General features: G+C 34.4%; 20 protein-coding genes, 1 long non-coding RNA gene and 11 other non-coding genes across 52 annotated transcripts in view; 10 read left to right on the top strand and 22 right to left on the bottom strand.

The window, feature by feature from the left end:
• The first annotated feature begins 1,680 nt into the window (after positions 1 to 1,680).
• On the top strand, positions 1,681 to 3,930 carry LOC111478328 (uncharacterized protein At5g01610-like). The gene is made up of 3 exons (XM_023122531.1): positions 1,681 to 1,975; positions 2,924 to 2,978; positions 3,355 to 3,930. Exons 1-3 carry the CDS (start codon positions 1,889 to 1,891, stop codon positions 3,723 to 3,725), a joined length of 513 nt encoding a protein of 170 aa, XP_022978299.1. The 5' UTR covers positions 1,681 to 1,888; the 3' UTR covers positions 3,726 to 3,930.
• Positions 3,931 to 4,043: 113 nt separating this feature from the next.
• Positions 4,044 to 5,418, bottom strand: LOC111478284 (mitoferrin-like). The gene is made up of 2 exons (XM_023122474.1): positions 4,601 to 5,418; positions 4,044 to 4,380 (listed from the first exon to the last, which is right to left on the bottom strand). Exons 1-2 carry the CDS (start codon positions 5,309 to 5,311, stop codon positions 4,180 to 4,182), a joined length of 912 nt encoding a protein of 303 aa, XP_022978242.1. The 5' UTR covers positions 5,312 to 5,418; the 3' UTR covers positions 4,044 to 4,179.
• A 1,855-nt stretch (positions 5,419 to 7,273) lies between these two features.
• On the bottom strand, positions 7,274 to 7,941 carry LOC111478350. The gene is made up of 2 exons (XR_002717450.1): positions 7,852 to 7,941; positions 7,274 to 7,780 (listed from the first exon to the last, which is right to left on the bottom strand). It is a non-coding gene; the product is annotated as an uncharacterized LOC111478350 (long non-coding RNA).
• A 2,158-nt stretch (positions 7,942 to 10,099) lies between these two features.
• LOC111478323 (cilia- and flagella-associated protein 251) lies at positions 10,100 to 11,697 on the bottom strand. 2 transcript variants are annotated; one of them, XM_023122527.1, is made up of 3 exons: positions 11,185 to 11,697; positions 10,403 to 10,867; positions 10,100 to 10,318 (listed from the first exon to the last, which is right to left on the bottom strand). In XM_023122527.1, the coding sequence occupies exons 2-3, from the start codon at positions 10,851 to 10,853 to the stop codon at positions 10,257 to 10,259; spliced, it is 513 nt and encodes a 170-aa protein (XP_022978295.1). In that variant the 5' UTR covers positions 10,854 to 10,867; positions 11,185 to 11,697; the 3' UTR covers positions 10,100 to 10,256. The 2 variants fall into 2 exon arrangements, with proteins under 2 accessions (XP_022978295.1, XP_022978294.1); XM_023122526.1 differs by lacking the exon at positions 11,185 to 11,697 and having other exon boundaries at positions 10,403 to 11,097.
• Positions 11,698 to 12,441: 744 nt separating this feature from the next.
• LOC111478320 lies at positions 12,442 to 14,808 on the bottom strand. Its single transcript, XM_023122522.1, has 5 exons — positions 14,499 to 14,808; positions 14,280 to 14,421; positions 14,072 to 14,173; positions 12,948 to 13,021; positions 12,442 to 12,871 (listed from the first exon to the last, which is right to left on the bottom strand). Exons 1-5 carry the CDS (start codon positions 14,674 to 14,676, stop codon positions 12,762 to 12,764), a joined length of 606 nt encoding a protein of 201 aa, XP_022978290.1. The 5' UTR covers positions 14,677 to 14,808; the 3' UTR covers positions 12,442 to 12,761.
• Positions 14,809 to 15,229: 421 nt separating this feature from the next.
• TRNAS-CGA lies at positions 15,230 to 15,311 on the top strand. The gene has a single exon. It is a non-coding gene; the product is annotated as a tRNA-Ser (tRNA).
• A 2,424-nt stretch (positions 15,312 to 17,735) lies between these two features.
• On the bottom strand, positions 17,736 to 18,672 carry LOC111478304. Its single transcript, XM_023122501.1, has 2 exons — positions 18,368 to 18,672; positions 17,736 to 18,285 (listed from the first exon to the last, which is right to left on the bottom strand). Exons 1-2 carry the CDS (start codon positions 18,666 to 18,668, stop codon positions 17,822 to 17,824), a joined length of 765 nt encoding a protein of 254 aa, XP_022978269.1. The 5' UTR covers positions 18,669 to 18,672; the 3' UTR covers positions 17,736 to 17,821.
• Positions 18,673 to 25,016: 6,344 nt separating this feature from the next.
• LOC111478289 (myb family transcription factor PHL11) lies at positions 25,017 to 27,137 on the top strand. 2 transcript variants are annotated; one of them, XR_002717427.1, is made up of 6 exons: positions 25,017 to 25,398; positions 25,497 to 25,573; positions 25,652 to 25,688; positions 25,763 to 25,877; positions 26,129 to 26,482; positions 26,660 to 26,751. XR_002717427.1 is itself a non-coding variant. In XM_023122481.1 (5 exons), exons 1-5 carry the CDS (start codon positions 25,152 to 25,154, stop codon positions 27,054 to 27,056), a joined length of 873 nt encoding a protein of 290 aa, XP_022978249.1. In that variant the 5' UTR covers positions 25,027 to 25,151; the 3' UTR covers positions 27,057 to 27,137. The 2 variants fall into 2 exon arrangements, 1 of the variants encoding a protein (XP_022978249.1); XM_023122481.1 differs by lacking the exon at positions 26,129 to 26,482 and having other exon boundaries at positions 25,027 to 25,398; positions 26,660 to 27,137.
• A 1,563-nt stretch (positions 27,138 to 28,700) lies between these two features.
• Positions 28,701 to 28,772, bottom strand: TRNAK-CUU. Its single transcript has one exon. It is a non-coding gene; the product is annotated as a tRNA-Lys (tRNA).
• Positions 28,773 to 30,812: 2,040 nt separating this feature from the next.
• On the bottom strand, positions 30,813 to 59,656 carry LOC111478292 (BAG family molecular chaperone regulator 4). Of its 3 annotated transcripts, XM_023122487.1 has the most exons (7): positions 59,642 to 59,656; positions 49,096 to 49,105; positions 41,535 to 41,539; positions 33,244 to 33,513; positions 32,424 to 32,698; positions 32,184 to 32,330; positions 30,813 to 31,236 (listed from the first exon to the last, which is right to left on the bottom strand). In XM_023122487.1, the coding sequence occupies exons 4-7, from the start codon at positions 33,464 to 33,466 to the stop codon at positions 31,039 to 31,041; spliced, it is 843 nt and encodes a 280-aa protein (XP_022978255.1). In that variant the 5' UTR covers positions 33,467 to 33,513; positions 41,535 to 41,539; positions 49,096 to 49,105; positions 59,642 to 59,656; the 3' UTR covers positions 30,813 to 31,038. The 3 variants fall into 3 exon arrangements, with proteins under 3 accessions (XP_022978255.1, XP_022978256.1, XP_022978254.1); XM_023122488.1 differs by lacking the exons at positions 33,244 to 33,513; positions 41,535 to 41,539; positions 49,096 to 49,105; positions 59,642 to 59,656 and adding exons at positions 32,781 to 32,818; positions 32,917 to 33,208; XM_023122486.1 differs by lacking the exons at positions 41,535 to 41,539; positions 49,096 to 49,105; positions 59,642 to 59,656 and having other exon boundaries at positions 33,244 to 33,735.
• On the top strand, positions 38,051 to 38,769 carry LOC111478325 (transcription factor LAX PANICLE 1). Its single transcript, XM_023122529.1, has one exon. The coding sequence runs from the start codon at positions 38,094 to 38,096 to the stop codon at positions 38,646 to 38,648; it is 555 nt and encodes a 184-aa protein (XP_022978297.1). The 5' UTR covers positions 38,051 to 38,093; the 3' UTR covers positions 38,649 to 38,769.
• Positions 41,695 to 44,479, bottom strand: LOC111478194 (pyruvate decarboxylase 1-like). Its single transcript, XM_023122352.1, has 5 exons — positions 43,908 to 44,479; positions 42,887 to 43,704; positions 42,689 to 42,806; positions 41,958 to 42,146; positions 41,695 to 41,859 (listed from the first exon to the last, which is right to left on the bottom strand). Exons 1-5 carry the CDS (start codon positions 44,433 to 44,435, stop codon positions 41,695 to 41,697), a joined length of 1,818 nt encoding a protein of 605 aa, XP_022978120.1. The 5' UTR covers positions 44,436 to 44,479.
• LOC111478342 (carrot ABA-induced in somatic embryos 3) lies at positions 50,927 to 51,972 on the top strand. Its single transcript, XM_023122553.1, has 2 exons — positions 50,927 to 51,097; positions 51,515 to 51,972. Exons 1-2 carry the CDS (start codon positions 50,983 to 50,985, stop codon positions 51,739 to 51,741), a joined length of 342 nt encoding a protein of 113 aa, XP_022978321.1. The 5' UTR covers positions 50,927 to 50,982; the 3' UTR covers positions 51,742 to 51,972.
• Positions 53,319 to 59,824, bottom strand: LOC111478261 (chlorophyll synthase, chloroplastic). 3 transcript variants are annotated; one of them, XR_002717425.1, is made up of 17 exons: positions 59,634 to 59,824; positions 59,368 to 59,412; positions 59,043 to 59,131; positions 58,861 to 58,948; positions 58,467 to 58,552; positions 58,290 to 58,376; positions 58,141 to 58,206; positions 57,978 to 58,061; positions 57,848 to 57,909; positions 57,235 to 57,310; positions 57,091 to 57,153; positions 56,899 to 56,980; positions 55,903 to 55,979; positions 55,590 to 55,637; positions 54,829 to 55,012; positions 54,557 to 54,631; positions 53,319 to 53,355 (listed from the first exon to the last, which is right to left on the bottom strand). XR_002717425.1 is itself a non-coding variant. In XM_023122441.1 (15 exons), exons 1-15 carry the CDS (start codon positions 59,737 to 59,739, stop codon positions 54,950 to 54,952), a joined length of 1,122 nt encoding a protein of 373 aa, XP_022978209.1. In that variant the 5' UTR covers positions 59,740 to 59,824; the 3' UTR covers positions 54,633 to 54,949. The 3 variants fall into 3 exon arrangements, 1 of the variants encoding a protein (XP_022978209.1); XR_002717424.1 differs by lacking the exon at positions 53,319 to 53,355 and having other exon boundaries at positions 54,330 to 54,631; XM_023122441.1 differs by lacking the exons at positions 53,319 to 53,355; positions 54,557 to 54,631 and having other exon boundaries at positions 54,633 to 55,012.
• On the top strand, positions 53,360 to 54,324 carry LOC111478344 (protein EMB-1). Its single transcript, XM_023122555.1, has 2 exons — positions 53,360 to 53,782; positions 54,022 to 54,324. Exons 1-2 carry the CDS (start codon positions 53,668 to 53,670, stop codon positions 54,180 to 54,182), a joined length of 276 nt encoding a protein of 91 aa, XP_022978323.1. The 5' UTR covers positions 53,360 to 53,667; the 3' UTR covers positions 54,183 to 54,324.
• Positions 59,825 to 68,205: 8,381 nt separating the features above from the next.
• Positions 68,206 to 79,306, top strand: LOC111478175 (AMP deaminase). The gene is made up of 19 exons (XM_023122321.1): positions 68,206 to 68,787; positions 69,993 to 70,150; positions 70,252 to 70,459; positions 70,828 to 71,006; positions 71,145 to 71,196; positions 71,280 to 71,407; positions 71,500 to 71,679; positions 71,824 to 71,891; positions 72,049 to 72,191; positions 73,169 to 73,230; positions 76,148 to 76,261; positions 76,537 to 76,677; positions 76,941 to 77,093; positions 77,415 to 77,468; positions 77,545 to 77,655; positions 77,746 to 77,919; positions 78,053 to 78,133; positions 78,578 to 78,676; positions 78,786 to 79,306. Exons 1-19 carry the CDS (start codon positions 68,433 to 68,435, stop codon positions 78,852 to 78,854), a joined length of 2,529 nt encoding a protein of 842 aa, XP_022978089.1. The 5' UTR covers positions 68,206 to 68,432; the 3' UTR covers positions 78,855 to 79,306.
• A 243-nt stretch (positions 79,307 to 79,549) lies between these two features.
• Positions 79,550 to 82,467, bottom strand: LOC111478238 (protein trichome birefringence-like 3). 2 transcript variants are annotated; one of them, XM_023122408.1, is made up of 6 exons: positions 82,192 to 82,467; positions 81,837 to 82,080; positions 81,592 to 81,763; positions 80,826 to 81,025; positions 80,577 to 80,735; positions 79,550 to 79,945 (listed from the first exon to the last, which is right to left on the bottom strand). In XM_023122408.1, the coding sequence occupies exons 1-6, from the start codon at positions 82,397 to 82,399 to the stop codon at positions 79,612 to 79,614; spliced, it is 1,317 nt and encodes a 438-aa protein (XP_022978176.1). In that variant the 5' UTR covers positions 82,400 to 82,467; the 3' UTR covers positions 79,550 to 79,611. The 2 variants fall into 2 exon arrangements, with proteins under 2 accessions (XP_022978176.1, XP_022978177.1); XM_023122409.1 differs by having other exon boundaries at positions 81,837 to 82,077; positions 82,192 to 82,466.
• A 2,446-nt stretch (positions 82,468 to 84,913) lies between these two features.
• Positions 84,914 to 87,079, bottom strand: LOC111478302 (trihelix transcription factor GT-3b-like). Its single transcript, XM_023122499.1, has 2 exons — positions 86,629 to 87,079; positions 84,914 to 85,440 (listed from the first exon to the last, which is right to left on the bottom strand). Exons 1-2 carry the CDS (start codon positions 86,914 to 86,916, stop codon positions 84,955 to 84,957), a joined length of 774 nt encoding a protein of 257 aa, XP_022978267.1. The 5' UTR covers positions 86,917 to 87,079; the 3' UTR covers positions 84,914 to 84,954.
• Positions 87,080 to 91,404: 4,325 nt separating this feature from the next.
• LOC111478163 (symplekin) lies at positions 91,405 to 107,096 on the bottom strand. Of its 2 annotated transcripts, none has more exons than XM_023122307.1 (27): positions 106,715 to 107,096; positions 105,923 to 106,082; positions 105,476 to 105,568; positions 105,300 to 105,402; positions 105,010 to 105,178; positions 104,610 to 104,784; positions 103,881 to 104,009; positions 103,199 to 103,756; positions 102,418 to 103,011; positions 101,715 to 101,783; positions 100,837 to 100,953; positions 100,518 to 100,763; positions 99,443 to 99,490; positions 99,231 to 99,368; positions 98,775 to 98,933; positions 98,619 to 98,681; positions 98,432 to 98,539; positions 98,244 to 98,327; positions 98,016 to 98,063; positions 96,431 to 96,505; positions 95,503 to 95,598; positions 95,346 to 95,426; positions 95,186 to 95,257; positions 94,477 to 94,521; positions 94,311 to 94,394; positions 91,966 to 92,069; positions 91,405 to 91,891 (listed from the first exon to the last, which is right to left on the bottom strand). In XM_023122307.1, the coding sequence occupies exons 1-27, from the start codon at positions 106,930 to 106,932 to the stop codon at positions 91,744 to 91,746; spliced, it is 3,984 nt and encodes a 1,327-aa protein (XP_022978075.1). In that variant the 5' UTR covers positions 106,933 to 107,096; the 3' UTR covers positions 91,405 to 91,743. The 2 variants fall into 2 exon arrangements, with proteins under 2 accessions (XP_022978075.1, XP_022978076.1); XM_023122308.1 differs by having other exon boundaries at positions 98,775 to 98,930.
• Positions 107,097 to 107,134: 38 nt separating this feature from the next.
• Positions 107,135 to 107,217, bottom strand: TRNAL-UAA. The gene has a single exon. It is a non-coding gene; the product is annotated as a tRNA-Leu (tRNA).
• A 2,549-nt stretch (positions 107,218 to 109,766) lies between these two features.
• Positions 109,767 to 115,396, top strand: LOC111478212 (LIMR family protein At5g01460). Its single transcript, XM_023122378.1, has 14 exons — positions 109,767 to 110,297; positions 110,382 to 110,467; positions 110,924 to 111,039; positions 111,173 to 111,283; positions 111,643 to 111,741; positions 111,851 to 111,973; positions 112,237 to 112,299; positions 112,404 to 112,468; positions 113,249 to 113,358; positions 113,443 to 113,557; positions 113,672 to 113,737; positions 114,590 to 114,700; positions 114,799 to 114,865; positions 114,963 to 115,396. Exons 1-14 carry the CDS (start codon positions 109,948 to 109,950, stop codon positions 115,008 to 115,010), a joined length of 1,530 nt encoding a protein of 509 aa, XP_022978146.1. The 5' UTR covers positions 109,767 to 109,947; the 3' UTR covers positions 115,011 to 115,396.
• Positions 115,397 to 116,154: 758 nt separating this feature from the next.
• Positions 116,155 to 116,228, bottom strand: TRNAK-CUU. The gene has a single exon. It is a non-coding gene; the product is annotated as a tRNA-Lys (tRNA).
• A 301-nt stretch (positions 116,229 to 116,529) lies between these two features.
• Positions 116,530 to 116,602, bottom strand: TRNAK-CUU. The gene has a single exon. It is a non-coding gene; the product is annotated as a tRNA-Lys (tRNA).
• Positions 116,603 to 116,730: 128 nt separating this feature from the next.
• Positions 116,731 to 116,803, bottom strand: TRNAK-CUU. The gene has a single exon. It is a non-coding gene; the product is annotated as a tRNA-Lys (tRNA).
• Positions 116,804 to 116,931: 128 nt separating this feature from the next.
• TRNAK-CUU lies at positions 116,932 to 117,004 on the bottom strand. The gene has a single exon. It is a non-coding gene; the product is annotated as a tRNA-Lys (tRNA).
• A 128-nt stretch (positions 117,005 to 117,132) lies between these two features.
• Positions 117,133 to 117,205, bottom strand: TRNAK-CUU. The gene has a single exon. It is a non-coding gene; the product is annotated as a tRNA-Lys (tRNA).
• Positions 117,206 to 117,333: 128 nt separating this feature from the next.
• TRNAK-CUU lies at positions 117,334 to 117,406 on the bottom strand. Its single transcript has one exon. It is a non-coding gene; the product is annotated as a tRNA-Lys (tRNA).
• Positions 117,407 to 117,533: 127 nt separating this feature from the next.
• Positions 117,534 to 117,606, bottom strand: TRNAK-CUU. The gene has a single exon. It is a non-coding gene; the product is annotated as a tRNA-Lys (tRNA).
• Positions 117,607 to 117,734: 128 nt separating this feature from the next.
• On the bottom strand, positions 117,735 to 117,807 carry TRNAK-CUU. The gene has a single exon. It is a non-coding gene; the product is annotated as a tRNA-Lys (tRNA).
• Positions 117,808 to 125,602: 7,795 nt separating this feature from the next.
• Positions 125,603 to 130,386, top strand: LOC111478234 (vacuolar cation/proton exchanger 3). Its single transcript, XM_023122401.1, has 10 exons — positions 125,603 to 125,956; positions 126,046 to 126,113; positions 126,199 to 126,227; positions 126,330 to 126,520; positions 127,652 to 127,870; positions 128,559 to 128,684; positions 128,803 to 128,919; positions 129,038 to 129,091; positions 129,183 to 129,390; positions 129,964 to 130,386. The coding sequence occupies exons 1-10, from the start codon at positions 125,684 to 125,686 to the stop codon at positions 130,023 to 130,025; spliced, it is 1,347 nt and encodes a 448-aa protein (XP_022978169.1). The 5' UTR covers positions 125,603 to 125,683; the 3' UTR covers positions 130,026 to 130,386.
• A 647-nt stretch (positions 130,387 to 131,033) lies between these two features.
• LOC111478340 (protein root UVB sensitive 5-like) lies at positions 131,034 to 136,295 on the top strand. Of its 13 annotated transcripts, none has more exons than XM_023122550.1 (7): positions 131,034 to 131,335; positions 131,660 to 131,723; positions 133,325 to 133,349; positions 133,571 to 133,629; positions 133,974 to 134,071; positions 134,164 to 134,235; positions 135,594 to 136,295. In XM_023122550.1, the coding sequence occupies exons 2-6, from the start codon at positions 131,704 to 131,706 to the stop codon at positions 134,232 to 134,234; spliced, it is 273 nt and encodes a 90-aa protein (XP_022978318.1). In that variant the 5' UTR covers positions 131,034 to 131,335; positions 131,660 to 131,703; the 3' UTR covers position 134,235; positions 135,594 to 136,295. The 13 variants fall into 13 exon arrangements, 4 of the variants coding, with proteins under 4 accessions (XP_022978318.1, XP_022978317.1, XP_022978319.1 ...); XM_023122549.1 differs by lacking the exon at positions 135,594 to 136,295 and adding an exon at positions 134,862 to 135,587; XR_002717443.1 differs by lacking the exon at positions 135,594 to 136,295 and having other exon boundaries at positions 133,994 to 134,071; positions 134,164 to 134,396.
• Positions 136,296 to 136,335: 40 nt separating this feature from the next.
• Positions 136,336 to 136,373, bottom strand: part of LOC111478326 (high mobility group B protein 1-like) — a 2,790-nt gene continuing 2,752 nt past the window's right edge. The window contains exon 8 of the mRNA XM_023122530.1: positions 136,336 to 136,373. This exon is cut by the window's right edge and continues 277 nt beyond it. The gene's annotated coding sequence lies outside the window, so the exon portion shown is untranslated.

The following is a 136,373-nucleotide window of genomic DNA, read 5'->3' as shown; positions in this document are numbered from 1 at the left end:
TTGTAATTATTATTTTCAATCTTATTTATAATGTCATAATTAAAATATTTATGGCGGAAGAAATTATAATAATCTAAAAAAAAAAAAAAGTTATATATTGAATTTTCTATTTTTCTAAAAAATTAAATTAAATTTAAATTAAATATTTTTTAACCTAATTTAATTTTTATGATTGTGTCACGTAGTCCAAATCGTTCGAATTATCGAATAATATGAACATCCCTAAGATATATAATAAAACAATTTGTAAGAAAATAAAATTTAGGTATAATGTCCACGTGTTTGAATTAAAAATTTTAATATTTTTAATTTAAGAAAATAAAATATAATATATATCTATATCTTACCATGAGTATATTTATAAACATTTTAACTTCACATTAATACCCTTCAATTTTTAGATTTTTTTTTTTTTTTTATGGATATAATTTTGAAAACGTATTAAAAGTTATTAATTCAAGCTTTTAAAGTTGAAGGGCATTTTTGAAACACTTTTAAAATTTTAAGATATTGAATGGGTTGATAATAATTTTGATGGGGTTTGATTCTTATTGTCCTTCAAATAGATATTAAATTTAAAATCATGTGGTCCAAATTTTCTAAAGACGAAAATTGAAAGAAAATATTTAAAAATATGAAAATTTCGAAACAATAAATAATAATTTTTGAAGTTAGGAACCTAGGTTGAATCTTTGGAAGTCACCAATGGGCAATGACCCTTTTTGTGGTGGAAAGGACAATGAGAAATTCTAGACGATATGACGATTTTAAACTTAGGACATTACACATTATTAAAAAAATTTAATTAAATTGCATTGATTTTAGATCTTCTATAAATTTATGCATATGGTTCAGTACGACGATTGGACTACATACAAAGCACGAGCACGAGGAGAAAATATATGAATTATTATTTTTTACTAATTTATTTAAAAAATTCAACCGTTAAATTATATTATTTTGGGCTCTTTACTTTCAAAACGTTCATTTTGGTCATTATGTTGATCTCATAGACTTTGTATTAAAAAAAATTATATCTAAAAAAGACTAATAAAAAATACTATTAAACTCTAAAAAGTTTTATTAATACTCTTTAATTTTTAAAAATTTTTAAAAATATCTTTAATATTATATTTAAAAAATATACATAAAAATTTAAAAGTAATATTAACACTCGTTACTTTTATAAAAAAATAAATTAAAAAAATTATTATGTTTTTTAATTTTACATTTAAAATTTTTAAAGAAGTTTTAAGGCTATTAATGAATTTTTGAAAATTTCCGTCTATTTTTAAAATTCTCACCAAAATTGAGTGATATTTTAAAAATAAAATGTTACTCAGAAATGAATGATAAATGTATTTTTGAATATTATTTTAATTGAAGGATTTTTTTAAATTTTTTTTAAAGCGTATTTTAAAATAAAATACAAAATTAAAATGTATTTTTATTGTTTTAGCGTTAAATAAACAAAACAACGTCATGATCCTAGCATATTCAACGATCGGGCTTGCCATTTTGAGGGCCCGATGGTGCATGGACGACACGTCGTAATTCATTCGAAACTGGTTTCTATAGCGTCCAGATCCAATTAAATTGGAAGATATGTAGTTGGTCAAAATAAAAAAAAATAAAAAAATAAAAATAGAAAAAGAAAAGTAAATTAGATAAAAACACTAAAATAATCAAAATCTGAGAGTTGCAATTAAATTTCAATTTTTAGAAAAGTCGCACGGAAGAACGCGTGGAGAGGGGGACGAGACAACTTCATCGCTCTCTCTCTCATCGCCATTTCTTCGAAATTGATCAATCTGGCCTGTAGCTTCTTCGTTTTGGATCGATTTCTGCTGGTTTTTTCGTTCAATTGAAGCTCGGTTCGACGGTCGGAATGGATCAGGTTATGAACAAAGTAGGCTCTTATTGGTTCAACCAGAAGGCCAACAAGGAGATCGGCTCCATCGGCGATGATATTAATGTATTTCTACTTATCTCTCCTTTTTCTTTTCCTTTATTAATTGCTGTATGATTTCGTATGCGCTTTCCTTTGTTGTTTTTATTCGTTCTTTCGTTTTTTTTATATCGTGATTGAGGCTCTTATGATGTCGGATACGTAGAATCGTCCAGCGTCTGATATTCATTTCTTTCCTTAATTAACACCTAGAGCCTTAATTTTACAATTATTTGTAGTGGCAATTTTGATTCTGGTTTGGATTCTCGAGGAGAATTTTGGTTCATTGACCTAGGGTTGAGAAATTGAATTCGATAAGTTTCACACTTTTTTCCGGAATTATCGTATGAATTAGTCTCGTTAGTCAGATTTCCATCTTAGCTGGCGGAGCGAGCGCTCCAATTTTCACAGTTCTGTTCGGAAATTTGTTACCATTTATTAGATGGATAATTGTGTCTTACAAGTGGTTATTTGGAAAACGTGCAAGTTATGATGGTGGTCTCGTTTTCAGATAGGAAGCAGCATAAGCCTTCCGCTTCTTTTGGACATAATATTATATGGCTTGCAATTCCTATGCTTGAATCTCCTGGGAAAACATAGTTTTGCAATGTGATTTCAAATTCCAAATGATAGTGTTCTTAGCCTTTTGTTGAAGAGGTATTCGGTTTAATGAGAACTTTTTGGTGTGTCGTTCTGCCACGATTCTAGAACGATTGAGTTCCATATCGTATTATGTACTGGTTGGTTATTTTAATATTATGGGCTCAATGCCAGTTCCTTCGTCCAAGAAAAGGAGTTTCCTCTAGCTTTATTTTTTTTAAAAATTTATTCAGGTTGAATTGTTTATTTTGTGCGCGTACTACAGCAATTTATACTTTGCTCCCTTCCTTTGCACCCAATACTTTTTGCTTCATTATTTATTAATTCTTAATAAGCTTTATGTATCTTCCTTCACTCTTGCTATTCTATTATCAGTCATTGTCGACGAGTATTCAAGGAGGAACTAGCTGGTTGGTAAATAAAATAAAAGGTTAGTTTTTCTTTTTTGATTTATAGGTTCTGTTTATATTGTTAGTAATATTATCCCACGATGATAATGTTAATTCTCTCTCTCTCTCTCTCTGTTTTTCTTTATAAGTATGTAATTCTCTGAATATTGGATGATTTTTCCTTCAAGATATATTGGGACCTAATATGATCTTTGGAGATTGCAATGTTTATTTTCTAAAGTTGTGTGTAAATTTACGAGCTATATAATTTTGTATGCGGTTGCTATAACGATGGTAGAATAGTTGTCATGGTCCTCACTTGCTCAGGACTATACATTATCAGTATGCTTAATGGAGCTATAAATTGAAAGTGTTTATTAGTAGGTTACTTTGATCTATCTTTTCTGGTCTTCCTAGGAAAAATGCAAACGCCTTTGCCAGACCTGCTGAAGGAATATGACTTGGCAATGGGAATTTTTCCTCGCGATGCAACCAACTATGAGTTCAACGAGGAGACAGGAAAGCTGACTGTCTTTATACCAGAAATCTGTGAAGTTGGGTATAAAGACTCATCAGTCTTGCGTTTTTCCACCACTGTGACTGGATATCTGGAGAAAGGAAAGCTAGCTGACATAGAGGGAATGAAAACGAAGGTGATAATATGGGTAAAAGTGTCTTGTATTACTTCTGACGGACCGAAGCTCAACTTCACTGCTGGATTGAAGAAAACCAGGAAAAGAGAGGCGTACGAGGTCCTTAGAGATGGTGTAAGTGTTGATAAGTTTTAAAATGTGGGAGTTTTCGGTTGGGTCTTTATATACATTTATGTTAGATGGATTCTTGTTCTTGAATGTGTTACTGTAAGGCCGAGAATTTTTCTCAACCGAATGTTACGATTACGTGCTGTTTTCGTCTGTCTAAAAGTAGTACACAGAACCCTTTCTAGTCGAATGATATATAAGACGACTTAACCGATCTGCCTTTTATGCCCAACTTAATTGTACCTCTCAAAATGAGAGTGGCATCGACATCGGACATAACAGTTTTTCCATGCATATAAAGAGCCTGAACGGTAAGCAAATATTTCTCATTTCTCTCAACCCTTAAACTCATATCTGTAAATTTATTTTATTGGATGGCATCACTGATATTGGAATACAATATTATTGTAAGTGGTGACCTCTTTGTTTACTCCTGTTGTGAAAGTCTTTCCAGTGAGTAAACAAATGGGCGCAGCTTCTTCTAATTGTTGCTATGGTGGAGCTGTTGAAAGAAGGTTTTTGAAGCCTCGTAGGTGGACCAGCAAATCGCAGCAGCGGGCGCATGGAAAAGCACCCGTGGAATCCATCCCTTCATCAGCCCATTGTAGCCGTCCTGCTTCACGACACGCCCAAGTACGTACCCAATTGAACTGCTTGAAAACCTGTCACACCCACATACTCCCTGTTTGTTCAATAAAATCACAGAATTTATAGTTAGAGCTTTCTGTAGTTTAGAAAGGAGATCATTGCTCTGATAAAGAGCGAATTAGTGGTTTATAAATGTCATTTGCTCTTGATTAAGTCTTGATATTCAAGATTTAAATGAAATGTTAGAACTAAGAAGCTTTGGCATAGTGAAAGAAAGAGAGTCCTCTCGAGTTGAACAAGGAAGAGTGATTTACCTGGCATTGCAGCCGAGTTTTCACAACGTCTAATGGCGTTGTAAGAGCAGCAGCAAGAGACCCAGCTGCTGCTCCGGCTGTAGCATGAACAATCAGCCTCTCGTCGTTGTCACTTCCCGGTGAGATCTCCTTCAATCCCCTTTTTGCCGCTTCATAAGTGGCAAAATGGACAGCCGTGTACGGTGCATTCATCAGCACCGTGGTCCGATAAGATGCATAGAGCGCCCCAATTCCTTCCTCAACCAAAATTCTCCTCACGCAGTCTCCCACTCCTTTATAAGGACTGCTCTTCAACTGCAGCCTCTGTTTCACCACATCCATCGGCGTTATCACAGCGTCGCTCGCCACCGTTGCACACACCCCAGAAATGGCGTGTGCTAATGAGTTGTTAAGATTTCCAACTGAAAACCCCTCTTTGCAGAATTCATATACTGAGAAGTAGACGGCATGTGCAGGTCCTGCACCGAGACCCATTGCCCCAATTCCACTGTACAGCCCGGCCGGACCTTCCATCTTTAGAATCAAGCCGAGTGCTTGTCGGACTGTTGAAGATCCGCCGATGGCTTGTATGCGTGTCTTGAGAGTGTCCACTGGAAACATGGTCATGTGTTCGACAGACCCTGCAATTGACCCGGCGATCATGAACTGCCAGAAGTAGAGGCCGTCGTGGGTCGGTGGCGAAACGGAAATTTCGGGGTGGAAATCGACCATGGTGTGAAAGTTGCAGAGATTGAAATTGAGGTTAAGAGATGTTGGAATCAGAGGCTGCAATTTAACAAAAGGATTCGAGAGTGGAATTCTATCTCAATGGAATGAGATTGTCGCCTTGCACCATAGCTTTTGAGAGGTGATATGCTTGTCTCTTCTTTCTGCATATTTTTTTTTTAATTACAGAGTATCATTTAGAGGAGCTATCATAGAATTTTCTTTTAACTCCTTTTTCGAGTTCCATAAAATATCTACTAAGATACGGATCTCATCCATGTCGATTCATCTTCTTTCATCCATTTTGTTTGCGAATAATTCTGGGGTTTATGTCAGAAAAAGATAATGAGACATGGTCTTAGGTTCGATCTTGGTGCTAAACTGAGTCTTAGTTGTAACAGCTCAAGCCCACCGCTAGTAGATATTGTCCTCGACTTCCCCTCAAAGGGTTTTGAAACACGTCTGCTAGGGAGAGATTTTCACACCTTGATAAAGAATATTTCGTCCGACTCTCTAATTAATGTGGGATCTTACAATCCACCCCCTCTGTACCCAGCGTCCTCGCTGGCGTTCGTTCCCCTCTCCAACTGATGTGGGATCTCACAATCCACCCCTTTTGTAACAGATGTTGTCCTCTTTGGGTTTTACTTTTCAAGCTTTCTCTCATAAAACACGTTTGCGAGTAAGAGATTTTCACACCCTTGTGAAGAATGTGTTGTTTCCCTTCCCAACCAAATGTAGAATCTCACATTAGTTTTATCCTTTATCTAGAAAGAATAAAAAGACTTTAGTCATTTTGATCATATTGGGTCCATTTTTGGAGATTCTTTCTGGTAACCCAGTATTAGATTTTTGTTTCACATGGACATGAACGGTAGGTTTTATCTTCATTATCTTGTTCTTTAATTCAGCGTTTTGCAACTTCAAGATCCAAAAGCTTACTTTTTCTGTCTGCTTCTGCAGCATCCACACCTTTCCCTGATATAACAACCAAGACTCAAATCACTAACACTAAAATTTAGACATTTTTTCTTTCCAGGAAAGTTCTTAAGTTCAGAAGATTCTCGAGAACCGATAGGACACGAAACTTCACAGCGAGTCGAGTCAAATTGAAGCAGCATCTTTTAGTAATTTGGATTCCTTACTTAACTGTTATGGAAGGTTCTCTCTTTCCCTCCCAATGACAGTTTTGATTTCTCTCCTCTTACAGACTATGGTTCTTTCTTTCACATTGATGAGAGTTATGACATGGAGGACCGGAAAGATCGAGGAAAAACAAGAGACTTTTTCTCGAAACATGGACCAATGCCCTAATTTCTAAAGAAAAATAGCTAGGACAGGAAGGATCAAGGGGCCATTCCCTTGTAAGCGACTTAGTAAAAGTAATTTTTATTATTTGGCGAAATGGATTCTGGAATTTATCGGAGAAGATTGAAATAGAAGTCAATTTGACGATATCATTAGTCTTGGATGAATCTTCTTGAAAGGAAAGGGGTCGATCCAGAGAGATTTGGTAATTCTAGATGTTCTTCATTCACAGGGGAATCAACTCTACCCCTCCATTTCGGTGCCCCGCCTGACCTCTATCTTTTTCTGAATATTCAGAGACGAGCTCTTTCTTCTTTCAAATTCCTGTCCAAATTCCCTTGTGATCATGAGCTGGGACTCTACGTCTTGAAAGATCATCTTGGTGGGGTTGGCTATCGACCAGCTAAGAGCAACTCCAATCTTCGATAATCTTGTTCTTTTTTTTCACACCAGTTGACTTTTAACGGCAAATGGGTTATTGAGGAATTTCTCTCATTGATACGACAAACTTTTTTCACTCTGATTTATGCAATTTTTTTTGTTGATTAATTAAAGTTTCTTCAAATGGGTTTTTCCAAAAGTCGTTCTTTATTGTCATATCTTATCTCCTTAGCGTTCTTATTCATCATATTCTTATTTGCATAAGGTGAATTTCGGTAGAGATATGAACTTATAACCTTTTAATAATCAAAATAGTGAAGTTACAATAGATGCATGCAATCATATATCAATCATTAAACTTTGATGCATGATATAATAATAAGTTGAATAGCTAATAGCTCCCTCCCTAAATTAAGCTTTTGGCATTACATTCTTGTCCACTGTAATATCTGCAAATGAAATCAACAAGAAACAGACTAAATCCCACACCACTTCTCATCTTCATCTTCAACTGATAGGAAACCCCAAACAAGAACCAGACTTGATTGAAAAACTTCCACATCCCAAAACTCATCCCTTCTCGTATTATTATTATATATATGAACATTCTGTGTTTTCATGAACATGAACATTGTTGCAGAGAACAGAATGGTGCCTCATCTGAAGCTGCTACTCATGGACAGCGAGGAGGACAGGAATGGATCATATCCCACATCACTTGGATATCTCTGTACTCTCCACATGACTCTATGTCCTTGTACAGGCTCCCTAGTCCCTTCCCATTGCCTGCCATTTTCACCCATTTCTTAAAACCACTTAGAGAAACAGAGAGAAACAGAGAGAAACAGAGAGATTACCTTTAGGCTGAACGAGATGCCGTGAGTTCACCCTAAGAAGAAACACCTTAGTGGGTAAGAGGAATGAGCGTTTCAAACAATCCCATAATCTCCATCCCTTCATCTTCTTCTTCTTTTTCTTCTTCTTCTTCTTCTTCTTCTCTCTCTCTCTTTCTCTCTCTAGGATCAAAACCAGAGTTCATAAACAAAGAACACACAGACGGACGTTTTGAGTGAAATCATTGAATCTATAATGGTTGAATTCAATTTGGTAGAAACCCACGAAGGATTAGACACAAAAAACCATGGAGATGACGACCAAATACAGTGAAAGTGGTTAAAAATGGCACCAAATTAAGATGGAAAGATGAGGAACATTTTGGGTATTGAGGATCGAATGAAAACATTAAGATTAAATAGGAGTAAAGAGTTTGGATTTTGCTTTCCCCATCTATCCTTTCCACCTAGATTCTCTTCCAACAATATAGACAATTTGGGCTAATAAACTGTTGGTTGTCTTTTCTATCGTTTTTTCTATCTACGTCCATATATGTTCTTTTCATGTTTTTAATACTTGGGTTCTTTTGTATCTATAAGGAACGTATTTTAGATCATTTTCCTTCCCTTCACATGTTTGTCGTTTAACCTCAAAGTTAGTTTTAGAAGGTTGGAACTTAGTTCAGTTCGTGTTCGTTTTATTGACAAATAAGAATGTATTATTTTAGTGAATGATATAGAAGAGAGGATTAAAATGCAACAGTTGGGAAGATAGGAAGGAATGTTGTTGTTGCCGTCTGATCGTAAGGTAAGATTAATGTTAATCGTCTTATGTTCGTGTTTTGTTTAGTGGTGGTCGTAGGAATTCATCATGTGCTGCCCTAACTGCCATTGTTTTGACATCTTACCAAATTGAGAGCCCTTGGTTTTATCCATATTTTTGTGATGGGACTTGGATCAAATGGAATTTGTGGATTGGAATATGAATTTTGAGATTTAGTGAACTCAAAGTCAACTTCAATCCCATGGAATGGCAATGGGAACCCCACTTTGAGGATTTTGAGATAACTTCGGGCTTATGTCGCATGTTTAGCTTAAGTTATACTTTAATATTATGAATCGATGAATTGAATGATTGAAAAATGTAATGACTTGATTTTTAATACTACGAATTACAAGTCACCACATACACTCAAAGGTAAAAAAGGGTGGTGAATTTTTCTTTTTTAAGACGGGAGACTTCAATACTGACATAAAAGGTAATATTCGCTGAGTCAAATCAAAATGGTTTACTAAAGATACATAAGTTTCGAGAAGTTGCAGTGAAAATAATAATAAAATGACAAGAAAGAAGATGACTCGATCTAAAGGCATCCCCTGTAATTGCACGACTCCACACTGTCATCAATAGTGGTCTACACTCCATCTGAAAGAATAACATGGGATGAGTATAAAATACTTAGTATGTAACCTACTTGTAGGCTCTTGTCAAACTTAATCATATGCATAGAAACTTAAGTTGTGTTTATAACTATTTTTAACTGATCGCTCAAACTATATGAATGGATGAAGTTTCTTTTTACATTTTGATGAACAAAGTGGTCTTTGTTCCCGTCACCATTTATCTCGAGAATTTTTTTCTTCCCACTCCCTCCGTTCTCGGCCTAATAAGAATGAGTCCCTTCAAGATTTCGTCCCTGCAAGAAGAATGGACATTTCTACTATTAGTAAAGTATAAGTGGGTAAACCATATCTATCTCTTGAAAGATTTGATCACAATGAGTACTAATCAAGAGAAAAGATTGATCAATTATTTCCTTCCAAGTTCACCTTTTTTTCATAATTCAATGCATTGAAAGCTAGCTTGGTTTCTACCATCGAGCAAGGAAACCCCACATCCTTCGCCACGATTAGACCTTTTTATTAGACTTTCTTTCCATCACATCCGCATCGATAAGAGTTGATGACTCAAACAACATGAATAGAATTCCAACCTAATTTTCTGTTTTCGCATGAGTTCGATTGAGTTGTTAGGTCAAAGAATCCTACTTGTCTGTCATACATCACAATACATTATTAATATTAGTTACAAACTTAAATATTCTTAATAATTTTAAAAACAAGATCGATTAGCATTTCTATTTTCGAGTTAGTTAGTTGAATTGATCTAATAGAAAAATTCTATGAATGGAAACAAATTTTCAATTTCCTAAAAATTTATTTCAACCTTTATGATTTAGAATAGATAATTTAGATTGGTCGAGTTTTTAAATCATATGAATGGCCCTGCACAAGACATCGAGATGTCCCTTTATTTATTATGTACTCTGTTTTAAAAAAGAAGAGTACTAAGCCCAAACAATCAAAACAACTTAAATTTACATGAAACAGAGGCCTATGAACCAAAAACAACACAGAACTAAAAAGTATCATTCATGGATGATGGAGTGAATCAGAATTGCAGCTTCATCTGTTGTGGTCACTGCATCACCTGTTTAGTTCATGACAATTTCAAATTTTCATTACTATATGGAATTCAATGAATTCAAATTTTCTGTTCTATGAAAATACCCACCTTGAAGTGAAGCAGGCAAGTGGGAGACAATGTTGTCTATAATACCTCCTCCGGCGCCGCCATTTCCGCCGTCGCTCTTTTCTTCAACCGACTCAGAACCGCCGCTTTTATCCCTTTCCTCTTCCCCACCATCTTCATTTCCCTCTGCAGACGCCATGTTTGCAATAAAATTCTTCAGAAACCCACTTTTCTTTCCTTCTTCTTCTTTCTCTGTCTTTTCTTCACTTGCCTCTGCAGAGACCATGCTGGAGATGAAATTCTTCAGAAACCTACTTTCTTTTTCTTCATCTTCTTCTTTCTTTTCTTCACCTCCCTCGGCAGACACCATGTTAGAAATGAAATTCCTCAGAAACCCACTTGACTTCTCCTTTTCTTCTTCTTCTTCTTCTTCTTCACCTCCTCGTTGTTGAATGGGTTTCTGAGGATGTTCCTCTGCAGCTCCACCTTCCATGGTTTCCAGATTTCCAGTTTCAGTTAAGGTTTCGATTAGATATCTATCGATGAAATCATCGAACATTCTTCTCTTGTCTGCATAAGCAGAAACTTGCAGAGGAATGGACGAGCGTCATTCCAAGCAATGATTAGAAAAAAAAGAGGCTTTTTTCAGGTTACACGTATGTTGTTGGAAACTTTGTTTTTGTCGAATGAAAAATCAACACGTGGAATATTTAAAAATATTTAAATGGAAGGTCGGTTGGAGATTTTCGATGCCTAAAAAAAATTAAAAATGATTTATTTGATACAAAAATTAAAAATTTAAGTACGTTTCCAAGACCATTTACCTCAACCTGCCTCACCGGTTTGTTCCACGGGTCATCATCAATAATCAAGCTCTTGAGGTCGATCAGCTGCAATTCGAGCTAGTTTGTTCGTTGTTCTTTGCCTTGTGATTCCCTGAAATGAAGCTGCTTTGTTTAGTCTGAATCAGAACTACCAAGACTTCATGGCCTACATATGCGAAGCCTGCAAAGGAAGTACTGCACCAGAAGCTTGCAGGCCTACAATGGCTTGGCAATACCTGGAAAATAGCAATGCTGGCAGTCAAGACTGATTTAGAACTCCAACAAGAAACTCAACATTTTAAACGCTGGCAAGGAAGGATCTTAAGATCAAACTGCCATTAAATTAGATACTAGAGACATGGAGGAGTTTCTAATTTGTAATAACAGTACTAGAAGATAATGATAGGATGATGCTAACATTAGTTCATGAGCTGATTGTAATGTTGCCTTCGCTCAGACAGTATAAAAGTTGGGAACTTCTTATCAGCTATTAATGCTATAAAACATAAAACAGATCAAGGGAAAGAATAGAACCTGATAGGAGTAAGTTAGAAACCACTAATCTCCACAATGATAGATATGATATTGTCCACTTTGAGCATAAACTCTCAAACCAATGGAAATGTATTCTTTACTTATAAACTCATCATCATCCCCTTAATTAACAAATGTGGAACTCTCTTTCAACAATCTTTTCCTCGAACAAAGTACATCATATAGTCTCCTTTGAGGTCTATGGAGCCCACGAATAGCCTCCCCTTAGTAGAAGCTCGACTCCTCTAGAGCCCTCGAACAAAGTACACAATTTGTTCAACACTTGAGTCACTTTTGACTACACTTTCAAGACTCACAACTTCTTTGTTCGAAACTTGAGAATTCTACATGACTAAGTTAAGGGTATGGCTCTTATACCGTGTTAGAAACCACGAACCCTTCACAATGGTATGATATTATCCACTTGCTTATGGAGATTGAATCTGATATTATGATTGGCAGGTGATGTCTAGATCTTGTACTTAATGCTTTCTGGAGGCCATGGTTTCTGGTGTTCCTGTCCAAATTCTATTCTGAACAATGCTCATATATTTGCTGATTGTTATACAAATGAGTATTACAATCATACTATATTGCTTCGGAACCACAACACAAAACTCCATATAACAACATCCTAGGATCGTCATATTTTCATTGTACGACCCATAGTGATATTACAATCATTTTCAGTGACTAATATGAGCAGACTATAATAGATCTTATAATTTAAACTGCCATACAGATGAGTGGAGTGGAGACAGAGTCAGTTGCTTCCTTGAGAATCAAATATCCATGATAATGCATTTACAATTTGCAAGACTAGGCGCCTAACATAGACGGGCATTCATTTCTTCAATAATCATCAAGGACTAAGGAGATGTGATTTACAATATGTTATCACAAACGACAGTACTTTAGAGATTAGTCCTTTAAACATACATATACAACAAAATAAACATTCGATTTTAATACCATGAGATAAAGAAAGAAGAAGGAACAAGCTATAGTGAGCTGCTAATTCACAATGTTATGGATGTCTGGTACTATGGGGAATTAATCATATTCCAAATGCCATTGCATATATCAAAAGAAGATATATTAGTCGGGTCGAATTCAAACTCTTGCACAACCCGTTTATTTCTGTCCACAATATCTGTAGTTGATCAACGTTAAGGTAAAGAAATCGCAATAAGGAAACAGAAAAGAGTACAAATTCAGATGAAGGATACGGCCAGAAATTTTAGACTGATCGTCCATGTTTGGTATTATATCAGTGACCGAAGCATACATTGAAAGCTTCCTCCTGCAAGAAAAAAATAAAATTTGAATCAATTCAAAACACGAGAATTGTCAGGTTAATGTTATCAAAAGATTAATGAGAATTGAGTTGTAAGAGATCTTTGATGGCCACCTAGTTTATAAGTTCATGGTTAAAACGAATACGATAATTGCAACTACTACAAATTCAATTCTGGAATGAACTACAGTTCCAAATGTGAAGGACAGTGAATCCAGCACACCCGTTGGGAGATCCCACATCGGTATCGGTTGGGGAGGAGCATGAAACATTTCTTATAAGGGTGTGTAGAAACCTCTCCCTAGCAGATGTGTTTTAAAAACTTTGAGGAGAAGTCCAAAGAGGACAATATCTACTAGTAGTGGGCTTGGGCTGTTACACCCCTCCACAATGTTATTTTGTCTACTTTGGCGTATCCTCTCATTGGTTTCACCTAAAAAATATCGTACCAAGGAAGATAATTCTCCTCGCTTATATTCCATAAATATATCCCTTTCCTCTTTAATGTGGTAACATATTAGTCCATTCCACCTCATTTTAAATAATGACTTTGACAACTATTTGTACTTGGTAGTGTTGTTTACTAATCATTGTTACCTCTGTTTCTTCTCTCATTCATCTCTTGGCAAATTTCAAATACCTTACAGAAAAACTCTCCATTTTCAACACAGGACAAAGATTCCATAGCTTTAAGATCTGAAGAGGTTGGCATTATCGACATCATGAATCAAATATTAGACTATAAAACGTTCATTACTTCAAAAAATTAAGCAGCCATCTTCATAGGAGTGCCTACCTTGTTAACTTTTCTAACCATAAGCTATCAATAGGAAGAACAAAGGTGCCAATAACCTATAATTTATGTGCATAAAAGGTAAACCTTCTCAACTTCCAAGTTCCAACTAAAAATACATTAAAAAAGATGTGTTTGTCAGATAATACTTGATACTGCACAATGCTGAAATAGATACAAAATTCACAGGATTAGTTAATTGCTACCAAATGAAGTCACAATTACAGATGACAAAGCAACTTCAAAACAGAAAAGAAACTCACTGCGTCCTAAGTTCTTGTTGCTCAAGTTTCTTCATTGCCTGCTTCCTTTCTTGAACAGAAATCCTTTGGCGGTCTAGATCATTAATCTCACTGGTGATAATTGTGTTGACGAAAAGCGGGTGCATCATACATACATGTGACAGGAAAATACATTAGGAACAAACAATCATATGAATAGCTTAACAATAAAAGTTAATTTTACACTTATCTAATTTCCTCCATTAGCAAATTCCCTTTGCCAAGTTCCTCTCCGAGCTCCTTTTCGAGAATATCGATTTCATCATCTGCAACAGTGCTCGCTTTCGCCTCCTCTGTTTTCTGCCGGCATGCCTCGATTTTCTTCTCATAATCTGCAAAAGACCTAGAATTTATAACCTCGAAATGATTTGAAATACAACCTTTATTTAGAGAGAGAGAGAGAGTAGACCTTGAACTGAGCTTTGAACATTACTGAAATCATCGAAGCAAGAAGATTGAAGCGTCTTGAAATGTTCAAGACATTGATTCAAGGTTTGAACATCATTTTGGTCGTTCAAGAGCGCTACCAGATCGTCGCCATAAGATAAAATCTCCTCGATGTTGAACTTTCCGGCGAAATCTGCCATTCCTGTTAATTGAACAACAAATCGACAACGAGGTTCCTGGAAGTAGGGGAAATTTCAGGGGAGAGAAGAAGAGTAAAGTGACGATAGTAAATTTTGAATTCAGGAGTCAGTGGGGAAGCCTTTTTCGGGCGATCTTCATTCCTAGGGCTCCAACTCAGAAAAATCAATTTTGTTTTGGCGCCAAAAATCAATGTATTTTATTTAAATATGGCTAAATTAATAAAATCACCGATAAATTTTATATCAACTTTAAAAATACCTTTAAACTAAATAATAAAAATAAAAAAAAAAATCTTTATTAAAAAAAGTTTTTAAGAAAATTCTTGTGCATTCATTCATTATAAATTATTTCCAAACATTTTAATTTTACTTTTCAAAGTGCATGAACATTTTTTTAAACACTATAACCGGAAAAGTATTTTAAAATAAATAAAATTAAATAGACTATATATATATTTTTTATTTTTTAGTTATGAGAGAGAGCTAATATCGATTTATAATATGAAAAAGCAAAACGTATGTATTCTAACAATAGATTAGCAAAGCACAAATTGTCAATATGTCCGAGTGGTTAAGGAGACAGACTCGAAATCTGTTGGGCTTTGCCTGCGCAGGTTCGAATCCTGCTGTTGACGACTTTTTGGATTTTTTTTTTTTTAAATTCAAATTCAATCCAATTTTATTTATTTTTATTTATTTTGCCAACTAAATGAACTTTGTAATTTGTTGTTATTATTATCTAAGTTAAAAGCTAACTTTTCATATTAATTTAATTAATAAAAATTACTAAAAAAAACCTCAAAGTATTAGGTCTTCAAACATAAAACTGACTTTGAAAAAGATAAAGATATAATTTGCATGGGAACATTTACCATCAATCCAGTAGGAACATAATGACCGCTCGAGTTCTTGATTATAAAGATATCCTACACAATTAAATTGGCTACCACTACAATAACTGCTCGAGTTCTTGAGGTCGGAGAGGGGCACATCCGAGTGCTAGGTCAATTTTGTGCCAGTTGAAGACCAACTTTGAGATGCATATAATTGAAAGAGAGCATCACCTCATCTCATTTTCAATAGTCAATTCGAGAGGCAAATCCAATTAAGAGGTTATTGGTCTTGATACAATTCACGATACATGATTAGAATGTTGGTTTCAGCTCCCGAAAGGAAATTAATCGAACGAGAATTAGTAGTAGTATTACTTGCTAACAATCTCTCGCTACCAACTCAAAATAAAAAATTAAGAAAATATAATGTCATAAACACAAAATTTAAACATTTAATCACGCAAATACCTTATAATAAAAAACATTCAAAATATTTGAATGTGAGGCTATCATTTATTTCTATTACCATAGGTAATTTAATCGCTAAAAATCTTCTTCGATCTCTTTCATGTTACCGTGAAATATATCAATTATTACTTTCGACCTTTATAAATGGTGGATCCCTTCGTAGAATAGTTTCTAACGAAGAACATAGTTTCAAATCGTTCACACCGTAAAATTCATGTCTCATCTCAGAAACTTCCGTTCAAACTATGCATTCATTCTACAACATGAAACCGATCTAATTCTAGAGCCACTATAATTAATGATTGTTTTTATACGAAGACGAGATACCTGACATTTCACGACCGTAAATGGATTGTCGAAAAAAGCAAGATTTTTGCACAATGCACAATTTAAATTTGAAACTTTCAAATAAGACTAGATTTACCGATGAAAAACATGTGAATACTTAATTTATAAAATGTCGGGCAAAAAAACATTAAAAAAAAAAGGAAAATTTTATATATCTTCCTTTGTCAATAAAAAAAAATAGTAATGATTATATAAACTCAAAGAATAAAATAATATATCATCAGATGATGTCTCATATATTGAATAAATCGATGTATATATAATATTAGAAATTTTCTCAAGGGCCATATTTTCAAAGGACGTCTATATGGGACTATTTAGTCGAATCTACGGGTGTATATGGGTTGGGGTGGAAAAATATTTAGGATCAACTCGAAATTTTGGGTTGATGATCCGAGTAATTTGAATAAAGTTCACAACCTAACCCTCTATTTTCGGGTTGGGTTAGGTTGAGTTTTTTTTTTTTTTTAATTATTTAAAACATCATACTGATCTACTATATAAGTTACGTTAATAAATAAAATCTCACTAGTTGACTCTTCCTCGTAAACAGCTAGTTACTAGTTGCTGGATGGGACTTTACCCGGCCCTTCAACAAGCTTATCTTGTCCTTCATGATGTCTCTGTTATGCTTATGTCTCAACATGTCTTCAATGCCCACTTTGTGTGGTGGTGTGTTGGATGATGCATCGTCCTCCTCGATCGCATCATGGCATTCTTCTATGTTGGCCAGATGGACGTCTCTTGAGGGACGCCCCTTTGCTTGTCATGGCGTGAGGGTCATAACCTACTCTCTTCATACTATGTTTGTGACATTCTCCTTCACTTAACTTAGTCATCATCGTCGATGACTTACTCGAATCACAATCATATCATAATCGTCCTCCTCGATTGCATCATGGCATTCTTCTATGTTGGCCCGCATATGGCTGGATGGGCGTCTCTTGAGGGACGCCCCTTTGCTTGTCATGGCGTGAGGGTCACAACCTACTCTCTTCACACTATGGTTGTGACATTCTCCTCCACTTAACTTAGTCTTTGCTTGTCATGGCATGAGGGTCACAACCTGCTTTCTTCATACTATGGTTGTGACATTCTCCTCCACTTAACTTAGCCATCGTCCTCGATGACTTACTCGAGTTACAATCATATTGCAGATTGTGACATTGTCTTTAGCCTAACGGCCTTATCTTATCTGGCCGTTTCAAACTACCTTTCCTTCTTTTAAGGCTTACTCTCCTACATTCAACCTTCATACTTCTTTTTTCGAAAAAATAATGGAGAATTTTTTATTCCCATTTCCTTTGTAGGTTAATTAAATAATTTTAATATGTTTGAGTGATCAAGTAGACAGACTTGAAATCTATTATGCTTTATCTACCCATTGACGAAATTTTTCCAAACTTTAACGAACAAAAATGAGTACATGAATAAGAATTAGGGTTTAGTATAAAAATTTATATTAACTATAGATCAAATTAAGAATTCAAACTAAATTATATGTGTCTTTTGCTTTGCTTTACAGAAGATTTGGATCCAACCCTACGGTTGCTATCCCTCACCGGACTTCTCACTCCACACAACCGATGGTGGTGCTTTATCCGCCATGGAAACAACATGTCTAGCCCACAACCCTTCGGCGGTGAAAATGGCCTCCCTCCCACCCTCTGCGGCGAGAAAGCGTGGCGGTTCAACACCGATGAGGCTGCTAATGCCGTTGCATCCGGTAGAAACCGCTCGATCATGAAATTCGACGACCGCTTGTAACTCACATTCTTTCCTTCTTCTTCTTCTTCTTCCTTCTCTCTATATAAATTCAGCTCGTTTAGCTTCAAATCCTTCTCGGCCTTCTCGACTATGTCGATGGCCTCCGACAACGAGAACACATCCACGACATCGGACAAGACATAATCACTCTCACTCAAATTGTCGTCACTCTCACTATGTCGAGTGTTTTCTTCTGAAAATTCGAAACTTGGAATCAAATCATATAAACTAAATTTCCAATTCAAAACAATTTAAAAAAATTTCATAAACCCTACTTGTTTGAATCGGTGGTCGCCACCATCGAGGCGGAAGTGTAGGACGAGGAGTAGTAGCGGAGCTGTCGTAAACGACGTCGTGACATCTCTCGACATAGTCCTTGGGCTTGCCAGGAGCTTGCTCCCAACAGAAAGGAACTCGGTCGCTGGTTGTGGAGCCGGAGATACTCAAGCGACCGATACCAACATTGGAGGCGGCGGGACGGCGGGTGGTCAAAAGGGGAGCGTTAAAGTTGAGTTTCCGAGCAATATGGTGGTGGCCGTAGCTCCGGCGTTGGTCGTGGTCGTGGTCGTGTTCCATGAGATGGGTTGAAAAATGAATGGAAATGGGATTTGGTTGTGTTTGGAGATAAGATTAAAAGGGAAGTTAGGGAAGTTAGTTGAAAAATGAGGAGTTGAAACAGCTGGAGAATTATGGACATCTCGTGTGTTTCATTAAAGCCTAAATTTTTATTTATTTATTTATTTTTTAATTTTTTTAAAATTATTTATTTAATTTCTGGCAGATATATTTGTCACAAGACACAGTGGGATGAAGCTTTAATTAACTTATCAACTTCCATCAGATTCTCTGCTTCATTTGGAATTTACTGATATTTTTAGCTTACACGTGTCAACCATCCAGAATATTTGTGGAATAAAAAGTAATTTACTAAAAAAAATTAATTTTTCTTTTTTATTCAGAATTATGGGTCATTTGCTTATAGTATGCTCCGATATTTAAATCTCGAACTCGTACTCAATGAAAATAGAAAGACAACAAAAAATGAACGGTGGATCACCATTGAGCCTGGGCTCGAAGGGGATGGATTTTGAGACCTCAGTTAAAGAAGGAAGGATAAGAAAATCTCTCCTTAACGGACCCGTTTTAAAAATCTTAAAAATAGGCTCCTCAAAAAAACGGCGGCTATCAAAAAAATTAGAAAATGTTACGAATCTCGAGCCATGTGGCTTCCAGCCCGTTCTAACAATACACTTTTCAAACGAGTATTAGATAAGTTTCTAAATTACTTTTAATTTTTTTTAATATATTTTAATAATATTAGGTTCAAATTTGTACATAACGTAGGGCCCAAACCTTGTTTCGGCCCAGTCATAGGTCCATGATCAGCCCAATTTAGAATCAGGGTGGCTCTAAACTTGGGCCGAGCAGATCAAATGGAGCATAATTGAATTGACTTTTCTACCCTTTTTCTCGTCTTTTTTGTGCGTCATATATAATTAATTATCTCTATTTTTGTTATTTTGATTTATTTTTATAACATATTCTAGGCTAAATTAATAAAATTATTATTTAAAAAATATTTTAAAACTAAATTTTATATAATAAATGCATTAATTAATAAAACTGAACTTATCCATTTTCATTTTCAATGCTTTATGAGAATATAAATATAATTAATTAATAAAAACCAATCAAAATCATTTATTATTTTTTTTTGGGGAAAATCTTTGGTTAATTTGACTGCCAATTCATCTTTTTATTTTCTTTTATTATATCATATTATATACGCGAATTCACATGGGAGTGATTGATTGAATAAAAACTCATGGGATTAAGTCAAATCACATATTTATTTTAAAATATGTGAAAGTTGAATAAAAATATACCTTAAATTAATTAGATTTTGTCGATGTTTGACTAAGTTTATAAATGTAGAATAAATTCTACGCTTGAAAATTAAATTAAACTTTAGGGACAATCATTTATTCTACTTATATGTCGATCGTAATTATTTTAATGGTTGGAATAATACCACTGGGGCTAGTAGGCTAAATAATTGAAGTGTTTGAATTGCACCTTATGTATCGGAAAATGATCTATGGAATGTGTCTAGTCTTTTGATTCAAAATATGTCTTGACGTCATCTTAAGTTAAGAGGTATTATCAGCCATCACAACTCATTTGGTCATGCCATCGAGAACGAGTCCACATGTTGTTCATCTCTTTGTGACATTTTGAACATCTATTCATTCGTGGTGTGGGTTGGTTGTTTCGACGTTAGATTTGTGGGATTATCGTCGCCGGAGAACTCTCGAACTCACTCTCTCCTCTTGTTATCTCTCTGTGTTTCTCCTCTTTTCCTTGTAGGTGTTTTGTGACGAGTGGTTGAAGTTTGTGGAGTTCATTGGCATGCCATGGAGGTTGGGAGAGCGTGTGCCCGAGTGATGTGCGAGAATTCTAACGCTCACTGAAATTCTCAAGACATTTATACTTTACTAAGACACTTATCTAACGTTTGTGTCGATAGTAAAATGTCTCAAACGTCTTAACGTTAACTATTCATTTACACACAAGGGCTTTAAAGTGATCTCTAAACTGAACGTAAAAGTCATTTTTCATCGAACTACAAAAGGTCCAGAGGACACTAAGAAACTCTTAATCGAGTTGATACCGAGCTCGATTTTTTTTCTTCTTTTTGCATATATAAAAGTATGGATAAGTTAATTAAAATTTCAATCAATGCCAAAAGCCTAAAAAAAAAAAAACAAAAAAACAATGGAATGAGGTAGAATAAGACAACCACTGCCTTTGACTGAGAATTAATAAAATGTATTTTTGTCGTGTCGTTTTCTATTCCTCCAACCCATGCATACGTAGTGATTGGGACAACTCCATTATAAATTATTAAATTTTAAATATACCAAAACTAGGCCCTTAAATTGGTCAAAATAATTAATTATATAATTTTATGCATAAATTTGTCATAAACCCTTCCCTTGCTTCACATTGGTCAAAGATATCAATATAGATAAACATGTTAATTAAAAATTTGAAAATATCTTGTCTTCTTTATATAATAATTAATGTTAATTAATTACGACATAATTTTTAATGGTATACTACTCGGTTTCTCCCCTTCAAATTGGAGAAAATAAGGTTATGGGTGTTTGGACCAACTCGGACTACTCAACCCTAAACAATAAAGGTTAGGTTGGGTTGGGTTATATATATATATAGTTTCGGTTGGATTGAGTTTTTGAAAAATTAAAAATTTGGGTCGATTCGTGGGCTGAAAGGGTTACAACTGAATCCAGTCGTACCCTACTGTTAAAATTATTATAAATATTAATAATATTTGATATTATAATCGCTATTAGTGATGCATTGTGACTTATGATACAAGGTGTATGACAAATAACTATGATTTTTTAAAATATTTTTTTTAAAAAAAGAACAACCCCAACTTAAAGTGGGAGAGAGATTTGGGTTGGGTTGTAAACCCTAGTTAGGACTATTCATGTCACCAATTCAACTAACCCAAAATGTAGGTTAGTTCCAAAGATATGGTCATACACCTCCGTATTGACCCAATATGAAATGGTAAAAGTCTATCTAGAATGAAAGCATGTAAAACGGGTTTGAAACAGGCACGCAACCATAGGCAATACACCTCGGACAAGCATGACCACGACATCCTCCCCCACTCAATTGGTTGACGTTCTTGTCAATCGACTCGGACAAAGACTGGGACATCTATCATGTGACCATAGACAACGTGCTTTGGACAAGCATGACTATAACATCATCCAACCTATATATACACTTAACGTGAATGACCAAATATAGGATCATTTCCCTAAAAAAATAATTATTAAAGGGAAGTGGTATACAAAATTTTGTCCAAATAAATTATTAAAAGTCTTTTTTTTTACCATTTAAAATTCATTTCTAAAATTAAATATATATAGGAGCTAAAGGAATATGGTAATGATTTGTTTATTTACCTGTCACACACACACATAAAATAATAAAATGAATTTTAAAAAAAGATACGGCATCGTATAATTGGCAATAAAATATTATTGATGGAAATACCACCCACCTACCAATAATATATTATATATATAATATAATAGAGAGACAAACATGGTATGGTATGGTTGGACATGTATGATGCATATGTGCACATGCATGGTGCATATATAAATAAATAAATATATATATATAATAAATGACGAAAAAGGACAGACATACTCATTCTCAAATTATGGGTTAGATCCGCATAAATAGGCACTTCGCATTCTAATGCAAAATTTAAATTATATATATACTTTTAAAATTAAATAATAATAATAATAAAAAAAAAAAAAACAGACAGAGCCATGTTTTAGCGTTGACCTAACAGGATAAGGCATCGGGAGTGAGTGAATCTTTCTGACTGTGTGTTTTTTATTTTTATTTTTTATTTTTTTGATTTTTTTGGATGGGATTTTGATGTTCAACATGTGGGAACTTATCATGGAACCTCTCGTCTTGTCGTGTAAGAATTGAAATTAACAATATTTAAGGATATTTGGGAATCTCTAGGTGAAGGGTTCGAGAAAATGAAAGATGGATGGACTAATTAATTACCTACTAAAGCGAGTAATTGTTGAGATTTTCAAGATATAATAGAGGTGAGTGGTTGTTTGATCTTGTGAATCTCGTGATTGTTCGAAGAACGTTCATGAGATTTTTGATCGATTGAGACTTTGTATGCACGAGAGAGTTATAGGTACAACATACGAATCAAACTCTTTTAAGAACGACCACTATTGGAAGAAGTTTTTGTACTTTAGGTCAAAAACATGTCTAATTATGATTTTTGATCGATTGAGACTTTGTATGCACGAGAGAGTTATAGGTACAACATACGAATCAAACTCTTTTAAGAACGACCACTATTGGAAGAAGTTTTTGTACTTTAGGTCAAAAACATGTCTAATCATGATTTTTTAGATAGATGAGACATTGAAAACCACCATTGTTGTTGGTATAAGTAAAGCAATTAATTCTCTTAAATATGTGCTACTATGAGACCAACGTCGAGAAGCTAGGTGATGTTATGTTTTGGTAGAAGAATGATTGATATCTGGCTTATCGAACGTTGTTTGTCGCATGTGTTTCTATTATCGACATGAACCTCATTAATGGGTCTCATTTTGTGTCTAAGTCTCGATCTAGATTATTTAAGGAGAGTAAATATTGAACATGATGTATCTTTCATCTCATGTCTTTGATCCCTCTACTAACTATTTTGTTGGACACTGACTAGACCTGAAATCATATGAAAGAAGTGTATGGGTCTTGATCACGGTGTTGAAGTTGAGAATATTTGTTAAAACCACTCGATCTAAAGAGTGGTGAGAGTTATTTATTTATAATCATTTACATAATCAAATAAATTATAAAGGAAATGGAAAGAACAATAGATAGATGCACAATATTAGCCTATTATCAAAGGTCAAGTATGATTGATACACGTGGTAAACCGTAATGGAAGGCTAAATATCCTCAAGAATACAAGATATTAGCCTATAATCAAGGGTCAAATATGATATAAACCGTAATAGAAATCTAAATATCATCATAAGTATCAATCTGAAGCTAGTGAATCGGCCTGAAATATATAAAACTTCCTTAAAACGTGTTATTCTATATTTATATGGGCTCAAAATCCTCGAGTAACGTAATTGGTTCATCTATCCCTTCACCTAGAATCCTACTAGAGGGTGAAGAGTTATTCTTTGTCCCAACGATTTGTATAAGTTGTATAAGCGTATATAATCAATTGCTCACTAACTTTTACTTTGGTTTATTTGTCTCGAAACCAAACCAGATCCATCTATAAGAAACAACAATTAATTGTCGGGATGAAATAACTCATTATCTGTTTGGAGACAAACATGTTACAAATGACATGACAACCTAAGAAAACACAAATGGCACTAAATGAGTTCCTCAACAACAAAAATAGGGTGCAATGGCTCAAGACTCTCGTGAATTTAAAGCCACAAAAAGGCCTCCATCAAGCTAGCTAAGCTACACATGAAAGACAGCAAAATCATGAACCAATGCACGTGGAAGGAATGAAAACACCAAACCCAACTCTTCTTTCCCATTCTTTTCTCAAAAAACCTTTCACCTAAAAGCACACCTTTTCTAAACGTTACATTATATCCCGCTTTCCTTCTATTTGATTTACGATACTGTTTACTTTTTAAAACATTATTCAAATAGCGATTACGCGACATCATACCAATTCAAACATAGTTCAGTCAATAAAACACTAACTATATTCAAATGTCTAACGTCTGGTTCATATCTTTAACCTAGTTGAGTTTTTTTTTTTTATAAATATTTTCAAAATTATTAAGGTCATTTCTTCGAAAATATTAATTTAATTACCTAATTACAATCGTGACCACAAAATAGGGATTTTTTTTTAAAAAAAAATAAGCTTAAATAAATGCAAATATAAAATTGGTATGGGAAAACATTATTCATTTTTTTTATATATATATTTGGAGACATACCAAAAGGACAAATGTAATGCCTTGATTTTCTTTTTCAAAATTATTATTGATTTATGATAATAATAAGTTAATTAAAAAAGATGCTTTGGAATTATTGTAACACAAAACATATATTATATTGGAATTCAACTCGAAAAATATAAAATATGGATGGATTCACATGAGCCATGTACCATGCGCCCACATGCATGATAATGGCATGCATGCTCATAATTATTATTATTTTTTTTTTAATTTTCCCTGAATTTCCTTTAATTTCTTCAAAATTCAAATTAACCTAATTATTTTTATTTATTAATAATAAAAATAAATTTTTTAACCGTCCCAACATATCTAGAGACCAGACACGAGTCTTCTGTCTTCTCCATGAAGATCTGTCTCTTTAACCAGCTAGGGTTTCTCTCTCCTCGTTTCTCTCTCTTAAGTGGGTTAATAGATCCATATCTCTACACCCAAACTTTCTCTCTCTCTCTCTCTCTCAATTATGGAAGCAGGAAGCGATGGTGGTGGTGCGGCGGCGGCGGCGGCGGAGGTGGCGGCGGAATGTTCAAACTCGGAAAGCGATTTGGGAAATGAAGGGAGCTCAAACAACAGCACAATAGAAGAGAATGATCAACAAAAGAAGCCGAGTGTGAGGCCGTATGTTCGATCCAAACTCCCTAGACTCCGGTGGACATCCGATCTCCACTCCCGTTTTGTTCATGCCGTTGAAAGACTCGGCGGTCAAGAAAGTAATTATCTTTTTAAACGATTAGATTCGAGTTATAATTCGAGTGGAGAATCGAACAATCGATTTGAATTGAATTTTGTGTTTGATTTTGTTGTGTAGATGCTACGCCTAAGTTGGTTCTTCAGCTAATGAATATCAAAGGATTGAACATAGCTCATGTCAAGAGCCATCTTCAGGTTTGTTAATCTCTCTCTTTATGTAAGAAATTTATTGAATAATTTGGATGTTGAATTTTGAAATTGTGTTACTTTCAGATGTATAGAAGCAAGAACACCAATGAATCAAGCCAAGGTATTTATAAACTTGTTCTTATGATTTTATGTTGATTTTCGATTCATTTATTTGAAGTTTTCTTTGAAGAACAGTGATGGATCAAAGGGTTCTTATGAATGAAAGTTGTGGAGATCATAACATATTTACTGTCAGCCAAATCCCCATGTTTCAACGTTTCAATCAAAGCTATGCCTCCAATGTTTTTCGGTAAGAACTTCGATTCAAGTTTGAAGTAGTAGAAAGTGTTTTTGATTCAAATTAGGACGTACTTTTCAAAATATATTGTGAGATCTCACGTTGATCGGGGAAGAGAACGGAGTATTCTTTATAAGGGTGTGAAAACTTCTCTCTAGTAGACGGGTTTTAAGAACCTTGAGAGAAACTTGAAAGAAAAAGTCTAAAGAGGACAATATCTGCTAGCGGTAGGTTTTGACTGTTATAAATTGTATCTGAGCCAGATATCGGGCGGTGTGCCAGCACGGACGCTGAGCCCTAAAGGGGAGTGAACACAAGGCGGTGTGCCAGCACAAACGTTGAACCCTGGAGGAGGTGAAAATAAGGCGGTGTGCCAGCACGGGCGTTGAACCCTGAAGGGGGTGAAAACGAGGTGGTGTGCTAGCACGAACGCTAAGCCCTAAAGGAGGGGTGAAGACGAGGTGGTGAGCCAGCGAGGTTGCTGGGCCCCGAAAGGGGGTGAAAACGAGACGGTGTGCCAGCACGAACACTAAGTCCTGAAGGGGGGTAAACACGAGGTGGTGTCCTAGCAAGGTCACTGGGCCTTGAAAGGGGGTGGATTGTGAGATCTCACGTCGGTAAGGGAGAAGAACGAAATATTCTTTATAAGGGTGTAAAAACTTCTCCCTAGCAAACGTGTTTTAAAAATCTTGAGAGGAATCAAAAGAGAAACCTTAAAGATGAAAATATTATTTATATGTTTATTTTTCAAAAATTATTTCAAACTCACTCTACCTTCTTGACCTTCTTGTTAGATTCGGCGGGTCAACATGGAATGCTTACGATACGAAAACAATACAAACCCCATATACCGAGAAGGCGAGATCGAGGCTCTTCGGCAGCAGCAAGAGCGCTACACCGGGAACAAACATCTGCAAGAATCGCAGCTCGATCGGTGAACAGAACACGACAACGAGCAAAAGGGAAGAAATGAGGGAAAAGGAAGATCCATGCAGAGACATAAAAATTACAGAGAAAAGGAAAACCCCAGATGGAGAAATTGACTTGAGTTTATCCCTAAAGATTGCACCAACAGAAGGGATGAAGATTGATAAGAGACGAAGAACACGAGAAGAACACGAACAAGAACACGAAGAACGTAGAACTGATTTAACCCTATCTTTATGCCCATACTATTCAACTTCTCCATAACTAGAGAGAGAAGAGGAAAGAGAGAGAAAGTAAGTACTCTGGATCTGACTATATGAATTGAAGAGAACAAATTCTAAGTGAGATCCTGAAGTACTTATTTCCCAGTTCGTGTTCTTATGGATGCATCATTTTTCTTTAAATGTATATTATAGTTCAGATATCTTTAACCCTAAACGAACACGTTCTCCTCTTTCTTTTCTCGACTTTCGAGCACGTTTACAAAATCTTCAAACTTTCTAAATATCTATTACCTTACTAATTTTCAGTTTATGTTTAGAAAATTTCTCGTATATTCAAATATTTTACTTACATTGAAAAATAATTATAAAATGACGTTGGTGGAAGGAGTTGCCTCTTTCAATCTTAGAACAAATCTCCAAATAAAAATATCTAACGATACTGATTTTCTACCGATCCAATTTTGTGTACATATCAGAGCTTTCACTGTTCTCTAATCTTGTAAAGTGATCACACACGGTTGATTTACTGGGTTTCTTCTTCTTAAATTCAGATTGGGTAGCCAACGGTAGTTTCGATGCATTATAATTACTATAGCTACTTGCACATATTGTTTCACTATTGTTTTCCATCTATATAAAAAGTAAAATAAGTTTCTTTATATTGGGCTTTAACTTTGGGCCTTTGGACTTTAATTTCATTTTTTTTATTTTCGGGTTGGGCCCAGGGTCGGGTTGGGTTCCCGGGTTTCCGGGCACCCCTAACTGAGCTAGACAAATAATTTCATAAAAATAACCACAACACGTCCAAAAAAATTTCAACCTATGACCACAAGTCAAGAGACTTACACTCTACCAATTTAACGAGCTCACAAAATAATAATTTTAAATCACACAAAACATTTTATAAAAATAAAAACATATAATAAAAAGAAAAAAAAAATTAAATTAGCTTTGTGCTCTACCAACCGAGCTAAACGAGCTCACAAAAATAATTTTAAATCACACCAAACATTTTATTAAAATAAAAACATATAATAAGCGCAACTACTGACTGACGTTCTTCAGTTCTAGGTCTTAACGCTCTCCGCGCTGGCTCTTTCTGGTAATGCATGAGAGGCTGTCTTCCTTCCACCCACCTCTCTCTATCGCCCTCCTTTTTTTTAGCAGCTCATCTCGAATCGTCGAATGTTTAGTGAATCGATCCTAATTGGTCTGACAGCTCAAGGCTTATCTCTCGATTCCCTTTTCTAGTCTCCGGTCATTGGTAGAAAGCCTTTCAATTCCATTTCTCTCCTATACTTCTTTCTATTGGCTATATATCTTTACAATGCCAGAAAAAGCTTTCTTCTGTCTCGAGGAAAAGAAGGTATGTGCAAGTGCAGTAGTTCAAGGCAGGCAAGTAGTAAAGGCAAGAAAAAATTAGCAAAAAAAGTAAACACCCACCATGGGATTCAAACCCCTTGTGGTCATTGGTTAAGAGCTTTGTGCTCTACCAACTGAGCTAAACGAGCTCACAAAAATAATTTTAAATCACATAAAACATTTTATAAAAATAAAAATATATAATAAAAAGAAAACGCTCGACACGCCAACTAAGCAAGACGGGCTCACAAAATAATAATTTTAAATCACACAAAACATTTTATAAAAATAAAAATATATAATAAAAAGAAAACGCTCAACACGCCCACCATGGAATTCAAACCCATGCCACAAGGTTAAGAGCCTTGTGCTATACCAACTGAGCTAGACGGGCTCACAAAATAATAATTTTAAATCACACAAAATATTTTATAAAAATAAAAACATATAATAAAAAGAAAACGCTCAAATTACTTCACATGATAAAAAAATTAAATTAGCAAAAAAAAATAAACGCCCACCATGGGATTCGAACCCACAACCATAATGTTAAGAGCCTTGCGCTCTACCAACTGAACTAGAAAAAAGAAAATGTCAACCATGGAGTTTGAGCCCATGACACAAGGTTAAGAGCCATGTGTTCTACCAACTAACTAAAACAAGCTCACAAAATAATAATTTTAAATTACACAAAATATTTTATAAAAATAATTACCGATAATAAAAAGATGGAGAACCCACAACTATAAGTTAAAGAGTTGCATTTTATGAGTAAAAAAAATACAAGACACTCACCATAGAGTACAAATCCACGACCATAAGATTAGGACCTTTACGCTCACCATAGAGTACAAACCCACGACCATAAGATTAGGACCTTTACCCTCACCATAGAGTACAAACCCACGACCATAAGATTAGGACCTTTACGCTCACCATAGAGTACAAACCCACGACCATAATATTAGGACCTTTATGCTCACCATACAGTACAAACCCACGAGCTCACAAAATAATAAGTTTAACCTTGCACAAAACATTTTATAAAACTAACAACCTATAACAAAATTTACTAAAAAGTTGAAAAGGAATGGCCACCGTTAAACTAGCTGAAAAGAAAACGCCTATCGTGTGCTCTAACAATTGAGCTAGACGTACTTGTATGATAATAATTTTAAATTACACAAATAATCTTATAAAAATAACTAGAGATAACAAAATAAAAAAGAAAACACCCATGACCAGCCTTGAGCTAGATGGACCCACGTGATTAAAAATTAAAATTACAGAAATTTACTAAAAAAAAGTTTAAAAAGAAACGCCCAAGCACGTGATAAAAATTTTGAGTTAGAAAAATAATTTTATAAAAACAATGTCAAATAACAAAATTCACTAAAAATAAAAAATAAAAAACGCCTAGGGGAGGCTTGAACACAGATGGATAATGTTAAGGGCGGTGTTCTCTGCTGTATTAATCTTTCGTCTTTCTCTCTAATACCTAGGTGTCACTCTTTTCTTAAGGCTGCTATTTCAGATTTTTCATGATTTAATGTCGCAGTAAAAGAAATAAAAAGGTCATCTCACGTCCGACCAATGGGGTTAGAATTGAATTTACTCGAATATAAAGAAACGAATTAGAATAGGGATGAGATTGATTAAACGAGGACTTCATTATCTAGAAACAATCAATGAAAAAGATGCTCTTGACAAAGAAACTTTCGAGTTGTTGTGCCTCGACCTAGAAGGAGAGAATGACCGAGCGATCAAAAACAACTTTTTCCTTTTTCGAATGAAAAACCACTAAAAAAGAAAATGTTCCTTTTAGATCCTTCTTCTTTTCCACAGCAAAGCAACTCGACTGATAGGCGGGAGTTTCAATTAGAGTTGGTTATTTGTTCGGGCCGGGACCGATAAGTTAGAGGCTATAACCCAAAGTCTAATGGTGAAGCTATAGAAACATTTATAATTGATCAGAACATTAAGAAAAGAAGACAGTGAATTCTGTGTCAGATAAAAATACATGTGCTGCTCCGAAAGTGGTGGGACACAATCCAGTCATGAACAAGATTGGTATGACCTGCGAGGGGAGCAGAAGAAAAGGAACAGCACACTAAATGCTCACAAAACTACGCATACAGTTCTTTGTTGAGATCCACAAGCAAAGATGGCCCCATCACAGTAAGGGGTCTGGTGGCTATGGAATTTATTAAGGTTTTTCGTTACAGACATTTAACATTCGACTAAGATTCAGTCGACAAGTAGCATCCGATGGGATGAAGCTGATCGTCACTGTAGATAGCCTCTGTCCCATCTTTCTCTCAGAAGCATTCATAACGAATTACTAATAATTGAAAGAACACGACACGGCGTATGCAGCCGAGCCAAGGTTTTTGGTCTCTTTTGCCTGTTCTCTGAGATTTCAAGAACAAATCAAATCCAGAATATGATTCCAGTCATTTCCTTGTGCTCAACCTGTTTTCATTCATTAAATACTAACTTAATATTGCAACAACTCAATTTCTAAGAATGGATAGCTTTCCAGAGTCATTAATTTAAAATGGGGTCGGGGTCGGGGTTGGGGGAAGGTATTTGGTATTCTCTATGATTGACTAATACTAATAGACATGAAATAAATGGACTCATGAGGTGGTTTGATTGAGCTAATCAAACCGTTCCCAATCCTGAGTTACTCTTGTAGAAGATGGAGCAGGGGATGGGGGAGTCAAGCTACCAACTCCCGAGTCGAAGGTCTCCCATTCGGTCTTCACTGCAACTGTGTTGTGCTTGTTACTGATTGGGTTAGATTTTCCTGCCTTCAACGCATCGAGTGTGTCCACGAAGTTCTGGACACGGCGTACCTGTTGTTCAAGATCACCTCTTTAGTACCGATCCTAAAAGAATTCGGGGATTCTCAGATGCATTGATGTAATTTCTATTTTAAGTGATAACATGTTTGAAATAACTTTAAAGCTTAAAACAGACTGCAAGGCAACAATGTGCCTTTATTAGAATCTGACCGAACCGAGTGGAAGCTCAATCATAAATGCAAAGGAGCACTGTTTGATCAGACGAGCCGAACAACCACGCATATTAGCAGCAGCAATGATCGACTAGCAAGATTATTGTTCAACGTACAATTTCACTATTAGAAATTCGTCCTCTAGGTCAGTACTGAACAGCAGCTAACTAAAATATAATGTAAAAGGTCTAGCTGCAACTAGGCATTCCAATGAACAACATAGCCTTTTAATGAAAATTCACCAACTCCTTAGAAAACTCAAGAACACAGTGAAACAGCCCATAGAACAGTAACTAACACGAACATCCTTAAAAACGATATCATACTACTAAACCCAGTAATACCTTGAATTGTAAAAGGAAGGCAAGAACTTTATTCTCATATATTTCCTCCCATATCATTGTAAGAAAGGTTTTTCTCGAATCAAATATAATGAAATGGTTAATCCCATTTATGAAAACTGGTTGGTTGCATATAAATATCTGCATAGTGCTTTTGTTCCTCTAAGAATCAGATGGATTCAAATGCTAATGATATAAGATGGTGTGAGATCCCTCCTCGGTTAGAGAGAAAAACGAAGCATTCTTTATAAGGGTGTGAAAACCTCTCCCTAGCAGACGCGCTTTAAAACTTTGAGGGAAAACCCGAAAGGGAAAGTCCAAAGAGGACAATATTGGCTAGCGGTGGGCTTGGGTCATTATAGATGGATTCAAATGCTAGTGATTACTCAAATACTACACACAACGCAGTAGATTTGTGTATCATCATCAATGTTTAATTACTAACCTCAGCTTTCCTCTGCAACTTTGCGTCTCCTTCAGCATCGATACTGTCCAATTTCAACAATTGTCTCATCAGCAGCTCTGTTAACACAATGAATTCTTTGTCCGCAATATTCGTGCCACCGTTAACTGCTACTTCAATGGCAGCAACCTATATAGATTATATATCGAACATGGACAAAAGATAAACCAGCATCTTATAGAGGTAAATGAAGTACTCTCAGAGACTGCAATGACGACTCACCCTTTCAGAAAGCTTATCGACCTCGGACTGAACCTCAGCTATGGCTTCTGATGCCTTTGAAAACGTGTCACTTTTCTTAACCTCTTCCACCATCTTAACATCTTCCACCACCTTCTGTTTGCTTGTGTGATCCTCCAAGAGTAAGATCTTTGACAAATTCTTCACACCTGCAGTATGCAAATGCTCATCGTCATCCTTTTCCTTACCTCGAAACAGGAGCCTCTGCTCTTCGGGCTGCAAACCGGTCTTCGCTACAAGGTGTTTTTTCATATCACCTGCAACAGATGAAGCACACACAAAATCACCAACATGGAAGCAGCTCCAAACTCCACAATAAGTACACAAGCCAGCATATACCAGATACCATGAATGGAAGGAGTTCAGTTCCCATCAATCCACAGAAACGTAATAAAACAACAATGTCAAACAAAACAAGTTAGTTCCTAAGTTCCCAATACCAAATTCGGACAAACGAAAGAAGACATTCACATACCTAAATGATGAAGCCATAGCCCCCCCAACTCAAATTCATCCATTAAATCCAACCCAAAACAGACCCTCCATGAACTCTAAAAAGAAAAAAGCTAAATCCGATATCAAATCAAATGATCCCACATCTCATCTTCCACTCATATATCGGTTGATTCCAATCCATACAATCAACTCATGAACAGGTGAAGTAAAACCCTAAAGAAAACTCGATATAAGAAATCAGATTCCTCAAACTCAAAGAGCAATACAAAGCCCTAAATTAAGAACAAGACTTATTCAATTCAAGAACAGGGGAAAATCAGCAGAGAAAAGAGTACAAGCGTGGTACCAAAAGTGGATTGGGGAGGAAGGAAAATCTTGTACTTAGTAGGGCCATAGCCGTGAGTAACACTGATGGAGATCATGGCGTCGCTGGAAGAAACATCGGCGCCATTATCAACTTCCCGCTTCTGAACGAACATGCCGCCGGGCCTCATATCCAACTCAGTTTCGTGATTCTTCTCGTCCTGCACAGTGGCCGATCCACTCGGGTACGAATTCTTCCCCGTCATGTTCTATTTCCCACACTAAAATCCTTCAATCGAACACAGAACCAGAAGCCCCACGCAAAGCAATTGTGAGCCGGCTTAAGAGAAGATTTATTGATCGGTAAAGGGATTTCTAGGGTTCGGAAAATCACGATCCAAATTGGTTTCACGAATTTGTAGAAATTTTGAACTGTCCATATCTGTAATTTGTAAACGAATCCTAATCCAAATTACAAATACGATCTCTTCTACTTCTATCCAGATCATCTAGGTCGGTCTAACCTACCACAATAAACTAATCAAAAAAAATTTAAAATTTTAGACAAGAACTTCTTTTTTTTTTTTTTTTTTTTTTTTTTTTTTTTTTTTTTTTTTTTTTTTTTTTTTTTTTTAATAATATATCAAATAATAATAATAAAAGCTTTTTGCTTTTTTTTTTTTTTTTAAAATGATTTTTACACCCTCTTTTTCTTTTTCTTTTTCTCTTTTCTTTTTTCTTTCATAAATAAAAGTAATTAAAAACGATTCCTTTTAGTAAGGGAAAAGCAATAATAATCCACCTTTAAAAGATGGTGAGAGGGAAGGGAAAAGAAAAAGTCTTTTTAATTAAAATAAATAAAAGTGAATAATTATATTAAAATGATCATAATTTAAAAATGTTTCTAATTATTAATTTAAATGGAGATTATAAAAAAAAAATTAGTCAAATCTAATATACATAGGGTTTTGAAAATTGATGGTTGGATTTTTTTTTTTAATTAATTATTATTTTTTAAATATTCAAGATGGGCCTCGAACTTCTATTGGGCCGTAATGATTCTCTTCTTGTTGGGCCCCACTAAACCTCAAGTTTAGGATTGCTTTGCAAATATAGCCTTTTACACTTCCGCCTTTTCTAATACGTCCCTTTCTCTTTCACTTATATTAATTTTCCCCCTCTATTTTGTCTTTATTGCCTGAAAAAAAAAGTGATTTCTTCTAAAAAAAAAAAAAAAAATTAAAATAATTTTCAATATTGTCGTAGTTTTAAACTATTATATTCTAAATTAAATTTTACTAATAATAATATTAATTTGATTATAATTCGGGATAGTTCATTTTATGCCGGGACCCTTCCTCGAGGGGAGATTTTCTCATTTATTTAAAAAATTAATTAATTAATTTTGAAATCATAATTATAATATTTAATATTAAAATATGGATTTATTAGGATTTATTTGAAGGACTAGAGTCAATAAATAACCGAAAGAGGAAGAGGGGAGTTGGGGAATATTTAATAATAGAGGGAGGGAGGGGTTATAGTTTTGGAGAGGTTGATTTTAATTAAAGAGAAGTTGAGGGGTATTTTAGCAAAGTTCACATCAGAATCACTATTCATTGAGGGACCCAAATATGAATCATTCAATCAATTGGCTAATCCAAATTTTGTACCAACTCCTTCTTCTCTGTCTCAATACTGTACACACACCACTCATACCTAAACCTAAATCCGCCCAAATATATTACAAACCCAATTGAATTGAGAGAAGAGCGTCTCGACGCTGCAGAGTGCGTCGTGATAGGATATGACAAATTCATCGTCGTCATCATCCGAAATGTGCTACAAACCCAATTGGGTTGAAAGAAGAGCGTCTCAACGTTGCAGAGCATGTCGTGATGGGATGTGACAAATTCATCGTTATCGTCATTTGAAATGTGCTAAAAACCCAATTGGGTTAAGAGAAGAGCATCAAGATGTGCTACAAATCCAATCAAGTTGAGAGAAAAGCATCTCGACATTGCAGAGCATGTCATAATGAAATGTGACAAATTTAAAAAGTTGTAGAGTAGCAAAGACAACCATTGTTTATAGATCGAGAGTTTAATTCATTATCGATACATACGTGTTTTGGGATACAGACGTGGGGATTTTGTCCAACAAATCCATATCTTTGAGAAGGTGAAGGAGAGGAGGGTGAGGTAAAAAAAAAAGCGGGTAAATATGAATAATTAGGATTTTACCAACCCAACGCGAATGCCGGAGCTACTACCATGTGCTTTTGTTTCGCCTTTCTCCCCAGGACCCCTCCCCCCATTTCTTTACCCTTTTTTACCCTCTTTCTTTCTCACCAAATCCCCCTTTACCATTTCCGGTTAAATATAACGATGATATATAACATGAAAAAACGTACAATATTGTGAGTATGAACTGTTACAAATAGTAACATAGCCTCTACATTCTATGTCGATTGGAGAGAGAAACAAAATATTGTTTATAAAGATGTGAAAACCTCTCACAAACACAGTTGAAGAGAGGAACAACGTAATAACTATAAAGTAATATGATGCTAAAATATATAATATCTCAATATTTGCGAGTGAAACATATATATACAAATTTCGGAATTTAATAATTAAACTTGTAATTAAAATTAAAATTAAAAAAAAAAAAAAAAAAAAAGGCACAAATTTGTAAAAGAAAGAGTTAAATTGTGTGGAGGGGCAAAAGGGAAAAGGGAAAGAGCCAGATTTGCAATATTGCATGCTTCCAATACCGATGCCCCCGTCCTATATTTTCAGATTGGAGGGGGTCCGCTAATCATCACCTTCTACTGTTCAATATTATTATTATTTTTTTACTTGATTTTTCTTTATAAATTCATAAAGTAAAAGGAGAGATTCGAGACCGTATAAGTTTCCATTTAATTATAAATTTAATCCATAAATTTTAGGTCCATGTGTAAAATATTATCGTGAATAATAAATGTCTGAACATTTAATTTTGTGTCTAATAAATCCTTACATTTTTAAAATAAATATTTAATATATCTCTCAACTTTTAATTAAATTAACCGTCTTATAAAAATTAAATTTTGCACAATTATTTATTTATCAATGCTGACGTGGATTTTCAGCCTTTTATATTTTGTGATGTAATATTCCATAAGGAAGTTTGAAAATTACTATGCTTTCAATTTTATGGTTTTTTTAATAAAAAATATAGCATATGCTTTTAAAAACATAAATATAAGACTTAAATTATTATATTCTTAAAATAGAAAAAAAAAATAATAATCAGTCTATATCTCTTTGTTTAAAAGTTTTTGTTCGGGACTTTCAATTTTGCATTTGAATTCAAAATTTAAAATTTATGTCTAATAAATCTCTAAATTTTTTTAAGTTTTTATCGGGAGATGATCTATAAAACATTAAATAGAACATGTTCGAAAACACGAACCTTAAAGTTGGGAAAGAGGGGGTTTGATTTTAGGTTTTTACGTATAGAGTAAGAAAGCAAGTAAACATAAGAATCGACACATTACCCAACCCCCAACAAACACAAAAATTTATACATAATATTTTCTGTTTGTTTCTCGGGAAACCAAAAACCTGAAATTCCCCCCTCCTCCTTTAAAAGAAGAGCTGATAAGACATGTTTTAATCTCTTTTTTAATTTTCTATTAATAAATAAATAAATAAATTTTTATTTTTCAAAATCAATTTTCTGACCCCTAAACGTGACTAAAAGTGATCTCTTTCCTCTCTTTGCCGACTTGTGATTGTGAACATAAGGACACTGTTCCCCTTTACTTGGGGGTCCCTTTTAACCCTCTTTCCTTCTCTCCTTCAACCTAATCCCGACCACGTGTCATATTCTAATATCATGTTAAATTACCAAAACGTAAAAGTCTTGTAACAGTTCAAGCTTACCGTTAACAAATATTGTTCGTTTTTAAAACGTACCTAATAAAGAAAAGTTTCTACCGGCTTCAATTTAAGGGTCACGGTCAAAAAGTAACCATCTATGTGATATCTCTTTAAGATGGGACGAGGAAAGAAATAGTATAAGGGTATTTGCTTAAGATTCCGCGGAGAAAGGTCAAAGTTCTTTAGATTTTTTTTTTTTTTTTTTTATAACTTGTCTATTTGACTATAAAAAGTTCAAATTTTTATATGATTTTGATTAAAAGCAAAGAGAAAAAAAAAAGTATTCATAGTACAATTAAAAGCAATCAAAATTCTTAAAGAAAATATACTGTTTTTTTTTAATATATATATATTGATAAATTATTCTAAAAATCATTAGAAAACCACCTTGGAAACATATCATATTATAATTTTAAAATGTCACACTCACATCTTTAATTCATAATCCCATAAAATTATTAAATATAAAAAAAATAAAAGGGTAACAAAAAAATTTTAATGGGTGGACTTTCGTAGGTTAAATTACCGATTTAACCTTTGAGTTAGATTGAATTTTGAGAATTTGATGGTTATTTCAGACATTTTCTATTCACATAATAACGAGTAACACTGCTGATTATATTAGCTAGACGATTAAAAATTTTAAGAAAACGAGAAGATCGTGTATAATAATACTCTATCAAATCTTATAAAATTTTATGAGGATCAAATTTGCAAATTTAACCGAGAGTAAATTTTGTTTTTTTTTTTAAAAAAAATCCATCTAGGGTTTTGTAGGGTTAAACAACCCGTATCCAACGCCAGAGATTGGCTGACTCACATGACGACATCTCTCTCTCTCCTCTTTCTCTCTCTTCATTATATATATATATATATATATAAGCTAAAAAACCTACCAGTCATTTCCCATGTACTGAAAATTTGAAGCTTAGTTTGTTTGTTGAAGTGGGTGTGTTGGGAAATAATGGATTACAGCTTTCCGGCGAGCAACCCCAGCTCGTGTGGCTCCTCCTCCGGTGGCGACGGAGGCGAAACCAGAAGGGAGAAGATGAAGAAGAACGGTGGTGGTAGCGGCGGAGGGAAAAGGAGCAAAGGCGTTATGAAACTATCAACCGACCCACAAAGCGTGGCGGCGAGAGAAAGACGGCATAGAATCAGCGACCGGTTCAAGATTTTGCAAAGCTTAGTCCCCGGTGGCACCAAAATGGACACCGTGTCAATGCTCGACGAAGCCATTCATTATGTCAAGTTCTTAAAAACTCAGATTTGGCTTCATCAAACCATGATTAATTTCGTTGATTATGATGATCCTTCTTCCTCCTCCGCCGCCACCGCCGCCGTCAACTGTCCGAATTCCGGCATCCCTGTCGGCGGTGACATGAATTTTGTGTTCTCTGAAAACGAGGTTGTTAAAATGGAGGAGCCGTTCTTGCCTCACCTCGATCCCGACAATATCTATTTCCCTTCCGGACAAGACCAATTCATGTGCTCTTCTTATGATGCTTACATGAACTTCTAATTTTTTTTTTTTAATCTATGATTTGTACGTACTTAATTATGTTAATTACTATGTATTTTGGATAATTTTAGAGCGGGATTAAGACGGTGAATTATTATTATTAATAATCCCTAAAAATTCCAGGTCTCGAGAAAAAGAATTTCATGTTCTTCCTTTCGCTTTCGGGAACTGAGGATTAAGAAAATCCTATTGATTGGAGCTTTAGAAAAAGCATGAAAAATAAGACTCGAATTGTACGATTCCTCGTCACCACAGAATCTCGTAGTTCTTGGTAAGTGGAGATACGTTGTTAGGTGTTCTGTTTTATTTTCTTTTTGATTTTGAAGCCGAATTTAAACTTGTGAATCTTACAGCTTCTTCTTCCTCCCCATGCACCATGGGAATCAAACCGTTCGAGCTCGAGATATAGTAATTAATAGTTGTTTTATCCATCGAGCTAAGCTGTTCTCGAAATAGCAAGGATCTACCCTTTAGCTTTTACACTATACTTTTTTGAATATGCTTTGATTCAAATTGAATTTTATTAAGGTATGGAAAGTGGTTTTTTTATTAAAAAGAAATTAAATTTGTAGTTGGTAATCTATAATTAGATCTTGATGTTTAATTAAATAATTATAATATTGATTGGGACACGAAGAGGGTATAATTGTCCACGAAAAAAGGATAATTTATTAATATATTGATTGAGAGAGACAAACATGTTTGTATATGTAACATAAAAGAATCTTAAAATAGAAAGTCCTCAAATGTTACATAATTTCCGGTTAATATGTTCCTTACTTCGAAAAAATTATTATTATTTATTTTATTTACTTTTTATTATTTATTTTAATTGAAGCAGAAAGACAATAAATGAAAAAACATGCAAAAACAGTATAAGAAAACGACTGTCTTCCGTTATTCTAATTAATTCCCTCAAGGGACCAATTTCCCTGCCTCTCTCACTCCTACATTTATGGCCTAAACAGTAAAAAACCATCCCTTTCTTTTAGTCCACTCTAAATTTGAATATGTTACGATTAGACCAACTCGAATAGAGTTCATAACTCGTTGAGTTGAGTTGTCGAGTCGTTCTTTTGTTCTTATTTTAAAAATATTATTTATCGTTAATAACCAAATTTCATAAAGTTCATCGTTAATATCAGTTACAAACGTTAAATAGTACTAATGCTAACAAATATTGTTCTCTTTGGGATTTACCTCTCAAACTTTCCATTTCATGAGAGGTTTCCACACCTTTATAAAAAATGTTTGGTTCTTCTCCCCAACCGATGTGAGATCTCACAATCCACCACTTTTGAGAGATGCTGGTTTGGGCTGTTACAAATGGTATCGGAGCCAGACATTGGACGATGTGCCAGTAAGGACGTTGAGCCTTGAAAGAGGGTGGACACCAGGCAGAGTGCCAACGAGAACGTTGGACACCTGTGTATCTTGAGATCCCACGTCAATTAAAGAGGGGAACGAGTGCCAACAAGGACGCTGGTTCCTAAAAGGGGTGGATTATGAGATCCCATATCTGTTGGAAAGGGTTGCGAAACATTGTTTATAAGAGTGTGAGAATCTCTCCTAGCAAACGCATTTGAAAATTTTGAGGGGAAGTTAGAGAGGGAAAACTCAAAAAAGACAATATCTACTAGCAGTTGTCATAGACTATTACCGTTTCAAAAGTAGGGTAAGGTTAGGTTGGATTATTACCTTTATTTTAACGGATCGAGTTGACCCAACTAAAAAAATGTCAAACCCGACGTCCTCCCATCTCTAAAGCTAAAAGGTTCGAGTGGTTTTGTAGTTGATAATGGCATTAACAACACAGTCCAACGAACATGGCTGAGATCCAATGGAATATGAAAGAAACGAAAGGTGTTTGGGGTTTGGGCGTATGAAAGAGCAGAGACATTGGGTGGCGACAGAGGTGGAGGGGGGGAGCCCTACCGGAGCAGTTGCGGCCTGTCTGCCCCGTCACTCCTAATGAACAATCACCTCAATAAAACAAACTCAGTCCTTCTTGTCCCCCTCTTTCTTTTCTTGCTTTCTTCACTTCTCTCCTCATCATTCAACTCTTTATAACCCAAATCTTTTGATTTCTCTGTGCCTATGGTCGAGTTTATATTTTGTACGTATTCGAACCCATTTGTGTGCAACTCGATCAATCGCTCACAAGACAACTCGCCTACACCTTGTAACATTTGATTGTCAAGAAAACTCAACAGATATTAAATCGTAGATATTTGTTGTGGATTGTTGGGAGGGAGTCCCACAATTACCTAATTAAGGGTAGGATCACGGGTTTATAAGTAATGAATAAATCTCCATTGGTATAAGGCGTTTTGGGGAAACAAAAAATAAAGTCATGAGAGCTTATGTTCAAAGTGAATAACATCATACCATTGTGGAGGTTCGTGATTCCTCAAACTCATTTTCTCTAAACCATTTGTCATGTCATGATTCTGGTTTATCACTAACTCACTGTGAGATCTCACATCGATTGGAGAGGAGAATGAACAAGTTCTTATAAATGTATAAAAAGTTACAAATTCCTAATGGATGTGTTTTGAAACCTTGAGAGAAAGTGTTAAAGAGAAAGTATAAAGAGGACAATATGTTAATGGTCTATTAGCGGTGGGTTTGAGTTGACAATACAAAGGAAGGTTTGAGCTAACTATATTTGTTAGCAGTGGATTTGAGCTGAAATTGACAATACAAAGGGAAAGTACAAAGAGGACAATATGTTAGCGGTGGTATATCTGTTAGTAGTGGATTTGAGCTGACTATATCTATTAGCAATGAATTTGAGCTGAAGTTGACAATATAAAGGAAAAGTACAAAGACGACAATATTGTTAGCGGTGGGTTTGAGCTGACTAGATCTGTTAGCCGTGAATAAACAGACTAAATTGTTATATATTAGAAAATTTATTGGTTAATAATATTTCTAAAGCTTATTTCATTAAAAAGAATAACTTAAAAATAAAACATAAAAAAAAAAAAAAAAAGGAGAAAGAACACATTATTGAGATATAAAAGTTGATTAAGTGATGTAAATATTATTTGGGAGGACGACTGTTGGTAGCAGCCAATTTGTTCCCAAAGTCAAGCAACTCTTTACTGGTATCATCTCGATGAACAATGGCCTCGATGAAGCACAAGCACTCGTTTTTATCTCCCGTTGCCATTTCAATCGCTTTCACCAACTCTTCCTCCGTTTCAACCTGTTCGTTAATATTCAAACCTTCTTCTTCTTAACTACTTTATGCATCTCAATTAACTATAGTTAGTTTTTAATTTTTATTTAAAAAAAAAAACATACCTTGGTCGTCCAACAGTTACCGTTTTGATTGTGCATGGCCTCGACTAGACCCGTGTAGTCCCAGTTCTTGATGACATTGTACGGGCCGTCGTGAATCTCGACTTCAATTGTGTATCCACCGTTGTTTATTAGAAATATTATGTTTCTCTGTCCTAATCGTAGCATCGTTGACAAATCTTGTGGAGCCATCTGTTTATTTTAAACAAAAACGGTGAAAAAATGAGGTAAAATTTTGATGGTATTTTGAGGATGGTTGGGAGAGGAGTTCTACATCAGTTAATCATAAGTAAAGAATATTATGAGAGTTTATGGTGAAAGTGAACAATATTATACCATTGTGGAGAGTTGTGGTTTCTAACATGGTATTAAAGTCATGTCCTTAATTTAGTCATGTCAATAGAATACTCAACAGTTTTGTAATCAAAAGTGACTCAAGTATCGAACAAATTGTGTATTTTGTTTGAGGGCTCTAGAGAAAGAATCGAGCCTCGATTAAGGAGAGACTGTTCGAGAGCTCCATACGCCTAAGGGGGCTCTATAGTGTACTTTGTTCAATGATAGAATTGTTGGGAGAGGAGTCCTACGTCCGTCAATTAAGGGGTTGATTATAGGTTTATAAGGAATACTATCTTTATTGTTACGAAGCATTTTGGAAACACTAAGAATAAAATCACGAGAGTTTATGTTCAAAGTGGATAATAACATACAACAAAAATAGAATGAAAATTTACCTGGAAGCTCCCATCGCCAATGCAAAGAACCACACGATCATCCGACGAAGCTTGAGCGTAGCCGAGCGTGGCGCCGAGAGACCACCCGATGGAGGCATAAACCAGCTGCATCTCGAACCTATATTTCTCCGAAGATTATTCCATTATCGTACTCATAATATTTAACCCATTGAGTTTAAAGTTTGGGAAGAATTTTACCCGCATGATCGTGGTAATTCTAGTTTTTGACAGTGAAACCATGAATCACCAGCTTCAGAAATTACCGCCATGTTTCCCGACAGCATTTTTTGTATATGTTTGAAAAGGACATTGACCCGCAAGGCCTCGCCCGGCTCCGACTGGGTAGGACCCGACTTTGGAATATAAATCCGAGTATAATTCTCGTAAGCTGTTGGATTGGGCTTGAGCCGCTTAGCAAGGGCCCGAAGAAAATCCTTCATTAAAATCGGCCCAAAAATCGGCCCATTTGGAAACACAACGCGGTCCGATTCTACAATAATCGCCTTATTCTTCTTGTACGAAAGCGAGTAGCCGACGGTTTCCAGTTCGTCGAAAATAGCTCCGGCGAAGATTGAAGCGTCGGCGATTTCCACTGTCTCGCCGCAGAAGGCTGAGCTGAGAGATCCCCAGTAAGTTCCGATGAAATGACGGTGGTTCTCCGGGAACATGCCTTTAGCCGATGGCGTAACGGCGACTGCGTAGTCACAAACATCGGCTAGCTCCACGAACGCCGCTTGTGCTTTAGCTACTCGCAGCTTCTTTCCGCCGACCATGATGGGTTTAACGGCGGTGTTTAGAATCTGAGCTGCCATCTCCACGGCCATCTCCAAACCCATCTGGTTAGTTTGCTTGGAAGAGATGGAGAGTGGAAGGAATTGTTTCATAGAGAAAGAAGGATGAGGAATGGCCGCCAAATTGCAAGAAATGCTGATATAAACGGGCTTACTCTGTTCCAAACACTTCGAAATTGCAGTATCGATCTCCCATTGTGCGTCTTCCAAATTGTTGATCACTGCCTACAGCCACAAGAACAGCAAAACAGAGCTAAAAAACAGAGACCCATAAAAAATTAACAGCAAAACAGAGCTCAAAAACAGAGACCCATGAAAATTTACAGCAAAACAGAGCTAAAAAACAGAGACCCATAAAAAATTACAGCAAAACAGAGCTAAAAAACAGAGACCCATAAAAAATTTACACACCATTTCAGTAAGACTACCTGATAACAGGTGACATTTTGAAAGCATCGGAGCTCTTGACTGAAATCCGGTAGGCCAATGGTATGGTGGAGAATCTTGTTACTCCCATATTCGTTCGAGTTTGGTGCACCCACGATGCAAACCAGAGGAAGATCCTCCGAGTAAGCACCGGCAATGGCGTTGATCAGGCTGAGCCCACCCACTGTGAAGGTGACAACACAAGAACCAACGCCGCGGCGTCTGGCGTAGCCATCAGCGGCATACCCAGCATTGAGCTCGCTACAACACCCCACAAGGTTTAGGCCTTTTTCTGCCACGAAGTAATCGAGCAGCACGAGATTGGAGTCGCCTGGAACCGAGAAGATATCCGAGACGCCAATTTGAACGAGGCGTCGGGCTAGGTAGTGGCCCAAGGTAGACGGTGTAACCATGGACTCGACTATTTCAACTCCATTGTTACAATTATTAGTTTGAAGTTTTGATTGGGGTTTATAGGAACCATTGGAAGTCGGAGGCTTGAGCATAGAGCGAACCGCCGCCATTGGCATTGGTATTGTCGAGGAGAAGGTTTCGGTTTGGAACCCGTTTTCGAGGTTGATCGGCATAATTGATGTGTAAAAATTAGAACTCGAAACGAAAAACAAAGAAAATTTAGAAGAATTTGTATTTGTGTATTGGGTTTCTTTTTTGCTCATACTTATATTGGCTGATTTTGTAACCTATCAAGAACTTTGGTTACGTTTAAGATCATAAAAGATTAAACCTTTATCACTTGGTCGGTTTTATGTTTTGGAGTCAAGTTAAAGTCTTAATTGACTTGTTGATTAATTTAAGGTTAAATGGAAGCTATCAACGTTTAATATTTGTTTAGGTAAAAAAAAAACACTTCTTAAGCTAATTTTGGTGTAATTTTGGCATTACCACATCATTTGGTCAAATAGTTTTAATGTTTGTAACAACCAAAACTTTAATTAAAAAAAATTATAACAAATATGGAAGTGTAAGGTGTAAGTTATAGAAGAAGAGATTCAACCGAGGCCTACTATATTACTTATCAAGTGATTTCATAGGCCCACAAAGGACTCCTTACGTTGTGAGTAGGATAAGTGAGACAAAGTGCCCGTAAGAAATGTATGGAATGGAACCCACTATTTTTAGAATAAAACTTGACAAATAAGACCTTGCACATGTTTATTGAACTAAGTTGTATACTAAGCCAATAACAATAGGTAAAAGATACATGAGGAAGCATTAAAAAGCCCCTTTCTTCGGTGTCTGCACTGAACCGGTGCATCAATCTATAAGTCCATTGCTAGAAGATACAGTCTCTTTAAACTTTCCTTAAAATATATATTGTCTACTTAGATTAGATTGAAGTTTCTAACACTCTTATAAATACTCTTATAAATGTATGAAACAGTATGAAGTTCGCTGTTGAACATACAATCAAAAGTGCCATAATTGAAAGGATGGAAAGGAGGAAGCAGATCAAAAGGAGTAATTCATTACTGCGATATTGAATCCATTAGCCCAGCTTTTGTGATCTATCGCCGTTCGTACCTGAAATTTGTTATCTATCGCCGTTCGTACCTGAAATTTGTTAAGAAAACTTGGTTCAATAATCTAATCATCATACATGCTAACAATGGAGTCGACAGTCTTTGTGGGCTGACCAGGTCTTAATTTCCGGATCTTCAACAGCTTTTGTGGGCTGAAGTTCTTGCATTGCATAAGAGGTAATTCGATTAGGCATTAGTAAGACTATATTTAATGTGGGTAATGTGATCGCCTGCAAAGTAACCAATTGCACGAGGAGCAAATGAACCATACAAATTAAACTTGAAACAAAATTAAACAATTTCAAAGAGGAAAAAAATGCTACCAGGCTTTGTCATAGAGGACAGGATAGGTTTGCAGTAGATCGTGATTAACACATTCAACTCCAGAGGATTCAATTAACCAATAGAAACGCGTCACGTATTCAATGTTAAAAAATGAAAACCCCACAAGAAAGCAGGCATTTATAAATCACAAAACATTCAACCAAGTATTAACCCAGACCAATAACATTACACAAGATATGATAGCAACTTATGATGTCATTAAAGATGGTTAAAAAACAATAGATTGCCTGAAAAAGTAGCAGGCCCTATCAGAGTAACTATGACAAAAGCCTCATTTGGAATACATTCCATAGCTTCCATAAAGTATTCATCATGTAGGGCTCTTAGACAAACAAGCAGAGATAGAAAACATAAGAGACAACCACTGTTTGCTGAAAATGAGGTGTTGATGCCACAAAATTGAAGGAATAAGAGCACTAAAAAAATATTTACACAACATAACGATGTTTTAAGCACTAACCAAAACTCCAACAGCATAACTGTGAGTCTAAAGGTTTCAAATTATCACTAAATGTGATTCCAAGTTATGGGGAAACAGATTATTGATTAATAATATAAATTCTACACATTAGTATAAGACATCACAGGAGAATATCATCAGAATGTATATCTTACAACAATTTGGACAATTGGGACATAGGCATCATCCATGGAAATCAGCCTATGATATACCAAATTTGACCATTCACACTATAGGCAACAGGGAAAAGAGGTAATCCACAAGTCACAGATCACCTCGGCAAAGTTGCCTTCATTATTTGGTTATGGGAAAGCACATCATTCGTTCATAATATAAACTCTAGGCGCTATTATAAGACATCACAAGAGATTATCATGGCAATATATTTTGTATGTAATTTGGACAATTGATACCATAGGCATCATCCATGAAATGTCAACCTACAAAACCCCAAATTAACCATACACAATCTAGGCAACAGGGAAAAGAGGTAACCCACAAGTTACAAGTTACCTCGGCAAAGTTGCCTTCATCTAGTTCAGGGAAAACATCTTTTGTTAATCATATAAACTCTAGCCACTACTATAAGACATCACAAGAGATTATCATGGCAATATGTTTTGTATGTATTTTGGACAATTGAGACCATAGGCATCATCCATGAAATGTCAACCTACAAAACCCCAAATTAACCATACACAATCTAGGCAACAGGGAAAAGAGGTAACCCACAAGTTACAAGTTACCTCGGCAAAGTTGCCTTCATCTAGTTCAGGGAAAACATCTTTTGTTAATCATATAAACTCTAGCCACTACTATAAGACATCACAAGAGATTATCATGGCAATATGTTTTGTATGTATTTTGGACAATTGAGACCATAGGCATCATCCATGAAATGTCAACCTACAAAACCCCAAATTAACCATACACAATCTAGGCAACAGGGAAAAGAGGTAACCCACAAGTTACAAGTTACCTCGGCAAAGTTGCCTTCATCTAGTTCAGGGAAAACATCTTTTGTTAATCATATAAACTCTAGCCACTACTATAAGACATCACAAGAGATTATCATGGCAATATGTTTTGTATGTATTTTGGACAATTGAGACCATAGGCATCATCCATGAAATGTCAACCTACAAAACCCCAAATTAACCATACACAATCTAGGCAACAGGGAAAAGAAGTAACCCACAAGTTACAAGTTACCTCGGCAAAGTTGCCTTCATCTAGTTCAGGGAAAACATATCTTTTGTTAATCATATAAACTCTAGCCACTACTATAAGACATCACAAGAGATTATCATGGCAATATGTTTTGTATGTATTTTGGACAATTGAGACCATAGGCATCATCCATGAAATGTCAACCTACAAAACCCCAAATTAACCATACACAATCTAGGCAACAGGGAAAAGAGGTAACCCACAAGTTACAAATTACCTCGGCAAAGTTGCCTTCATCTAGTTCATGGAAAATATATCTTCTGTTAATCATATAAACTCTAGCCACTACTATAAGACAACACAAGAGATTATCATGGCAATATGTTTTGTATGTATTTTGGACAATTGAGACCATAGGCATCATCCATACAAAGTCAACCTACAAAGTTCCAAATTAACAATACACAATGTAGGCAACAGGGAAAAGAGGTAACCCACAAGTAACAAATTACCTCGGCAAAGTTGCCTTCATCTAGTTGAGGGAAAGCGTATCTTTTTGTTAATAATATAAACTCTAGCCACTATCATAAGACATCACAAGAGATTATCATGCCAATAAATTTCGTATGTAATTTGGACAATTGAGACCCCATAGGCATCATACATAAAATGTCAACCTACAGAATTCCAAATTAACCATACACAATATAGGCAACAGGGAAAAGAGGTAACCCACAAGTCACAAATTACCTCGGCAAAGTTTCCTTCGTAATCCAGTTATGGAGAAATGGATTGTTTAACCATAGAAACTTCAACCACTATCATAAGATCACAATAGATTTTCGTGACAATTTATATTTTATCTCAAATTTGACATACACAATATAAGCAACAGGGAAAAGAGGCAAACCCCAAGCTCTATATCACCTCGGAAAAGCTGCCTGATAACCAGTGCATTATAGTTGATTCAATTATTATCTTCAGATCTATAGGGAAAATCTTCCAGAATCTTCACTTCAACCATCAATAGTCAAACTTCACAACACCGACCGAGTACACTAAAACAGACATGGTGAGCGAAAACTATTAAAAGGATTTTGCTTACTTCTTGAGCATATCTCCCTCTTCCATCACTGTTTCGTCGCAAGTTGGAAAAGGCAACGCCCGTTCTATCCTCTTAACATTCTTATAAATGTTACCAATTTACCTTAATATTCAAAAAAAAAAATCTTACTACAGAACGATTAGCGCAAGCTGGAGAAATTTCGAAGGTCTAACATTAAAGCCTACTCTCTGTAGAAAGAAATCGCGTTCTTCGCAAATGTAAACGATTCGGATATCACCAGCTGCAATGCCTCTGCAAGATTATTTCATTTCCAACAACAAGGTCATAAATGACATATCAGAACATTGGAGTAATTACGCCGCGAGATCAATCAAGCATGCTAATGATGAAGAAAAGGGAAAAGATTGTGATATAAAAACAGAGATAACTCACCGTTTATGATCTCGGCAACATTTTTGTACTTTGTAACAACATCCGGAGAGGAGAGATCCAACTCCACCTCCTCCCTTTCATCGTCCGACGGCATTACTTCGGAGATTCAGAAACCTTTCACAGCAATGTGAAGCAAAAGTTTCAGGAAGGAGGACTCAAGTTCAACAGCTAAGAACAACAGAAACACTGGCAATTGAAAGTACCAACTCTCGAACTGGAAGTATAATGCAGAGACGAAAACTAGGGTTCCCTTCATCTACGCCTGCCTTTGTTTATATAGGAACGGCTCTGTGCTGTTAGGGTTTTGGGTTTTTTTTTTTTCTTTTTTTTTTTTCTTTTTTCTTGGGAGGTCGAATTTTCTAATTCGTTCATCATTTGAATTAATGACCGTTAGTTTTTTTTTTATTATTATTATTATTATTATTCTATTTTTTACTTGAATTTGAAATTATGAAGTTAAGTTAAGTAAAAATTAGGCTTAATTAGGTCTCAAAAATATTTAGAAAAAATAATACTTCAGTCTAAAAATACTTTTAAATTTAAAAAAAAATTGAAAAAACACTCAACTTTCAAAGAAAAATTCAAATATATATTTTTAATGAAAACATTTAATATTTAATTTTAAAAATACTCAAATACCTTTTAATTTTAAAAATTATTTAAAAATACTCCATTTTCAAAAAAATTCATTAATATCTTTAAATTTTAAAAAAAAAACTTAAAAATGGAGATAATTCACCATGTGTCCATGCGCTTGTATCCATATATTGACATTAAAAAATTTAATTTTTTTATAAGTTTAAGACGTTAATACTATATTTAAAAATTTATAAATATTATTTTAAACATAGGTAAAGATATATTTTTTTAATTAAAATATATTAATGGAACCGTGTATTTTTTTTTAGATAATTTTTAGATTTTTTTTTTTTAACTTTCAAAATTTTGGAGATATTTTTTAAAAAAGAGTTTTTTCTTTTATTAATTTGGCCTGTTATGCTTAAATTATTGTGCCAAGTAAAGTTAGGCAAAAATTTATGTGTCCGTTAATTTCATATATGAATGAATAATCAATAAAATAATGAAAAACATAATAATAATAATAAGTTGTTTTAAACAAAATGGCGTGTGTTCAAAAGGAAATTATGAAAAATAAACACCCGTCGACAAATAATTTTTGGATAACCGAGAAAAATTAGGTTAAATTGCGCGAAAAGATTTTGATTTAAGATAGATTCATGAAGATGAAATCTGTTTATGATCTACGTCCCGCCATTCTAAATATGTTAATCAGTAAAGATATATTTACTTGACGTCCTACTCAAGAGAGAGACTGATTGAATCTTAACATATTCGCTAAAGGGTGATTTAACATAGATTCTACGTCTTGGAGCTAAGCCAATCTTAGAACAACCTTGTGATAATGAAACCAACGGACAAAAAACATTAAGGTTGAAAAGATGAATGTACCAATTGTGGTACAACATATTTAAGTCAGCCCATTAAGATATTGGTATGCTATAGAGTAAGGAAATTCTACGATATCAAGCCAAGAATAGCTAAGATATCCAAAAGATGTCAGGCAAAATCATGTTCAAGTAATAACTTAAAGAGTTTATAGTATACAAATAAAATTGAGTGTTATTTTGATAACATTATTAATACGATCCTTGTAGCTGTTACGAGTAAGTTGATCCAAATTGTTAATACGAGGGGAAAGTCCAAATAGGACAATATGCACTAACGGTAGTGTGCTAGAGAGGACGTTGGCACTCCAAAATGGTGGGGCAGAAGATTAGAGATCCACGTGTCGACACAATGCACAAAGACGACAGTTTTAATGACGTGTCTTGAAGAAATGGCTTATTTGCACCCGAATTCGCCGCGTTTGCCATATTACGTGTCCATTTCACAAGCTATTTCGTCATCGGAGCTCTTCCAATTATCGGGCTTATAAATAACCCACCAGAACCGACCCTTTCCACCACTTCTCCAAAGGGCCTAAAATTCAAACCCTTTCGTATTCATATTCACACAAGCCAGAAAGCAAGAAAAGAAGGAATATGGCGGCGCAGCAGGAGAGATCGGAGCTGGAGGCCAAAGCAAAGCAGGGAGAGACCGTGGTTCCGGGCGGAACCGGCGGGAAAAGCCTCGAAGCTCAAGAACGTCTCGCCGAAGGTAATAATTGTCAGGAATCACGAACAATTCTTTATAATGACATTGACTCTTCGTAGAACCCTCAAACAGTCTATACTTGATCAATCGAGGCTCAATTCTTTCTTTAAAGTCTTCAAAGTTTAACACGACTACATTAAAGGTGACACTAATACTATATCTTTAAGAATTTTATGATAACATGACTACATTAAATTACGAATCTCACAGTATGGTCGAATTTTATTGACATGCCTCAAATTAAAGGCATAATTTTGATTTTAGGTTAAGAATCACGATTTTTCAGGATCGTATGGTATTGCTCATTTTAAGTCAAGCTCTTATAGCTTTTTATGGTCGAGTTAAGGGCATGGCTTTGATACCATTATTGTCGAATTTTATTGGCTATTCTTGAAATAAGTGAAACTTGGTTGGTTGAAGGTCGGAGCCGGGGCGGGCAGACGAGGAAAGAGCAGTTGGGGTATGAAGGGTATCAGGAGATGGGGCACCGAGGAGGAGAGACGAGAAGGGAGCAGATGGGGCAAGAAGGGTACCAAGAGATGGGCAAGAAAGGTGGGCTGAGCACCATGGATAAGTCCGCCTCCGAGCGGGTGGAGGAGGAAGGAATCGAGATCGACGAGTCCAAGTTCAGGACCAAGGACCGCTGAACCACCCTGGCTTTGGTATATGTACAATAATATGTATGTGGGCGGGTGTTTTTCATTTCCTTTACTGTTCTACTTTATGGTTGCCTTTTGTTTTCTCGACACGTGCACGTCGGTGCCTTATCGGTGGGGGGTTTGGTATTTGCGGAAGGGACGAATTTTGCTGTACCTTGTGTTCTCTTCTGCATGGAAATAGAAGTAGGGGGCTTGAAGTTATAAACTTACGACATGCTTTATTCAACTTTTGTTCGGTCATACACTTCATTTGTGCATGTCCCCGTCCCCAGTATCTTCTTGAGACACGGACTATCTTGACTTTTTAAGTATCGGATTCTTTCGTGTCTATATTGAATTATTTACGACATATTTACGACATACAATCGAAGCACTCAGAGCTCAGATTCGTCTCCTTACTCGTCCACGTCCATTGGTTTTTGAGTTCATAGTAATATTTACATAAACATGATAGATGTTCATAATTCAATTAATAATAAAATAAATAAAAATTAATGATTAAAATGAAAATTTGAGTTATTACAAGAACCAACGGTTCTGATTTCGAACTTATAGAACGTGGCAAGAAGAACGAGAGAATGTCATGACATTGAAATCTCTTCCAACGTGACGGAATTGGTCTCGGTCACTCTTCGGGACGGAATGGAAGAGGGGAGGAGAAGAAAATGAAAGAAAAACGAGTGTTTGAGAGAATAAGGAGAGAGAAAAATCAGAGCTAAGATTCTCCCTTTACCCTTAAAAAGGGCATAGAGTCAAGAAAAGAAAAGCAGTTAAGAAGGAAAGGAATCCATCGGAAAGAAGAAAAGCAGTTAAGAAGGAAAGGAATCCATCGGAAAGAACCAAGCTGTTTAGAGCGTCTTTGTTTTGTCACCTTACATGATCTGTTTTAAATATTTGGAAAGATAATAAAATGATCACATCAATTTATTCAATTTTAAAAATATTAATCAAATTAAATCTAACGCCATAAGATATCTAATAAAAATAGCATTTATTTGGAAGTTTGACCAGTGCCACCTCATTCTAATTTTAGACAGAGGCAACGCCTTTGTAAATAAAAAAAATATTTAAAAAAGAAAAAGGTTAATATATAACAATAAAAATGATTGATGAGAGAATTTGATAATATTTTTTAGAAAATAGGTACGGTCTCTATATAGTTCTAAATAGTCGTACAATATTAATTTTTATAAATATATATTTTATATAATTTTACTGAGGAAGGAGATATATGATAGTAGGTTTAATTTCTTTTATATTTTAAAATTAAAATTTTAAAAATTATGTTGGTAAAATATTATTTATATTTATTTGTACTTACCTAATATGATTTAATTTATTAAAATCTATTATATTTTTAATAGAAATCATTTTAGAAAATAGAAATGATCAATTAAAGAATTTATTGAAGAGGAATTTTGTAAAAAAAAAAAAAAAAAAAAAAAAATCATTAAAAAAAAGGAAAACAACGTCCAAGAAATAAAAAATAAAAAAAAAATCTCAGAAATTGTGGTATTTAAGAATAATAATAATTATTACTCCATTTTATAAACTTTTAATTAGCCATAACCATGCATGATGAGAAGAAAGTTGAGGACATATCTGAAAACAACTGTTGGAAGACGGGTCGGCATGCTAGGATGTTGGAACCGCTACCAGATTAATGTCTCCTCAACACGTGTCATTCTTCTGACACTACAAGACATTTTTAGACTGAGTAATCACCTACGTGTCAGTCGCCCAATGCTCTATGGTCCACTATCTGCCACGTAGACACTCCAAAGTGCCCATTTTGCCCTTTTTTTTGCGAATTGAGAAGCTCAAATTCTATATAAACTGAGTGGCAAGAATAAGTGGCAGACAACAATCTTGTGTTCTTAAGGCTAAGAATTTGAAACAGTCAGAGAGAGGGAGATGTCGTCGGAGCAGGAAAGATGTGAACTCGACGCCAGGGCTAGGCAAGGGGAGACTGTCGTACCCGGCGGAACTGGGGGGAAGAGTCTCGAAGCTCAGGAGCACCTGGCAGAAGGTGTACCGACTTGTCGACTTTTATACTTCTAATTCTCTAAAAACACCTTTTAATCCTTTGAAAAGAGCACTTAGGAAGCCAGAAACTTGGGGTACGGTCAAAATATGTAGTTTTGTCTAACCAATTCTAAGCTGAACCTACTAAAATCCTCACCTCAAGCAACTAACTATGAAAACTCTTTATACTGCCTTACAAGTACTGAACTGACTAGAGAGGTTTTGTTTGATGGTGAAATGCAGGGCGGAGCCGTGGGGGTCAGACGAGGAAGGAGCAGTTGGGACACGAAGGGTACCAAGAGATGGGCCGTAAAGGAGGGTTGAGCAACTCGGGTATGCCAGGAGGAGAGCGTGCGGCTGAGGAAGGGGTTGAAATTGACGAGTCCAAGTTCAGGGCCAAGTAAAAGCTTTCATAATGTCGTTGGCTTTCTTTTAAGTGTGTGCTTTCTTTTGGAGCATCTTGAATAAATAATGTCCTTGGATGCCTTGCCCTACAGTGTCGGGTGTGTATATGGATGTTTCTGCTTGAAGTGAGAAATTAATGTCCTTTCTAGAGTATATTCCTGTGAAGGACAGAGTGAACACCACCTAAAATCCTACATATGGCTAAACAGAACTAAATATCTAAGTGTTCTTCAATCCTAAGTGTTCTCAAGAACTAAATATCTTAATTATAACGATGTTGATCATTTTGAGAGGGTTACAAGTAAAATGCATCAAATAGAATATCAGAATCTGAATGAGAAGAAATTTAAGCCAGCGTAGTTGGTTGGCAGACCTGAAAAATATACGAGCAGTCGGAAGCAAGAGAACAGAATTCCAGTATGTATGCATATTCTGATTCAATTGCAACCTGAAGTAAGGAGACGTATCTCATTAGAAACCGAGAAAATTCACGTGTAATCTGTTGAAGGCTTTTAAGAACCGAGGAAATTTTGTTCCTACTTTAATCGTTGAATAAGAACTTAATTGTGATACAATCCTAAATCAAAGCTTTGAAATATGCTGGTAGAGATCCAAAACTGGTTTACCGAACCAGGCGAATGTAACCTGACTTGGGCTGGCTGCTGCTGGGGGAGTCCGCAGACTTTTGCTGTATGCTCTTGCTGGCATTGCGTTAGTCACGCATGTCTGTACGTGTACGTACGTTTGATTTTCCGCATGCTAGAGTTCAATGGCTGGTAGCAAGAGCAGTGACCAACAGCCCCAGCACAAGAAATGGCTGGGCACTGGCCTGAAATGTTAATGCAAACGAAGGTTAAAAAAATAAAAAATGACTCGACTCCACGAACTCAATCAATTCAATCATGGGTTGGGTGGGTTGGGTTGTTTAAGAATTATACTAAAATAAACCCATTCAAATTTATTAATAATTATTCATTTAATATATATACATATATATATATAATAACATAATTATTTTTTTGATAATTTATTCTAGAACTATTTGAGGTAATTTTTAAAAATATATATTTATAAATTTTAAATAAAACAAAAATTTGAATAACTATTTATGATCGAGTCATTGAGTTGTAATATGAATTGTTTGGATTGAAATTTTTTTTGTAATCCATATAAAAATATCTCAACTCAACCCACCAAAATCTGTAAAAAGAAATATAAAGAAGCTGACAAATCTGGCCTGGTAGTGGCAGGGAGGTACACGATTATGGACGTCATGGGGTTCGGACCACTTAAAGTTGTTGGATAGGGCAGAACGATAATGCTTTGACAAATAGCACAGAGAGAAACGGCTCTATGTAGGCAGTTTCTATGAACGCAAGCTACACTTTAAAGAAGAATTTGAGTACCTGATATTTGACATCGTACTTGACGGGGTCCTTGAGAAAGTATTTGAACTGCAAAAACCATAATAGTATGCATTAGTCGAGTATTAATGTTCGTTGCAACAAAAAGGAAAGTTCAGCTAGAAGGCTGATTGTCGAATCAAACACAACTATTCAATTATAATTAAAGAAAATAGAAAGAGATGGGATCACAATTTACACCCCAATACTTGAATACCAAATAATACCCCCCTTACATTACTAAACAGTTGTTCAGCAGCGGCTGCCTACTTAAGAGAAAACTGATACCATATGACGTTTCTTTAAAAGTATATACCTGGAAAAAAACTTGGGGAGCAATTAGAGCAAGGAGGGCTAATGCGTAATACGGCTTGCCAGCTCCCAACAGATAACCTGCAATAAGTAATAGTATTTGTGGTCACGTTCATTTCAAATATGGTAGAGGGAACAGTGTAATTAGCTTGCAAATCAAAGTCCCGATTCTAGTCCTTATGATTTCTAGATCTACATCGCAAATAAATAGCGATTTTCATTTTATACACATGGCAGGATGATTGCTTTTAAGCCTTTAGTATGAGAGACCCGTAAATGGTTTCTGTTGAGGAATGTGGGAAGTCCCACATTGGCTAATTTAGAGAATGATCATGGATTTTTAAGGAAGAAATATATCTCCATTGGCATGAGGCCTTTTGGGAAAAACCAAAAACAAATCCATGAGAGCTTATGCTCAAAGTGGACATTATCATATCCTCGTAGACATTCATGCTTTCTAACATTTTCTTTCAAGAATGCAGTTCATAGCAGCAAAGAACACCATCTTTCAGATCTTGGCATTCAGGAGTATTATTTTGGTAGAGAAGGCAAAGAGAGATCGAGCAATCTATCTTTCCAACAATCAGAATGTAGAATATTAAATATTCGCTTGTTGCAAACAAACTATTGGGATTCTTATCCCTATCTCAGTTAATTGTTAAGTTGAGAATCTGAGATGTCATCTGCAGTACTTTCAACATTGCTCAATTCCTTCGGTGGCTAACAAAGCTTAATAGATATAGGCACATTGGAGGTGATTCGATATTATAGAAGAGCATAATTGTTACAAAATGCAATAGAAGGGTGCATGTACGAAAAGATGAAACCCAAACAAGGTGAAGACCCTCCAAAATGTAAATTAGAAGAAAGGCAGAAGCAAAGAAATGATCAACTTATGTTCTTATTTTTCAGTACACTCAGAAAATGGTCTGGTGACCGTAATTTTGCGCATGGATTTAAAGTGAAGACCCCTTGAACAAAACAGTGCTAAAAGAATTACCAGCAACAGATAATTGAGTTATGTCAATAGCGCCAACGCAAATCCATTTAGCAGTTTCAGCACCAAAAGCTACTGGAAGTGACTGTAAGAGCAGTAAACAATAAAAGCTGACAATAGAATAACAAAACAAAAAGAGTCTGATAAGACCAAAATTTAGTTTTACAAATCAAAGACTGTTTTAGAATGAAATACCTGAAGTCCTAAAGCTCTATCCCCCTCAACACTTTTGAAATCATTTACAATGCCTATTCCAAACTGGTTAAGGCAAATCAGAAGGCAGTCGCATTAGTATTGGATTTTGTGAAAGTAGGAACTCAAAAAATGAATTGAGCGTACTCCAGCTATGCTGTACAAGAGTGTAAGAACCACAATATCAGGAGCGAGTGTTCCAAATAAAGCTTGACCTGCCCACCTGAGATTAAAAATTAGCTGTTACTGGAAAGGGAAAACTTATCATATTATAAAGAACAGAGAAAATTTTGGAATACATATGATTAATGTAGAGCCTGGAACAATCCAATTAACTTTATATAAACAATAAATTGAAGGTAACTGCAAACTAGCCATCGATTGGACGTTCCATGTATAGGATTCAAGTTCGACACACGTGGTTCCACTCGAAGTGCATTAGAAGTTTATAAAGTATTCGTTATCTAAATTTGTGTGGATAAAGTGTAATCATAACATTAGATTTCATGGTCAATAGAGAAAGGATGTTCTCTTTTGGTCAGCTTTTGCCCATAGGATAACAATATGCACAAAAGTCCAAGGCCATTCAAATGAGTGTGAATATTAATCACTGACCAGAGATACGAAGAAAGCTTTCAAATTTTCATATGAAACGCAATTGACTTTGTCGACCTGTCAATTGCAGTAATTTTGGTGACATTTTTATTCACTACCAATGTATATCAATTTACCAATTACTAAAGATCACAGGATTTCGCACCATGGTAAACTGATATAACTAGCTCCAAGAGCACAATTTCCAATCCATCCATTTTGTTTCAGCTGCAACCACAAAAAAATGCTCTTAGCATTCAGAAGATCCAATTTAGGAACAAAAACCTTAGTGTTACCTTTAGAGGTGGAGCAGAGTATATGTATGATAACAAAGAGCCACCCAGAGCAAGGTAAAAGACTATAGGAATGTCATGCCCTGCCTTAGAAGGATAAGAACGAAATTCAGGAAAAACAGTACATATGAAAGATGAGTATGTTCTATCAATTCAATGGACCTACCCACACATCTAACAAACCAGCCAAGCCAAGTCCTCCCAGAAGCAACACCCATATTTGTGCCATAACCTGATAAAATTTATGGAAGGAAGAAACCATCAAGGAAGGATAATATGCCTTTGCTAATGAATATCAAGTGGTTTAGCTCATACCTCATTCTCAGATATTGCCCCAGACGGGATTGGACGATAAGGTTCATTAATTGCATCAATTTCTCGATCATACCAATCATTGATCGTCTAAAAAACCAAAGTACCAGTTCTATTTTATTTGTGCACGAATAATACTTTCATAAGTCATAGGAAAGCTTTACATTAAAAAGAGTTTACCTGCGTGTAGCCAGTGAGAAATGGACCAGACATAAGCATGCAAGTAATTGATTTAGCCACATCCTCGAAATTCCAATGGAAGTTACCTGTGAAATTGCATGTATCATTGAAGGCATATTCAATGATTCAATGAGGTAACTAATCAATGAAGCAGAAAAAAGGTCAGTTAGTCCTATCCCTAATTTATCTGTACGTGTAATCACTCCTTTGACCACCATTGATGCATTGGACCATATAATACACAACACGAGAGTAGATCTTAAAGTTCTTATCAGAGAAGAATTCACTCTCATCATCAGACGACTAAGACATAAGTTGACGGTAATATGTGTTAGTGATTCATCAAAAACTTTTCAAATTCAATTTTAGTGTCTTATTATGAGAATTTGAGTACCAGAAGCAGCAGCTCCACACACTACTCCCCAAACCAAGGGCGGCCATGTAACAGGCTTTGTCAATTGAAGACGAATCTTCCATTTATTCTGCATAAAATGACATGAAGAACTTATTAACGACTTACTGTGATATGTACATTCAAATCTTCCTAAAAAACAAGCTTAGGACATGGTAACTCACAGTTTCTAGCGCAGCACCTTTAATTCCAAGAAGCTGGTTGAAGCTCGAACCACCACTCGCCGGCGCTTTATCTGGTGCCTGAGATTTAACTGATCAAAGCGAATAATCAAAATATAAATAAGCAGAAAATCATGAAAAGAAAAAAAAATAAATAAATAAAGCATCTCAAATTTAATCGTGTCTAAAGTTTTGAGAAATCTACACTGCAAGATTCAGAGTATTCCCCTGGTCAACATTAAAAACGAAGCAAAACGAAAAAAAAAAAAAAAAAAAAAAAAAAAAAAAAAAAAAAAAAAAAAAAAAAAAAAAAAAACGCATGAAAGACCTTCATTCTTGTCAGTTTCAGCGGCAATAACCAATAGTCTCCTTCCTGGAAAAATGAACAATCCGTCGTTATATAAAAAGAAATAGCACATGATATCTCAAAATCGACATTGAAGCTAGAGAAGTCCGTGAAGAATAACAAGAAACTCAGAACAGTCATGCACGTATCACAGAGTTTCATTCTTCGATTTCAAAGCTCTTGGATATCAATGTATATTCATTTATGTTGTTTTCAGAAACTGGTGAGGCATTACAGAGTGAACTCACTAGAAAACGAAACAGAAACCGGCGATAGAGCATACTGAATTCGAACTCGATTGGCTTGGATGCTCGATGATCTCACAAATGGAGCTGTATTCAGCGTCAACGCCATTGAAGCACTATCTCCAGTGTTTCTTCGAACTCCCACTAATACTCTAAGATACTGCGCGGAGAGAAAGAGGAGACACTATGGTGAAATTAACCAGCTAAGAATGTGAAACAAAAAATAATAATAATAATAATAATAATAAACATAGAAATAAAGTTAACCGGACTATTATCGAGGAGGGTAATTTTACTCTACATCTTAGCTTACCATAATCAACATGTTCTCACTTAAGTGGTGACCATGTTTCAAGTTGCAACAATATATTTATTAACATATTTTATAAACAAACTTTATATATTTATTAACATAATTTTTTTAACTATTAAAAAAATTTACAACATAATTTTTAATTTAAATATTATTTTTAAAATCTCAAAATTAATTAATTAATATATTTTTGTAATAGAGTCAAAAACCTATTTATATATTAAACGGGCAAGTCAGAGAATTAGATGGGAAGGAAGAATATAATCTCGTCCCCAACCCCATTTATCGGGGTAAAAAATATTTTACACTCACTTTCCTATTTAAGGTAAGTCTCAGTCGTAAAATAGACGGCTCGTGTATTAACAAATCAGCAAATAAATAAAATAAATAAATAGAAATAGTTGGGCCGGCCCACTGGGCTTATTCAGACGAGCGTTCGAGTAAGAGGGCAAGCTTGTCAAATGGATTAAGCCTTCCATTCTTTTATTTGTTCCTTTTTTTTTTTTTTTTTTTTTTTTTTTTTTTTTTTTTTTTTTTTTTTTTTTTTTTTTTTTTACAACTTTAGATCAGTTCCATGGTAAATTATTTCGGGTAAACTGCCAAATATATAGTCGACATTTTATTTACTATTGAATTGTATACATGAAAAAAATATATATCTCACATTTATATTCATATATTATTATAATAGATAGATTCAACGGTTATTATGCGACAACTATATTGTATCAATTTCATTAAATAAAATTATTCCATAATTTATATTTTTTTAATTTTTCTTTTCTTTATTATATAATTTATAAGACCTACACAAAATTATAGCTCACATCTTAAAAGTTTCTTTATAGGTAAAAATTAAAAAGACTTTGTTTTTATTTATTTATTATTATTAGAATTATATAATTAAACTCAAGTACGTTAAATCCTTAAATTAAAAAAAAAAAAACTTTAATGTTAGTTTTAGATAGAAACTATTAGTATTTTATTTAAAAATTAAACTCAATACTAATGTTTAAAATATCATTGAGTTTAAAAAGTTTAATTAATACCTATCCACAAAATTTAAAAGTAATATTAACACATTTACCCTTATTAAAAAAAATTTAAAATTTTTATCATCAATATATAGATGAAAATTATCTACTGACACCTCATAAATTATCTACAAATATTTTATTTTTATTTTGAAAAATTCAAAAGTATTTTTTAAAACATCGTATTAAGTGAGATATTTTTAAATTTTTTTAAAAAGTTTAAATGTATTAATCAAATTATTAAAAATTTAAGGTTTTTTTTTAATTTAAAATAGTTTTTAAACCATTTTGAAAGTTAGAAGAATATTTTGAAATAAAGTATTAACGATTTTCATCTAAAACTAACGGTAAATATATATATATATATAGTGTATTTTTATAAATTTAGCCTTTAAACTTCAATTATCGATTTTTAAAATAATAAAATTATCAACTTTTAAAATAATTGAGCTGCATTATGACAACTTAATGTTAACTAATTGAAAACATTAAAATAAAAAATATATTATAATCTTATCAATAACTTTGATGCGAAAATTAATAAATATAAATAATAAATATTAAAAAACGTGATTAGTGATTAAGGTTGAGCAAATAATAATCTCCTTCCAAAGATATATATATATATATATATATATTATTGGAGCACTACCACTTTAAAATAAAATAAAATAATAAAATAAAAAAGGCAGTTTCAACCCATTTCCACCTTTTAATTTATTTACTATTTAATATAAATAAAGTTGAAAATGATTTTCCACTAAAAGAAAGGAACATAAAAGTAACTAAATTACCACGTTATAAATTTACACTAAAAAAAACTCTTTAAATAACCATTTTATATTGTAAAAAAATGGTAGTTGCTCGCAATTTCTTTATCATATAATAATTTTTTAAACTTAAAAAAATATATGTATATTTATTTTTATTTCAAATCAATTTGGGGTAACTACTTCTTTTTGGCCTATCTTAAAAATAATACAAATAGTACCAAAAAAAAAAAAACTATTTTAACTATACTTTTTTTTTTCTTTTTCAAGAATATTGTTTAATATATTCTGGAATTTCCTTTTTATTATCATTATTTTCGGGGGTTAAATTAGTGATTGGAGTAATTCAAATAGAGTCCACGCTCTAACCTAGTTGAAATCTTTGGGCCTACCTCCATTCCTATGGGACTCATATGAGACGAAAGCTCCATGTTCTCTTTTGAAGCTGAGTCTTTCCAACAATGGGGCCTAGAGACCGATATGATGATTGGTTTAGGTAGGGCGGCCAGCCTACTACGGACACCTGTAGGGATTAGTGCTTGAAGCCGCAATCGACAAAGTTACGCATGGGACTCACCCTTTACCTCGGAATGAAGAGGGATAACATAACATATCATATTACAAGACCGAGGCGAGATTTAACATCCTAATACGTTCGAGTTGGTTAGATTGACCTGATAAAAACAATGTCAACCCACGAATCGAAACGAATGTTCGGTTTTCTAAAATTTAAATTGAAACTATCCTCTCCACCCACATTTGAACTCTTAACATGTGATACGGTCTCGAAGGTGCCGTTCAATTTGGCTTCATCGTTGAAGCACATCGACCACTGTGTTTTACTCTCAAATTTAGACAAACAACTTCTTCACGTGGCTTTCACAGCTTGTGGATGAGAACAAAGAGATCTATTGTTTCTTCTTAAGCTTTATGATTTACTTAAAAATTATTTTCTAAATTTGATACTATTTCGACTAGGGTTAAATTGGTGGCTCGAACAGGGATCAAGGTTGGCTGGTGAGACGATGGTAGATAAACTTCACCGTAGAGAGGAAAACAACCCGGATCAGAAGCTAATGCCCCTAAATGACCGCTTAGTGATAAACGAGGTAAGAGTGCAGAGACAATCATGAGGTTTGCCTAGAAGTAGCCACCCTAGAAAGAGTGTGTTTTATAGGTCATTGATCTAGTGCTTTTGTGCTAAAGATGAACGGAGCTAAGCGATCTGCCAAAATTGTAACATGTAAAAATGCATTGGTAGGAGAGCATTTCGCCTTAGAGGGAAGCACCCGCAGAATAGAGTTCACAATCCAAAATCAACCAAACTAACCCAACTCAACTCTCTATTCCCGAGTAGATAGAGTTAGATTATAACTCTATTTTCAGATTGGTCGTGTTGATCCCGAAAAAAAAAAAAAAAAAGTATCAACTCGTGAACCGATCTGAATTTTCTATTTTTCAAAAATTAACCCAACTTAAAAGAAATTCTAACCCAACTCGACTCTACTCAACTCAACACGTTTATAGTTTTAATTGGATAGTTCGAGTTAATCAGATTCTCAGATTATATGAACGCCACTCAACTGAAGACGATGTCTAGCACTTGGTTTCCAAAGGAATCCATATCCAACACACATGAAAGCAAAGCAATCCACCATTGCCAAAGATTCATGGCTTTAATAATTTAGCTTATATGCTAAACTCCGGTAACATCGCCTCCTCCAATAAATAATTCACTGATAATGTTACACTCGACTAAATGAGAAGTACACGAGTAAAGGAGAAATATATGAATAAATCGAGACTACATTTGAATGATAACGATTTTCATGATAAGATGACTAATAAAAACTTAAAAGAATTAAAAGTCTCTGCCTATATCAATAGAGCGCACCTTCATTTTCAGCTGTTCAATCATAGAAAATTTAAATTTAAGCGTATCATAAGATGCATGTAAGTGAGAACAAATCATGTTGGATGATGACAAGAGAATTTCGAGGCACACAGATCACGAATCCTGATCATGGGTACCACTTCAGTCCTAATAAGATTCTAAATCAAACACGAACATATATTTTAAAATTGGCAACATTTATGTAGACAATTTCAAAAAAATTCTTTTAACGTTCAGCAATATAACCGTACAAAATCAATCATCAACTTTTGTGACAAGAATTGATATCGTATCTCTGAATTAGACTTGAATTGACAATTTAAAAAATCTTCATTATTCTATAATCGATATTCTTTTCCCATCTCCATCCCCATCTCGGAACGTGTAGCGAAAGCATATTCCAAGAACCCTTCCCTTGGACAAGGACATGTCTTGGGAGATGCCATATTTGTTGTGTGATGTGCACTAAACTTGCCGCAAGGAACCAAACGATCTGAATTAATATATATATATATATATATATATATATATATATATATATATATAGGTTTTTTTTTTGGGATATTTTACTTAAATTTAATTATTTTATTAATTTTATTAAAAAACTTAAATATTCAGAATCATTGCCTTTGGCATACGTAATGCTAATAAGGAAATATTTGGTTAATAATTATTTTTTAAAAATAAAAAGTTTTTGCAAACTCTATTTATTTATTTATTTATTTATTTTTTTGGAAATAATATTATTTCTAAAATTGAGATGAAATTAAACCAAATAAATTAAATAATGTTAATTCAATTTGAAAATATGGTTTACACCTAAATTCAATTCTATCTTAAATATTATTACGAAAATTATGAATTTTTAATTTTTTTAATTCACAAATCTATTAAATATAAAATTAAGAGTTTGTGATAACAATTAATTTGTAATTTTTTTAATACATGAATATATAAATTTATATTTTAATATAGATAAAAATAATTTTATAGAGGGTAGGGCGGACCCACGAGGGACTAATTTCACGAAGCTGAGCTGGAAACATGATCGAGATCGGCCAAATCTTATCCATTTTATTTATAAAAAATAAAAAAATAAATATATAAAGCAAGAAATCATTGTTCCCTGATTGATAAAAATATATATTATATTTCAGTTATTTTCTAATTATTTTTTCCATCATTGTATTTCTCAACTCAACCATTCCTCAAGGTCCAATTCATAATTAATTACATAAATATTTAGAATTTGATTCATTTTTTTAATAATTAAATTAGCTTGATAATCAATTTTATTATTGTATAATTTAAAATTTAGCACAGGAAAGATTATGAATTTATAAGTGAGGAATACTATCTCCATTAGTATGAAGTCTTTTGGGGATATCCAAAACAAACCATGAGAGCTTATGTTCAAAGTGGATAATATCATATCATTGTGGAGAGTTGTGATTCTTAACATAGTATCAGAGTCATGCCCTAAACTTAGTCAAGTTAATAGAATTCTCAAATATCGAACAAAGAATTATGAGCCTCGAAGGTATAGTCAAAAGTGACTAAAGTGTCGAACAAAGGGTGTACTTTGTTCAAGGGCTCTTGAGAAAGGAGTCGAGCTTCGATTAAGAGGAGACTTATAGTGTAATTTGTTCGAGGGGAGGATTGTTGAGGATTATTGAGAGTGAGTCTCATATTTGTTACTTTAGTGGAAGATCAAGGATTTATAAGTGAGGAATGCTATCTTCATTGGTATGAGGCCTTTCGGTGAATCCCAAAGCAAAGCCATGAGAGCTTATGCTCAAAGTGGATAATATCATATCATTGTGGAGAGTTGTGATTCCTAATAATTAATCTAAAAATTGTTCTCATTCAGATATTGTCTCGGTTCATTAATACACTGCTTTCTTACTCACGTGTCACTATATATTCCTTCTAAACAAGTAGTACTTACAAATCTATATTCCATGAACTTATCAATAGAAGACGAATATTTTTATAAATAATTATATTTATAAGAATTATTTAAGTTAATAATTAATTTTTTTTTTTTACTTCCAAACTAGGTTATATATATATATATATTTTAATGTTTTATGTATATTTATAAATAATATTGTTTAATCTTTAATATCGATATTTTATTTTCCAATTTATAAATTTATCGATAAATATTTAATAATTCAATATACCTTTGCATAAAATAAAAATAATAATAATCCACACATTTTCAAGATGCCACAGACACGGCAGGCTTGAAAGAGACCTCGATCCACTCTTCTCATAACACGATTCTCCATTTCCCTCTTGTGGGCCCCACCATTTTACACGTGCTCATGCCACGCCGATAGAATTTTTATTTTTATATTTTAAACTTCAAAATAACGTCATATATGAAAATAAAAAAAAAAGTGATATTTTTATTAAGAATATTAATATAAAATAAATGATAATGGATGTGACCACGTCAATTGGAGAGAAGAACAAGTGTCAATAAGGACGTTGAACCCAAAGGAAGGTTAACTGTGAAATCCCACATTGATTAGAGAGAAGAACGAAACATTCTGTGTAGAAACATTTCTCTAGCAGAACATACGTGTTTTAAAAACTTTAGTGAAAACTCGAAATAGAAAACCCAAAAATGACAATATCGGAAAGTTGTGGGCTTGGATTATTACAATTAACATGTATTTATTATCTAAAAATTAGAAGTGTTTATTGTATCTCATTGTTATAATAGTTTATTTCTTAAAATAAAATTCAAATAATTAATAAATCAATTTCAACACATATAGAGTTGTAAACCTATCTCGAGTATCATAATAATCCCAACTAGAAGAGCAATTGGTCTGCATTCCACCGAGCTAGTTAGTTGCTGTTGCTTTTGCGTTACTACAAGCCTGCTTATCAGTGTATTCCCCCTACTTATGACTGGACCTTAGGCAGTCGAGTCAATTCAATCCTCTCATTCACCTTCAAACACGAGGTCAAGCTATTTTCCTCTCGAAGGGGGTCAGTCCAAGATCCTACTCTTGCTCTACAAAGACTTACCGAGCCGAGTTCAATCAGGAAAAGGGGAGGGGGTCGGTTGAGTCTCATTAATCTTTCTTCTTCTTTTACTGCTCAGGGAGAGGAAATGGTTTGACCTCCCATAGTGGTCCTTGCTTTTAATAAAGCGGAGCGGTCATCTCTCCTATTGTCGTTTCTAACTATCACTCCAAACTCCAACGTGTCTGTTAAAAAAAAAACATCTTAATTGAACTTGAAAGACTTAGACTCGAGAGGCATCTATGACATGAATCATTCTCGATCAGTGTGATACGGATGAAAATTAATCGAAGGGAAGGGTAAAATGGAACTTTCTCCCATTATATATATTATGAAAAACTTTGTCCTTTTTCTAATTTCCAAGCTAAATTCCACACCTCCTTAAACTTTAAGAAAAATCATCAGCAAACTTTTCAACTGAATTTTTGTCATTTCCTTTAAAAAAAAAGATGTCAAATAAAGACATATGAGATCATATATATAACCCAACAATCCAATAATGATTAAAAAAATAAAGGAATAAATACAACATTAGGAATAATTAAGATATTATAAAATAACTATACAAAAAGGTGTTAAATTTCAATTCAACATGCACGATAGTGGAGATTTAAACTAGTTGTAACGACTCGACTTAACACTGTTTGTTTTTTTAAAGTATATGAAAAATGGTATTAGAGTGGTAGTTTTTGCAGTAAGACGTGGTTCGAAGACGAACCAAAGCGAAATTTGGTAGACATGTGACACCCAACTAAATAAGAGGTACATGAATGAACGAGACCCTATCGAAATGAGAGGGGTCCTATAGATAGAATGACAAAAAAATGTTTAAAGGAAATAAAAATTACTACTTATACCAACAAGATGTACTTTTATCTTCTGTAATTTAATTATGGGTACTTCATAGTTAAGCATTGTTGGGTGACCTCTTAAATTTTTTTTTATATGATACTGTTAATTATGACAAAATATGTTGAAAGGACTTGTGTTAGCATGTGGGGATAGTTTTTACTGTTAAGAATCAATTTATGGAGGACGGACGAACTTGTACTTGTTTGGACTACATTTGAATTTATTTGTCAAACGAACCTAATAAATTTATCAATGAACAACTTAATTATATATTTAAAAATTAAAAATATATTTTTGTATTAGATACAACAAAAACTTGAAAAGTTTTAAAAATTAATACATTTTTTAAAAAAATTATGGAATGAAACTTAATATCAATAACTTTATCCAACAAAATTAATAATAAAACACTTCAATTTTGTTACATAAAATTAAATAAAAATATAAAGTCAATGTGTTTTAATAATAATATAATAAGGATCAAAATTAAATTAATTAATTTTATCATATTTATAAAATAAAGAGATCTTTAAAAAATTAAAAAGCTTTTAAATGAATAAAATAGGATTTTATTAAGAGCGAAAAATAAAGAAAAAGAAAAAAGAAAAAAGAAAAAAGAAAAAAAACCCTAATAGGAAATATATAAACAGAAAAATCTAAAAATTGGAGAGAGAGGGCGGAGTAGGAGAGAGAAAAAGCTCTCTCTTCCTCTGTGTGTGCAGTCTCACTGGGCTCTCTCCCTGATATCTCTTCCTCTATAAATATCAAAGCAGAGCCTCGGCTGCTCGAATAAATCGGTGCTCTGTTAAGGATTTTGGCGCACTGTAATTTGCTGCTAACGATTCACAACTCTGTCTCTCAGGTTAGGGGCGTGTCGTTTTCTCATACCCAACTCCGATGGATACTTATCCGCTGCACATGGCTATGGCGGCTCTGATAGGGGCCTCTTTCGTCGCTGTTTCGGCGTATTATATGCACCGGAAAACCCTAACTCAGCTGCTGGAGTTTGCCAAGACTGTCGAGAGGGAAAGGGAGAGGGAAGATAACTTGGAGGTTGACTCGCCTCAGCATTCGAAGAAGCAGCGCGGCCATGTACGGCGGAAGGGGAACGGCTACAATCGGCGAGGCTCCGCTTCGCTGCCGGACGTCACTGCTATTTCCGGTGGGACTGATGGAGACGAGAAGCGAAATGGACAGGTGCTTCTGGACGTGATTCCGGCAGGGCTGCCGAGGTTACACACACTCCCTGAAGGTATGGATTCGATGGATTTTTCTACCGGAGATTTATGGACTTTATCTGCATAAAAGTTATTCAGTTTTGTGTAGTGGTTTATGCATCATGGTTTTGTTGGATTTCGAGGGGAATGCTTCGCTTTTTAACATCTACTGGTACTGGATGCCTCTATGGTGCTTTTGGTTCTAAATAATTTAGACGGAGGCTTATCACTCACTACTCTGTTTCAATTTATACGGCTGATGAATTATCTTGAACTTTAGAATCGTGATTAACTATTAAGTTCTAATGAATCGGTCGATGCGCTACTGTCTGAATCGTAGCTCATTGATATGAGGACTTCCTGTGCGGGTCTTCTTAAGACGATTCCAAATTTGGAGTATCTTAATCTTCGTGTGACGGATAATACTGTAGATATCGTGTTTAAGTAAGGTCGTGAACTTTTCTCTTACCCCATTTGTGAAAATTAAACATGGTCTTATTCAGCTGATTACTTCTTTAGCCATGCAATCCAAGGAGTCTCGTGTCATGTATTTCAGAATCCGATAGTTAAATATTTTATTTCTAAAATGTTCTGCTTATCTGTAACATAACCTGCTAACCTTGAGATTATTGGGATTCCTTCATGCTCATCTTGATGTCTTTTCTCCCTTCCTTTGGAAATATAAAACGGATTATCCTTCCATTTAGACAATTAAAAGAATTTGGTATGGATATCCAGGGCATAGGAAATGGATAGTGATTAAAGTTTGACTGTTTCTTATTAAAAAGATAAAGCTTGAAGTCTTAACAACTCATCAAGTATGGTAATCTAAATTCTCAAGTCAATGGGTTTAAAGATGATATGGATATTGCGTGACAATGTTTGGTAGGAGATCACGCATGAGCTAAGGCAATTTGCTCCAGTTCATATCATTTTGGATATATCATTTTGACTTGATTCCTAATCTGTGTTTTAAGAACTTTCTAGGATATTGGTGGCCCATGGCTTTTCAAAATAGACTATAGTTAGCACTTGGCATCAATAGGTTGATTCAACTATCCTTTTGGCTCATGTTTTTGATGCAAGTCCAACTTCAGAACTCATGATTTCATTCTGCCAAGAAAACTCCAGATTATCTAAATTATCCTTGCAATCCTTCATACAAATTTTTACGTATATATATTAAGATTGAATTACCTATATTAATGTACTTTTCCCTCCAAATAATCAATTGTATCAGGGAAAAATTCTACCAAGAGATCAATTCGGCCTACTTCACCGAAGTCACCCATTGCAAGTACGAGTGCCTTTGAGAGCGTTGAAGGATCGGATGAAGACGATAATATAGCTGAGGATACTAAATTAAATTCAGCATATCTGCTTGCTAATGGAAATGCAGTGAGTACTTAACTCCCTTGCATGTTCTTAGTTTCTTGGACACCTAATGGCCTCTGGAGCTTGGGAGAATTTATAGTGTTGCATTTAAACCCCACGTGCAGGGTGCAGAATGTAAGGGCATATTTGAAAATCTTCCTGATCACATTAATGCCAGTGGTGAGCAGATTGCGTTGGCTGCTTCAAGTATGATTCGATCTCATAGTGTATCAGGTGATCTGCATGGTGTTCAGCCTGATCCAATCGCAGCTGATATTTTGAGGAAAGAGCCTGAGCAAGAAACCTTTGTACGGCTCAAAATTACCCCATCTGGTATTACTAATTGGAAACTTTTTATGTGATTTATTTCTTGTCTTTCCCTGGCCATTAGATAACAATACTATACAGTCATGATTTTAAGGTGCTTAACATGGTAACATAGGCTTATTTGTTTGTGTTATGGCTGTATATTATTGTAATCTTTCATAAAGAATGTATAACGCAATAATATGTTCTCTGTATAGAAAACACAAACTGAGGTAAGTATGCCATGCTATTTGTTGTATTGAATGAATTATTAGGTACTTTGTTCATACGCAAGCTCATTGGTCAATAGTTGAAGTAAAATTGAATTGGATTTTTTCTCACATGTATGCAGACTTGATGTTTAATATATTTCTATTTGTCTGACGCTTTTCTAGAGGTACCATTACCTGATGAAGTAGAGTCATATCTGGTTCTTCAAGAATGCCTTGAGATGCGTAAACGATATGTATTCAGGGAAGCTGTTGCTCCATGGGAGAAAGAAATCATATCCGACCCTAGTACACCGAAACCTAATCCCGATCCATTTCAATACACTTCTGAGGGCAAGTCTGATGTGAGTTTGTCATCGTTGACAAATAGTTTTAGTATATTGTGCTGCATGTTACTAATTTTGCTTCAAAGTCCTTCGTTTTCATAGTTATGCATTTTATTTTGTTGTTCCTCTTAGTCAATTTATATTTTCTTTCTGCAGCATCATTTTGAGATGCAAGACGGGGTCATTCACGTCTATGCAGACAAAGATTGTAAGAACATGAGAGTTATCCACAAACTTCTGATGTCTATTCTTAATTGCTCGTCTTATGAGTTTTATTTGAATTATTTGCAGCGAAGGAAGAACTTTTTCCTGTTGCTGATGCAACCACCTTCTTTACTGATCTTCATCACATACTTAGAGTCACTGCAGCAGGAAACATTAGAACTCTGTGCCACCATCGACTGAATCTTCTCGAACAGGCATGTGTCCTGTAAACCTTTAGTTATTGAAATATTTGTTATGTTTCTATTTTGCATCCCTGATGAATATCCCATATATTCACGTCATTCAGAAATTCAATCTTCATCTGATGCTTAATGCGGACAAGGAATTTCTGGCTCAGAAAAGTGCTCCACACCGTGACTTTTACAATGTCAGGAAAGTTGATACTCATGTTCATCACTCTGCGTGCATGAACCAGAAACATCTCTTAAGATTTATCAAGTCCAAGTTGAGAAAAGAGCCTGATGAGGTAATGAATGTGATATTGTTTCTTCCCGTATCTATTATGGTTGTAAACATTGATGCTCCACATCTTAAAATTCATTCTGTTAACTGCTTCTAGGCATTTTCTTTCTTATTAAACAAATAATGGTGGATATATTCCTCTACTTAGGTTGTAATATTTCGGGATGGTACATATTTGACCTTGAAAGAAGTTTTTGAGAGCTTGGACTTATCTGGGTAAGTTTTTCCTTGTCCATTTTTCTTTTATAGTGAATAGTCACTTTTATTCAAAATCCGAAAAGGGAAAACAAAAGATACTGATTTTATCCAATTCGAACTTTTATTAATATGTCCGAGTCTGGAATATTGATTTCTTTTGACATATGGAGCACAGGTACGACTTAAATGTTGACCTCTTGGATGTTCATGCTGACAAGAGCACATTTCATCGCTTTGACAAGTTTAATCTTAAATACAACCCCTGTGGTCAAAGTAGGCTCAGGGAGATCTTCCTAAAGCAGGATAACCTAATTCAAGGTATATGTTGCTTACTTCATAAACTTTTAGATTTGACATTAGAATAGTGTGACAGTTTGATTTTGGTTGCACATTCTCCTGTGTTGCATATTTGGTTGCACATTCTCCTGTGTTGCATATTTGATTGGTCAATTTTGGTTTCAGGGCTGTGATTTGCAAACTGAAATTAGTTTAAGGAATAAGGAGCATTTATAACCTTCTAACCAAAGCCTTGCATTTGCTGTTTATGTAATGATAATTTTTTTTCAACGGTTAGATGGAAGCTCTCTCTCTCACTCATTTACGCACACACAAAATTCGGTGTTCTTTTAAGTTCAAAGCGTACTGAAGTGTTATAGCCCTTTGGAGCTTAAGTGCGTGGTGCAAAAAGAATAAAATAGAATGCAGGTTTCATTTATGAGGCACATAATAAAAAATGTAAACAAAGTTTTAAATATGAAGAAAAATAAATGATAAATAATAAGATGATAAAATTTAAGAAAATAGAGATGTTATTCGAGTTTGTAAGAAATTCATGTATTTCTTTCTTATAAAAATAAAATAAATAAAGTAGGAAATTAGGCTTGGGGAGCACACCACAAGTGCTGAGGTGCATCTCCAATCGGGCTTCATTAAGGAAGGAGGCTGCACCTCAGTGGGCTTTTTGAAACACTATATAGAATATTGTTGACAGATGCTTGGATATCTTCAACCCGGGTCTATGAACATATTTTCTCAAAGACATAACTTCATACACCCTACACGTGCATTCTGTTCTCATATAACTTTATATTCCCCGCATATCCCATGTCTGTCAATCTTTTTATCAATGGATCATGATAGCATGCACGTGTTTTGTTACTGGTTTAAATGACCAGAGATGTGGTTGTAGATATAGACTATGGATTATAGTGTCATGAATCTAGTATCCTTAAGCAATTTTACTATATTAGTGCATTTCATTAGTTTTTGATATTTGGATGGATGTCTATTTGAAGGCCGTTTCCTTGGTGAGGTGACCAAACAAGTATTTTCTGATCTTGGTGCAAGTAAATATCAGGTGCATCATTCTTCCTTCTTTATAGTCAGATACGCTATTTTGAATTCATTTGTTTTATGGCGTGGATTTTCTCTGGCATATACTATGTATATTCTCAATCTATCTGTAGTGTATTCTCTGTTCGTTAAACGTGTGCATAGAACAAATTTTTAGATGAAGGGGAAAAGAAAATAGATAGTTCATCTTTGTGTGTTTTTAGTAAATTCTATGACGTCAACTCCCTATAAGTGAATCTAAACTGATCCTTTTTCCCCTCTCTAAAACATTAGTCTGGCGGGGAGCTGCTAGAAGAGAATAAATACAACTAACACTCGTTGCAAGAAAGAGCTCTAATAATTTGTAATAAAGGAAAAAAGAAAAATCACAAAAGACTTGGAAGAAAAAGCTAAATAAGTGAATCAAAACAGACAGATTCCAGACATCCTCCAAGTGTCCTGTACGGCTCATAAATCCTCTCGTTCATTTTGAGTCAAATGTATCTAAAGGTTGATACAAAATTGGTTTGCCATGGTAACTCTACTTCAAAAAGGGAATTCAGAATTACATTCATGGATGTGTTGTGACAGTTAGAGGGGATATGTCTTGGACAACCCAAAAACTTTTAGATGCTGGCTGTCGGTACATGAGAATGAGAAGAGTACCAAACCAAAAGGCTCTTCCAATTTAGATTTCGTGTACAGTTAGATGCTTGGCCTCTCTTGTTGGATTGACTTTTTGTATATCCTTTTATATTCTTTTATCTCTATGAAAGCTCAGTTTCTTTATTTAAAAAAAAAAAAAAAAAAAATCCTTTATAGACTATGTTTGAACTCTAGACACCTATCACCGCAGTATCTGAAAGCTCGTCATCATGCACCAATTCTAAGGACTTCTTTACAGGGGGAGTAATAAGATTGCACTTTAGGAAAGTCTCTAAAAGGTATTTTGAAACGGGTTCACTCTTCAAGACTTCCCCTAGCTACAATGGACATGGAAGAATCTCTAGACTCAAAAGTTTGGACCAAACTTAAGCAAACTGTTATTTGACAAACTTTGCAGAAGAAACAAAGTCGAGGGGGTTATCCATTTTTGTTGAGAGACGAATAATTTTTTTAGAAGAAGCTTCATGTCTATCCCATCCCTTAACAAAGGATTCCAACCTAAGCTTTAATTTTTGTAGAGAAATAAGTTTTTTTCTTCAGCCCTTCTCTTAATCCTTATCTTGTCTTCAATTCTTGATGTTGTAAAGTCCAATGATTACTGGATGAGACATTTCCTATCTCATTTAACCGTACTAAAACTTATACCTACAGTGCACCTTTTGGACATTAAAATAGACTTCGGTGCTTTTGTACAAAAGAAAATGTAAATAATGGATATTTATTTTTAATATGTGAATGAGAAATGGTGGAGTTATTTCAATAAAGTTCCATATTCACATACTGCGTGCAATGTTTGTTTTTATTTCCAGATATTCATTTAGAAAATTGTAATTGTAATATAATTGACCTTTTTATGCTAATGAATTATTTCCTATTCTTTTCCAGTCTATGAAATAAATTTTTTTCCTAGTGATATATGTTGAGGACCATGTACAGAATCTTTTACTTCGTCCTTTGCATCTCTAATAAGGAATCACAATAAACGAAGTAAGATTCAGATTACTTAGTTGATCAAACATCTCAAAGCAAGAACACTTGTTTGAGATTCAAATCACTCCACAAGCAAAATTAATCATATCAATCTTGAATGATTCTAAACATGCAACCTAACCTACATAGAATTTCAAAGAAACTTGGCCCTAATGACAAGGAATCACTCTAAGGGAAAGTAAAATTTGGATTAACTTGTTGATCAAATATCTCAAGACAAGAATACTTCTTTGAGATTTGAATCACTCCACAAGTAAGATTAATCATGTCAAGTTTGAATGATTCTAAACATGGAATCTAAACTACATAGAATTGCAAAGAAACTTAGCAGCCATTTGCTAAAGGAAAGCATAAATGCTATTTTTACTACATTTTCCAAGTCTACCTTTCAAAGATAACATACATGATTTTATATAGCTTCAAGATGAGAACCCTTGACCTTCTATGAGGCATTTAAAGAGTTGTAACCTTTCATATTTTATGACCATAATTAGCCACTATGTAAATGTAATGATAAAATAAATAAGTTCTAAAATACATTAATAACATACCATAACTCTAAATTATTATCCATCCAAAATTTGTAACCATCCAAGAATAAATGAAATTTGGTTCTTCTTTAATGTGGTGATGATTTGAACAACATTTTCTTCACATCTTTCTTGAAGTTTATCTTGCAGCCTTTGTTCATATGAATCTTTGTATTAATATTTGGAAGGTTACATGTCCACGCTATATGGAGTAAGCAAGTCAGAGTACGTATTCCTGTTGACATCAAAAAACGTTAAAAAACAAAAAAAGAAATAAAAAAGAAAAGAGAGGATGGGGTAGTACATAGATCAACTAGAAAAAACACACTCGTCTCTTGATACTTGAACTATTTCCCTTCTGATGCATCAGAATATCCTTGACGGGCTGTAAGCGTTTTTGGTTGAATTAAAGAAGCCGATGAGCTAAAGAATTGGTACATAGATCAACTAGAAAAAACACACTCGTCTCTTGATACTTGAACTATTTCCCTTCTGATGCATCAGAATATCCTTGAGGGGCTATAAGCGTTTTTGGTTGAATTAAAGAAGCCGATGAGCTAAAGAATTGGTACAAAGTTTTTACCAGCCTATTTTTGGCTCTGTATAAAACTTCAGATGACGTGGATGCATGAAAAATAAACTCATGGTAGCTTTATGCAAATTTAATATAGATGAAAATAATAGTGTCCTTCCTCCTCTAAAGATATTGATCCCCCTCTATTTTTCCATGTTTGATGTTTCATTCTTTTACTGCAGATGGCTGAATATCGGATATCTATATATGGAAGGAAGCAAAGTGAATGGGATCAACTTGCCAGTTGGATAATTAATAATGATTTATACAGTGAAAATGTCGTGTGGTTAATTCAGGTAATGCTTCAAAAGCTCAAGAGAAAAAAAAAGGTCCTTTTGGCTTATCATATATGCCTGGCTTGTCATGTCAAATTTGTCACCAACTTTATGCCACAGTTTTAACTTTACCTAATGCTTCTCGTGAAAATTAGAGTTTGTGGTCATAAGTTTTATGCTTCACAACGACACTGAGAAGTACTTGCTTTTCTGAAATTTGCTTTACTTTTGTATCTGACGATGTTAATCTTAATGCTGCTTATTTCTTTCTTATTTTATTATGGTTTGCATTTCAGCTGCCACGACTTTACAATGTGTATAAGGAAATGGGGATTGTGACTTCATTTCAAAACATTCTTGACAACATCTTCATTCCGTTATTTGAGGCCACGGTGGATCCAGATTCACATCCGCAGTTGCATGTATTCTTGAAACAGGTTTTTTATCAACCAAAAGAATCTTCAATTTATCTTACAAGAGCTTCTCAGTCTGTTTATACGAAGATAGTGTCTGAATATGTTCTACTGATTTTTGTAGGGATGATCTGAAACTATTGTTGATAAAATTGCGTTCTCATTTATTCTCCCATTATAACTTATGTTTTATTTATTTTTTAAAGCAACCTATGTTACACCATAAACTTTTTGACTCAATGTGGGTGCAAAATTTTTAATTTTATTCTCTTTTATGAACTTTTCAGGTTGTTGGTTTGGATTTGGTTGATGATGAGAGCAAGCCTGAACGACGCCCTACCAAGCACATGCCAACACCTGCTCAGTGGACGAATGTTTTTAATCCTGCATTCTCATACTATGTCTATTACTGCTATGCCAATCTCTATACACTAAACAAGGTTTCGCCAAACGATCTAAAGTGCTTTACTTTATCTCATATCTTTTATCAAATTTTGTAGTACATGGCAGTCCATTACTTGAATGCATAGTATAAATAGCCCATTTTAAAATTTTGTACTTAATCTTACAACTTTAGACGAATCTGTTTTAAAATAAATTATATCTTGGTGGCATTTTAGAGGTTTTATTTTTATTCCTCGCCGTTTTTGGGCTTTCTCATTGTTTCCTGCATTGATATCATGATGGATGCTTTGGCCTGTGCTTCCTCCATGTTTAACTTTTTTTTAAGGGTTATATAACCTTTTGAATTTGCTTTTCAGCTTCGTGAATCAAAGGGCATGACCACTATAAATCTTCGTCCACATTCTGGAGAGGTACTTTGGAAATCTATTCAAATTTGATGCATGCGTTACATTTTTACGTTCAACTTATGAATATAATTCTTTTCAGGCTGGTGATATTGACCACCTTGCTACAACTTTCCTAACTGCTCATAGCATTGCACATGGAATCAATTTGAGGAAGTCTCCAGTTCTTCAGTACTTATATTATCTAGCACAGGTAGGGATGCAGACAACAATTTCTTCCTATTGAACTCGGAATTCTCATTGTTACAGTCCCTTATTTTAAACACGACATGTGCATTTACAGGTTGGTCTTGCTATGTCTCCCCTCAGCAACAACTCCCTGTTTTTGGACTATCATCGGAATCCGTTTCCCGTATTCTTTTCTCGTGGTCTAAATGTCTCTCTTTCTACTGACGATCCTCTTCAAATCCACCTAACAAAAGAGCCTCTGGTGGAAGAATATAGCATAGCTGCTTCGGTGAGTATCTTTCCTTGACCATGTGTATAAGGTTAAATTTCTGTAATTTTATGCGGTATGAGAACCAGATTTTATGAAGGTTCACTTTTTTTTTAAATCTTTTGAAATTGGAAGTTCAAATTTATTTTTACAGGTCTGGAAGCTAAGTTCATGTGACCTATGTGAAATAGCTCGCAATTCTGTTTACCAATCAGGTTTCTCTCATGCTCTGAAGGTACATACAGAACTATGGAGCAATATAAATTATTAATCCCCCACCCGTCTACTATGATTTATGATGCATTGAAAATATTCCTCTTATTAAATTCCTGAATCCGCATATGTTGCATCCAACTATGATCGTAAACATCCATGTTTCTATGTCGCGTTAGAACACCTTAACTGTTCTAGATCAAATGTATCTTCTTCATTTATTTATCTTACTAAGATGAAGGAAAACTCCCTTACGTGAACCAGATCTATTTATAGGCTGTAGAACTGTTCCCTTGAGGAGCACAGCTAATCAGTATAAATTGAGTTCACACTTGAATGAGATCATTGATATATGTCCTTGTAAACGTTATTTTCTCCGATGCAAATACTAGGACATATTGTTCCTGCTTGCAACAATGACATGTACTCTTTTCTTTTTTTCTGGTACCCCGCCTTTTCGTTGCAGGCGCATTGGATTGGAAAAGAATATTACAAGAGAGGACCAGCAGGAAATGATATTCACAGAACAAATGTGCCACACATCAGGGTGGAATTCCGTGACACGGTATACTTCTTTTTTCTTCTTACCTTTCTCTTCCCTCCTCATTCGAGAGATTTCTGGGATCGCCTAACAATTTCATTTTCTGCCCCTTTTCTTCGTCCCCTCCTAAAAGATCTGGAGAGAGGAAATGCAGCTGGTTTATCTTGGGAAGGCCGACCTTCCTGATGAGATTGAAAAGTGATGAGCAGTGATGAAACACTTAAGACCACACTGGAATATTTATATTCCTTAGGTGGTAGTTCGAAGGTTCGGTTATTTGGGTGTCATTCGATTGCCTCGACGAAGGAGCTGGATTTTGATTCATGTTGTTGCACCCGGACGAAGAATTTTGAAGCGGGGGAGAAGGAGAGTATATACAAAAAGTGCAGATGGTAGCTGAGGGTCTGTCTAGCCGAAGCTTTGATGTGGGCATAGTTTAACGTTGGTAGTATGAGAAATACTTCTTATTGGGATAAGATCGGCACTTTAGATCCCAAAGACAATCTACTGAGTATATGGATATATGGATATATATATAGATACATATTTATATACGTAGCCTAAATAATCATAATGTTGGGAAATAATAAGAGGACATCAAAATAAAGATATACTGCTTCCCCATGGTTCTAAGGGGGAAAGCTTCCCTCTTTGGATTCTTCGTCTTATAATTTATGGCTTTGCTCATGTTGCTGCGTTAATAATATGATGGTTTGTTATGATGTTAGTTCAAAACTGACATCATATCATATCTTAGTGTCATCACGTGTATGATGCCTACTGTTAACCGACATTATCGAATGGATAATGGATATGAACAAATATCGTTTCTTAACCAAAAAATGTATCATGGTTAGATGTTTAATACTTGTAGTATAAGATATAGTTTCTAAAAGATTTGTTGCACAATTGAAATCTCGTTTCATTTCAAGATTTTGGTACATGGTTGGTTTATATTGCTACAAATGTGCGAAAAGAATTTGATTCCAAGTATCGGGGACGCCGGGGAGGCACCAGTGGATGCAGTCGGCGTGGCGGAGAGGGTCGGCCTTCTGCTCCGCCGTTAGCAGCTTGCCATTGGTTTCGGTGAAGATGGAGGAATGGGCGTCGATTCTGTAGTCGGAAAGCTGCGTAATGTTGATGAACGTGACCGGAACCTTCATTTTGTTCACTATTTTGGAGACCACACTCATCATTCCTTTGTCGGAGCCACTCCCCCAGAAGTTTCTGTTTCTTATCGGCTTTGTTTCGTTGAAGCATTTGCTCCCGTTCACTCTCCCCCAATCCATGCTTCTATTCGTTCATAAATAATTTATTTGATATTTTTTAAAACTTATGACTTTATACAACATCAAATTAAATTAAAATACCAATAACATTTTAAAAGTAGCATTCTAAACTTCTAGAAAAAAAAAAAAAAACAAATTCAAAAAATTCTTATGGTCAATATATAGTTGAAAAATGTCTATTCATTCTTTATAAATGTTTTAATGATGTTGGGAAAATTTTTTAAAACATGGTAATAATGATAAATATATTTTTTTTGAATTTTTTTAAAATTTAAAAGTGTTTTTTAAGTTTTTAAAAAAAGTTTTAAAAGTTTTAATTTTTCACTTTTTTTTTTTTGTAAGATTTTTGAGAGTTAAAAAGAGTATTTTTGAAAACATTTAAAATTTTTTAACCTATTTAAAGAAATACTATATTTATTATTATTATTATTTAATTTTAAGGTATTATTTTTAAGTTTAAGGGTATTATTTTTGAAAATTTAGTATTTTTCAGATAAAAATATAGTGATATTTTTATTAATTTAGTACTTCTTTTAATTTTCTTTTCCTATTCTCTCTAAATATAATATTTTTTAAAAATGTAATATTAAAAAAAGAGATAAATAAATAAAAAAATAAAAAAAGATGAAAAATACCTTGTATGAGTTGGAGACATAGTGGTAAAGAAGACACGTGTCATATTGGGATTAACATTAGAGTCAACCCAATTTGCCCAAGTCTTCAATCCCATTGTATAAGCAATTGGTGTATCAAATTCTTCGTACCCTTCTTCTCCGTTCTCAAACGATCCCCATCTGTGTATTTCCAAAGTATTACATTATTGAGTTTAGTTTCACACATCCTAATAATAATAATAATAATAAAATATATAAATGAGAACTTACACCGATTTAATTTTAGCAACACTCATCCACCAAACATAGGAATTGAAGACAAGAATATCGACATTCGTCCAATATTTGGAATGTTTGGCTACCGAGTCTACTCTTAATATTCTTTGTTTTGGATCTCCGATGATCGGATTGTCTGAATTTGAGTGCACTAGAAATGGAGCCCAATAGAACTCAATGGTAGCATTGTATTCCTAAAAGTAACACGAACCACATAAAAAAATGTTAAATTTTTTATTTTATACGAATATACTACACACATAAAACTCGTAGTTTAATTATAATTTAAATTTATATCCAATAAATCAATTAATTTTTTTTATTTTTTTTAACACGTCAAAACGATGAAGAATAAAAATTATCGGTTTTGGATAATTATTTTATTCAATAATTAATTTAAGAGATAACATTATTTTTAATTAAAATTAGTCGATAAATTAGTTGAAATCGAAATTTCGTAGAAAATATAAAATAAAAAAATTAGAATAAAAATATATATAACTTTTAACTTAAATTTAATTTTTTTATCAGAAAAGTTATTGTTATTTTCAAAGAGAGAATCATTTCTTAATTAACACATTCTTAAACTTGATTAAGAAGTAAATCTCAAGTGCGATGCTCCCTAAAATTCCCTCCAAATATTATAATTAAAGTTTTTTGTCTCTCTAAATGATGAATAAAAAAAATATATTTTTTTAAAAAAAATTAAATTTCATGTCGGAAGAAATTAATAAAATAAATAAATAAATAAATAAATTACCTCAGCGGTGAAAACAGAGAGAAATGAGCCTCTGTTGAGAGATTTCTTGTCCGCCGGAATCATCCACTCAACCATACAAACAAACGACTGCCACTGGCCGCGCTGCAACGAATCTCCGACGAACATCAACCTCTTGCCCCTCACCTTGTTCAAAGCAATCTCTGCGTTAAATCTGTCATCCAAACCCTAATTCCATTAAATTATTGGTTCAATTACTCTTTCAAATCTACTAATTCACCTCAAACCTTGCCAATGTGCAATCCTCCGGCTGCCACTCCCACTGCCGGTAATCGGAATCCTTCCGCCCGTTCTTAACGCACGACACTTGCCGGTCTAGATACGGGCACGACTGGTCCGTGTACAATGGCTTCATCGACCGGTTAAAAACCCACTTCCCATTCGCTATGTTGCACTCCTCCGCGTCGAATTCGAATCGGTCGTCCGTTAACGGGTTTGTCGATCGCTCCTCCGCTGTCGGCTTCTCCCCTTCTATACAAAAACAAAAGTTTCAAACTCGCAATATCAATGACGAAATGAAGTAGGGAGGAAGGAGACAATCGCCTTGGCTGCTCTAAGTTAGAATAGATGATAAAAACCTACTTGTTTTCGAGGGGGCGGGTTTTCGAGGGCATGACTTGAGTTTGAAAATGGAGATGGAGGAGAAGAAAGTTATGCGCTCGGTGTAGAAGAGAGCGAGGAAGGAGAAGGCGCAGAGGACGACGGTGAGGAAGGGGAGACGAGGCTTGAGTCGGGTGATAGGGCATTTCGACGTCATTAGGGCGGAGGGAGACGATGCGGACAAGCTCATGAAGTAAGAAGCATAGAAGAGGTAGCACGAGGAGAATGAAGAGAAGTTGGAGGATATTTTAGGAGATTTTGAGGTAATATTTTATGGGTGTGTGTGTGTTTGGAGTAGGAGTGAAGCTAAAGGAATGTGTGGTTGGCTTTGAGTTTTATTAGGTTAATTAGAGGAGTGAGGTGGGTGGGTTGAGAGGCTAATGTCTCGAGTTTCTCGCGATAAAATGTGTATATCATCGATTACAGAGGTAACTTAATTGTGAGATCCGACATCAATTATAGAAGGGAACGAAACATTCTTTAGAAGGGTACGAAAGTCTCTCCCTAAAAGATGCTAAAGACGATACGTAATGGGCTAAAGCGGACAATATCTACTAGCGGTGGGTTTGGACTATTACAAATAGTATCAAAGCTAGTCACTGGACGATGTGAGGCACTAGTTAGAATAGGGCTGACTCTCTCCATAATAAACGCATTTTAAAACCGTAAAGTAAACGACGATATGTAACGAGCAAAATCGGACAATATCTGTTAGCAGTGGGCTTGAACTATTACACAATATTTAACTTAAAAGAAAAAAATGGACTCTTATAGTTAGGTTTTTCAATGCAATTTTCAGCTCGAACAATTACAACTATTCAAAGAGGAATAAATATTATTTGAACGTTATTTTAATTCTTATAAAATTTAAGGAAAAACCATAATATATTTTTAATAAGTAAAATTATATATAATCTAAAAAGAATTAATTTAAAGTTTAGTAATTGAATTTTTTTAAAAGTAAATTTTAAGGATTTATAATTAATTTCTGGACATATTGTTTATTGGTGTGAATGATAATACTTGATTTCATTTCAAATTCATCGTTTTCTTTATTACTTTAATTGATATCTTTGTGACTTTTACACGTAATTTAAATTTAACTATTAATGTCTAATATTAAAGTTGAAGGAAAATTAGATGTGTATTTTATTTCTAATTTGATTCCATTTCTTAATAATTTATTGTTATTTTATTTAAGTAGCAAAAATAATAATAATAATAATAATAATAATTAAAATAATAATAATAATAATAGAGGAAGAAAAGAAAATAAAAAAAAGATGACCCTAAATCGATAACTCATACATTTAAAAAAGTTTTATACATATGTAAAAGTTGGGAGTATACCTAGACTCACAAATCTTTTAGACCAATAACGGTATAATATTGTCCACTTTGAGCATAAGCTCGCTCTCATGGCTTTGCTTTGGGCTCACAAGAGGCCTCAAACCAATGAAGAGTGTATTTAACCGATGTGGGACTTTCATCATCCCATTCCCTAAATTAACCGATGTGGGACTTTCATCATCCCATTCCCTAAATTAACCGATGTGGGACTTTCATCATCCCATTCCCTAAATTAACCGATGTGGGACTTTCATCATCCCATTCCCTAAATTAACCGATGTGGGACTTTCATCATCCCATTCCCTAAATTAACCGATGTGAGACTTTCATCATCCCATTCCCTAAATTAACCGATGTGGGACTTTCATCATCCCATTCCCTAAATTAACCGATGTGGGACTTTCATCATCCCATTCCCTAAATTAACCGATGTGGGACTTTCATCATCCCATTCCCTAAATTAACCGATGTGGGACTTTCATCATCCAACACCTCCCCTCGAACAAAGCACGCCTCCAGCACGCCTCCCCTTAATCGAGGCTTGACTCCTTTGGAGTCTTAGTCATTTTTTACTGCCTTCGTACCTTCGAGGAGGCTTGACTCCTTTTGGAGTCATTTGTTCGACATTTAAGGATTTGCCAATCTATTGACACGGCTAATTTAGGGCATGACTCTGATACCATGTTAGACGAACAGGACTCTCCACAATGGTATGATATTGTCCACTTTGAGCATAAGCTCTCATGACTTTGCTTTGGGCTTCCCAAAAGGCCTCAAACCAATGAAGAGTGTATTCTTAGATTATAAACCCATGACCATTCCCTAAATTAACAGATGTGGGACTTTCATCATCCAACATATGTGACGTCTCAATCCAATAACGACATTAAGACGTGTGGAACCTATGAAATAGAAGAATATATTATTAAACGGTTTAATACGTCAAAAACAAAATAAATAGAAGATGATTAAGATCTATGAATTAAGCCATTAACAATAATGATTAAAATATTTTTATAAGTTAATTAAGTCTAAGTCTCTTTTATGATTAATATTCCTCGAGAGGAGGAAGAAAGACATACCTTCCAGCTTTAATATTAGGGGTGTACATGGTTCGGGTTGAGTTGAGAATTTTTTTTTTACCCAACCCAAAAGTTGTGTTGGTTGGATTGGTAACCAAACCCGATTCGAAAATTTTAATAACTCAACCCAACCCTCTATTTTTTAGTTAGTTCTCTTCTGCTAACTTTTTTTAAATTTTTTTATTTATTTACCATTCATATGTAATTTTAAAATAAAAAAATATTAAAAGTTTATAAATAAACACAAATCAATCTATAATTATTAAAAAAAAAAAAAAAAAGTAACATTTCAACATTAAATTAATATAATTAATTATGTGAAGCTCCTCAGCAAAGCAGAGATGAAAGCATGAGTGTTCAAAGCCCTTGCTTCCTCTCTCTCTCTCCTCTCATCTTCTTTCTCTCTCCACATTATCCACGTCATCATCTTCTCCCTCTCTAGACCTTCCATTTTCATCCTCCATTCCTTCTCCTTCAACCTTCTCTCTTCCTCTCTAACCCTAAACGCTTCTCTCCATTGCCTCTCCATTTCCTTCTCTCTTTCCACAAACCCCTTCATTATTTCCTTCAAATTGCTCCTCTCATCTTCTTCTCTCCTCCTTTTTCCCCTTTTTGCTTCTTCTTCGTTCATGTCCTCGCTAGACAATCGCTCGGTCGTGGCTTTCCTTTTCGAGTCTTTTGCTCGGTTTTTGGGTTCGATCCACCAATTCTTTTGCATCCTTGCAGTGAAAATGGTGTGGAGGTCGTCGTAAAATGGAAATGGTTGCTTTCGAGCTTTAGGATCCATAGTTTCACACCCCTATAAGATAACAAATAGAACCAAGGAAAAAGAGATGTGAAAATTAATTGATGAGAACGTCATACAGGTCAAAAATTTTGTGCTCATTTTTTTAGTTCAACATGTGGGGTCGGGATAGGAAGGATTTGATCTTCTACCTCTCGAACCCACCTTTGATAATAAGTTCTCTATTCATATTTAAAGGTAAATAATGTCTCTGTAAGAGCGTTCATACAACTCAGTAACACAACTAACCTAGACTACTTAGTTCATATAACCCAACAACACAACTAATCTGGACTACTCAGTTCATATAATCAGTAACACAACTAACCTAGACTACTTAGTTCATATAATCCAACAACACAACTAATCTGGACTACTCAATTCATATAATCAGTAACACAACTAATTTAGACAATTTATATAACCCAGTAACACAACTAACCTAGACTACTCAGTTCATATAACCCAACCTAGGAACTCAACTAACCTAGCTACTCAATTCATATAACCTATTAACACAGCTAACATAGACTACTCAGTTCATATAATCCAATAACATAACTAACCTAGACTACTCAATCTAAATCATAAAGATTAGATTGGGTTAATTTTTTTCTTTGAAAATTCAGTTTGGTTTGCAGATTTTTTTTTTATGTTCGGCGAACAAGATTACCTTGAAAATGGTTGAATGGGATTACGAATTAACCTCAAATTTTGAATGGTTCTAAAAAAAAAATCACTTTTTTATTTATAACTGTGTTTTGATAATATTTTTTGTTTTATTTAATTCTTATTTAAAACAAATATGTTTTATAGGTTAATTTCTTTGGTAATTAGTTATATATTAATGGAAAACTTCAATAATTATAATATTGTTAATATATTTAAATTTAGATTATAATGTGAAAAAACAAACCCAATTTTCAAAAATAAAAAAATATAACAATAGTGTTCTTATATTTATTCAATTTCAATTAACATCCACTTGAAATGGTAAAGAAAATTTAATTTTATGTATAGTAATTCTTTAAATAAAATAAAAAAAAAATTGTAAATCAGTGAATAAAATTTATAATTTTAAAAAATTAGTGATCAAATCAGTAATTTAAATAAATTGTAAAAGAATAAATATTTTGATAATATCCCATAGCGGTTACCAAAAACCCTAAAAGAAAATCCCGCGCTCACCAAAAGATCCATTACCTTATAGCGCGTGACGAGATTTTTCCACTTGCACTTGCACTGCTCGTCGTTCCGATTAAAGCCTTTCGCCTTCATATTACCGGCGACCGAAATCCAAAGCATCCTATTCTGTTTCATTTCCGAGAACCTTCTATCCAGCGCCGCTCTTATCGCAAGCAGTTCCTTCGTCTCCGGTACGCTCCACGCCGGAAACCTATCCTCCGCCGCCGCCGCCGCTGCTGCCTCCGCATTGACGCCGATTCGATTCGTCCGCCGGTGAAGAAAAGCACGGCGATCACAATTCTCCATCGCAATCGCAGAGAGATCCGGTTCGTCGATCTCCGCTTTTGAAAGAAAGATCGGCCCGCAGAGAGAGAGAGATCAAGAGAAGGACGATTTGGTACGTCAATTCATCGGCGTATGAAAACGTATAAAGATGAGAGAGAGAGAGAGAGAGAGTTTGTTTTTGTGCAGTGCGATATAGCGTCTTTATCCTTTCACGCGATTTTCTTATGTGTCATCTATTTCGTCGACATGTCGTCACGCTTACAATAAAATTTAATGGACGACACACCTAATTATATATATACATATATATATATATATATATATATAATTTTAACTGATTTTTTTCCAAATTATTTAAAGAATTAACAATTATGTAGAATTTCATGAAATATATATATAATTTTAACTGAATTTTATTTTAAAATTCATATTTTCTTTCAAATTATTTAAAGAATTAACAATTATGTAGAATTTCATGAATTTATATATAATTTTAACTGAATTTTATTTTAAAATTCATATTTTTTTCAAATTATTTAAAGAATTAACAATTATATAGAATTTCATTAAAGGAATAATTTGTGATAGTTTAGTTTTAATTAATACAATTCTATTAATTTTATGTTTTGATTAATAGATGTTTAAATTAATTTATGTTTCATTTTTTCGAACTTGAACTAGTGGGTTCGGTTCAATTTTATATATATATAATTTAATAATAAAAGAAATTGTTTTAATCGACGAACTGAATTATGTTTATATTATATATACAATAAAATGAGTTATTTTAATCAGCTAGCTGAGTTATATTTAAATTATATATATATATATATATATATATATATTAAAAAATATGCTGTTTAGATTATATAATTTTTATTAATATAAATTTAGTTTTAAATTAAGTCTTTTCCATATTTTAAATTCTATAAATTTTTTAAATTTTAAAATTACATTTTGCCCCTATTGATCGAGAATCGTATTCGTGGCTACTGCAGTTTTACCGGTCTACTGCAGTGTTACTGCAATAATTAATTCTCGCTGACCACGTCTATAGGAATCATCGAATCAATAGCAATAAGTCTTGTTTGAAGAGACTCATATACGGAACGTCTCGAAATAATATCAGAAGCGGGGGATTCAATTAACCGAGAGTTATAAGCTGAAATTTCACCTCGACTATCAATAAATTTATTGAGTCTACTTTATAAATATTTAACCGGTTTGAATTTTTACTAAATAAAATTTAAAGCTTTTATATAAATTTTTTTAAATAAAGAATATTATATTAAAGCTTTTATATAAAAATGTTTAAATAAAGAATATTATATTAAAGCTTAGAAAAATAATAATTAGAGATATTCCTCTACGCTAAGCCCAATCTCTTAAATCAAATAAATACTAAAAACGTATTCAAATAATAATTTATTTTACGATTTTGAATGTATATGAATTTAAATTATTTTATTCTCCTACCAAATCTTGATGATAATAAAGTTATTAATCTCTCAATTTTTATTTTCAACATTATTATTAATTTGAACTGACTGTTGGATGATGAAAGTCCCACATCGGCTAATTTAGGAAATGATCATAGGATTATAAGTGAGGAATACTAACTCCATTGGTATGAGGCCTTTTGGGGAAGCCCAAAGCAAAGCCATGAGAGCTTATGCTCAAAGTGGACAATATCATACCATTGTGGAGAGTCGTGTTCGTCTAACACTGACAACTAAAATTTTATATAAATTTCCTAGAATTCTTTGATTGGAATGAGAATTCGTTTGAACATTTGACTTTATTTTTTAATTATTGAGGCCAAAAATCGGCCTAAATGTGAACTATATTTGATAATTTTTTGAATATTTTATACTCTTTTTTATATATAGTTTAATTGGTCTCGATGTCGATTAGTCGTTGATTGTGACAAACTGTTTGTTAGATTCTAAGTTAGGTTTTAATTATGGTTGATCAACGTGAATAAATCATGTGAGGAATCTGCCACAATATAATGTTGAGTGTGTTAAACGTAGAATAGATCATATCTGTATAGAGTAAGATAATCTACTGATTTACTTGTTTGTTACTATGAATTAAGGACAATTTATGATTTCTTCGTTTGTTATCAAATCTATGATTTCATGGTTTGTTACAATGTAATTCTCATTATCCACATCTATAAATACAGAGGTCGTGATCCATATAGGTCACAATCTAACATGGTATCATAGCCAAGGTTTATTCATTAACAATATCTATCATATCCTCCTCATCCACCATCTCGAACACGATTTCAACTACCATGGCGTCGATCTTTGGCCTAATCCCTCCTCACCACGCTGTCACAATTCATCTCACCAAAAACAATTCCATCATATGGCACGCCCAGCTCCTCCCCTACCTACGAAGTACGAAGCTTATGGGCTACCTCGATGGCACCATTGCTGCACCTGCCAAGCTGGTCCCTTCCTCAACTGCTGCTAGTGCTGACCTGGTCTCTAATCTGGCATATGATAAGTGGTATGATCAGGATCAACAGGTCCTTAGTGGCCTTCTCTCCTCCATGTCTGAAGAGATCCTTTACGATGGGGTTGCTGCTACTACGTTCAAGGAGGCGTGGGATACCCTGTAGCGGATGTTTTCGTCGTCAACTCATGCTCGCATTGTTCAAATTCGCATTACCTAACAGATTGTACAAGAAATTGTAGAAGTACATCAAATTTATATCGAGTGATTATTAGAAACGTACATATTATTTTATTTATGTTGAATGACTAATAAAAGACCATTAAATAGTAGTCTCAATGAATAAAATTTAAAAAATTGGAGAGAATTTATAGAACAGAGACAATTATAAGTAGAACAAGGAAAGAACCTAAATAAATAATTAAGCTTTGATAATTATATAAATTTTAATTCTAATTTTAAAAAATAGATATCAAATGAAAAACTTGGAAAATTTTGGAGAGAATAGAGGAACACACATTATAACTTTTAAAATTAAATATTAAATTTAAAAGTTAAGAAATAACTTAAAAAAAATTAAAATTTTATAAGATAGATCTCATAAAAGTTAAAATAACGTTCAATATGTTTAACACAACTATTAATTTATAGTTTACGTCCATACTTGATCGGGTATAGTTTCTTTTCTTAAGTAGATGTTGTCTAATGGGAACTTTCCCGCCATGGTTCGACTCGAGAAGGATAGACTGGTCGAGCGGTGGCTGTAGGGCTCACAACTTCCTATAAGTGGTAGGATAGGGTGGGCGATACGACTCAGATTGTGGCCGATCTTCCTATTTGCATGCGGGATTATTAAGTCTCGAACCATCTTTTCAGGGAGAACCAAAAGGCATTTCAGCTTCCATTCCAAAAACTAGAAACAAAGAGATTCATGTAGCTGCCGCACCCGCTCCCACTCCCGCTCTCACTCCCTTCTTATTCTCCTTGACTTAAATATTTTTTAAAATTATTAAACCATTTAAAACAAAAAATTAATATATATAATATATACATACATACATGTAAGAGAGAGAGAGAGAAAACCTAAAATTCCAACTTAATTAATCAACTCCATAAATATTTTTTTAAAAAAAAAGAGAGAAAATTAACCAAACATATATTTTTATTAAAATAAAAAAAAATCGAAAACAATTTCCTACGATAGGGAACGTGGGCCCGTAGTAGCGAAGTGTAGGATCCCGGCCCACTATTCAGCATAATGTGGAGCCAAGGCCCATTGTGTATTCCTTCAGCCTTGTCGAACACAATGCTAAAGCCCAGGCCCAAATATGGGAAACTTAATTTAATTAAAAAACCAGATATAAATAAATTATATAATTTATTTAAAAAAATCATAGAAATTCAAATCTAAAATTTGTAAATTGTAGTCAAATTTAAGAGAGAAAAATCTTAGGATAGATGCATTTAGAAAGCGCTGCAAAAACTTATTTTATTTTTAATATTAAGCTTATATACTCAATTTTTTTTAGTTTTGTGCCTTAAATAAATACTTTTGAAACCAAATTTCAAGGTAAATAAATAATTTTATTTTCAATTTGATAAAATTCTTAAAATAAAAAAAAATAAAATAAAATAATGTGAACTTTATTATTCTCATGAGCTCAAAAGTAAGATAAAACCTTTATTATTCTCATGAGCTCGAAATTAATATAAAACCTTCAAATCACAGTCGATTTTAACCTTGAATTTGTGCAGATCTACTTGTATTTTTTAAATATTTTCTTTTCTAAAAGTTTCAATAATACCATTGAACATAAAATTTTGTAATGTGCAATGGATGAATCCACAACCACGTTGACATGAGTTAAACATCAACAAAAAGAATAAATCATTGAACTATACTCAAATGGACGGTTGTAATTGATGTTAATATATGCTTTACATAGTATTAGGAAATCGATACGAACAAAAACAACCTCAAAACTTATGAATTCTAATAGTTTTATTTTCGTATCAGGTGGTGACTATTGAACACACTTTCAATTATCTAACTTTGATGCAACAAAGATTATCTAAGTTTTGATTTAAATGCTTTCATGAAGTTTGGATTTCAAATTGTATAAATTTCTTGCAACAAATGTATAGAACCCTCTTGCTATTACAATCTTAGAGCAATGCACTTCCCCACACATAATACAATGAGTACTCTCTACCTATGCCACAGCTTTTATAGGGTAACTTGGAAGGAAGCAAATCCAAAGGAATCATGTTTACCCTTCTCACTTCTGACCTTTTAGAAGGAAAGCCTGTTGCGTCAAAATCTTGTCTGTGAGAAAGCATGGAACTTGAAGAACATGGCTGAGAAAAATCAATCCCAATCCATCAACTGGCTACAGATGATTCTTTAGATTTGTCTTGGACTGTAACCTCCTTCTCCGAGTTACCTGAATCGACCGTGTTAGCCTGACTCGATTGCACCTGGCTTGTATTTTGAGCATCCAAGGCAATCCCTAGAACAGTCAATACAGCCCTGGAAATGAAAAGCAAATCTGTCTGATTAACATAGGAAGCAAAGAATACTATGAAATTGAGTAGTTATGCAACCTTGGGAGTGTCGATCGGATGTTCGGTTGGCTAGCATGAGCAACCAAAGGTGCCTTTAGTGCTGCAGTTTTGTTTAATGCATTTTCGAGCTGTGCTGGTGGTAGCTGAAAGAGCACATGAAAGTCGATAATAAGGACGTTGCTTTCGTGTAATTCATATGTAGAATGTAGTACATATCATATAAATATATTGTCAAATCAACCTTTTATAGAAGGTCTCAACCAATGGTCGAGATCATTGTTTCGATTTTACAATAGATGGAAGCCTTTTTAGAGACTTCGTTCATTATCGATACAATATATCTCAAATATTGAACCATGCTCCTAGTCCTACTGCTGCTGCAGCATCCTTTAATATCCTATAGAGCAAACTACAACATTAGAGCCCAATTTGAAGGACTTCAAGAACTCCAGTTCGCAAAGGTTCAGCCACCAAGCTACTAATAGCATCCAAGAGAAAAGGAGATGGGAGAACGTTTCGTCTAAGTTCCCTCAAGGCTCTAAGAGACCTCTAAACTTGCCATAAAAGGAATTGAAAGAGGTACTTAGAATAAAGAAACTAAAATTTTCAACCCCTCCCAAAACCATTTGGCCTTGCAGATTCTTTACTCGAAGGCTCTCTTCTTTTACCGCTGTGCCAGCCAGCTTCAATTTCGGGGACTTCCTAAGGTCCTTTTAAAGGGGATATTGGAGAAAAACACTACCTTAAGGCTCCTCCTGAATGTCCAGAATCTGCAAACCCTATAAAAGCTGGTTTTTAATGAAAGGCCATGATGCAAAGGATTAGAGATGATGCCAAATCCATGGCTAAACAAGGGAAATCCATCCCTAAGGTTAAGAGAACATTCTTTAAAACAAAGTTCTATATCAAAATAATATTTAAAGCTCCCATTACATTTCTATAAGTGGCTATTTATGGCCTTACAGAAAAAATAAAACAAGTAACTATTAAATCAAAAATACTAATTAATCTAAAATCAACAACTAAACTAAACTCATAATAAAAAAAGCGCTCTGAACCCAGTCCACAGGACCATAACTTCTTTGTCATGCTAGGACGGAGGACCATAGTTGGTGATCAGATGGCGAAGATTGTCGGCTAGTTGAATTTTAATGGAAAAGGCTTGTTTAACTTTAATGGAAAGAGCTTGTTTAACTGTAATGGAAAGAGCTTGTTTAAGGGGATATCAACAACAGTAACAGAAGACTCCTGCCAGAGAAGTCAAGTCTCGCTCAGATCGAAAAAACTAGCAAGGTTATATTCCTGAAAAAATAACTAGATGGCGGGATCAAAATTTCTACCAGTCTGCCGAAGATCATTGCCACATTCTCTTTCTTTATTCCTATTTCAATAAATGCTGGGCCAACCTGCTGAATAATTTTGGACGGGGTATTATGCAGGATATTTAATGCGTTATTCCAATTGTTCAGATGTCAAACTTTTAAAGGGAGAGCCATTTTGCAACTATAATTCTTTCTTATCACTGGAGGCTTTTCTTGTAAATGTATTTTCGCTCATGCCTCTTGGTGGTTATCTTTCTATAGCTCTTCTTTTGGGATGAAATTGTGTTTTGTTATCAAAGCAATAAATAACCCTATCGGTTCATGATATCTCATCTATCTGTTCTCTTTCACCCTCGTCCCTCCCCTTCATCCTTCCCTCATGAACACTACGCTTCTCCACCCCTCCCATGGCAGAATAAAACCACCCACCTCACCTGAACTGGAACTTCTCCACCATAACAATAACTATAGACCAAAAGACTCCATTGCTTTCGATGATCATTATAGGGGCAACAGAGCAACAACTAAGAAAATTAGTCAATCGTCTTCACATGGAAGTCCCTCACTTGATTTGGCATCATCCTTCGAATCCCTTACAAGGAACCTTGCTCCTACAAGGTTTTTGCTGAGGAACCGAGTGAGGATTGTCATATGGATCTAGAAGTTAATAAACAAGCCAAACATGGATACTTAGCAGAAAGCAAACGACAGGGGTATGAACCGCAGCCTAATCCCCTCAGGTAAGGAAAATAGTAGTTAGTTCTTTTTCTCTCTGATCTCAGACCACTCAGGTGAGGAATCCAATACACACACCGAATGACTCCTACCCCTACTGATGTCATTGATTGGAGGGAAGCTTAAATAGTCCAAAGCTTTGCCCTGAGGATGACTGGCCAACCATCAGGGACCCATAAGTCAAGCCATGGCCTCAGATGCATCCTCAAACCCTTCCAAGACAACAAGGCACTCAATACAATGTTTTCAACAAACAATAAATAACCAGATAATCATAGGGGATTACAGGAAAAAGTTAATAGAGGAACGCCTACTATCAAGACACACCTGAAGCAGCACATTAAAGGATTGAGGCTTTGTCAAGAGTGCACACTTCAAGAAGCCTACCCATAACTTGGGGTATTTCCATATCTGCAAGAGCTCATCGCCAGATTTAGAATGTTGAAAACTTAATTCACATTCACAAGTAATCTAAAAGTGGAAAAATATTGACCTGCTTGCCAACGAGACGAGATAGAATCTCCATTATAAAATCTACCTGTAAAGAAGAAAACGAAAAATGTTATTAGTGCATGCGATATTGTAGAAAAGGAGAAAGAAATTGATTGGACGCCACTGCTTTTATAGTTTTTAGGCAGGGTCCAGCTTCTCCTGACCCTTTAGGTTGTTTATTTCCCTATCTTTTGTCTCAAGACCTCTCAATCCTTGTTAAAAAGAAACGGAAGAAGAAACAAAAAGAAGGGAGAATGAAATGGTTTACCTGAGATGAATCGAGCAATCAATAATTTTGAGCCATTTCAGTCCAACATATTAGACTAGGGGAATATCACACCTTTTAAAGTTTTTTAATTAAGATAGTGCAAGGGAAAAAATATGGATTATAAAAATGCAAAGATGCAATCTCAAACCGAATATACAAGCACCTTACATTTTAAGTGGGGCAGAATCCATGCTCTTGACGAGGAAAAAGAAAAGCCAAAAACAACAATTAATAGGCCTCTTCCCCAACCATTATCAAATTGGGGATTTGAACAGAATAGACATAACAAAGGAAATATTTATATGTAATACATAACAGATCATACTTCTACATTGACCTAGTACCATGACAGATGTCATCCGTTGCCAACCAAAGAAAAAGAATGATACATTCTCATTTATCAGAAATTAATGATCAAAGAGAGCAAGAGTCATAATCTTACCAGTGATGGAAAAGTGCCGATGGCTTGCAATACTGTGCGCATGAACAATAATGGAAGAGGAATCTGCTCAACCTGCACGGGACAAGCCACTTGGTGTCATTTTAAAAAAAAAAAAACCGTCTTCATATGCTATCGAAATATTCATCATTATCATACAAACCAATTGATTCAAAACTTTTGCAATGATTTGCTGTGTGAAAGTTTGACGCTGCTCAAAGCAAGCATTGCATGCATCTGTGACCTGCAGGTGAAGCAACCAGTAGTTCAAAAAGGAGACATGGAAAGGTTTTACAAAGAGACAATGAAGAGGGCCAAACCTTCTTGAGAGGAATTCCATCTCTATCAGGATCAATTCCATGAATAGCAATTAGAACTTCAGCTGGATTTAGAACTGGCCCAGACTGAGATGATCCCTGAGTAGGATATTAGAGGAAATTAAATAAATATAGAACCTACAATACGATCAATTATATGGCGGAAACACTTGCTGACATGAAACATTCTGTCTCTTGTTTTGAAGTATGAAACTAAATGCAATTAGTGAGCTCGTCACACTCCTATAGAAAAGAGACGCAGTGTGGTTGAGGACAAAATAAGTGGTTGGCTGTTTAGCTTGCCATAAAAAACAAAGTTATCTAAACAAGGGATACAAAAAATAATCTACTAAAGATAAAGTGAAAACAATTCTATTGCTCCATTGACTGAACCTTGACTGGAGAGTAAAGAAAATCAAAGAGAATTTCAAGACGAAAGCAAGACAAGATGAATTAGACTATCCTCCTTCTCAAATTTATTTCTTCATTTGACTGTAAAGACCATTTCTTAGAAAATTCTATCCTCTGTCTATTTTTTGGGATAAAATCGATGTTTTACCCTATTTTTTGGGCTATTTTCGTCCATTTGACCTGTAAAAGTGTGAAAAATCGGCTAAAGCACAGCCAAGCTGATAAAATAACAAATGAATAGTTCTACCTCATGCAGATTATACTGCTGGTTTACCCAAAATCAATACCCTTCCTAGTCCATTCAATTTTTTTCTTTTCAAGCATCAACGAAAATAGCTTTATAATTAAAGAAAATAATATTTTCCTGTTGAATGCTGCAATGAGTAGGCATAAAACATATTCCCAGCTAGATACGGAAATCTATTTTAGGTTCATGATGGGAGTTCACATTCTTCTCCTGAAAAACATGAAAGTAAACACCATGCTACATACGCGAGCAAGGAAGAACGGGGAAAAATACCTGCAATATCCGCAGAAGTGCTGCTTGGAATTTGTCACCTGGAAGATTCACAATCTGGGGGAAAATCATCATGACCTAACAAAAAAAAATGAATACAGATGATTTCAATTGATTGTGAACATTTTTAAAGCAACATGAGAACAAAAATAAATAGGAAGCAGTCACAGTGAAATTTGGAAATGTTGAAAATGAAAGAAAATGAAAGCATAAAGAAGTAACACGGAGGATACCAAAGGGCAACTGGAAAGATTGATAAATGTATCAGAGCTTTCGTCTGGTGCTATAGACAAAAAGAAACAATCGGGCTTTCAAAGACGAACTCTCTTTAGACAAGTTTTGTGAAAGAGTTTAAATACAAGCATTTTACTGGAAGGCTTTGTAATAATCTCCAGTTTTCTTTTATCCATTCATGGTAGGTATAGTTCATCTTATTATTGAAATATCTTCTGTTGCCTATCAAAAAGAAAAGAAAAGAGATAGAAGATTGAAAAAATAATATCCCGGGCAGATGGAATAAAAAAGCATTATGTGGGCATCCATCTGTCACTGTTAGATGATCTGCCAAGAAACAACATTAAACCTTCCAACTTTGTAAAAACAGAAGGTAGAAATTGGGAGAAGTGGTCTTTTTTCTTTTTCATTGTTAGATGATGTACCAAGAAACAATATTAGACCTTCGAATTCTGTAGAAACAGAGGAGAAATTGGGAGAAGCGGTCATTTTTTTAACAAAGTTGGAAGTACAGAGGATAGTGATATCATTCTCTTTTGTTTCAAAGTTAGCTTAGGGTTGGCTTGAAGGGTAGTTTCAAAACAGTCGAGATAGTAAGGAATATAAATGAAACTTCTTATTGGAGCTTTACATAGCTCAGGGTTAGTACTTATATTGGGTATACAGGTTTATTTCCATGCTATAAGTATGTTAATCCCATGAGATACATAAATTCTGGCTTATGAATTCCAGATTCATAACTGTATATTAGCTTTTACAAATCATAAACTCAAACACCAAACAAAAGTTACTTATACTCAGGTTTCTATTAATCTTTGTACCATTCAAGCACAAGTTCTACAAACTTAAGCTTCCCAACTTCAACCCTTGTGGGCCAAATAATCCCTTAAAATTTTAAAGTATCAAACTGAAGAAGTATTCACAGTTCAAGGACCAAATTGAACAATTCCCGAGTTAGTATGCTAGTGAGCTGTGACCCCCTACGTGATAATTTTATCAATTTTTTTAAGGGAGTTAACTCAAGTTTAAACGTTTAGAACCAAATTGAAAAGTCATATACAATTTGGAGACAAACTATAATTTAACCTTGAGACGATAAGAGAACAACTATAGATTCAGGTTGTTAAGAATCAAAATTTTAGACAAAAGTAGAGGATATTAGCCAGATTCCTACTACAAAGAAATAAAACATGGATAGTAAAACATATGATAAAAATGCTTCAAGGATAAGTGATATAGAAGATTGTTGAAACATAATTGTTAAGTAAGATAAAAATTCAAATTAAAAAATGCTGCCATTATACAAGCTCAAAACATATAGGTACTCAAATAGTGGAAGAGAGAGGTTACCCACCTCATCTTTTGGTAGATATGGTAATACAGGGATCATAATCTCCACATCCTAAAAGCAATCAACACATGACAACCATTAGAAAAGTAAGCCTCTTATTAGTAGACTTTTCTATTCGGAATTTAGGATCAGAACCTCAATATCCTGAAAACTTAGAGGAAAATACAATATAAACATAAATCGAGAAGTTTTAAGCTAATAGCTTCGTGGTCGAAAGAGAACAGTGCTCACCTTTAGTTTTGAATTGTATAACTTGCTTACGGTAAAAACTAACTCAGACGAAGGAGTAATCCCATCTGTCAGAATATGCAAAACCTAAAATGGCAATATATCAGGGAAATAAAAAGTAACTGTTATGTCTTCCATTTTCATGGTTTCAGTGTATAATAAAAAAATAGTTTGATTGATCCAGGAAAAACCTGCATTACAAGATTCTCACTTCCGCTTGGAGGATCAGTAAGAATTTCAAGAAGATCTGAGGATGAGCCCATTGTGCGGACAAGTATTGGAATATGGTCATGAACAGCCTATACAAAATACAAGAGATAGAAATTTCAGAAATCAGAACTCATGAGAAGCAAAGCAGCATTATGAAGTGGGACAAACCTGCTTAATTGCTTTTGAGGCATTTTTATACATGACAAAAATTTGGCGAAAAAGTGAGTGCTTCTGTCATTTAGATTACACAAATAGACTGTAAGATTAAAAAAAAAGTTATTTTCACAAGACAAACTTAAGTTACTAAATCAGACAACCTCAAACCTTTGTGCAAAGTGCAAAGTACAAGGACATCCGACGCTGGGCTTCAGAGATTGGAAGAGATGTGTCAGCTTGTGAAATGGATGAAGGACAAGCATCAGAGGATATATCTTTATTGACGGCACTAGATTCAATTAAAGATTTTTCTGGATGAACATCCTGCTCAAAAAGTAACAATTGTAGAAGTCAATTCTAAATTTTCAAGACTACTAGGTGACAACAAATCTAATTAAATAGTTGAAACATCAAAAAGAATTGAAGAATCAGAATTAGGTAAGGTGTAATACGTGAACTCTAGAATCAGGAATTCTAACTAAAATTTGGAACTTCATATTAAACCAAAATTCCACTTATGAACCCGAACAAGACATCTAAAATTACAATTAGGTAATACTTGAAAGAAATTTGCATCTGATCCAGCATTTGATGTTTTTCTTGCATCGCCATATGAAAACAAACCTTGTGTGATTCTGATACTGATCCATCAGCATCTGCCGCATCTGTTGCAAGGTCACTAATGGCAGAAAGCAGCATCTCCTTAGAAAAATCTTCTATTCGTTGAGAAATGGATGGTATAGGATAAAGCTTGTTAGCAACCTACAAAAAGAGAGAACAACTTAAGTAACTGGAAAGAGAGAGTTTTGTCGAATTTTAAGTTGTCAACAAATTACCAGACGAATTGCCTTCATCCTCACTTCCTCAGAGAGATGCACAGTGCTCTTTCAATGGTAAAAAGAGAAAAGAAAATCAAAGTGAGATCAATGACAGGTAAAAGGCTCCTCTAGAGCAAAGTGTGTGTGTGTGTGTGTGTGTGTGGGGGGGNGGGGGGGGGGGGGGGGGGGGGGGGGGGGGGGGGGGGGGGGGGGGGGGGGGGGGGGGGGGGGGGGGGGGGGGGGGGGGGGGGGGGGGGGGGGGGGGGGGGGGGGGGGGGGGGGGGGGGGGGGGGGGGGGGGGGGGGGGGGGGGGGGGAGGGTCTCCAAACATCACATGCTTTGACAGACACGACACGTGCAAGGCAATTACACAACATAAAATACTTAAAGACTTGAACAAAAAATGAAATACAAATGATCCAAACTAATCATAAATAAATAAATAAAATATTAAAAAAGAAACATCAAATACGAACTCATATCTAGTTAAGTACGAACAAACCAACAGGAATTGTCATCTGCATTCAAACAATGCATTATACCGTACTCAAAACTCTTAACCGTTTACTATTCTTTTAAACATAGTTATGCTCAGCAATCAACCATTAAATTACAATCTGTGAACTAAAAGCTATGTCACAAAGGAAGTAATTGAAGTAGAACAAAAACTGAGAAACTGAAATAAGTTCGGAGAAAATTAAACCCTGGAAGGCAATTGTCAGGCAGACATCATGGTTTTGACAAACACATGTAAGGCAATTACACGACATAAAATACCTAAAGACTTGAACAAACAAGGTATTACAAATTATCCCAATTAATCATAAATAAATTTTAAAAAATATATATTTAAAAAGAAACATCAAATATGAATTTGTATCTAACTAAGGACGAAAAAACCAACAGGATTAGATGTCTGCATCAGACAGAGCATAATACTGTAGTCATGATCTCTTAACCGTTAAACATTGTTTAAATATAGTTATGCTCATCAATAAAACATTAAATGGAAGTAAAGAACAAAAAGCCTGTGTTACGAAGAAAGTAATTGAAGTAGAACAGAGACTGAAATAAGTTCAAGAAAAATTAAAACCTGTAAGGCAATTTTCAAGCAGACATCACGGATAGGGGGTCTCAATAAAATTAAACTCCACACTGCACTAAGACCTTGAGTTACACGATCACCACTTTGGAGATCCTTATCTGCATTTTCACTGTTTCCAGGAGAGCACATGCTTTCCAACAGGGTTATGACTGACTTTGGTAGATAAGGAGCTTCACCAAGCAATCTACTCAATGACTTGTCCGATGGAGGAAAAGAATCTCTAAGTGTTTCTGCCTGCATAGAAAATCAAATCATTCGCATCTACACAGAATAATACTTGGAGGAATTAGGGTCACAAAGCACACACCACAGTGACCAGAAATGTCTCATATACTGAAGCAGCAGTCGTAGATGTAAAGAAATCGTGTTCCTCTTCTGCCTCTCCAAATAACCTATACAGAACCCGCAAAGTCAACTCGTGTCCCTGAACCAATTGCTCTGGTTAGAATGTATGGATTTAGTTGAACACAGAGACAGAAGAAAAGAAGAGATGATAGAGAGAGAGAGTAACAGACATCTCATTCAAGCTCATGCATCTTAACTTAATTGAGAAAATGAAACATGAATTCAAATTTCTGACAAACCAAGCAAGCAAAAATAAACCAATATAATTTATTTTCAATGCAAAAGAAAAATAATAGCAGACTTAAAGTAGTACGACACTTTATTCAATAAAAATAAGTGGGAGTGTACTTCAATACAAGTTGGGGCAACATTGACCAAATGATGTTGGAGCAAACCCTAAGAGATCCAAGTTAGAGTTCTACTTGATCAATAGTTGTTAATTTTAGCGCCTTGAACAATATCAGACTCTAGGCTGAGCACTTGAGAACTTCAGAGAGACTGAAGTTAAAGATATGATGTTAACAAGACCTTATAGAGTGCTCAAGCTACTTAGAGAGTATCAAAAGGAAAGCATCTTTACTACAGTATAATATTTTATATATCTCTGCGAATGTTGATAGTTGCAAGTAAATATATTCCTCAAATGTCTAGTATGTCTTGCAGATGAGGAAAAATAACAATTGGAGGCAAAGACCCATATGGATTTAGGACAATACTGAAAGTACAAAAAGAAGTAGATTTATACAGGAACAGAGTAACAAGAGAACAACGAAGGAAAAAAGAAGGTTAATAGTGATACAGGACCATTTTGTAAAAGCCTTATTCTAAGACAATGCTCACCTCATTGTTTACATAATCAGCCAATATATGGTTTTGCAACACTTTCCATGCCTCTAATTCCAAGGGATACTGCCCAATAAGGAAAGAAAGTTTAAGCAAACAAATAAGTCCAAAATTTATGTCTTTAGATAGTAATATTGCAAAGAAAATTTAAATAAGTATAGAACAAGCACAATCTAAAATAAGATGAGCTTCCAACCAAATTGAAAATCATAAAATTGGAGAACATCTCAGTGTTTTAGAAACTAGGACTCGCACCAAGTACAACTGTAAAGTTTAAAAAATCATAGCCTGTACAAAAGTTAGTATAAGTTCATGTTCAGTGCCCATCAGAAGAAATACACTGTGAAGAAACACACACTGAAAGTTTTTAAAATTTTCTAAATTGTAAAAAATGCCTCTTAAGATCAATATGTAACAAGAGAAACTCATTTTGGTACCAGAGGCAAGGAAAATGAAATGGTAAAATAACTTCTCGTGCTGCCTCACTCTCATAGTATATGGTAGGTGATGGACATGATGAATCAACTCAGAAATTATCAAATTTTAGTGCATGAAAATATTGTATGTAGTAACAACTAAATTGTATGATATACGGAATACTGCTCGCTGAACAAAATATGAATCATTTAATCAGCCTGTAAATTAAATTCAATTTAAGGAAGGACATTTCTCATAACCACAAACAAGAAAGACTTGATACCTCCACTCCTAAATATGCCAATAGAGAAAAGCGGGCTTGCAAACCTCCAGCGACTGCTATTTGCTTATACGCCTCAACAATGTGCACAAATGCCAGTCTTAGTAATTCATCCTTCTCTTCATCTACAAGGTCAACAACAGGTGCTGACATCTTGGGCAAGACCAACTGAGAAGACAACCCCGCAGAAGTTGCAATTGAAGAGGCCAAGCTGTTGACATCTGAAACAACTGCCTTTGGACTAAGCTCCTCTGATTTTTCTCTAGAAACTGATAATTTCAAGGAGGAACTTAGTTCCAAAGTTGAAATGTTCTCTTGATTAGAATCATCAAAACCAGATGATGCAAGCGAGGGAGTAACAACATGATCTGATGACCCATCACTTTGAACAGAAGAATCAAGCCCAGGTATCCCACTCTCTAAATTGGCCACATCATGTATACTAGATGGAATGATTGAACAAACTTCTTCCGCTTCAGATATAGATGCTTTGGAGACAGGTAAACTAGTGGGCGTTATAGCATTTTCAGAATCATCATTTGTCCCAGCACTGTCAACAATAGGAACTGCATGATGGTCTCCTCCCTCTTGAGGCTTCTGAGGATGAGATTGGAAAGAAAAAAAATTAAGGAGAGGACAATGCAGAACAAGTTAAAGAAAGTGAGAAAGAAAATGCATAAATGACAACTTAATTTAACAAACTCACACAAACAAAGAAATAATGAAACATCACAGAAAATATGGTCCAGAATTCAAGGTATCATGACAGAAAAGATTGTACTACCATGTCATCAGATAATGACCTAGAAGAATCCAACAATGATGCAATCGGTGGAAAGGTGCTAGATAATGAAAGAACATCAGCTACAAATGATGACGGATATTTGACTTGAGCATCACTACCACTTATACACATATTCTGCAGAAGTTCTCCATCTCCTGCATCAGGCTGATGAGGAGGAAGGAAACGCATATTAGCAATGACAACCTCAGCAAGCAAGTCAGCAGAAATACTAGAGATAAGGATCTGTAAGGACCCAATAGCTTTTTCTCCTTGAGCAACTAAGGCACCAAACATGGCTACAAGTTGGTGTGCTGGTCCGGTATCCAATTCTCCTGTTGAAGTTGTTCCACTTGATGATGCATCTTGTTCAGGCTTAACAGTACTCTCCATTTCTTTAAATGATTCCTCAGACTCCGAGACCTTAGGTGTTGGTCTGGCACGTTTTCCAGATCCATTTCCATCCTCTTTCAAATCACAGGTGTCTGGTTCACCAGACCTCTTCCTCCCCAAAGTATTATGCATAATATCAGGAATTCTTTGAACAGTAGCCTTATCATCCTATACAAGAATAAAGTTTTAATTAGATCTGCTCACCTGTATGCCATATTCAGGCAGCAGACCGTCAATCGAGACTGAATTTATAAATACTTAACCAATAATGAACAAAGATGTTGGTACTTACCTTGGTAAAATGGCCATCGCTCTGCTCCTCCTTTACAGATCCATTAACTGTTGAATCTTGATGAAGGGTTGGCTCAGCCACTCCCCCGACTTTCATCTCTCTCAGGGCACCAATTAGAGGATCCCGCCACTACAGTTACCATAATTATCTCCATTATCACTTCAATTCATACAAGAAGGTGAATAATCTCTGATAGCAGCTTTACTATACTATTCAACACAGAGAAGAAATCAAATAAAAATTGCAGGACTTTGTTTATAACTATGGGTGTCCAAGCTAGCTTATCGATTTCTCGACTAATTTCACAAGACTACTTCCTAACTCTACATTTGGCATTGAGTAACTTGTATAATATTTCCTATCCTAAACGCCCACCTTCTTTTGACCATGAACCCATAAATTCAAAGCTATCAAGATTTATAGAACAGTCCTATGATCATCAGGCAGCCAACCCAGGGAACTAAGTAAAAAGATATATATATCAGATTAAACAGCAGTTCCTTTGAACCATGGCCAAAGGATTGCCTGACAGAGAAAATATCATATTCCTGTTAGAGTTAATACAGAACAAAAGACATGTACAAGTAGAATAACTTGTAAAACATAATAAAATATAAAACAGTCTGCTAAAGAAAGCAAAAGGAAACACAGAAAATTCACCCAGCTAGGAGCATGCCATTTTTTTGGGTGGGGGATTCGAGAAGGTAAATTTTAGTTTTGGAAATTTACCGGTAAAGCACCTGGATGGGTACACTTCAAGCAGTTGAGAAATGAATTCTTTAAGGCATAATGTACACCAGGAGCATGCAACCCATTGAAGATAGTGCCTGAGCGGTCCAGACCAAGCAAGACAGGCAAAATTCGGCCATAAAAAGCAGGCCTCTTGTTTGCAATTGTTGAAAGACTAATAAGAAACATATAAGAGAAAAAATGAGTCAGAACTGTAGTTCAAAAGGAGCTGATAGTTATATGTCTATTTTTCATTTATTATTAAACTAATCATTAGACGGCTCAAGGACTTCAAGTTTTATTAATATGATTCAGAAGGTTTATCTTCACGTATTGAGAAATAAATGAGTAGAAATTAAATATTTAAATGTGGTCTTATATACAGGGAAATTAATATAACCTATTAATGAGCACAATAATCTTTGCATTATTGAGAGATTTCACTTTTGGGAATCTGAGCTGATCGAGCAACAAACCCAAACTTTGACTGGCTTCAGTTGATAAGTCTCTAATTTTGAGTATAGGATGACCTCCACGAAGCCACGATATATTAAAATCGACAGAATTTTCTACACAATAAGAAATGATTTCCAAGGTCAGTGACAACTTAAGTCATTTTATTTAAATTCTTAGACAAGCCTCTCAAGCAATGATGGACCTGAAATACAAAGCCAAGTAGACGACAACTACCTGCAGTAGCAGGAGGCTCTGAAGAGCCATTGGGGTCAGGTGTGTAAAGTAAAATTACTTCTACGACAAACTTGAGAGCTAGCAAACTCATTCCACCATTTCCCTGAGCAAAAGTGTGTATTTAAAAACATAGTAACAAAAAGAATATAGCTAATTGCATAATAATTCTTGCTTACATGAACGGCTATTGAATATATCTCTTCCTTGAACTTTAACATCCATGTCCACAATGATTGAAGTGAATTGTCTATCGCGCTAGAATACAGACCCTGTAACATAATGCAATTGAACCTAAAACAGTGAGATTACAACATTTTTCCTCAGAGAGAGGTGATTTTATTTCCCACAGAAGTTCAGCTACATCAAAAAAAAAAACCAAAATGTACGTGAGTGTGCCCATCATAAAGCTTGAGAAATTACAATATGCTTAAATGTTTTTAAAATACATGACCATTGGCTAATAAAACTGAAACATGAAAATGAAAAATATTTTATATTTGCACTGGACACTATAAACTAAATAAGTTGCAGAAGTAGAAATCATCGAATGGTTTGTGATGAGAACTGGCAATACACAGAAAACGTATAAACAAAACCACCTGACAAAGTATGCAGAATATTACCTTCATCGCAATTTTTACAAGACAAATGTGAAATAAATCAATGGCACAAGTAATGGATTGCCGAACAACAGCTGGAGTATCATCAGCCAAAACTGTTATCAATAATGGTACAATTTGAGGCAACAAGTCGATGTGCTTGAATCCAATTTCACCAATCATCCTACACAGTAATAAAACAACTAAATAAGTAAGAACCATTCCCAAAGCTACCTCAATCAGTCAGGACTGAACCACCTAGGCCCAGTTGTTTAACAGATCACCAGGCAAAATTGATTCATAAGAGAATTAAGATGACATCTATACCTTTTAATGCGATGGAGAGATGAGCAATCAGATATCCCATAAATAAAGGAATACCATAACACTCTGGTAGGATTTAATACGAACCACCAGCACTCATTGACATACCCCAAGATATCAATGACAATAAGCTTTAGACAGCTCAGTACATCATCAATGAATGGCATCTTAAGTTGTATCCATCAATGAATATTTCTCCAGAATATACAAAATGCACAGAAGAAATGCATAACAGTACACCTAATCTACACGTGAAATTCAGACACTTCGAATTTGAAATTTCATTCAGCTCCCCAAGCCCCAACATCACAGCAAACGAAAACAGAAAAACGAAACTGAACACTGAGAATTAAAAAAAAAAAAAAAAAAAAAAAAAAAAAAAAAAAAAAAAAAAAAAAAAAAAACTCGCATCTCTGTCGTTCCGTGAAGTGAATGCAAAAACGGACATAAACGCATAAATGAGCTTAACCTAGAGATAGAAAGGAAGCGTACTCTGTGACAAACTTGCGGATGGGGCTGAAGCGGTCAGACTGTAGCTCAAGGATACGAGGGAGGAGCTCAGTAAGTAAAACAGGATCTTCCGGCGGCAAATCATTCTTTAATTGACGCAAACGAGCAAGCTTGGAAGGTATATCTGCAGCAATCTTGGTTGAGTTAATCAGACGAGAGAGCCTCTCCTTTGAATCAACAGCCGTCATCACAGCAACCATAGCTTTCGAATGAAGAAGATGAAGAACTTCGAATTTCAAGTGTCGCTACACAGAATTCCTGATTCCGAAAAGAAGGGTGAAGAGGGAGAGTGGAGGGAGCTTAAGAAAAATCAGAGCTCGCTGCTCGTCCAGAGCGAGAGAGAAGGCCAAAGACTTATTTTGTTTTTATTGAAAAAAAAATATATAATGAAAAATAACATACTGCAGGCTGTGGGGTTCGAACCCACGCGCACTTATGTGCAGAAGATCTTAAGTCTTCCCCCTTAACCACTCGGGCAAACCTGCTGACTGTTCATATTAATGACAAATTATTAAAATAATTAAAATAATTAATATTTTATCAAAAACTGGTTCAAATGGAATTTAAATAGCTTTTTCGTTATGGGTTGCGTTACACATGAGAAAATAAACCTCTTCCACCAATTTTGCTCATTCACTTTAATTTGTTTTAATAAACATCTTAATGCAACACGTAATTTAATTATTATTATTATTATTATTACTAGTTCTAGTTGTATAATGTTGATTTAAAAAATAAAACAATTGTAAATTTTAGGTTAAATTAAAAATAAAAAAAATAAAATAAAAACTCGATATAATTTAAATTATATTTCGAAATTTAAAAATTTGTATTTCATCGGAAAATTTTAAAACAATTAATGCACATGTTTAAATTTTTTGCTATAAAAAATATCAATTTTTTCATCTATTTTAATAAATGTTGATATAAGTTGCTTGGAAAGAAATTTAAATATTAAAAGTAAAAATGGATTAAAAAAAAAATAAGTCATAGAATTAATTGGAATCATCCTCTTCAAGTAAAGGTATGCTTTTATAAATTTTAGTTTTATTTTACTAATTTTCATATTATATTGTTTTGTCCCTATTTATTTAAAATAAACCCCAATTTAAAAACTGGGATATAATATTTAAATAAACGTGATAGGTATATTAATGTATACATATACTAAGGTAATCAAACCATGGAGTGAATTCAGATTTTTTAATCTTTAAAAAATAAAAAATAAAAACATTTAATTTTTTTTAATTAATTCAGAAACTATTTTTAAGAAACACGAGATTGAATTATCAAAAAATAACGTTAAAGTGATTGATCATAAAAAAAAAAAATTATGACATATTTGTATAAATAATAGAATCACTTTTTGAACACGATACAACCTACTACCTACAAAAATTCGACATGTTTATATAACTCGAGAAATCAACACAAACCATAAAGGTTGGGTTCGATTAGATTTTTTCTGGATTTAATTTTTTAAAAATAAAAAATTTTGAATCGATTCTTGATATTTTTTTGGTCAGGTTAACCTAACTGACCTGAAAAGATTTCAACTCTGTAACTTACTTTTGAGATTATTATGAAAGTTAATGACAATTATAATCAATATTAATGATGTGTTGCGACTTATAAATGTATGAAATTTAAATTTTATGAGATTTTAATAATTAATATAATATATATTATAGATAAGTATACATTTTTAAATAATTAAAAAAAGAACCACTCTGACAATTCAATCCATCCAATCCATAAATAAAAGATTAGGTTGAGTTGGATTGTGAATTTTATTTTGGTTAGTCCAAAGGATTTTCCAACTCAACCTAGCCTAACCAAATACACCCATAATAATAAAATTGGTTAAAACACGAAGCAACCGAATTGAAGATAACTACCAAACTTTAACCATTTTCTAAGCCAAACCCAGGGAAGCACGTAACCAACGAGCCTAATTCCATATAAACTTAGCAAAATTAGGTACTTCAACTAAGAAGCCTATAAAGAACGAACCATTGCAAAAGGGAATGAAGAAAGATAAAATATTGAAGAAGAAGAAAAAAAAAAAGAGGAATGGAGGATGGGGAGAATCAGATCGCAAAACAGAGTCGTAGTTTTATTGTGTTTAAACAATCACTTTCAACAAAAGGATGGAAGATAGTCGGAGCCTGTAAGAAATGTTGGTATAAGCTTCGAGCTAACCTGAAAATATAGCTCTCGATATCATTGATCGTCGTAGAACTCTCTAAGCTGACTCGATCGTGACGACACGTGCTTTTTCAACTGACTTGATCGAGATAAATTATTTGAACGGGTAGAACAACAACATGTCATTTGATGTTGTTAGATGTTTGGGTTTGAATTCTACTATTAAAAAAATCAACCCTTTTCAATTAACTCGATCGAAAAGAAATTATTTGAAAGATTAGAACGTATCATTTGATATTGTTCGATGAAGAACGAAAGTTCATTATAAATTCTCTCTATTTTTTCAAGAATTTATTTTATCTTTTGTTGTTTTATTTGTATGTAAGATATATTAAATAATTAAAAATTTTAAAAACTCAACAAAAAAAAAAAAAAAAAAAANTATATTAAATAATTAAAAATTTTAAAAACTAAAAAAAAAAAAAAAAAAAAAAAGTTGAGTTGTGAATTCAATAGGAATATAAATTGAGGTGACATTATAAATAAATAAATTAATTAATTTAAAAAAAAATTGGTGTTAGGGTTAATTTGGTAACTTAACCTGGAATAATTTAGCCATTTAATGACATAAATTAAATAAATATTACTCAGCCGCTTCCGCAGTGGAAACCGTCCCATTGTTCTCTCCCATACCAATGCCTTACGAGAAAACAGAAATTTTGACGGAACGTCCGTCAATTTCTGTTCGACAATTTTTTCTAATTTACTTTTATACCCCCACAGAACGCGTTGTCAATTCTGTCTGATTCTAAATTCATCATTTTCGGAAGGACAAAATCGTAATTTCAACCTCTCATCCCTTGACTCGCTTCTCATCAAACAATGTCATCGGAATTTCGGAATCTAGCCCTATTTCCCTTTCCTCTTTTCCATATTTTTCCCGAGACGAGCGAGATCCGCGAAGCTCCATTTCGAATTTCGAAGCGAAGAGGACGCCTGATTGTTGTTTATTCAACGATCTCTTCGATTCGATTTCTTACTGGTTTCGAATCGGGAGTTCGTGAACGATGGGCGATTTCAATCTCGCTCTCGTAATCGTCGCTATTGTCGTCTGTGTGATTGTATTCATCTTCAATGTGTACCTTCTGATTAATTATCAGCATCCTGATGACAAGAACCAGGCGTATTTTCCTAAATTTGTCGTTGTTTTCGGTCTGTCTATTGCGTTGATATCCATTTTGATGTTACCGGCCGACGTCGCTAACCGACAGGCATGCAAGCACGCTTTGTATAACGGTGCATGTAACCTTACATTGCCGATGAAGGATCTATGGCTCGCTATCTATATCGTCGATGCTCTTCTCGTCTTCTTCATTATTCCTTTTGCCATGTTCTACTACGAAGGAGACCAGGACAAGTAATTGCTTAGAATTGGAGTCTTTTCTGAATATATTATATTCATTATGTGAGGCTTTATTTGTTTTGTGTTATCTTTGTGAAGGAGCATTGGGGAACGGATGAAAAGCGCCATGATATGGGTTGTGGTAATGGCCATTGTCTGTGCTCTTCTGTTGGGAATTTTATACGGTCAGCTCTTATGCTCATTCTTGTGGATTTTTACATTTTGTTGTTCTTACATTTCGTTTTTAACTTCGACTGTAAGAAGTATTTATAAGTTGTGACGATTATAAAGTTGAAGGCAACATTAAACTTGCTTCGATTTACGCTCATTTATTGTCTACTCATGAAAATTGGAATGTGGACTTCTTCCTCAAATTCCAGCGAACGGAAGTTTGGAATATGATTACAATGCTTTGAATTTTTGCTTTCCCTTAGAATTACGTTCTCACTATACCTAAAAAATAGCCAAGTGACGAATTGATACATTTCATGGCTTTGTTACTGTAGCATATCAACGTTCTTTCAGTTGATGGAGATGTGTATTTAAATTAGAATATTTTCTTATTTCCATTCAAGCCTTAGTTTCCGTTCGGAAAATTGCCATGCTTTTTAACTAATGAACTTCGCTGGCATATTTATCAGGGTTCGTTGGAGAAGTTGACTTTACTGTTATGCATCTCTCTTCAAACACTGCTTCTTTTCCGAATTCATGGGAGTTCTCTAGCAGCCAGCCATGCATTGGAAATGGTGCCCACCAGGTTCTACTCTTGTGTGCAAATTCTACATGTCATATATGGTTCTATTTGGTTTTCAGGTGGCAGTTTTAATTATGGATTTTCAGGCCTCGACAAATGCACATCTACTTGACTACTTTTATTCATTGTGTTGTAGTGTTCGGCATTCACGGCAAATGCTTCATCAGAGAAAACATGGACAATGCGCACTACTTTTCCCGAATATGTTGTTGCTCTTGCCACTATTGTTGGATCCGTACTCTTCTCTGTAAGTTAATTGATGGAGATTGGAAGAAACCACTGGATATCCATCTTTTTTAAAATAGTGAACAATTTAAATACAAGTACTTTTCCCTTTCTCTTATGGCCAACCGGGTTGTCTATTAGTTGGAAATCACAAGGAAGCATGATATTGAATTTATTGACAAATGTTTCAAGTAGAATTTATGTATACTGCCCATCGTGCCATATAAAGATCGCTAGTGAGTTATTTTCATGAAGCAAAACTTTTGGTGTTTATAAATTTATTACTTCTTAATCTACGGACAATTTTTCCTACTGTTTAATCTCACAATAATCAAAGTACATTATGCTGATCTTTTTTTTTTTTCTTTTTGTCTCCACTAGATATTTGGAGGTGTTGGCATTGCTTGTCTGCCCTTGGGCCTCATTTTCTCATTCGTTAGGCGTCCAAAGGCTGTTATCACTCGTTCACAGTATATCAAGGTGCTTTTTAGCTTTTCATAATTCATAATGCACATTCGTTATTATTTTAATGGTGGGATGGACTTGCTAATTTCTATCTCTCAATAAGTTATTATTTAATATCCTGCAGGAAGCAACAGAATTGGGAAAAAAGGCAAGAGAACTGAAGAAAGCTGCTGATGCACTCCATCAAGAAGAAAGAAGTGGTTCTAAGGGTAGAAAATGGCGAAAAAATGTGAAGGCTGTAGAGAAGGTATGTTTCACCCTGGACAATGTTGGTGCTGATGTTCTTTTGGGCTTTATCCTTCCTTTTATTTTGAATTTGGTTTTGGTTTTGATTAAATGCATTGTTCACTATTATCACATAATTGCTGAAGATCCTCAGCTTTTGTTAGAAGTCTTGTGAGCGTCGTTTTTGTCGGATGAGAACTTCAATACATTACTAAGTTTGATCTTAGATGTTCATTCTCAATTCTTAACGTGTATATTGTGGCATCTACTTGTTTAATTTTGTAGGAGTTGCTTCAATTGGAAGAAGATGTAAATCTTTTAGAAGAGATGTACCCACAGGGAGAAAAGGTGGACTGCTGGATTTATTGTTATTATTATTTATCTTTTCTATTGTACAATTGCACTAACTTCTATTATCTTTTTTATGAAAATATTAATATGCTGAACCACAGGCGGAGACTGCATGGGCATTGACTGTTCTTGGCTACTTGGCAAAACTTGTGTTGGGAGTTTTGGGGTGAGTGAAGTTATGCTCCCCCTAGATTTTTGTGTTAAAGCATTACATATTCTTCTTTCTTTCTTTCTTTCTTTTTAGCATCTATTTCACATCCACACTTTATTTAAAAATAGGTGCTTAACCGTGTACGATGATTTGTTGAAGAGTGAAGGAGACGACATCTTGCAATTTTTGCTATATGTTGCTAGATTAAGGGGGTAGATCATATTGGAGGTTCTTTTCCTTTTGTTTTGGTGACAAGTTGAGCTCTCGAATTTAAAATATTTGGTGGAAAGATTGATAAAATGTTGTTGTTCTTCCAAAGTCAGGAACTTGGGCTTTTACTGAAGATAGATAATGTCCACTCCACTTTTTTTTTTTTTCTCTGTTTTTCTTCACAAGTTAGTTGACCTAGTTTCCACCTGGGTATATTAAATTTCCGTCGACATATTGACATTTCGACATATCCATGTGGTTGACATCGACATAAGGGGTGAACTGATATTTCCATTATGTAGTAAAAAAGACCGATAAATCATAAAAATGGAGCAACAAAATGTCGCTACAATGAATATAATATAAATAAGCATTTAAACTTGGTTAAGAAGTGTAAAATTAATATATATATATATATGTTCCAAAAATATCTATCGACAACAACATTTTATCGATATTTCCATCGACATTTTCATAAAATTAAGGCCTTGTTTTTTTTTAATTTTTTTGAAGTAGTTATGTTCCATTGTTGGGATATCAATTTCTTAAGCAAGTATATTCCTTTTTTATTCTTTCTGTTTGCAGGTTGATTGTTTCAGTGGCCTGGGTTGTACATATCATTATATATCTACTAGTTGATCCCCCGCTGTCTCCTTTTCTAAATGAAGTTTTTATCAAGCTGGATGATGTTTGGGGTACAGTTCTTATCCTCACATTTTCCTTTCATGCTTTTTTCTGTGATAAATGTTGATATGAAGATTATTTTCCCATGTCACTAGGTCTTCTTGGAACTGCAGCATTTGCATTCTTCTGCTTCTACCTTCTTCTAGCAGTGATTGCGGGAGCCATGATGCTTGGCTTGAGACTAGTTTTTATCACAATTCATCCTATGAAGTATTTACAGTTTTCTTAGTTTTGAGTTTGTTCCTTTTTTTTGTCTGTCCAGCTGTTGATTGCTCAAAATTCACGTCACATTTTTGTTTCTCTTCCATCTATTCTTGTATACAGGTGGGGAGCCACTCTGATGAGCTCTTTCCTGTTTAATGTGGGGCTCATCCTCCTATGCTCTATCAGGTTAGGATCCTCAATTATTATTGCTTATTATCTACTATTTGTATTAGAACTTCTACGGTGGAGGCTGGCCAATAATGATCACCAATGAAGAAACAGTTTGGGGCAACAAAACCCGGGATACATTTGTGGATAAGTATGAGAAACTATCATTAATTTCAAAGGATGTACAAACAGGGATGTGAGGGGACATGGTGTCTCAAATCCCTCTCCTTAATCAAGGAGTTACAAAAACGTCACTGATTGACTTGAAGAAAAAAGGGAGAATGATTACACAAAACTCTCTGTTTGGAAAATAGAACCCCTGACCTATTCTATCATTACAAATCCTATTAGTCCCCCTACCAAATATTGAGGCTTCGGTTGATTAAAGTAATTTAAATTAGTGCCAAATAACTGACTTTTATTCTAATTGCCTGTCCCCTTCCTTTCTAGGAGCTCAATTGTTGACTGTGCAGTTTTACGTTGTGTTATGTGTCAGCCCTAGGTGCATAGCTGTAGTTTTATTTTGTGTGAAGGCACAGAAGGAACCCAGAAAGGCACTACCTTGATTTTTTTTTAAAGATATGAGGCTCTCCAGACGACAAGCACGAGATTGATTGCTTGTCTCTTTTGTGATGCTGGTGGATGAATTTAAGATGTTCTCATTAGTCTAAACTCGAGATTTATTCCTTTTCAATGAAAGTCATTCTTTTCATTAAAAGAAAAAAGTCTGACCCAAAGATTAGGAAGATCTTTGTTAAATGTTGAGCAGTTGTTATTTAGTTGTCATCTATGGCTGACATTAGAAGGGTTCTTTCTGTATCTTAATCAAGTTGTTTGACTGATTATATCATGTCTGTTTTCTTTTTATAGTGTGATTCAGTTTTGCTCCACGGCATTTGCGTACTATGCACGAGCAACTGCAGCACAAGAAATCTTTGGACACACATTGCAGTCTCTTCGTGGTATCAGATATTTGTACAAGTGAGTGATGAGAATTTTATCCACTGATATTTTTGATCCTGAATCCATGCCATCTGTGCTTTTTATTTGGTTGAATATACTTGGCTGTTGCATTGCAGGTATAATGTTTTCCAAATAGCATTCGTTGCGTTGGCAGGATTGACCTTCGTGTATTATGCTGCCTTTGTAAGCTTCCAAAACTAATGCACTAGTTTGTTCTTTAAACCCCAATTTTTGGTTCTAATGCCACCATGGTATCTCCTTTTGTATTGTAAACTTCAAGGGATGGAGAAGAAAAAAGCCTTCTGGCAGGTTCCAGCTCTCCTCATAATTGTATTTCTTGCCTCGACAAATCAAAGACCGACTAAGCCAATAAATTCTTTCATGTTCGTCATCCTTTTTAGACTAATTTGATTTGAAGGTCGTGTTCGGCGGAGACTTTCATTGTTGAATCTTGTGAAGTTGGCAGAAAACATCCAGAGAGTTGACTGACCTCCATATACAAAATGACATGGTGAGTGGTGCGACTGTTTGTACTTTAAAAGGCTTTTGTATGTATTGTTTCTTTAATTTGTGTTGTTATACATTCGGGTAAGCATGTAAAATTGAAGGTTGGTTGGTTGGTTGGTTGGTTGGTTCTTTGCACACTGGAAAATGATTCCTTAGGAAAGGCATTTCTTTGTAATATAAGCCAATTGAGGATTAATTCTTGTATCACTTCTCCGCTTTATATTTATGCCTTTATTTGTATCAGTGGACCTTCAAAATTAAAAAAAAAAAACAAGAGAATTTGGAAGCTCTAAAAATTCCATGGTTGGTTTGGCTGTGGTTTATAACATTTTTAAATTAGCTTACTGTTCGAAGAATAAATAATAATATAAGAAAAATTTTGAAAAATAATTTAAAGCTCAACAACAATTCTTAATTATAGAAACAACAATAGAACAAAGTTTAAAAGTATAAATCCAAAAAACGCTCAGCGTGGGGCTATCTCCCTCGACTACATCGTTAAGACTACTAAATCATTTTCCGAATTTTGAACCTTGCGCTCTAATAATTAAGTCCGTTAAGAGGAAAAAATTAAAAAAAAAAAAAAGAAAAAAAAAAGAAAGGAAAAAACACCCACGGACCTTATTTAAAAAAACAAAAGCCCACCGTGGGGTTCGAACCCATGACAAAAAGGTTTAGAGCCTTACGCTTTAACAACTATGTTAGACAGGCTCACATAACCCAAACAATTGGGTTCGATCTCAATCCCCTACATAATTTTTTAAATTTTAAAAAGAAATAATAATATAGGAAAAAGTTATAATAATAATTGAGCCCGACCGACCCAAAGGTCAACAGTGGGGTTCAAACAAACGACCACAAGTAAAAAACCTTATACTCTACCAATTGAGATAGACAGGTTCAAGTGGTGAAAACCATTAGATTTGATCTTAGGTCCATTGCATCAAAGTTTGAAAAACAATAAACGCCCGCCGTGGGGCTCAAAACCTACGATCACAAGGTTAAGAGCCTTGCGCTCTACCAACTGAGCTAGACAGGCTCGCATGGTCTAAACCATTAGATTCGATTTCAGGTCCACTACATCATTTTCTAAAATTAAAAAATAATATAAGACAAAATTTGAATAATAATTGAGCTTGACAACAATTTTAAAAAACAAACACCAACCGTGGGGCTCAAACCCACGAGCGCGAGGCTAACTGAGCGACAGGCTCGCATGGTGCAAACAATTAGGTTCGATCTCAGGTTCACTACATCATTTTCTAAATTTTAAAAATAATTAATAATATAGGACAAAATTTGAATAATAATTGAGCCCGACAACAATTTTAAAAAACAATCGCCCACCCTGGGGCTCGAACCCAGGACCACAAGGTTAAGAGCCTTGCGCTCTACCAACTGAGCTAGACGGGCTCGCATGGTGCAATCCATTAGGTTCGATCTCAGGTCCACTACATCATTTTCTAAACATAAAAAATAAATAATAATATAGGACAAAGTTTGAATAATAATTGAGCCCGACAACAATTTTAAAAAACAATCGCCCACCCTGGGGCTCGAACCCAGGACCACAAGGTTAAGAGCCTTGCGCTCTACCAACTGAGCTAGACGGGCTCACATGGTGCAATCCATTAGGTTCGATCTCAGGTCCACTACATCATTTTCTAAACATAAAAAATAAATAATAATATAGGACAAAGTTTGAATAATAATTGAGCCCGACAACAATTTTAAAAAACAATCGCCCACCCTGGGGCTCGAACCCAGGACCACAAGGTTAAGAGCCTTGCGCTCTACCAACTGAGCTAGACGGGCTCGCATGGTGCAATCCATTAGGTTCGATCTCAGGTCCACTACATCATTTTCTAAACATAAAAAATAAATAATAATATAGGACAAAGTTTGAATAATAATTGAGCCCGACAACAATTCTAAAAAACAATCGCCCACCCTGGGGCTCGAACCCAAGACCACAAGGTTAAGAGNCTTGCGCTCTACCAACTGAGCTAGACGGGCTCGCATGGTGCAAACCATTAGGTTCGATCTCAGGTCCACTACATCATTTTCTAAACATAAAAAATAAATAATAATATAGGACAAAGTTTGAATAATAATTGAGCCCGACAACAGTTTTAAAAAACAATCGCCCACCCTGGGGCTCGAACCCAGGACCACAAGGTTAAGAGCCTTGCACTCTACCAACTGAGCTAGACGGGCTCGCATGGTGCAATCCATTAGGTTCGATCTCAGGTCCACTACATCATTTTCTAAACATAAAAAATAAAAATAATATAGGACAAAGTTTGAATAATAATTGAGCCCGACAACAATTCTAAAAAACAATCGCCCACCCTGGGGCTCGAACCCAGGACCACAAGGTTAAGAGCCTTGCGCTCTACCAACTGAGCTAGACGGGCTCGCATGGTGCAATCCATTAGGTTCGATCTCAGGTCCACTACATCATTTTCTAAACATAAAAAATAAATAATAATATAGGACAAAGTTTGAATAATAATTGAGCCCGACAACAATTCTAAAAAACAATCGCCCACCCTGGGGCTCGAACCCAGGACCACAAGGTTAAGAGCCTTGCGCTCTACCAACTGAGCTAGACGGGCTCACATTGTGCAAACCATTAGGTTCGATCTCAGGTCCACTACATCATTTTCTAAACATAAAAAATAAATAAACTGGGGCTCAAACCCAGGACCAGAAGGTTAAGAGCCTTGCGCTCTACCAACTGAGCTAGACGGGCTCACATAGTGCAAACCATTAGGTTCGATCTCAGGTCCACTACATCATTTTCTAACCTTAAAAAATAAATAATAATATAGGACAAAGTTTGAATAATAATTGAGCCCGACAACAAATGCCCACCGTGTGGTTCAAACTCCCGACCACAAGGTTAAGAGCCTTGCACTCTATCAACTGAGCTAGTCGGGATCGTTTGGTGCAAACTATTAGGTTCGATCTCAGGTCAACTACATCATTTTCTAAACATAAAAAATAAATAATAATATAGGGAAAAGTTTGAATAATAATTGAGTCCGACAAGAACTCGTGATCACAAAGTTAATTACCTTGTGCTCTGCCAAGTGAGCTAGATGGGCTCACATGGTGCAAAACATTTAGGTTCGATCTCAGTTCCACTACATTTTCCAAATTTAAAAAATAAATACAAAGTTTGAATAATAATTGAGCCGACAACAATTTAAAAAAAAAAACGCCCACGACCACAAGGTTAGAGCCTTGCAGTCTACCAACTGAGCTAGACGGGCTCACATAGCTCAAACCATTAGGTTCCATTTATGGTCCATTACAACATTTTCTAAATTTTAAAAATAAATAAATATATATGACAAAATTTGAATAATAATGGATCACGACAATATTTTTAAAAGGGTAGAAATAGTAAGACAACAAAATCCCATCGTGGGCTCAAACCCACACGCTCAAGGTCGAGCCTTTTATTCTACCAACTAAGCTAGACAGGCTCACATAGTGTAAACCATTGGTTTCGATCAAAAGTTTACTGCATCATTTTGTAAAATTTAAAAAGAAATAATAATGTAGGACAAAGTTTGAAGCTAGACTGGTTCACATGGTGCAAGCCATTGCGTGCAATCTCAGCTCCATTACATCATTTTCTAAATTTTAAACACCCATCGTGGGGCTGAAACCCACGACCACAAGGTTAAGAGCCTTGTCTACCAACTGAGCTAGACAGACTTACATGTGCAAATCATTGGGTTCAATCTCAGATCCACTTCATCATTTTCTAGATTTTAAAAATAAATAATAATATAAGACAATTTTTGATATATAATTGAGTTCGATAACCATTTTAAAATTGTAGAAATCCACGACCACAAGGTTAAGAGCCTTGCGCTCTACCAACTAAGCTAGATAGACTCAAAACCAAATTAGAGAAGTTTTTGATACCTTTAGGCACATAGTGAAAGTGAAAGTAGGATAAAATGAGTTTTTACCTCCATGTGTGATGAAAACTTCACTAATCAGTCGAGGAAAGCCATTTTGTAGATGAAGAATGAATGTTTATTGAATCTTCTTGACTTTGAATCGTTTAATAGATTCAGTTGAAACATTTGAAACACCGTAATTCTTATCAAATATGCTTGTTAAACTCACCGAAGTCATGTCTTATTTAAAAATATATGTACATTAATATGAAAATTGTCATTATTTAATGAATTTAGATGAATAAAAACCCCATTTTGAAAATCAAAATTTAAAGATATGAAATTATATGAAATATATTATTACTATTATTATTGAATTCGGTTTGTGACATGGACAAAGGAAGTTTCATGGAAGTTTCCAGGATACATCTCACATGACGTGGACCTCAAAAAAGGCATCCACATGGCAGTCGGGTGTAAAGCTCATATTGTACGGCCTCTCTGTGATGTGGTAAAAGATTCAAATCTCCACGTTAGCGATTATTATACAGTAACGACATGTAGTTGGCAGCCTCACGCAGGATACGACAACCGACAAGTCGGCCAAGTTCATCACGGATTCGATCTCTTGCGGCAGAAAGCGACACCAAAGATCATGCATCGTCCTATCTTGTGAAGCAATTTGACGACACGTAGTATCCTCACCACAATAACTTTTTTTTTCCTTTATTAAAGTGACAACAGAAAAATAGTACCATAGTATCCAAATTTGATGATGTCAAAATTCATTTTTATCATTAAATTAATAAAAATAATTATATCATAAAAATCTAAAAATACTATAATACCCTTTATTGTAAAAAAAAATTCCCACAAAAAAAAAAAAAATATATCATTCATTATCTCAAAACTTATTAATTTTTATGTTGTTGGATGAAAGTCGCTAATTTAGAGAATGATCATAAGTTTATAATAAAAAAATACTATCTTCATTGAAATCTTTTGAAAAGTTAGTTGGGTTGGTCTAACTTACTTTTTCTATTTATTAAAATCAAATATTAAAATTTTATTTTTCTTTTCAATTACTCCTAATAATAATTAATAAATAAATAATTAATTAATTAATTAATTAATGGTCCCTTATTTTAGCAGAAAACTACAAAAATCCATCCGTATGTCAGAAACCAAAGCTTTGACAGAGTCCTTTTCAGAGTACTCTGTACGGAAAAAACGATTTTTTTTTTCTTTCATAAAATATTAATTTATTAAATTGGTTATGTAATAATAAAAAAATTATCATAATAAAAAGTTACAAAATGGAAATAAATTTAAATATTTACTAAAAGTACTAAAATTAAATAAATTTCAAAATATAAAGGTTTGTTGATATTTCAACCAAATTATTACAGTCCTTCGTAATTGTACCAATAATTTCAAATTATCGAATTTGAGTACAAATCATTCGCTCCCAAAGATATTTTTATTGATATTTTTATTGAATTGAGTGATTTCAATGTGAAGAATCTCGGACATTCTTGCAATAGCTGAGGATTGAACGGTTATAAAATCGAGCTGCAGATTGACTTGTGTTGTGAATCATCGTCTTAACTCCCATCAATGGTGGAGATGTCTTCTTGTAACAGATTCTTAAATCTATGGCTTATATCAAAGATATATGATTTAACTTAGTTAAAATATATTTAAATTGATGATGTATATTTTTCTCGTTCTTTTGACTGAATGTGTGGAAATGGAGTATTCAGTGAAATTCTTGTGGTCCATTGCCATTCAACCATTCAAATTCTAATCTCACGCTTGTGGGTTATACGAGTACAAGAGAATCATGTAAATATAATTGTTGTATAATACCCGAGCAAAGAAGGGGACGTGAGCGAATCTTAGGATAGAATGTCTAAAAAAAGACTTAAAAAGAATTGAAAGTTATTATCTATACCAACAATGTCTATCTCTTTTTTTTGTAACTTTATCATAATGACTCTAAAGATAACCGTATTTTGCTTAGACTGTTATATATTTAGTGACTACGAAAATTTCGAATCTTGGGCGTGATTCTTTTAAATAATTAAGGTTTTATTCACAAACTTAATTAATTGTCGAGGTAGGAAATTATGACTGTATTTACTTAACTCAAATGTAATTCCATTAATTAAAACACGTTTATTTTTTAATTAAAAAACTATAGGGCGGGTCAGAAATCAAATCCCGAAGAATATTAAACCACAAAACAAAGCGTAGAGTTCATGGGACATGTTCATTCTTTATGGCACGAAAAAATGAAAGCGTAGCAAGTAACATGCAACCCTTTGTCCTTTTTGAAAATGGCTTCAACTTCTTTAAAACTCTATCTATACCGATCATCGTCATTATTCACGAATTTTCTTGGAAGCTCGTTTATTATTATTATTTTTTAAATATATTATATATTTATTGATTTGATCAGAATATTCATTAATGGTGTGAAATTGACACATGTAATAACTGCACATTAATGGTGTGAAATTGATACATGAGATGTAATAACCAATGGTAAAAGATTAAAATTAGAAGAGTAAATAATTATTATTTTAAAAATCGATAATTTAATTTTTACTTTTCGTAATTGAGTTGAAAGAAAAGTAAAGAGAGAGGAGGAAGAACAAAAGCTAAGTCGGGGAAGTATGAAACGATCATAGAAGAAACAAGAGGAGTTATGAAGAAGAGAGGGACGAGGCCGTTTTTTGGAGCTGAAGACAAAAACGATCTATAGTATTAAAAATTATTTTGTATTTTTGATTCAAGTTGTATACTTCGAATAAATCTAAATGATCAATTTAAGTATGATTCAATTGATTTAGAAGAAATAAATGGAAGAAACGAGGGAACAAAAACAAGTGGGTAGAACGTGAAATGATTAGAAAAGACAAGTAATGAAGAAGAGAGGGACGGGCCGTTTTTAAAGTTAAAGACAAAAACGACCTAAAAAGATTAAAAACGATTTTCTATTCTTTTAATGGTTAGTGTAAACCGTCAATTTGAGCATAGTTCAACGAGAGAACATGTAATTAGAGAAAGATAAGCGAGGAAGGAGAGAGACATAGCTTTTGAACATTCCAATCCCCTAACCCATGTGATTCCCATCTCTTATAATAATAATAATAATAATAATAATAATAATAAATCCAACCAACATTCTGCGAATCCCAATTATTATTGAAATATATGGATTAAAATTATAAAGTAATAATTATATTTTTTAAAATTATTATTTTTATTTGGCCAAAATTAATTAATTTATGAAAATTTAGAAATTATTGTTTGAAGGTATATTGTTTGGTAATTTAAATATTGGAATATTATTTATTTCCAACGTCCAATAATTCCACCGACCAGGCAAATTTAAACTAATAATTTATATTTATTTTATTTTATGGGATATAAAATTATATAATTATCCCAAATAATTTGGTCATAGGCTTTTGTATTTTAAATTTTAGCAGAGGTGTCCCTTTAATATGAACGGAAGGGAAATGATTGATTCTTGAGGGGTCAATTTGAAAATCCCCAAGAAACTTCCTCGCAATTTCCTTTGTATTGTCCATTTGTGAGGTGGTAGTCCTAAGATATTTGGCTATATATATAACAAATCTGGGCCTTTTTGCAAATTTTTGGGTTGCTTTTTTTAATTTCTAAGAGTATGGGGGCAATATTTTCAAATTCATTATTATTTCGAGTTGTTTCTGGATTTCTATTTTTATTATTACCAAAGAAGAAAATAAAATCCGCACTTATTTTATTTTCGAATATATTTTATAATATTTTTTAATGGTTTAATTCAAAAAATAAAAGTTTCAACCATGTTATTAAAATTTTCAAAAACATTACTATTAATTTTAGATACAAACTAACTTGTTTCAAAAATACTATTAAACTTTTAATAATATTTAAAAAATATCCTTAAGTTTTAAAAAGTTTTATTAACACCTTTTATTTTTTGGTATCAAATTAAAAAATTACATTTTAAAAAATATCCATAAAATTTTTAAACTAATATTAACGACGTTTACTTTTATAAAAAAAGTTCAAACATTATTACAGCTTTATATACTATCTACAAATATTTTAATATTGTTTTTCGTAAATGTTTTTTTTTTTATTTTTTAAAAAAGTTTAAATGTGTTTTTTTTTAAATTTTTAAAAATGTTTAAGGATATATTTTAAAGTATTTTTTTTTTAAAATTTAAACGGTCGTTAGATTCTTTTGAAAGTTCAAAAGTACTTTTAAAATATAGTATTAATAGACTATAATGATTTTTTTTTAATGTTTAATTGTATTATTTAGATTTTTTTTTTAAACCGTGAAAAAATTTAAAAATTTATGAGTATTTTTCAAATGACTATAAAATATGAATTAATTAATTTTTTTTTTGTTCTTATGATTTTTTTTTTTAATATTCATCATCAACATTTTATTGGTATATTTATTGACAATTTTCATAAAATTTGAGATCTCAATATTTTTGTAAATAATTTTTTTTTATATTTCTCAAACTTATTTATTTTTCATAAACAATATTATCAATACTAATAAACAAACAAAAGATAATTAAAGGAATAAGAAAGATATATTATTTATGTTGATAAATTGGATATTTTAGCTAGGGAGTTAATATTTTTATTGAAATTAAATAAATAAATAAATAAGAAAAAAGCTGCAGAAGGTGTTCAAAATCTGTTGGAACACGTGGCTTGCTGCAGGAGTGATTTTATTCTTCCACCACAAATCTTTGCAATCCGTATCATATCATTATTGGAAAAGTTAGATTAAAAATATTATTTTAATTTATAAACTATTTTAATCAACTTATTCTTAATAAATTTTAATTTTAATTTTAATTTTTAATTTTTAATCAAAATTATGAAAGAGAGATTCATCGTGAATTAACGAGAACAATTGTCTCAATTAATATGAGACATTTCAAGGATTGTGAAAGTAGAATTATGAAGGCTTATGTACAAACGGGATAATATCATATAATTGCAAAAATACTTGGAGTGTTCGTTGTCCTTATCGATTGGTATCGGAATCATGGTCAAAACCTAGTGATGTTCTTAGATTCCGAACAAAATTAACGAGGTTTGCCTAGGGTCCTTAGATTGGATAAAAAGGTAATTGAAATGCGACAAGTAAATTGGGTAAATTTAGATGGAGAGTAGATCTCTATCAAGATCAATAAACTTATAGAAGGAGTATATCTTTGTTCGAGAGAAATATGGTATTAAAGTCAGTTACTAGACGGTATGCCAACGTTGATCCTCAAGAGAGGTGAGTTATGAGATCTCGTATCAGTTGGAGAAGAAGAATGAAACATTATTTATAAGAGTGCAGAAACTTCTCCTTAATAAACGTGTTTTAAACCAATCGTGAGGTTGACGACGATACGCGACGAGTCAAAACGAACAATATCTACTAATGGTGAGCTTTGACTGTTACAATCGAGTGGACGGACGAAGGGAGCCTTGAGACGGTTTTCGAACTCGAAAGAAGGATTGTTAGGTGCAAACAAAGCCTTGCATTTGTTAGATAGAGGACAATTATATCGATTGGGACGATACATTTTAGTAATTTAAAAAGTAAAATCACGAGAGCTCGTGGAGTCCATCATTTTCATCACTTTCTTGTCTAGTAAATTGAATTAAAGCTGGTGAGTTGATGGATTTTGATCGGATGTTTTTAATTTTACACGACAATAAATGTAACGAATAAAATTCCCTTTTTAGGCCCTACAACATTGGAAAGTTACATGGTAGTCGTGAACTTCGCTCTAATTTTGTCCTTTAGCTTGGTAATTCAATAATATTATTATTATCAAGGGACCAATTAGTTATTAAATGCAATAAAGTCACACACTTTATGCTTTATGCTTTTTAATGGCCCCAATTTTTTTTCCCTTTTTAACCTCACATTTCAAGAATATATATATGCACATGCGCATATATATATATATAAATTTAATCTAAATTTGACTAAATGGATAAAAATATCCTTTAAAAATTTTAAAAAATAATTTTAAATGAAAATTGTAAATAATTTGTTTGAACAACGTTTTAATGTCATCAACATTTTGTTCTTTCAAAATGTTTTAAAAAAGATATTAATATATATATATATATATACACGGAAAAATATTTATGAATTTTTAAAATAGTTTATAAATAATTTATGAAATGTAGAAAGATGGTTTTGTTTATATAGTGACGGTAAAAAGATTTTTTAACAAAAAAAAAAAATGTTTAATGCTATTTTTAAAATTTAACAAGTATTTTATAAATATAATACTAAGTATAAAAATATTTTAATATTACAAATTTGTCATGGATTTCGAAAAAACCGGACCGGACCCAAAATATGGTAAGGCAAAGTGTAGGCAGTTAGTTACGAAATTTCGCGGAAGGTTCTTGGTTCAGTCTATAAAGCGTTCCATCTTACTGCCATATCTCTCAGAAAACATCTGAGACCAACAGCGCCAACTCTATCTTCCTCATCCCTTTTTCGAGCCTCAAAAAAAGTTATCCCATGGCTTCCCAATCCGAGCCATGGCTCATGGAAAACGGAACCCTTAAGCGCTTAACCAAGGAGAGTCGCCATGGCCATGGCCGAACAGCCCACAATTTGTCCTCCTCTTCCCTACGCAAAAAGTCCGATTTAACCCTCGTCTCCAAAATCCAATTCGGCTGTCTCCGCAAGTTCCTCATCAATCTTCAGGAGGTCATTTTGGGAACTAAACTTTCCATTCTCTTCCCTGCCATTCCGCTCGCTATTGTCGCTCAGAGTTTCGGGTTTGGAAGAGTGAGAACCCTTATCCCTCTCTATTTCCCGTGAAACGACATGTCGTTCTGATTAATTTAATTAATTAACTAATTAATTTATGTATTTAGCCATGGATTTTTGCTTTGAGCTTGCTTGGCCTCACGCCATTGGCTGAACGTGTCAGCTTCCTGACCGAGTAAGCTTCTCTAACCTTTTTATTAATATCAAATATTTATTATTATTCTTTAATTTCCTCTTATTGTTTCCATTCGTCTTTGAAGGCAAATCGCTTATTTCACCGGCCCAACAGGTAATCGGTCGTTTATATTATTTATTATTTTTTTTATAAAAAAAAAATAGATTTAATATGGTATTAATTAATTAATGATGAAATTAAAATTTTGGTATATAGTTGGGGGGCTTTTGAATGCAACATGTGGGAATGCGACGGAGATGATAATTGCAATTCTGGCGCTCACACAAGGAAAGATAGACGTGGTGAAGTTCTCTCTTTTGGGCTCTGTTCTTTCCAACCTTCTTCTTGTTCTTGGCACCTCTCTCTTCTGTGGTGGCATTATTAATAAAGAGCAGAGTTATGACAGAGTAAGTAACACCTCTCTCTTTCATTATATTATTTTTTTATAAATCAATTTTGATGTCCGGTACCAATCAACTAAACCCACCGCTAACATATATTGTTATATTTGAGCTTTTCTTTTAAGCTTCTTCTCAAAGTTTTAAAACGCGTTCTTATATTATGAGATCCCACGTTAGTTGGAGAAGGAAATAAAAGGGTTTGTAAACTTTCCGTAACAGATACGTTTTAAAACATTAGAAAAAGCGTAGGAGAGAAAGTTGAACCTAACTGACCCATTTTTAAACTTTGGGGTAAGCCTACCAGTGAAAACCTAAATAAGACAAATATGAGTTAGAGAGGAGAACAAATGGTGTGGAAATTTCTGTCCAACAAACCTAGCTTTAAAATATTGGGAGAAATCGTAATGAAAAGCCCAAATAAGACAATATATCTAATGGTGTACTTCGAACTATTATAATAATATCATAGCCAAATAATGAACCCAATGAGTAGAGGGTGTGGCTGCTAATTTAGAGAATGATCATAAGTTTATAATCAATTAATACTCTATCTATTAGTATGAGGCATTTTGGGGCATTTTGGGGAAGTCTAAAACAAAGTCACGAGAGCTTATGCTCAAAGTGGATAATATCATACCATTGTGGAGAGTCGTGTTCATCTAACATGGTATCAGAGTCATGTCCTAAACTTTGTCGTGCCAATAGATTGGTAAATCCTCAAATATCAAACAAAGCACTTTGTTCAAGGGAAGATATTGGATGATGGAAGTCCCACGTCGTCTAATTTAGAGAATACTCTCTCCATTGGTACACTTTGTTCGAGGGAAGGTGTTGGATGATGAAAGTCCCATCATTGGTATGAGACCACATATCATTGGTACACTTTGTTCGAGAGAAGTTGTTGGATGATAAAAGTCCCACCATTGGTATGAGACCACATATTAAATCTCGAGGGAAACTGCATTTTTAAATCTACGAGTGAAAGCTCAAACATAATAATATCGGTTAACCGTTACCCGTTGAATCATATCAATTTTAACATAAAATAAAGTGGATTTAAACCGGATTATTAGGTGAATGGTAATAGATTTGAAGTAAAGAAATATAATTAAATATGTAATTTTGTTATTTAAACAGAGGCAAGCGGATGTGAACGCACTGATGCTGATGCTGTCATTACTGTGCCACCTATTGCCGTTATTGTTTGGGTACGCCGCCTCCTCCGCCTCCTCCGCCTCCACTGCCGCCGCCTCCACCCTCCACTTGTCCAGAGCCAGCAGCATTGTAATGCTCGCCGCTTACATTGCTTACTTGGTCTTCCAACTCTGGACTCACCGGACATTATTCGAAACTGAGGTACGTTCCTTCTCCTCTCTTTAATATTCTATTTTTTATTTAATAAAATTCAGTTTAAAAAAAAAAAAATTAAATTTATAAACACCCTTTCTATCCATTCATTATTATTATTATTATTTAATTTTGATTGGCTATTTTTGAAATTTAGAATTCGGCTAAAAATATAAATATTTAATTAAAAAATAAGAAAAATTGTGACAAATAACACAATTTTTACATATGGGAAGTTAGTACATTATAATTATAAGAAGGTGATGTATTTGTCACACTGACTAGTGGCTAAGGCTGTTTTGGTGGTTCTAAATGAACCACCACGACCACGACAGCAACAACGAAAGTTGACTTTATCGAAAAAATGCTACTAATTATGGTTCCGAATCCTCCACTAGAATAGTCGATTATCTGCTTTTAAATATTCAAATTTAATTTTTATATTTTTAATGAATCGTAAAAATAGTCCCAGAGTATAAATTTTAAAAAATAACATTTTCTTCGATCATCTCGTATTTTATAAAATTAAATAAAATAACTAATTTTAAGATTTATTAAAATTAAACAATAATTATAATAATAATCATGGCTTGGTGGGTTGATTTTGAACCAAGATAAACATTTATTTATTTAAATTGAAATGATTTTTTTTATTGTGTGAGAATTAAATTATTTAATTATATTATTGGAAAATTAGGAAACCGAAGACGACGACGTTTCTGGAGAAGAGGCAGTGATCGGATTCTGGAGTGCATTTGCATGGCTTGCTGGAATGACACTTCTTATTGCTTTGCTGTCTGAATACGTTGTCAACACAATTGAGGTAAATTTTAATTATTGTATATTTAAAGGGCTTTTCAGCAAAAAAATGAAATATATTATTTTTTTTTCTCTTTTAATAAATTTAAAATATAACCTAAAATTTATTATGTTAATATCAGGAAGCATCTACTACTTGGGGTTTGTCGGTCAGTTTCCTTAGTATAATCTTGCTTCCAATCGTCGGAAATGCAGCCGAACACGCTGGAGCTATCATATTCGCCTTCAAGAATAAGTTGGTAAGTATCGTAAATTTTCATTGAAATTCAAGAATATGTACGATGAATAAATTTTTAAAAAATTAAATTTATCGAGATTTATTAAATATAAAATTAAATGTTTTGTTTTTGTTTACAGGATATATCATTGGGAGTTGCATTGGGATCTGCAACACAAATTGCACTTTTTGTGGTACGTATGTGTAATTAATGAAAACTTCAAACCCCTCTTGGAAAAAGGTTGAAATTACACCAACTGACCCCTGAAGAATATGTAATTGCAGATTCCACTGTGTGTGATAGTTGCTTGGACAATGGGAGTGGACATGGACCTGAACTTTAACCTCATGGAAACGGGGTCGCTTGGGTTGGCCATTATTGCCACAGCCTTCACTTTACAAGATGGAACCTCTCACTATATTAAAGGCCTTATTCTTCTCCTCTGCTACATTATCATTGCTGCTTGCTTCTTTGTTTCCAAGACACAAGAAGGTGAGTGACTAAATTGCATGGTTCGGGTTCGGTCAAGTGAGTTTAGTTCACAGGTTTCAAAAGTCTATTTTCGTGTAGTTTTAGGGTTAAGAAGAGTTTGAATCGTGTGAATTCGTGTAGCTTGTACCTAATTTGGAGAGAGGAAAGAGTGCTAGTAAGAACTCTGGGCTCCAAAGAAAAATGGATTGTGAGATCTTATATCAGTTGAGGAGTAGAAAGAAACATTCTTTATAAGGGTGTCAAAATCTCTTCCTACCAAATACGTTTTAAAAACTTTAAGAGAAACCTCAAAGAGCATAATATTGCTAGCGGTGAGTTTGGTTTAAAAACTTTGAGGAGAACCGTGAAAGGAAAACCTTAAATAAGATAATATCTGCTAATTGTGAGTTTGGTTTAAAAACTTGGAAAGGAAACTCCAAATATGATAATATCGGCTAGCGATGAGTTTGGTTTAAAAACTTTAACGAAAACCCGAAATGGAAACCCCAAATAGGATAATATCTGTTACGAGTGGGTTTGGGCTGTTACATGCGTGCCGAGTTTTTAACGTTTTTTTGTTTTTCGCCCTTGCAGATGACAACAATGCCCCCAACTTGGGACTCCAAGCTTCAAGCCAATCAATCTTCAGAGCTTAAAGGCTAATATGATGCTTTTAAGTGGGTCAAATTGCAAAATGAGAGAGGGGTTTCTTTTGAAATCTGGTCATGAAGAAGGACCAAACAGCAAAATCAAATGGATTTGTTATTAAAATTCTTTGATATCAGAATTGGCCTGGATCGAACGCTTGCCGCCTGCCTGCTGGAAAGCTTAGAAAATTTCAAACTATGGGGAGTTTGATAAAGGCAGTTTGTGGGCTAATAATTAAGCGCATGCAATCTGCAATAAATACTTTTAGGCTTTTTATTTGTGTTTTATATGCATTTTTCGTTGTTGTGTTTGTTTTTTCATGTATCATAAGAATATGTTGGTAATGAGAATCATATCCTTTCTATTTTCCTCTCATTTTTAATTATAGTTTCAATTTTATTATTAAAATTTTAAAACTCTCTCTCAATTCGAAAATCGAGAATTTGAATTGAAATGCGGCTCGGGCGTAGTAAGTCTGGACGCCTAGCATGAAGCAGCCTTCCCCTATGATGAATTGAAACTGAGTCTGATTCCACTTCAGTCTTGAATCTTTTTTTCCTCTCCTTTTGTTCCCTTCCTGTAGCGAGGCCATTTTCTTTTTGGAGTACACGCGCCCGAGCCTGGTCCCTGCGATCCCCTTTGTGAAGACGTTTTAACTTTGAAATTTTATGATTAAAACACGGAAGATGCATCTGGTTGATAATAAGATAGTAAATTTCAATTTTTTTAAGTAAGTTTTTGGTAGCCATCTTACCCTTAGATTGCTTTGTAGTTTTGTTTATTCATGTACCATTTATTTACTCGGATGTTATATAAATTCGTAGTGTAATTCAAAATTCAGTGAAATATTTCAAAATTTGCCTCATTTTTAAACGACCTTAAATATCCATTTTTATGTTCAAAATTACTCAAAAATTTACTTTTAATCATTTAAAATTAATTTTGATTCTTTAAAAAAAAAATTAAAATAATTAAAGGCATGAACATAAAAATAATTAGGGGAGTAAGGTCGTCTTCCTGGATTGCTGCGCGGCAATTAACAAAACAGGCAACCGCCAACAGGATCACACAGCGACTGTGCGTTCATCCGTTTGTATTTGGCAGACTTGAATAAGAACCTCTACCACGTCGCTTAGCTTCAGAAAGGGCTGTCTCCGCATGTCCGGCGCTGCGCAACTCTCATTGGCTACTTGTGTGTGCGTTTGAGTCTTTGAGCTTGATTCACAGTAGAAAACTGCGAAATCATCATCAGATTTTATGTAGCTAAACCGATTTTCCGATGGAGAAGATAATGTAAAGAACAGTGTTGATCGTGCAGGTACGAGATCTTTATTTTTGTTCCCCTACATTCTTCTGTTCTGTTATCTTGAAAACTGGTGGATATTAATGGATGAAGAGAAGTTGAGCGTAGTTCTGTATGTGATGTGTCGTTGCTTCTTGAAATGTTTCAAGTTTTTTGAAGTCTTGATCAATTTCTTTCCATACTGAGCGGAAAATGTCCGAGACGAAATGTCTTAATATCTCAAGAGGCGAAAGAAAATATCGATTTAGAGGAAGCGGTGATTGTTTCTCTGCTAGTGATAATGCTTTCGGTGTTATTCCATCTGATTGTATTACTTTTTCCTTGTGTTTCTTGTTACAGAGTACACGGCCAGCGGTGAGTAATTTTTTTCGAGAAGTACGGAAATGGCGCTGAGAAGAAGTCGGTGATGTTTGCCTTAGAATTCATTTTTTACCTAACCATTTCTCGAGTTCATCTTTCCAAATTCTTATAGTAGATATAATGTATTCTTGTTCGTATTGCTATGGTTTTGCTAATATCACTCCACTGAAGCAATCTATATGCTAGATCCATTTTATGTGAATTAAAAATTTGCCTTAAACTTCCTGAGGATAGATAGAGGTTCACATTTCTTTTAGGAAAAAGCTGATGGTTGAGATAATTAACGATCAGTATTCAGCACAGTATGTAGACTTTTAGAACTGGTATACCGTTTTCTGCTTCCTATAGCTACAATAAGAGTTTCATTTTGGGAAATTTGATTCCATGAACAGGTATTTTCTAGATGATAACTACGTTTGCAATCTGTTTTTGATGAACAAACATCTCCGACATCCAATGGTCTCAAAGTATCTCATTTGTTGGAAACTAAATTATCCTGGCTTCCAGATATCATTCAAGATTTTATCTTGCCCAAGGGTGTTGAGGATTGTTGAAAGGGAGTCCACACTGGATAATTTAGGGAATGATCATGGGTTTGTAGGTAAGGAATACATCTTCATTGGTATGAGGCATTTTGGGGAAGTCAAAAGCAAAGCCACGAGAGCTTATGCTCAAAGTGGACAATATCATACCATTGTGGATAGTCGTGATTCTTAACATGATACCTAATGTGCGTGGACTTTTTTTCTTTCTCACTTTTACCGTTAACATTTCTTCATTGAACTTTTTTGTTACGTGATGTTTTCCAAGCTAGAATATTTGGGAATATTTGGGTTCTAGTTGATTCATACAACTAGATGTATCCCGTTTTACTTATTTAATTTTTCTACAATAATCTTGTACTCCCAACGATCAGGATTTTTCCAGTACTTCTAGGTTTTCCTCTTCCCTCTTTTGATTCCCATCAGTTAGAAATTGTTCTGTCATGTGAAAAAGAGTAGAAAATATGAAAAGGACAATTGGATTATCCCTTTTTGAATCCAAGCAACCTCAAGGAGATTATAAAGAAGCTTTTCAATTGTAATGAATCATAAATTGGAAACGTTGTATGGGTGTACACCGACTAGAAGATAGAAAAGAAACCGTAAACTTTTTATGAGCATGTACTTTTGTTTGTCATATGGATTACAGCCAAGAGTTCATATCATATAGCCAATGAGCATTTTGGATATGACCAACCTGTGACAAAAACATCCATTAATGTTTGCTCAAGTTGTTTGTAGCTATACAGCCAGATGATCGGCCTTTCCAGGAGAGAGAAACAATAGGATCTTTAGAAGGGTGAGCAAGACGGTAGGGATGTTTGGTCCCTGGCTAGATTCTTTGTTTTCTTTTGGGCGTCGGTGTCAAATTCCTTTTGTTATTTATCCGCTCACATTTTGCTCGATTGGGGTTCCTTAATGGGAATGCCTCTTTTTGTTGGCTTGGTTATTTTGGATGTCTTTGTATTTATCTTCTTTTTTTCTCAATGAAAGTATGGTGGATTATCAGAAAAAATGATCGATAAAGTAATATCTCAATTTCTTTTTTCAGGCAGGATCTAGTTATACCTGCCATCTTACTTTTATATAATTTTCATTGCAGAATCAGTTTCAGACAACTACTTGCGGTACATGATACTGCCTCCCCACTAATATTGTTGGATGGATGTGTCACGCGTTGGTCACATCCAGTTCCTATAATTAGATGATTCAAAACTCAAATTCTACATAATTGATAGCTGTTTCTGAAAGTACAGTTTCATTCTATTATAACGCGGTTCTCTTAGCAAAATGGAAAAGAAAAGGTCATTAACATTATTTAAACCACTCTTTTATTGACTATTTGCAGGCAGTTGGTATATGCTCCTTCTCTGGAACTACTGCAGCCGCTTCTAATGCTGCCATCAGGTTTCTTAGTGTTTTTTTCCCACAACATTTTCGTGGCATTCTCTGTGACTGAGTAATCTTTGAGCTTATCTATGTAATACTTTCATATGTACGCACCAAAAGGCCTAATAATGGATACTTTGCACATTCTTTTGTCGTGTATTGTACCCTATGCAGTCATTGGTTTATTGTTTAAAATAATTCAAACTATTGTAATATAGTCTTGTAATGGACTCTAATGTAGGTTTTGTTTATTGAATTAGCAGATGGGTCACCAAGGATGGCATTGGAGCGGTTGGACGCTTATTCATTGGTCTGGAATCATAAAGAGAAAATAATATGGAAGACTATATTGAATTTTTCAGTGAGTTACCATCCTTTCCAGGTGGACGGTTTAGTAATCTTTTTGATGATGTTCCAGAACAATGGCGCGTGTACGCAGACTTCTTGGCAGTGCAGGAAGGTGCCATTTTCCAATCTCTCAATTTAACAACAGAAATGTTGATTTTACTATTAAAACTGTAAAAACTTTAATTGTAATTGCCTATTATGCAGCACCTTTGATCTTGCTACTCCATGCATCCTATCTATTTTCTACCATTGGCTTCCCTTGGCAATCTTACTAAGGTATTTTACACAGATAGCCGTGTACCTGTTTTTTTAATTAAATTATGTTGAAAAGCATAAAAATACTCAGCTATGTTGTTGACAATTATGCATTCATCATTAGTTTCTTAAACTGAAATCAAATCTTGCTAATCGAAGGTTGAAACTTCCTTATTTGTGTATCATGTTGTGCACGAACCAAATATTTGTGCTAACTAAATAACACGGGTATCCATATTTTTATCATATCGATATACAAAAGGCACAAAGAGGCCGTCGAGATCTCACACACCGGTATCTATATTTTTTCTTTAATTATTGTTACTGGCACTTATTTAGGTCAGTGCCTCTTAATTAGTAGGGAGGTGGCCTATGGATTAGTGGGGATGATTAAGGTGGCCTATGTTAGTGGCTAGTTTCTTATTTTCCTATAAATATATGTAATGTTTTCACTTCAATGCATAGAACACAATTGAACCACTAGATCCTTCGTGCAATTTCTCCCTTGTTTCCAGTGTTCGTTTTCATTGTTTTGTTTTTGGTTACAAGGCTTTGCTTCTGGTTTGGAAAGTATATGGGAATGAAAACATGCTTTTAACTTTAAAGTGTATCTCTGTATTAAGTCATTATTTTATTTGTTCTAATAGATAAATCTGAAGCTTCTGGCTCGTATCATAGCAAGGGCTCGCATAAGGGGAGAATATAGCAGTGTATGATAATATGCGAAGAAAGAATGATGCATATATGATGCATATTTTTCTAGATGTTGAAGAGGTGAGTAAGGAGCCAACCTTCTCGACACTATCGAACCTGAAACCCACTCTCAATCGCTCTTTTTAGTGGGGAGGAATTGTTTTCGTATCCTGGACTTAAGGAAGGAAAAAAGTCCTCTATCTGCCTTGTTGCGGGGAATCAAGTGATTCTCTCTTTCTTTTTTTTTATTTTTTCCTTGTTTGGAGGAAAGAGAAAAAGAGGAACTCCCGCCCAATGGTGCTTTTACGAAAGCGCTTAACTAATAGGGCCTTTTTCTAGATGTTGAAGAGGTGAGTAAGGGGCTAATACCTTCCGTGTCGAAGCAAACTCTCCAAATTTATGACCAGCCCTTCCTTTAGTGATCTTACAATGAACATAAGTTTTTCCATTGTAAATTCGTACGGAGCTATCAACGAATTCCGACACAAATTTTGTATTTTTGTGTGAAATCCCAGCTATTTTTTATTCAACCGCTACAAGTGGCTGAATCTTGCCATGGTTAATTGCTCATTTACTTGTCAGATTCTTTTAGGTTCTCCTTTTTGTTGTCTCATTTTTTCCTTCCACCGGCCAGTCATTTATTGCACACCTCAAGCATGATCGACATGTTGGTATCTTTCTTTCAGGAACGGTTGATTGCAACAGAGAAGAAAACATACAAGTGTGGGAAAGATTTACAAGGCCATCAATTATCTTTGATGTATCATTGGAGTTAATGGATGGATAAAGATTTTCTTCCACGGTATTCTTCTACTACCACTCCCTTCCCACATCAGTTCACTGCAGTATCTTTGTTTTCGCTCGTAGCTTAACGAGGTTTTTTAAGCTAAATTACAAATATAGATTCTATAGCTCGGAGAATGTTAAAAGTTAATTACCATAGTTCAAAACTTGAAATTCATAACTATGTCCAAGTTTCCTTAAAACCATCAGTAAGAAATTCTTTTAATACAAATTTATAAGTTTTTTGAAATATCAAGTAACGTTTTAAAATTAGATATTTATCAGAGAGCCTCAAAATTGAAATTTCAAGTTTCATATTTCTATACATTAATGTCAAAAATATATTCTTATTAGAGAACTGCAAAGTTGCAAGCATATTAATGAATGAACGACTCAATAGCTACTTCTCTTTCATGTCCATTAGAGTTAGCGCGGTAAACTTTTTATGTAGAAATGCCTAATACGATGTTGTCAAGGATGTGAAAAAGGGAATTCTCCAACCCATACATTTATTTTACTATTGTTGTCATAATCTTCGACTTTAGATAGACAGACCATTACCTATCACGGATGGTTCAGAGGCTCTCTCTCTAAAAGTTCTAAAACAAAAAAAAAAAAAAACGTAATTCTATAAGACGGATTTGATAATTTTATATATTCGGTTATCAGAAGGCCAGAATAGC

Source organism: Cucurbita maxima, unplaced genomic scaffold, assembly GCF_002738345.1.
Source record: "Cucurbita maxima cultivar Rimu unplaced genomic scaffold, Cmax_1.0 Cma_Scf00004, whole genome shotgun sequence".
NCBI lineage: Eukaryota > Viridiplantae > Streptophyta > Magnoliopsida > Cucurbitales > Cucurbitaceae > Cucurbita > Cucurbita maxima.
Note: the sequence above shows the minus strand (reverse complement) of the source record. Positions and strands in the feature narration are given on the sequence as shown.

Excerpts from the sequence above, each read along its gene's own strand:
- LOC111478328 (XM_023122531.1), top strand. The coding sequence starts at position 1,889 with ATGGATCAGGTTATGAACAAAGTAGGCTCTTATTGGTTCAACCAGAAG. Across the intron at positions 1,976-2,923 it reads CCATCGGCGATGATATTAAT|TCATTGTCGACGAGTATTCA; the intron begins GTATTTCTACTT and ends TTCTATTATCAG. Across the intron at positions 2,979-3,354 it reads GTTGGTAAATAAAATAAAAG|GAAAAATGCAAACGCCTTTG; the intron begins GTTAGTTTTTCT and ends TGGTCTTCCTAG.
- LOC111478284 (XM_023122474.1), bottom strand. The coding sequence starts at position 5,311 with ATGGTCGATTTCCACCCCGAAATTTCCGTTTCGCCACCGACCCACGAC. Across the intron at positions 4,381-4,600 it reads AAACTCGGCTGCAATGCCAG|GGAGTATGTGGGTGTGACAG; the intron begins GTAAATCACTCT and ends TTGAACAAACAG.
- LOC111478323 (XM_023122526.1), bottom strand. The coding sequence starts at position 10,919 with ATGTTCGATGATTTCATCGATAGATATCTAATCGAAACCTTAACTGAA. Across the intron at positions 10,319-10,402 it reads CTTGCCTGCTTCACTTCAAG|GTGATGCAGTGACCACAACA; the intron begins GTGGGTATTTTC and ends TGAACTAAACAG.
- LOC111478320 (XM_023122522.1), bottom strand. The coding sequence starts at position 14,676 with ATGGCAGATTTCGCCGGAAAGTTCAACATCGAGGAGATTTTATCTTAT. Across the intron at positions 14,174-14,279 it reads TTGCTAATGGAGGAAATTAG|AATTATCACCAGTGAGATTA; the intron begins ATAAGTGTAAAA and ends TTTCGTCAACAC. Across the intron at positions 13,022-14,071 it reads CAACAAGAACTTAGGACGCA|GAGGAAGCTTTCAATGTATG; the intron begins GTGAGTTTCTTT and ends TTTTTCTTGCAG.
- LOC111478304 (XM_023122501.1), bottom strand. The coding sequence starts at position 18,668 with ATGGAACACGACCACGACCACGACCAACGCCGGAGCTACGGCCACCAC. Across the intron at positions 18,286-18,367 it reads GCGACCACCGATTCAAACAA|AAGAAAACACTCGACATAGT; the intron begins GTAGGGTTTATG and ends TCGAATTTTCAG.
- LOC111478289 (XM_023122481.1), top strand. The coding sequence starts at position 25,152 with ATGGAAGCAGGAAGCGATGGTGGTGGTGCGGCGGCGGCGGCGGCGGAG. Across the intron at positions 25,399-25,496 it reads AAGACTCGGCGGTCAAGAAA|ATGCTACGCCTAAGTTGGTT; the intron begins GTAATTATCTTT and ends TTTGTTGTGTAG. Across the intron at positions 25,689-25,762 it reads CACCAATGAATCAAGCCAAG|TGATGGATCAAAGGGTTCTT; the intron begins GTATTTATAAAC and ends TTTGAAGAACAG.
- LOC111478292 (XM_023122487.1), bottom strand. The coding sequence starts at position 33,466 with ATGACGGGGAAGAATTCGTACCCGAGTGGATCGGCCACTGTGCAGGAC. Across the intron at positions 32,331-32,423 it reads TCGATAAGCTTTCTGAAAGG|GTTGCTGCCATTGAAGTAGC; the intron begins GTGAGTCGTCAT and ends TAATCTATATAG. Across the intron at positions 31,237-32,183 it reads AGTTGCAGAGGAAAGCTGAG|GTACGCCGTGTCCAGAACTT; the intron begins GTTAGTAATTAA and ends CTTGAACAACAG.
- LOC111478325 (XM_023122529.1), top strand. The coding sequence starts at position 38,094 with ATGGATTACAGCTTTCCGGCGAGCAACCCCAGCTCGTGTGGCTCCTCC.
- LOC111478194 (XM_023122352.1), bottom strand. The coding sequence starts at position 44,435 with ATGCCAATGGCGGCGGTTCGCTCTATGCTCAAGCCTCCGACTTCCAAT. Across the intron at positions 43,705-43,907 it reads AAAATGTCACCTGTTATCAG|GCAGTGATCAACAATTTGGA; the intron begins GTAGTCTTACTG and ends TTGTGGCTGTAG. Across the intron at positions 42,147-42,688 it reads TTGGCGATGGGAGCTTCCAG|ATGGCTCCACAAGATTTGTC; the intron begins GTAAATTTTCAT and ends TAAAATAAACAG.
- LOC111478342 (XM_023122553.1), top strand. The coding sequence starts at position 50,983 with ATGGCGGCGCAGCAGGAGAGATCGGAGCTGGAGGCCAAAGCAAAGCAG. Across the intron at positions 51,098-51,514 it reads TCAAGAACGTCTCGCCGAAG|GTCGGAGCCGGGGCGGGCAG; the intron begins GTAATAATTGTC and ends GGTTGGTTGAAG.
- LOC111478344 (XM_023122555.1), top strand. The coding sequence starts at position 53,668 with ATGTCGTCGGAGCAGGAAAGATGTGAACTCGACGCCAGGGCTAGGCAA. Across the intron at positions 53,783-54,021 it reads TCAGGAGCACCTGGCAGAAG|GGCGGAGCCGTGGGGGTCAG; the intron begins GTGTACCGACTT and ends GGTGAAATGCAG.
- LOC111478261 (XM_023122441.1), bottom strand. The coding sequence starts at position 59,739 with ATGGCGTTGACGCTGAATACAGCTCCATTTGTGAGATCATCGAGCATC. Across the intron at positions 58,377-58,466 it reads TTCTCACTGGCTACACGCAG|ACGATCAATGATTGGTATGA; the intron begins GTAAACTCTTTT and ends TTGGTTTTTTAG. Across the intron at positions 55,638-55,902 it reads CTCCCCAAGTTTTTTTCCAG|TTCAAATACTTTCTCAAGGA; the intron begins GTATATACTTTT and ends TGGTTTTTGCAG.
- LOC111478175 (XM_023122321.1), top strand. The coding sequence starts at position 68,433 with ATGGATACTTATCCGCTGCACATGGCTATGGCGGCTCTGATAGGGGCC. Across the intron at positions 70,151-70,251 it reads TGCTTGCTAATGGAAATGCA|GGTGCAGAATGTAAGGGCAT; the intron begins GTGAGTACTTAA and ends CCCCACGTGCAG. Across the intron at positions 77,656-77,745 it reads ACTTATATTATCTAGCACAG|GTTGGTCTTGCTATGTCTCC; the intron begins GTAGGGATGCAG and ends GTGCATTTACAG.
- LOC111478238 (XM_023122408.1), bottom strand. The coding sequence starts at position 82,399 with ATGAGCTTGTCCGCATCGTCTCCCTCCGCCCTAATGACGTCGAAATGC. Across the intron at positions 81,764-81,836 it reads GAGGATTGCACATTGGCAAG|ATTTAACGCAGAGATTGCTT; the intron begins GTTTGAGGTGAA and ends TTTGGATGACAG. Across the intron at positions 80,736-80,825 it reads GTTGCTAAAATTAAATCGGT|ATGGGGATCGTTTGAGAACG; the intron begins GTAAGTTCTCAT and ends GGAAATACACAG.
- LOC111478302 (XM_023122499.1), bottom strand. The coding sequence starts at position 86,916 with ATGGAGAATTGTGATCGCCGTGCTTTTCTTCACCGGCGGACGAATCGA. Across the intron at positions 85,441-86,628 it reads ATCTCGTCACGCGCTATAAG|GGGTGTGAAACTATGGATCC; the intron begins GTAATGGATCTT and ends GTTATCTTATAG.
- LOC111478163 (XM_023122307.1), bottom strand. The coding sequence starts at position 106,932 with ATGGTTGCTGTGATGACGGCTGTTGATTCAAAGGAGAGGCTCTCTCGT. Across the intron at positions 104,785-105,009 it reads ATTATTGTGCTCATTAATAG|TCTTTCAACAATTGCAAACA; the intron begins GTTATATTAATT and ends GTTTCTTATTAG. Across the intron at positions 98,540-98,618 it reads CCTCAAAAGCAATTAAGCAG|GCTGTTCATGACCATATTCC; the intron begins GTTTGTCCCACT and ends TATTTTGTATAG.
- LOC111478212 (XM_023122378.1), top strand. The coding sequence starts at position 109,948 with ATGGGCGATTTCAATCTCGCTCTCGTAATCGTCGCTATTGTCGTCTGT. Across the intron at positions 113,738-114,589 it reads ATCCTCCTATGCTCTATCAG|TGTGATTCAGTTTTGCTCCA; the intron begins GTTAGGATCCTC and ends TTCTTTTTATAG. Across the intron at positions 114,701-114,798 it reads GGTATCAGATATTTGTACAA|GTATAATGTTTTCCAAATAG; the intron begins GTGAGTGATGAG and ends GTTGCATTGCAG.
- LOC111478234 (XM_023122401.1), top strand. The coding sequence starts at position 125,684 with ATGGCTTCCCAATCCGAGCCATGGCTCATGGAAAACGGAACCCTTAAG. Across the intron at positions 126,521-127,651 it reads AAGAGCAGAGTTATGACAGA|AGGCAAGCGGATGTGAACGC; the intron begins GTAAGTAACACC and ends TTATTTAAACAG. Across the intron at positions 128,685-128,802 it reads ACGTTGTCAACACAATTGAG|GAAGCATCTACTACTTGGGG; the intron begins GTAAATTTTAAT and ends TGTTAATATCAG.
- LOC111478340 (XM_023122548.1), top strand. The coding sequence starts at position 131,704 with ATGGCGCTGAGAAGAAGTCG. Across the intron at positions 131,724-133,570 it reads ATGGCGCTGAGAAGAAGTCG|GCAGTTGGTATATGCTCCTT; the intron begins GTGATGTTTGCC and ends GACTATTTGCAG. Across the intron at positions 134,068-134,163 it reads CAGACTTCTTGGCAGTGCAG|CACCTTTGATCTTGCTACTC; the intron begins GAAGGTGCCATT and ends CCTATTATGCAG.